We start from the raw sequence: 144,179 nt of genomic DNA, 5'->3' as shown, positions 1-144,179 counted from the left end.
CTTTTGACATTCCTGATTTAATTTAAGAGCATAGCAATTGAGTAGTCACTTTCTCTGAATTTCTGCAGAAAAACAAGAAACTCTCCAATAATTTCTCAAAACCACTACTCTCTCTCTCACACACACCCCTTGGGAAGAGTTTCTCTCAGGTCTTCTCATAGGATTTATAGCAATGTACAATGAAACACAGGACTTTCACACACATCCTTTAGCTATCATATTACTAAGTCAATGCAAATGCACAGACTCCACCCTTGAAAATATCTGTGAAATTCTCTTCTTTGAAACAATTTTCAAAGCCATGTATTTTTCGTCAAACTGAATGAGAACTGGCAGGAAAAAACGGGAACCTTCTCTGCCAGGAACTAATTTCACTATTTCTTATCTGGGAGTCCTTGAATACAGCTATAATAGAAAGTGCTTGGAAACAGGACAATTCTACAGGCCAATGTCTACTTAAGGTTCTGTCTGTATTTCCAAGTTCCATATAGGTTAGGGTGTGCCAATGCTACTATCTGTAGAAGAAAAAAAATGCTCTGTTGTTTAATAGGGAAAGGCAGTTAGGGAAGCCAAACCATCAGAACCAAGGAGTTTCAAATTCGTTAGAATCCCGTTACTTATTTCAGCAGTTGCTGTCACAGCAAAGAAACATAAAAAAAATTATGATGGACAAAACAGATGCTGTTCCAAAAACCACATGCTGAAATCTCAAGGGTTTGTGTCCATGTAGGCATTCATGGGAGAGGGAGACCATAAGCATCTGTTTCAAGGTTTATGGCAAATTCTCAGGAGATGGATTTTAGTAAGCTGCCTTTCTAAACCCTGACTGGGTACTTACCAGCTATCTGGATATTAAATCTAAAGGTGATGCTGCTAAGGAATGCTGAGACACTGAAATATCCATATTGATATTCATACTTGCTGTAAACAAGCCAGAACTTGTGTTTCTCCTGCAAAAGGAAGCCACAACCTTTCCTGTTACATCAGATTTCTCGATCTTTTTGCATTGTCTGAGATGGTAGAGTAGTAGTATAACTTTATTGATTAGTCAATTGACCATATCAAAAAGTTGGGCATCAGCCACAATAAAATACAGTAGCATAAGGCGGGTAAGATACAGTAAGATAAAATAAAGTAGGCTAAAGTGAGATAAAATAAGATAAAATACAATAACATGAAATAGGGATAAAAGAGTAAGATAAAAGAGTATAAGATAATGCAGAAGCTTATAATAAGATGATTAATAAAATACAAAAACAATATGTGTTTACGTAAATGCATCACCTTTGCACACCACCCCAATGTGTTCCATAAAATGTGTTCTCAGTTGGACAGCCCTGACTATAAACTTAGCAGTTCTAGTGACTTCATATGTGTTTGTGCCCTGAAGGAAGTAACAGAGTTGTTTGTTACAGTCCCAATATGTGGTTCTGTCAAGTAGTACCTGTAGGTACTGAGCCCTTGCTGGGGCATATAATTGGCAATTAAATACGACATGCACAATGTCTTCTATTTCAGATGCTCCACAAACACATGTTCTCCTCTACATGAGATGGTAGAGGAGATAGCATAATGTCTATGCCCTTGATTAATCAATGAGTTCAACTGTTAGACTGGGACTCATGAAACAGATTCAAATCTTCACTCAACACCCTAACGACTTGAGCCAGGTACTTGACCTCTCTGAGCCCATCCAACCTCACAGGGTATAAGAAAAGATAAAATAGAAAGGGAGAGAACCCCATTTGCAACTCTGAGCACTTTCATTTCCCATTCACCAGGTAGCAACTGGGCTGCCCAGGAGAAAATGGCATCTGGCCACAACAACTGCTCCCACCACCCCAAATACTGGCTGTAAAATTCTGGACACCCATCAGATGGCAGCAAGGTGATACAGTTATTTATTGGTTTGTTGAGATACTTAATATGGCCACCCAACTCAAACAGTGGGACTCTGAGTGGTAAACAAAGAATCCTCAACCAGCAGTACAGACAACAACTGAAACCAACTAAAACAATGAAATGGCAATCAGAACTAAAATATATTATAACATGTAACGGCATGTGGGAATGACCTTGGGAGACAGAGGGATGCTGCCTAGGAAACGATCGGATAAGAGAGGGTGTAGCCTGCAGCTGCATAATGGGTGGAGAAAGAAACTCAGAAAGGAACCTCCCTAACTTATCAGGCTGTAAAAAGAGATGGTGGGAGATTTGTCTTTTCAGACTTGCAAGATTCTGTTAATTCACCTTACAATAACCTCATCTGGTCATGTTTCCTGTCTGGGCTACCTGGGAAGACTGACATACAGTAACATAACTTGGGAGAATTTTGCCATGACCTTTTTTAAAATAACTTTTATTTTCCAGACTCACCTACTGTATAGCGCTGAGGTTTATTGTGGCCTCTCATCTGAGTCCTAAGCAGGTCTCACCTTCTTTAAGTTTTTTCATTTGTTTGTTTTTAAGATCCACTAAGGACAGATGGCGATAGCTGGGTATACTGAGGTTGGCATTCCCATTCACTGCGACTTATAATTTCCAGGTGTCGAAGAGAGGCCTGAATTCATGATTTATTAACTGCAGTGTATTTCACAGCAAATACATCCTGACAATGTTTCTAAAGCAATTTTAGGAACAGGGTAAAAGGTTGGCCATTCAGGAAGGAAATCTACAAAACTGAAAACACCATGTCTGTATATTGAAATCCCTGGGGGGAGCATTTGCCTTTGGCTCCACCTGAAGCCAAGTTTCTTGGCTTCTGGACAAACATTCAGCACCAGATTTTCCAGTAACTGGCCAAAAGGACTGCCTGCCTGAGGCAGGCAATATTTTAAATGGGGAACAATCTTGATCCTCGCCCTCCTTCCTCCTCCCCCCATCCCCAACTGTAAGCCCTACCTTCTTTCACACCATATGCATTTAATTTCACTGTACAGGGTAATCCAGTGAGAATCTGGGATGTGCCAAGAAATATTTTCCCTGCTCTTTTTTCTTTCCTCAGACAACAAGCAAAAATTGAAGACACAAAAAGAAGATTGGGAGAGAAAGAAAAGAGACAGACAAAATAGATGGGGGTCCAAGGAAGTTAACTAACTCCAGTCTAAACAAAGCAGGGTTTCGTGGTCCTGGATTCTTGCACTGTCCATGATTACTTATGAAGAGGAAAGCATCTGTCTTTGATTTGGATTTTCATCTGTACTGCAGACTTTGACAAACCTACTGTGTGCTCAAGAAGATCATCCTGCAGTCTGGCCATGCAATAGACCAAAGGTGACATATTCAATACCATCAAGATAGTAATTTATTTCCATGTTATCTTCCCCAGGGTCATTCAGGGAAGGAGTTTGAGGAATTTTAAGGGGTTACATACATGTCTTAAAGCATCAGCAAGACCCTTGAATCTCCCCTATATTTTGGAGGGAAAAAAATGAACAGACTTTATATTATGATACACCACAGGCTGAGATTTTGTTGCTGCCAAACCATCAATATTCATTCATTTTATTTATATGCTATTGGAAGTCAACTTTACATGCAACAGGTTTTTCATACTGCCTCATTCTGGGCCAGTTGCAAATTCTGAACTTTCTTCAAAGGCTGGGCCGTGGATAGCACACTGCAAAAATCTAGCTTTGAGCTTACAGTAGAAGCAGCACTGAGCTAAGCACACATTCTGAAATATCCGTGCTCTCAATGCTACAGGAGAAATTATGTTTCCAGTCCTAATTATACATGCATTCATTTTGCTATTTCTCTTGAGAAGTCTATAGTGTTAGGATTGCAGTTTTATTGTTTTGTTAGATTATTTTATTTATTTATTTATTTTCTATCCTGCCTTTATTATTTTTATAAATAACTCAAGGTGGTGAATGTACCAAATACTCCTCCCTCCTCCTATTTCCCCCACAACAACAACCCTGTGAGGTGAGTTGGGCTGAGAGAGAGGGACTGGCCCAAGGTCACCCAGCCGGCTTTCATGCCTAAGGCAGGACTAGAACTCTCAGTCTCCTGGTTTCTAGCCTGTTGCCTTAACCACTAGACCAAAATGATACATTCATATCTAGGATGTCACCTGAAATGATGTTCTCTGATGTGTTCTTTTCCTTTACTTGATGTTTGCTTGCCTCTGTTTTATGCGGATCATTGATGAAATAAAGATTGGCAGGCTGAAGTCCATAACGCTGGGAAAGGTGGAAGGAAAGAGAAGAAGTGATGGCCATTAGTAAGGCGGAGGGACTTGATTACAGTGGCAACAGGTGCCCTGTTGGAATACCTGAAAGGCTAGGTTGGGGACAAACTAAGTTGGTACAGATCATCATAGAGAAGGTCTATCTATGTGGTCAAGAGTTGACAGCAACTTGTGACAGATAATGTTATAGTAAATATTTTGCCATTGGCCACAACCATGGCACCGTGTGAACTGAAAACATGAACTGTGCTACTCAGCAAGAATTCTGGCACTGATATAGGCCTATTCCGTGACATTGGCTTACCTGCATCCACCCCTCATTGACAAAAGATTTTTGATAGGAACACAAATTGTGATTTACCATCATAAAATTCCCAGCTTTCAGAACCTGCCATCAATGACCCCAGAGAGGACATTTCATAACCTCCTAGACAAGCCACTTCTTAGGGCGTCATTAAAGACAGCCCAATCTGCCCACCAGAACCATGCACCTGGCAGCACTTCCTTAACACATTTCTCCCTTGAGTAATAGGAGAGCCGTAGATTTGATTTTCATGCCATTTGATACAGTGCCAGATGACAGCAAGTTGTCAGTGGCAGTTAAAACCCTGCTTCATGACAGCCTGAACCAACTGGTCGAGGTAAAATGTTGCTTCTTTTTTTAAAAAAGTTTTTAATGGTAATTCTTATTTTTAAAAAAGAAGAAGAAAAAGAAGCATCTCTACTGCAGTAGAAAATCATCAAAATGGTAAGTCCCCTTTTCGGGAGAGATGGGCGTGATAGAAATTTGAAAAATAAATAAATAAATAAACAAGCTCTTATGCTGACTGAATCGCTAAATATATCGAGTAGTGATGTTCTTTTTATAAAAAAACTTAAAAGCACATGGAGTTCATTTAACACCAGGAGAAAAAGAGCTGTGCTGCAGTGACAGTATCCACCACTAAATAGGGCAGGCAATCCATTGTTTGATTTGAGCATTCTATACTTTTGTGTATTTTGAAAAACAATAGTGGTTTCTATCAATTGGCCATTATCTTCTCCTCCACTGGTCCCCTTCTCACTTTCACTGGACATTCTCCAAAAGTAGGCTGATCCCATTGGTGGGAGGGAGCACCGGAGTTTTAAGTGAAGAACTGGGCACCTTAAACATTGGCAAGGTGTTAAGGCACCCACTTTATACCTTAAGCTCCCCAGCCCTCCAAAAATGGGGGGAAATGAAAAAGAAAAATCAATAGCCAATCCAGCTATGTTTTTGTGTGTTTGTTTGACCTGGCATAAGAGATGGATGCCCTCTTCTTTGCCTCAGCCAGCAAAATGATGTATTGGGCTGGGAGAATGACCTTGAGGAAGAGGAGGAAGAGCTGCAGCCAAGGCAATGGTCAGATAAGAGACATCTGAGTCTGGGGCAGAAATGTAATTTGAGAAAGCGTCTCAGACTTGACCCTCCCCAGTTCTCTTGAGGATAAAGGCAGGGAGAGGGGAGGCTCAGACTTGCAAGATTCTGTTACTGTAACCCTATAAAAAAGTAGTTTTAGTATTCATAACTGGTGTTCAAATCTAGTCTACCTCGAAAGGCTGACAAATATCTTCAACTAGCACTACTGGACAAAGGGCCTCCATAGCACTCTTTGGGCATACAATTAGCCATAGGCAGAAGACACCAGCCCCTCACCCTTTTCATGAGCCAGCATCAGTCATTTCCAGAATAAAGCCAATAAGGCCTGGCTTGCATTTCCCAGAAGTGTTCTTTTCTGAAAAAGAGATTTCTCTTTTGCTACAGTACCTTATTCTCAGGATGTCTGGGAAAGTTTCCCAATGATGTTTTGGAACTTCCTTTCTTGTTACAGATGATGGAAGGCATGAGCATTCTTGGTAGTTGCTTTCGGTGAGGCATCTTTCCATCATTTTGATGGAAGCACTAACTTTTCCATGCATCTTGCCAATTATATAAGATAAGGATTCCTTCCTTCCTGGACTGTCATTTCCTTATCTATTATTTATCCTTTATTACTTAAATTACCACAAAATGGTGTCCCAGGCAGCTGGAAATAACACAAACAAATCCAGTGCTAAACAGTAAAGCATAAATAAAATACACAAGTAAAAGAGATAACGTTTACTGTACTGTGCGGTAGTTGCAACATCCAAAGGCATGGTTTAACCACCAAATGCAAAACAAGCACATAATCCTTTATACAGTTAGCTTTGTTTCTACTATAAGTTGTATGCTTCTACCATCAACATAATAAGCCAAAAACCTGGAGCACATTGATAAAGCCAGCATTTCAGAAACTATGTCCACCCTAGTAGAAAGGAGATCAGAGTTTTGGGGTATCTCAGAATGCAAAATACCATGTCAGGGTGCAGATGATAGGAATGATACATCTAAATGTTCATAAAACTCATTCCACTAAGTAGCCTTACATTGCAGGAAGATAGGATGGGCGTACTTGCATAAAAGAAGAATTCTTCAGACGGGCACTTACACACTGCAGCAACCCCGAACACCAGAAAAAAGAAAAAGATCATCTGTACAGCATCTTCCAACAAAATAGATACCCACTCAACTTTATCAAAAAGTGCCTCACCACCCAACCCACTACAACCCAACCAATGGAAACTATGAAAAGGATAACTCTGCCATACATCAGAAACATCTCAGAAACCACCAACAGACTGTTACAATCACATGGCATCACCGAAGCACATAAACCAACTAAAACTCTTCAAAACATATTAAGCAACCCAAAAGACCCATTAGCCCAAGAAGAAAAAACAGGAGTTATCTACAACATACAATGCAAAGACTGTAACAGCCACTATGTAGGACAGACGGGCAGAAGACTAGCAGAGCACATCCATGAACACCAACCAGCAGTCAGAAGACACAATGAAAACTCCTTAATCTCACAACACATGGACAGACTCAACCACAGTTTCAACTGGGAAACTGTGAGCCTCCTAGACCAAGCCAAATCCAAAAACTCCAGAGCATTCCTGGAAGCCTGGCACTTAGACAAAGCAGCCATCAACAGACACACAGAGGTAAACAACATTTACATACCATTCAGAAGAGACAATAGAAAAGCCAAAAGATCAGAACACCTCCTCGCCAGCAATCAACACCCAGATATACAAAGATTAACACTAGGATTAATACCAGATGAACAAACAGCACAATATACCCTAATCAAGGAGCTATTAACTCAGGCAATCAGCCAAGCAGCAAACAACATCCCAATCAAGGAACTCCCAAGGAGAGAACAACACCCCCACCAACACAAGCAGGGCAAGCCACAGTATATAAACTGAGAGCAAGGCCCTCTCCCTGTTCTCACTGAAGATGTTGCCTAGTCTGGCAATTAAACATCTGCAAGAAAACAACAAGGCTCAGAGAGCACCTAGGACTCCACAGAAGATTACTCTGCAGCTGAAAGTAGAACATTCTGTTCTATCTCCAGAATTCTCTTCCACCTAATATTTCTGCATGTATATAATCTGAGGAAGCACAGGTTACATGAAAATTCCATTGTTCCTTGGAAGAGCTAAGTGACCGTCTCCCCCAAGATGCTGCCTTCCTTGTTATGGTCATGAAGTCTACTGCCCGTGTTCCTCTGCCATTGATAATGCCAATGACAGAGAAAAATCAAAGATGTTCCAGGGATGTTCTGGTGAAACATCTGAGAGATTTGGGGAGTCAAAACCCAGCTGTTCCCAGAACTGTGATAAAGTTATGCGGGCTTGGAGTTGGCATACATTCTTCTGTTTCCCATGTGAAACAGCAGCTTGGAAAGTTCCAAGGAAAATGAATGGTTCTAAAAGACCAATAAAACTAATGCTGTGTTATTTTTTATTTATTTTTAACAATTTTCCTTGGATTTGATGAAAAGGAATAGCCATCCAATTCTCCTTCGAAGTAAATAAACATTTCAGTGACAGTCTCATAAATAAGATATGGGGTTCTTGCACTTGTTTTAGTGAGGAGGTGGCTAAGGGTCTGTATAAATACCCTTGTTTTCTTTCCACACTCTGCTGCCTCCCTGGCTTTTCAAGCTGTCATTCAAACACAAGGGAAGGTACCAGGCTAGGGCTCCTGGTAATCAATCAGCATGAAGCTGGTAAAGCCCATTACAGGTAGTCCTCACTTAACAACCATTCGTTTAGTGAAGGTTTGGACTTACAACAGTGTTGAAAGAAACAACTTATGACCGGTCCTCACACTTATGACCATTGCAGCATCCCTGCAGTCACATGATCACACTTTGGGCGCTTGGCAACCAGTTTGCATTTATGACCATTGCAGCGTCCCATGGTCAAGTGATCACCATTTTTGACCTTCCTGGATGGCTTCTGGCAAGCATAATCAATGGGGAACCAAGTGATTCACTTAACAACCATGTGGTTCACTTAATGCCCGCAGTGATTCACTGGACAACTGCCACAAAAAAGATTATAAAATCGTGTCACATTCACTTAAGGACCGCTTCACTTAGCAACCAAAATTCTGGTCCCAATTGTGGTTGCTAAGCAAAGACTACCTGTACATTTTGGAGAGAGGCATGACAGAAGACAAAAGCAATTTTACTCTGCCATCTCACAAAACAAAGGAGGCTCAAACATATCATCCAAAGAAATTTTGAAGAAATCCTAAAGCTACCCAAGAAGGAGGTAGAAACCCAGATGCCTCTTTTGCTGGTAAAGAGAACTTTCTGGCAGCTAGGAAACAGAGTTCAGCACAGTTTTAAAGAAAACAGACTGCCTGGTCAACAGAAGCTTGGCAAGGCTTAAGCAGATCCACTGCTATGTTTTCCCCCATCACTTGGATTGCTCTCTATAGAAGATATATCTAACTAATTTATATATGGGTCATTATTAAATATCTTCTCTATTTATGAGAATGTAATTGATTTACTCAGTTGATTTTTTTAGAAAAAAAACTTGCATAAGGATTTTTCATGAAAGATGCCAGAATATTTTCTAGGAAGCAAGGAGGAGTTTTATTGTTTTAATTTCAAAAAAGACACATCTAATTTTTGCAAGCATAAAATTGAAATATTGCATCATTATTAGACTGCCTATAAAGAAAGAGCAAGCCACAATACAGTCCCTGAAAGTGTGTGCTAATGAGCGGGTTCAGCTCAGGGGCAGATGACGGTAATGACAATGAAGGGAGCTGTGCCTTTTTATTTTTATTGCCACATTCTGCAATTAGCATTTCGGAAATCATAAATCCCAATATCCGCAAAGGGATTGTAACAGTTCTCACAACCTCCAGTTGGAATGGCCAGTTACGTATCGGTGGGGAGATAAAAACTTTAATGGCTTTTTCTGGGCAGGAGAAAGGTCATGTAAATGTTGCAGTGATTAAGAGAACAAATTCTTCACTCTGATCCTTTTTCAAAACATCCCACAAGGACTTTTGCAATGATATTTGGTCTTTTTTATGTTGGTGGATCCTAATAATTACCAGTATGGTTGGTTTCCATTGCCAGAACAAATATTAAATAATTGTTTGGCTCCATTTTAACGTTTGCCTCTCTCCAATGCTTATATTGGGCTGTTTCTCTTTTTAACATTTGGGCTGAACACGGCTATGCATCCTTCTGCATGTTTTAAGAGAAACAGTTTCTATGATATGATTCACAGGTGTATTCCTTAAATAAGCAGAAAACTCAGCATATCTTGGCATCTTAGACCTTTTGACCTATAAACCAGACATGGAATATACCAATCCAAAAGATGACCATTATGTCAAGCAAGTTGGTTTCCCCTCTTTCTCCAAACTCTGGAATCTGGGGTCATCCAAATCCAATCAAACTGAATAGTAGGGGATTCAGGGCAGATTGAAATAAAGATTGTGTTATTCAGTGTGGAAATGACATTCCACAAAGTGTTGTGACTTGGACAGCTTTAAAAGTTTTTAAAAAACAACAACAGCAGAGGGACACCAGGAAAGCATGAGGGGCAAGTGACATTGAGCATGTCAGATGACATTGTACAAATGACATGCATTACACAATTTGCATGATGATGTCATGATGCACAGGACATCATTGTGGCTATACCAGTGCCAGATGCCTTTGGAAACTAGTGGAGAATCAGGCACCCCAAAGCCACTAATTATAATAACTATATGTTTCCTGCTGAATCACAGTCTGTCTCTTGATATCAGTTGCCAAGGAATCTAAGTACTGTGGAACTTGTGTCCTGGCTGGGCCACTTCACAAAAGATGCTTGATTGGCTACTGTGAGAGCAGAAGGCAGGACTACGTAGCCCAAGCTGTTGCCGAACTACATCTTCCAGCAGCCCTCATCACCTTTGACCACGTTTCCTAGGACCACCAAAGCTCTGATCCAGCAGGATTAGGGTTACACACTATTATCTAGCTCAACTCTTAGAACCATCCTTATTTAAAACCTGGTTTTCAGTACTAACTTAGAAAGCACCCATGGGATGCTTAACAACTACTCTGATGGAAACTAAAATTGTAATTTCAATGGAACTGATATGGTACAGTTATGTCACCTAAGGGACAGAGGAAAAAATCATAAATTCCAGATTTGGAATTCTAAAATTGGTCTTATTAGGAAGCAGACCTGATTTTAGCATGGTTATATTTGGGGTTTGCCTTATAGCACTGTGACATAAATCAAGGTGTCATTTGTCCTGGATATAAATTTGGGATAGCATTATATGCTTAGCCAAGTCATGCTATATCTCTAAGTATCATCACAGCATTCTACACATTAGCAGACTTTTTGTTTGGAGCAAACAAACAGTATAATCCCATTAATCCCTTTATTAATTCTATTGCTAATTCATTCTCAGCTTTGGATATTCCAAAGTGGGGAATACAAATGTTCCTTTTAGCCTATCAGAAATGCAATCCACATACTGCTGAAATCAAGCATTCTGTAATATTTAAGTCTGTAATGCATTTGGAAAGGGCTTAATAGTTTTATAAGATTGAACATCAAACACTGCCACTGCTGAAGGATCAAAAACAAACATGTGTGAGGTGAAAGAGGTTTCAGCACAGTGCGCCAGTTAATAGACATTTACGCAGTGAACTATGGTTGAGTAAACTTGACTTAAAATATAACCACAATTTATGACTACATTTCTACCTCTGCCATAAGTGGTATATGTGGGGCTGGATGGAAAATGAAAGCCCCGGGGTTGCTGGACATGATTGTTAGTTTGCTTAGAAAAAAAGAAAATTTAGGGAAAGAAAGATGCTTGCTTGCTCATTTTCTAGCATGAAATTAGCGTCTACCTAAACATTCATGTGTACACCTTCAAGACTTCTGGCAACTGCAGTTTTCTTGGCAAGGTTTTTCAGAAGTGGTTTGCCATTGCCTCCCTCCTAGGGCTGAGAGAGAGCAACTGGCCCAAGGTCACCCAGCTGGCTTTGAGCCTAAGGCAGGACTAGAACTCACAGTCTCCCGGTTTTGTAGCCTGATGCCTTAACCACTGCACCAAGCAAGCTCTAATTTATTATTTAGTGCCCCTATATTTAGCTTTACATAATTTTCTATCTGAAGGGCTCAGCAGTCCAAGTGAAGATAAAAGAAAAACCTTATTGCTTTTTTTTGGTGTGGGGGGCATCCATTTGTGTCAGTTTTGACTCCTGGCGACTGCCTGGATAAGCCCCTGCAGTTTTCTTGGCAAGGTTTTTTGGAAGTGGTTTGCCATTGCCTCTTTCCTAGGGCTGAGAGAAAGTGACTGGCCCAAGGTCACCCAGCTGACTTTGTGCCCAAGGCAGGACTAGAACTCACGGTCTCCTGCTTTCTAGCCTGGTGCCTTAACCACTGCACCAAACTGACTCTTCAAATATTCATAGCCATCAACAAAAGGAGACATTACATTAAATCAAGGCTTTCCTGTTAGAAGCCAACATCACTCAAGCCAGTATAGGTTTGACGGCAGAATGGGAGAAAACATTCCTGTGAGTCATAACACAAATATAAAAGACCGAAGAGATAAAACATTGGGTTTGGCACAGAGAAAGGCTGAATTTTGCAGGAATATAAGCATATAATATTGAAAACTCTGCTGTTATTTTAGCAGCTTAATAGGGGTTATAGGATTGGGGTGCTTTTATTTGCTGTGAAAGAGGAAGAACTCTCTTTTTTTCTTCGTAGTTCTACATTTTTAGAGGCCAAGTTTAGATCCGTGGGAAGTGTGCAGTTGTCACGCAGTGAACAAAAATATGGATTGAAGATGACAATAGAATAAGAGTTAAATAGATCCAACAAAACTCTCACTTACATAATTGCATTATTGTATTTTGGCTTATTACGTTTAGTTTTCTAAACATCTTGTTTACCAGTCTCATTGTTATAGCCTATTAACACAGAATAATATTTTGCTGCTTTCATTTTTCTTCTTTCTACAGATAGCACGGAATAATATTTTATCACACGTTATTATCTTTATTATAGCAGAGAGCCAGTTTGGTCTCCTGGTTAAGGCTCCAGGCTAGAAACCAGGAGACTGAAATTTCTAGTCCTGCCTTAGGCCTGAAAGCCAGCTGGGTGACCTTGGGCCAGTCCCTCTCTCTCAGCCCAAGAGCCAATCAAGTGTGGTATGAGAGTTCTAGTCCCGCCTTAGGCGTGAAAGCCAGCTGGGTGACCTTGGGCCAGTCCCTCTCTCTCAGCTCATCAGGCTCAGGTGACAAGCCAGTCGGTCAATTCCTGTTGCAACCAATGGACCAACATTTGGTTGATCTGACAAAAGTGCATCCTGCACATGCAGGATAAAATGCTACGAAGAATTTTTTTTATTATAGCATATAGTTGTTGTCTTATACAGTACATTAATTTTAATACATTGCCATAATAGTCTTCATATTAATATTTATCGTTTACTTGGTAGTTTGTATTTTCTAGTCCTATAATGGTTTTAGGGTGCTGTGTTACTAAATTCAATCTTTTAGTCATCTTTCTCATAGCTTGTATCCACAAATCGTTATGTTTGGAAGAATTGATAATCCCATGGCTTTGAATGTTATCTTATGCTGGCCTTGAACCAAAATATAATAACTGTATTTGAATATAGTTCTCACTGGTTACACAATGAATGGTGAGACAGACACACAGGGGGTGAAGGGTCTGTTTTTCCATTTGCACCCATTCATCAGTTTCAGGTTTGTTCAGTTTGTCATTTTGTTCCAGCCCCCATTTCCATATCAGCTTGCTAAAACATATCCCCAAAGAGACACAGAAGAATGCACACATTTTTTTCCAATATATACAGTTTTGGTACATAGCCAAATGTACAATTTTTGCAAGACTTTAAAAATATATATATAATGTAGAGTAACATGAAACTGAAACATTTATACTGTACATCTCTAGGCAAGGCAGTAGATCAGGGGATAAATCTGGAATCCAAATAAAGTGGGATGTCATTGAAACAAACATTAAAAACAACCCACATGAGGGTAGAACAAAAAGTCTGCCACCAAATTTTATTCCCACCATCTTGTTCTGACAGGCTTTTGAGGCAGATGGTAGATCTGGGTCACGTCTGTCATTTCACTCTATTATGATGCTGTATTTTACTGTGTAAATAGCCTTGAGTCACACAAAGTAGAGTGGTGTGTAATGGAGAAAGAAAGAGAGCATTTTCACCTCCACAACTTGCAGGATGGTCTCTAGGGGCTGCAAAATAGGACTGGGGCAGCATGCAACTTCCAAGTTGCCCAGTCCTGCTTTGGGTGCAGAAATTAAAAAGAAAAGGATTGGTTGACTCTTACTTTTGACTACATCCCAAGAAATTGATGCAAAACACAGAGATGGAAATCTGTTGGGATTGAAAAGAACAAGAGGGTTTCTATCTCAATCCTCATATTCAGGATGTCTATAATTTACTAGGTATTAAAAAAGTGCCTTTTTCTGAGCTAGCCAGAGTTTGCAAAACTAATTGACGATGTATACAATTGCTTGGAAAGAAGCTGTTAAACACACTTGCCCAGTCTTAACAACCATGGAGCCCTTACCATCACAATAGCAGGATGGATTTGTCTCCTGATGGGTCTCCTTATGCAGGTTGGCTCCTGCAGATTCCCCTGGAAAGTTGCTCTGATCTCAGCTGAAAGGCATGTGGAAGTTTGCAACAGACTGACTCGGACCTCGTATGAAGTAATTGTTTCTTTATTAAATCTTTTAGCTGGCACCTGTCAGCAACAGCTTGTAAGTATTTTGGAATGAGTTTATTTTATAAATCCAGATTTAGACAGTGTAACAGAATGTGTATTTAGCTTTTAACTCCCTCCCTCCCATGTGCTCCTTTTTTATTTTCTGTTTATTACATTCAATCTGCATCCCACCCTTCCTCCAAGGAGCTTATAGCAATCTCCTTTTATTCTCTTTTCCAAACATTTCTCTTTTTGTTTTGTTTTTAATTGATGTCCAAGGGTTGTCTTAAGACTTAAGAGATTCCAACCACAGCAGCTCAGTGAGTGGATGGGATTCACAAGCAGTCACGATTCAGCCAAGGAGTGGCTACATCAGGAACATCATCCCTGGGACAATATTATCCACATGTGAAGGCTGAAGCAGGCAAGATGTGAAGCAAGGAGCTTGGGAGGAGCAGAGAAGACTATTATCCAAACACTATAGAATTGCCCTCCCCATCGATGGCCAAGATCCAGCAAGAACTCAGTTAGGATATAATTGTGGAAGGAATAGAATTTAAATGTTGCTTCAGGTGAAAATATAATTTGATCCCTAGTTCCTGCATAGCTTGTCTTCTTCATTATTAGAGTTTCTTTGATGCTTGCAGTAAAAGCAACTTTTGCATCTGAGCTTTTTCCTGGAATCTTCGCTGCTAGCTCAAGTGCGGTTTAGGTTCAGAGAGAGGGGGAGAGAGATTTATTTCCAGGCCCTGGGTGAGGTTATGACACCATGTGCCAAAATTGCTCAAATTCAATTTCCCATGCAAATCCTGCTCCCTTAAGGCAACAGTTACATTTGCATGTTGGGTTGAGAGATTCTTCCCATCTTACAAAGCATTCATTCTAAATGCACTAGCCCTTGAGTGAGTTCTCAGAGCTGCCAAGCAGAGGAATAATAACAACAACAACAGCAGCAGCAGCAGCAGCCACACTGCTTGGATCCACACATATACTACGCCAATACACTATGACATCCTAGGTTCTTAGGAAGAACTTGGTGCGAATGAAGGCCAACAGCAACTAAAGAACTGGCAGCTGTGATTTCATGTTGTTATATCTAATACTAATTATAATAATAATTTTAAAAAATTAAATTTATATGCTGCCTGACTCCCAGTGACTCTGGCCAATGTTTTCCAGTTTATATGATTGATTGGTTCTTCATTTTATTCCACACACATTTATAAGACTGCCCAACCCAAACAATATGAGCCTGGGTGGCATACAAGAAGAATAAGCATAGAGAAACAGTAACTATACATGATTATGTATATGTATATGTATATGTATATGTTAATGCTCAAGATCCTGCAAGGTAGACTTCAGCAATTCATGGAGCGAGAATTGCCAGATGTACAAGCTGGGTTTAGAAAAGGCAGAAGAACTAGGGACCAAATTGCCAATATCCGATGGATAATGGAAAAGGCCAGGGAGTTTCAGAAAAACATCTATTTCTGTTTTATTGACTATTCTAAAGCCTTTGACTGTGTGGACCATAACAAATTGTGGCAAGTTCTTAGTGGTATGGGGATACCAAGTCATCTTGTCTGCCTCCTGAAGAATCTGTATAACGACCAAGCAGCAACAGTAAGAACAGACCACGGAACAACGGACTGGTTTAAGATTGGAAAAGGAGTAGGGCAGGGCTGTATATTCTCACCCTACCTATTCAACTTGTACGCAGAACACATCATGCGACATGCTGGGCTTGAGGAATCCAAGGCTGGAGTTAAAATCGCTGGAAGAAACATTAACAATCTCAGATATGCAGATGATACCACTTTGATGGCTGAAAGCAAAGAGGAACTGAGGAGCCTTATGATGAAGGTGAAAGAAGAAAGTGCAAAAGCTGGCTTGCAGCTAGACCTCAAAAAAACCAAGATTATGGCAACCAGCTTGATTGATAACTGGCAAATAGAGGGAGAAAATGTAGAAGCAGTGAAAGACTTTGTATTTCTAGGTGCGAAGATTACTGCAGATGCTGACTGCAGTCAGGAAGTCAGAAGATGCTTAATCCTTGGGAGAAGAGCAATGACAAATCTCAATAAAATAGTTAAGAGCAGAGACATCACACTGACAACAAAGGTCCGCATAGTTAAAGCAATGGTGTTCCCCGTAGTAACATGGCTGCGAGAGCTGGACCATAAGGAAGGCTGAGAGAAGGAAGATAGATGCTTTGGAACTGTGGTGTTGGAGGAAACTTCTGAGAGTGCCTTGGACTGCAAGAAGATCAAACCAGTCCATCCTCCAGGAAATAAAGCCAGACTGCTCACTTGAGGGAATGATATTAAAGGCCAAACTGAAATACTTTGGCCACATAATGTAATGATTGCCCTAGCCCCAAATACTCAGACTCACAAGAGGATGCTAAATGAAATCTGATTTATTAGAGTACTAAAAGCAAATACAGAGAAAGCTGAGAATGAGCAAAAGCGCGCCAAATACAAACTTAAACCCTTGCTTCAAACGTATCCCGCCTCCCTCGTAACAGCCCCGCCCGGCACAGGTGCTAGCAATCGTCAGAGTTGCCAGCCTGAGAAAGTAACCTTGAGCGCAGTAGATAACACAAACACATTCCAACGCAAAGCCAAAACATAATCGTTCCCATCCTCCCTAGACCAATGCAACACGCATCCAATTAATGACATGCGAAACGTTACGATGCATCAAATACATTGAAACGGCGCACATGACATACCGCCCTCCTAAAATACCCTTAGGGACCTGGTTTCGAGGGATAAGCGGAGTGGAAACGGGCCACTAGAACCGGGGAAGCTACATCTGGTGCAGCGACCCACTCAGGATGAGGGAAATGCTTCCAACGAACTAAATATTGCAAAGTATTGCGAAGGCGTCTAGAGTCCAAAATTTCTTTAACTTCAAAGTGTTGCTGACCATCAATCATGATGGGGGTGGGAGGTGGAGGTTGCCGATGCCAGCGATCAGAAGGAATAGTCGGTTTGAGTAAGCTGCAATGAAAAACAGGGTGTAAGCGTTTAAGGTTATGAGGCAAATCAAGTTTAAAAGTCACAGGGTTAATCTGAGCGATAATTGGGAAAGGACCCACAAACTTAGGCGCAAGTTTCTTTGAAGGTTGTGATGACTTGATAAACTTGGTAGAAAGGTACACTGAGTCCCCAACTTGGAATGCCGGTTGGGGGGCCCGCTTCCGATCAGCATACAATTTATAATCCGCTTGAGCATCAGCCAATGCATTTTGAATCATTGGCCAAGAGTCAGCCAGTTGTGTTGACCAATCATCTGTAGTGACTGCACCTGCAGGAGGTTGTGGGAGATCAGTGATAGGTACAAAGTCTTTACCCTGAGCTACCCGAAACGGGGTCTGCCCAGTGCTTTGATGCACGGCATTGTTGTAAGCCACTTCAGCAAATGGTAGAAGGTCTACCCAATTGTCCTGCTGATAATTTACAAAAGCGCGCAGGTACTGCTCTAGAGTAGAGTTAACCGCCTCAGTGGCCCCGTCCGTCTGAGGATGCCAAGCCGTGGAGAGGGCTTGCTTCGTGCCCAACAGCTTGAGAAACGCCCGCCAAAACTGCGAGGTAAATTGTGTACCTCTGTCCGAAATCAAGCGGGAGGGACATCCGTGTAGCCTGTACACGTGTACAAGGAATAGGCGGGCTAATTGACGCGCTGACGGAATGGACACGCAGGGGATAAAGTGGGCTTGTTTGGAGAAATAATCTTTGACCACCCAAATGACCGTTTTGCGTTGGCTGGGTGGTAGCTCTACAATAAAATCCATGGAGATTTCTTCCCAAGGGGAAGAGGGGGCTGCTACCGGCTGCAGCAGCCCTTGGGGCTTGCCCACCTTGCGCTTGGACATTGCACAGACAGTGCAGGAAGCAATGTAGTCTTTGACATCTTTACGTAATGTGGGCCACCAGAATTGCCTCCGAACGAGGTGCAAGGTTTTTACAAACCCGAAGTGACCTGCGAGTTTGTCATCGTGTGAACGTGTTAACACATCTTTTCGGAGGCTTTCAGGAACGTAGAGGCGGTCGGACTTCCAAGCGAAGCCTTTGTCAAAAGTAACATTGTCTTTATTCGCAAGCAACCAAGTATCCGTTTTCAATTCTTTTAAAAACTTTTGTTGCAATTGGGAGGGAATTGACAAAGTGCTTGGCTGAGCAGCGCTTGTGGTGGGCGGTTGTTGCGCGCGCGTTTGGCTTCGCGTCACAGCTTGCATGCCCAATTGGGGCGCCGACCATAGGGTGCTTACCACATCTGGCGCCGCCCCAGAGTCTTGAGGTTGCCTTGACAAGGCATCAGCCAAGAAGTTCTTTTTCCCTGGAATAAATTTGAACTGAAAATTGAATCGATTGAAAAATTGAGCCCAACGAACCTGTTTAGGGCTCAGTTTTCGAGGGGTACTAAGTGCCTCCAAGTTTTTATGATCAGTCCAGACCTCAAAGGGGTGATTTGCCCCTTCCAACAGATGCCGCCAAGCTTCTAATGCAGCTTTCACTGCAAATGCCTCCTTTTCCCAAACATGCCAACGCCTCTCAGTTTCCGAGAACTTGCGGGATAGATAAGCACAGGGCTTGAGGCATCCTGCCTCGTCTTTTTGCATCAACAATGCGCCAATAGAATAATCGGAGGCATCTGCCTGTACAACAAAAGGCTTTGAGGGATCAGGGTGTTGTAAAATGGGCTCTTTGACGAAAGCTGCTTTCAGCCGCTCAAACGCCGTTTGACAAGCAGGCGTCCACCTCAACAACGCTCCGGGATTCTTGACTCTCCTAGTATCTCCCACCCCTTTTGTTCGAAGCAGGTCCGTTAGGGGCAAGGCAATCTCAGCGAACCCCCTTATGAATAATCTGTAGTAGTTGCTGAACCCCAAGAAACTTTGAAGTTGCCTGCGGGTACGGGGACTCTCCCAGTCCATGATAGCCTGCACCTTAGCAGGGTCCATTTCTATACCTTTATCAGAAATCCTATACCCCAAGTAGTCAATTTGGGTCTGATGAAAGGCACATTTGGATAGCTTTGCATACAATTCAGCAGATCTGAGTTTACACAAGACTTTCTTTACCAGAGCTACATGCTCTTTCATGGTTTCCGTATAAATCAACACATCATCCAAATACACCAGTACACCTTTAAACAGATGTTCATGCAAAACTTCATTGATTAATTGCATAAATACCCCAGGGGCCCCAGCCAACCCAAACGGCAACACCTTATACTGGAAGGCCCCCAACGGGCAATTGAATGCAGTTTTCCACTCATCACCCTCCTTGATTCGTACACGATAGTAGGCTTCTCTTAAATCCAGTTTAGAGAAGATCTTGCCTTTGGCCAGATGTGACAACATGTCCTTTATCAATGGCAAGGGATATTTGTTGGAAATTGAGACGGCATTTAATCCGCGGAAATCCGTACAAAGTCTCAATGTCCCATCCTTTTTTGGGCGGAAAAGAACCGGCGCCCCCACGGGTGAATTCGCCGGCTCAATGAATCCGCGCGCCAAATTTTTGTCCACAAATTCCCTCAACAGAGTCAGTTCCTTTTGCGTCATGGAATAAATTTTTGGTTTAGGCAATTGAGTGTTGGGCAGTAGTTCTATGGCACAGTCCGTCTTTCGATGGGGGGGCAACTGGTCAGCTTCCTTTTCACCGAATACATCAGCAAACATCCTGTACTCGGCCGGCAAGCCCTCCAGAGGAGAGGCCGGGTAAGGCGGAGTCGCAGCTGCCGCAACCCCCACCATCTCCTCTGGGGCACCCTTCCCCTCTGCCGCTTGATAAAACCCATCCCTAAATGTGATGGTCCGGTAGACCCAGTTTATTTGGGGGTTTTGCTGCACCAACCATGGTACCCCCAACACCACCAATGGGCCCCCTACGGGAGCCACGACAAAAGACAACCCTTCCTGGTGACTGCCCAGTTGCAAGGCTACCCGCCCTGTAAAATGGGTGACCGGTTTGCCCCCTGCCATGGACCCATCCAATTGAGTAAATGCGATGGGTCTTTGTAGGGGAAAAGTGGGGAGCTCCAAAGCTGCCACCACGTCGGGGTGCATCAGACACCGGGAACACCCCGAATCAATCATGGCCCATACTTCCACCGTCTTGACTTGGGAACCCAATTTCAATTTCACCATGAGTATGCGGTAAGTGCCACTCACCGCTGGAGGCTCGCGCCCGTCCTCTACCACCTGCCCAGCGGCGCCCTTTAGAGCAGGTGGCTGGCGTTTCCCGCCGGTTGCGGGATTTCGGTCTCCCCTTCAATTTCGTAGAACATCACATCGTCTCCCTCGGTCTCAGCCACCGCAGCTTTCTGTTTCCTCGGCAACGCAGGGGCCTTCGCCGGCGGTTTTCCGGGCCGTTCCTCCACCTTTGCCTTCGGGCATGCTGCCACTCGATGCCCCTCCTTACCACATCTCAGGCACAATCCTTTGGCGTACCGCTTCTCATGCTCCTCGTCCCAGGGTCGTTGTCCCGGTTTCCCCCCGGTGGTCGATGTGCGGCTGGGCTTCATCTCCCGCCCCGACTTGGCGGTCTTCCGCTGGGCAAAGACCTCTTGGGCATGTTCAGCCCTTCCTGCTAGCAGGATCCACTCATACAGCGTGTATGGGTCGTCCCTCCCCAGGGACCAGCGCAGCACCTCGGTATTCAAGCCATCTTTGAAGAGCTCGATAATGGTTGCTTGGGACCAGTCATCCACCTTCCCAGCTAGCGCTTTAAACTCCAAAGCATAATCGGCCACTGATCGGGACCCCTGCTTGAGTTCCTTCAGGGCTCGCTTTGCTCTCTCCTTTGCTAAGGGGTCCTCGAAGTGTTGCTTCAACGCCCAGAGGAACTCCTCGAGATTTTCCAGTTCAGGCGCTTCCGACTGGCACATCTGGACATACCAGTCTGCCGCCCTCCCCTTCAGTTTGGTGGCAATGGTGATGATTCTTGCCTTCTCCGATTGGAAAACCGCCCCCCATTCCTCCATATAGGCTTTCGCATTCGTCAGGAAGAACGAGAGTTTGGTCGGGTCCCCATCAAACTTGACAGGGAAGTCTCGCATGCCGCCTCCCGCCGGGCTGCGCCCCACCACCGGTGCTGCTGCGGCTGGTGCTTCCCTGACTCGGGGCAGCACGGGGCCCCGGGGCGATCGCCCGGGCGATGCTGCGATTTCCATCTGGACCGACTGGTCCCCTTCGCGCCTCCGCACCACCCGTCGCCGTTCCGGGGTCAGCCCCTGGGAGGAAGGGGTTGAATGCCTCTGGCTGGATTCTTCCCGGAGCTCTCGCATCGAGGTTACATCCAAGCTCAGCTGTTTCAGAATAGCCTCCAACGAATCCATTTTCGACTCCAGCACTCTGATTCGATCCGGAGTGGGTGAGCCCTCCGTTGGCTGCGCCTGCACCACGTTGGGGGATAAGGGGTATCTCTGCCTCCAGGATGGGCCCCCCGCTGCTGTGGCATCTCCTCGGGTCTCATCCCAGGTGAGCAGCTCGCCCGGAGAATTCACGGTGGTCTCCGGGGCCGTTTTCAGCCCCCCGGCTTCGCTCTCCGACCCGGAGCTCGCCTCCTCTCTGATGGCGGACAGCTCCCCTCCTTGGGACGGTCGGCCGGACGGCCTCACGGTCGAGTCCGGTTCTCCTTCCTCCATCATCACGATTTCGGGTTCGGTCATCGCGGGCTCTCTCCCTCACAAGTTAGACGCTTGTCTTCCTTGGACAGGGGCCAGCGGAGTTAGGAACTGAGATTCTCAGCTTTATGTAATGATTGCCCTAGCCCCAAATACTCAGACTCACAAGAGGATGCTAAATGAAATCTGATTTATTAGAGTACTAAAAGCAAATACAGAGAAAGCTGAGAATGAGCAAAAGCGCGCCAAATACAAACTTAAACCCTTGCTTCAAACGTATCCCGCCTCCCTCGTAACAGCCCCGCCCGGCACAGGTGCTAGCAATCGTCAGAGTTGCCAGCCTGAGAAAGTAACCTTGAGCGCAGTAGATAACACAAACACATTCCAACGCAAAGCCAAAACATAATCGTTCCCATCCTCCCTAGACCAATGCAACACGCATCCAATTAATGACATGCGAAACGTTACGATGCATCAAATACATTGAAACGGCGCACATGACACATAATGAGAAGGCAGGACACCCTGGAGAAGATGCTGATGCTAGGGAGAGTGGAGGGCAAAAGGAAGAGGGGCCGACCAAGGGCAAGGTGGATGGATGATATTCTAGAGGTGATGGACCCGTCCCTGGGGGAGCTGGGGGTGTTGACAACCGACAGGAAGCTCTGGCATGGGCTGATCCATGAAGTCACGAAGAGTCGGAAGCAACTGAACAAATAAACAACAACAACATATGCATATGTATATAAAATGGCACACCAAATGGGTAGTTAAAGCAACCAGAAGGGGACTCCACTCACCGGACCCAAATGCCTAGGGAATAGGTCAGATCTTAACAGTGGTGTATATTTGAAATGTGTGTATGCGTGTGTGTGTATCTCTCTCAGATATATTCTGAGCAAGCACCTTTTTAAAAGGAAACAAATTTACAGACCTTTGTGCTTTCTTTCAACATTCTATCTACCTATCATTTAAAATACTTCTGTTCATTACATTACAGATGCTCAAGGCAGTTTCCAGTTTAAAATTTAGACTGCAATATTATATAGCAGGGATAAATCCCTTTGTCTCATCTGGAGTCACTTCTGAATAGAGATGAATAGGATTGCATGTCAAAACCCCAAATCATTATAACAATAACACAATGATGAGTACTGAGTGAATTCATCCATTTCTTATGCATGGTTCATCCCATTTCTATATTTAGGCTGAGGTTTAAAAGATGTTTGCATAAACATTTTTAAATTTATGGGTTTATTATTTATTTGGCAAATTTATATCTTGCCTTTTGTACAGGAAAGAGGGAATGGCCTTGAGGGACAGAAGGAAGACCTGCTACCAAGACAACGGTCAGATAAAAGGGTCCTGAGGCCAGGCCAAGAATGTAATGTGAATAAATATTTCAGACAAGTTCACATGAAGATAAAATAAGGGAGGGGAAAATGCATTCAGACATGCAAGATTCTGTTAATGTAGGTTTACAATAAAAGTAGTACTGACCTACATGACATAGGTTTCCTAGTCTGATCTACCTTGAAGGGCTGGCATCAATCTTGCAAGTCTGAATTGATGATGCTAAAGATTGATCCTCTGCTTTGCGGCATGCTGACTTCCCTTGGACATATTTATTTCTCTTTCAAAGAACCCTTCAAAGAAGCATTCCATGTGGAGAGGCAGGAAAATGCTGGATGTTCAAGGAACTGTCTGTGAGCTCACTGATGGCCCAAAAGGACATTGCCAACCAAGCTCTAAGGCCAGTCCCAATTCTCTCTTCCCCACATTCTCATCTACAGATATGATTTTAGAAAGATGCTTACAGAACCATTTGGAGGTTGTGACTGTGGATGCTGAGAGCACTGAAAATAAAGGCCTTTCCCTCTGCTATTTTTATTGGCTTTCTCATATGTCCTCAGAGGCTGCTCTCAAAAGGAGAAAAGGAAAAGGAAAGAAAGCTGGTTTGATCCTCATTGTACCAATGGAGAAAAAGATCCTGCATTCAGCAAAAAAAACCCCCAAACCTGATCTCTCAATGGTTCAGCAATACTATTTAATTATCCCCAAACTGTTTCAGTAAGAGCCTCATTAACCAATCATTCTGAACTTTCTCTTCTTGCTTTTCTCTGTATTTCAGAAGAAATATCACCATGAGGTTCTCTGCTTATGCATTATTGAAATACCAAGTATCTAAACTAAGGGGTGGTAAAAACTGAGGCCCAAGTTCTTCAGGTATAGCTCCCTAACCACCATGACCACCACAAAACTGAGGCCCAAGTTCTTCAGGTATAGCTCCCTAACCACCATGACCACCACAAAACTGAGGCCCAAGTTCTTCAGGTATAGCTCCCTAACCACCATGACCACCACAAAACTGAGGCCCAAGTTCTTCAGGTATAGCTCCCTAACCACCATGACCACCACAAAACCTGTTGCCAATTTGACAGAAGGGGAATTTATTCAGTAGTGAGGGCATGAGTTTGTTACCTTCCAGGTAGGTACAATACAGTCTTGAATCCCTATGTATTTATTGGTTTGGGTTGGTCAAAATGGTGCAGGGGGGAGAGAAGTCATCGAAATCTCCACTATCTTCTCCATGGAAGGGAGTAAGTTTTATATATGCATATGCACATTGAAAACATTTGCAATAAGCTCCTTATTACAAAATCTCAAAGTAGTTTACAATACAGTGTGACTGAACAGAAAACGACACATCCATCAAGCTATACGTTCAGCTCTAGCACAGAAAAGTCTCCCCTCCCCAAGTAACAAAATAGAAAGAAACCTGAAAGGAATTAGAGTGCATTCAACTTCCCCCTTAACTCCCCCTCCTCCAATTTTTTAAAAAGAAAATAATTTCCAAACATGGTCAAAAGATGAGACAAATCACCAGAACTAACTCAGGATGATGCTGTAAATAATTTCCTATAGCAAACAGCTCTCATTGACTGAGTTTGCAGATTGCTAAGATTTATTTATTTACTTCATTTGTATGCTGCCCCTTCCTATAGGTCTTTACACCCTAATTGCTACACTGCACTGATTATTGCAGTGACTTTCTTTAATTTCTTTTTTTATTAAGAATTTTAATTACAATAGTAAAAACTAATACAAACGAAACTTAAAGAAAGAGAAGAGAATGGAAAAAAGAATAAAAAGTGCAGGAAAAATGAAAAAGAAAGAAGAAAAAGAAAAAAAAGAATATAATAAAGAAAAAAAAGAAATATGTAAAGAAGTAACTTCCAATCTTCATCACAAGTATAAACAAATTTAATAACTCTTCACCCCCTATAAGGTTAAACAGGTATCTCTTCATCCCACACCCCATCCCTTATCTATAAGCAAATCCATATATCAATTTTTCAATCCCAATATCAGCAAAAAGTCCATAAAGGGTTGCCAGAACTTTGCAAAAAAAAAAAAAAAAGTCTTATTTTAACCTTGATCAAATAACCAACTTTATATGCCTTTGTTTTACTTCTAACAGTCTTAATCTTTAATTGAATCAAATATTGTCATAGGATTTGATTTCTCTTCAATTTTTATTCCATTGCATGCTTTAACAAACCTCTTTTGTAAATACAGAAAATGTTTTCTGGATCATTCTCTTGGTTTTTCATTTGTATTTCCCTTTTCATTTTTAAAACTTCAGCCAGTTTCTTTTGTATATCCACTAAACTGTCCTTTTCCAAATAATTCACTTGGTCTGTTATTTGTAGTTCCACTTTTGGTACTTTCTCTGTCTTGTCAGATAAAATTTGTTCCACATCTGCCATTCTCTCATCTTTTAAACATAGTCTATCCATAGATTCAGACATCATTACTGACAGTGCTGATAACGTAGTTACTAATTTCTGGCTCCATTCTTCAAAGATCTCCTTTAATATTTCTGATGTTATAACATTTTGTGTCATCTTGTAAGTCACAGTATTAACTGACATCAAGAACAGGCTTGTATTTTTTTTTCTTCTGCTTAGAATCTTTAGTCCCCTCTAGTGTCCAGTTTCTACAATCAAGTTGCTTATCTTTGTTACGACGTACAGTAACCAGGATAGCCAAAATAAGTCTCTTTCCCCCAACAAGCTGCTTATTTTTGTATAGTTAATTCCAAAATCTTATAGTAAAAGACAATATTCCAATCTTATCTGGACCCTTAATCCATTTATAACTTTCTTAGATCAAAATCCTATCTAGCTCTTTGCTGTTTATTTCAAATTCTTTAAATTCTTAAGCTTATAATTAATTTTTCTTTTGTTCAAAGTTAAAGATAAACTCACGCAATGGAGACATTTCAAACTTGTCCTTCCAAAGGTCTCTAATATTATTATTACTATTAATGACTTTCCTTAATTTGATTAAGGGATAGGGAATGGGGAAGAATCAACAACAACAAAAAATTGAAATGCTATTCCTAGCAATGAGGTTGTGGAGATCCAGGGATCACATAAGGAGATATGAAGGCCACCTAAGGCCTATAGTTTACATCCTCCCCCCACAAGAAGGATTATATACTGATAAATTATAATGTTTACATTCATACACATTATGCAGAGGCCTAAGTCTCTAGAGAAGTCGCTAATGCTAGAAGAGGTGGAAGGAAAGAGAAGAAGACAACCAGCAACAAGGTGGATGGACTCAGTTACAGTGGCGATGGGGGCACTGTTGGAAGACCTGAAAGACCAGATTAGGGATAGATTGTCATAGAGAAAATCTATCTATGTGGTCACGAAGACTCAACAACGACTTGATGGGACATAATCAATCCATCATTTACATGTCAATGCCAAGAGTGATCAATACGGCTGATGAGATGAGATGGGTGGGATCAGTCTGTAGAGAGTTCTTCTTTCTTACGGGATTGGCATTTCCATACAGTACTGTTTCTATTCTCTTATCTTTCATAACACAAGCACTTTCTGTTGCTTTAATTACAGGCATTTGGGGGAAAAAGAGGTGGTGGTGATGGCAGGGATCTCCTCACTTCATGCAGAAAATGAGTGCTGGCAGCACTAACTAATTTGCCTCTTGTTCATTTTTGGAAGTAATAATCATAGTGGGTTTTTGGTTTTGTTTTTTAATAAAAAGGGAGAAGGGAAAAAAGGAAAGAAACAAGGAAGAATGATCACAGATGGCTGATTATATTTGATTCAGTACAGCTCGACTGGAGGCAGCATGATTAAGAGGCAATAAGGAATGCCAAAGAGCACCACAGCATGAACCCATCTTCATGACCCCCAAAGCAACATCACTGTTAGGCCTAGCATGATAGGTAAAAACTGCATCCAGGGTTCATCTGGGGTTAAGCAGGATAGCCTTCATTTTTGGCCCATATTTTGTCATAGGCTTACTTTCCTTATGCACTGTAAATCTGCAGGTCATTTGAATCTAGATGGGAAAGATTTATTTCAGATTAGCTCTCTCCTTGGGTCTCGAAGAGGGGGAACAGGAGCAGCTGCTAAATGAGACTGTTCCAGCCACAGCAACTCTGCTGCTTCCAGCTCTTTTATCACCCTCTTCCCTAAACACACACACACACACACATGTGAATTAGGAATAACAAGAAGTTAAAAAGAGTCTCTGCTTCCTTCCACCGAATGCGTGGTGGGTCAAACCTTAACTGGGCCACCACAGGTCTCCTTCGACACTATATTTTAAAAAATCAGAACATGCTGATCAACTGGTTATTTATGAGAAGGCAATGACATAAGAGAGAGGCAGTTTGGTGGAGTGGTGAAGGCTAGAATCCAGGACACTGCAAGTTCTAGTCCCACTTTAGGCCCAAATCCAGCTGAGTGACCTTGGGCCAGTCATGCTCTCTCTCAGCCATAGGAAGTAGGCAAGGGCAAACCTCTTCTGAAAAATGTTGCCAAGGGACTTCTGGTGGAGATATGGTGGACTGAACAGCTGTGCCCACAGGCTCCGCGGGCAGAACTGACAACACGGCAGTTTTCTTGGGCTCAGGCAGATTTTTCCTGAAGTCCAGGAGTGTTTTTCTGGGAAAGGAAAACACTCGGAATCATCCCATCTGTCCTTCAGATGGCTGCTTGCAGCCAGAAGATCGCAAACAGTGTTTGCGCTCGTCTGGTAAGAGCTAGCCGGGAGGCTGGGACGTCACCATTTCCTAGCCAAGCTGTAGCTTTAAAGGGACACTAAGACCAGCCACCCCATTTCTAAATCACCCAATTTATTATTTTTTTTAAGTATATGTACCCTAAGAGAGGCTTTCTACAGCAAGGAGAAGCAGGCTGTCTTAGTGCTTATCATTATTTTGGGGGTTAATTTTTAAAAATTCTTTTTAAGTTTTGGCTTGTTTTCCATCCAAATATTAAGGAGGACTGAGAGTAAATAATTGTCTCCCTGTTATTATTTTTGTACTAAATTTGAAGAAATTAGCATTTTCCTACACGTTGAATCAGCTCTTTTGAACTTTCAGTTTTCTGCTTGTACTTTCCCTGGGGAATTGCCTGCTAATTTCACTTTCACTTAAATAAACACATTCCTTCATATCTTTGACTTTCATTGGTTAATCTCCTAGGGGCTGCCATAATCTACTGCTTGAGACATGGAGGACCTTAAACAGACTTTCTCTAACTTCCATCAAGATATTAAGCAAATTCTTTCTGATTCTTATGAAGTTTTTATGCAAGGCATTCAGGACATTGTGGAAAATATGAGCTTTAAAATGTCTCATCTGGTTGGGGATGTCATGGAAGAAATTGACAGGAATGTCTCTTTGACTTCTGCTGAGATGTTGGACAAAGACTGGATAGTTGAGTTGAAGAAATTAAAGGGAGAGATTGAGTTGTAAGCCATAAGTAAAATGGATCTTTTGATGGAGTGCCTTGGAAAAGATGGGGTTATTATGTATGGGAAGTTGGAGTTTTTGTGGGGGGCAGTTGGGCTGTTTGATTTCTTTAAGAAAAAGGCTCTGTATGTATCATGGGGATATGTAAATGCTTTAGTCTATTCTGAAGTGGGATAAGGGTTTAAGAATTTTTAACTAGATTGCTTTAAGGGTTTAGATGATTTCACTTATCTTTAACAATTTGGATTAAGATTATTAAGGTGTAATTTAAAAATAATGTCTGGTTTTGGGTTTGACATGATTAAGATCATTAAAATTGCTGTATTATCAAGTATAATGGTAAACGATTTCTATTCCTTTTTTTAGTTTGATCTTTATTATAGTAGACAGGAATGTATAGAATAGTAGTAAGAAGGAAATAACTAAATAAATGTTATCTTTGGAGGGGAAGTTGATTAGGAGGTTTATATATGTATATTCTTTTCTAACATAAGGGGAGGGAGCAACTATTCTTAATGATTTTTATAAGGTGCTAATGCTATGATTTATAGAAATAATGTGATCATGGTTAATATAGAGTAAGAGATTGATTATGGAAACTCTGTTAAAATTCAGAAGACACCTCTTTCTGTAACTTAAACATTTTTTTTCTCTTGTGTTTCTACACCTTCTTAGTTTCTTTTTCTTTTTGTAGTTTTTTGTATTTCTGTAGTTTTTATCTTTCCTTGAAATTTAATTAAATTCAACATTTAATTAAATGTTGCCAAGAAACTGCAGGGACTTGTCTAGACAGTCACCAGGAGTCAAAAACTGACTCAAAGGTTTGTTGTTGTTTATTCGTTCAGTCGCTTCCGACTCTTCGTGACTTCATGGACCAGCCCACACCAGAGCTTCCTGTCGGTCGTCAACACCCCCAGCTCCCCCAGGGACGAGTCCGACACCTCTAGAATATCATCCATCCACCTTGCCCTTGGTCGGCCCCTCTTCCTTTTGCCCTTCACTCTCCCTAGCATCAGCATCTTCTCCAGGGTGTCCTGTCTTCTCATTATGTGGCCAAAGTATTTCAGTTTGGCCTTTAATATCATTCCCTCAAGTGAGCAGTCTGGCTTTATTTCCTGGAGGATGGACTGGTTTGATCTTCTTGCAGTCCAAGGCACTCTCAGAAGTTTCCTCCAACACCACAGTTCAAAAGCATCGATCTTCCTTCGCTCAGCCTTCCTTATGGTCCAGCTCTCACAGCCATATGTTACTACAGGGAACACCATTGCTTTAACTATGCGGGCCTTTGTTGTCAGTGTGATGTCTCTGCTCTTAACTATTTTATCAAGATTTGTCATTGCTCTTCTCCCAAGGATTAAGCATCTTCTGATTTCCTGACTGCAGTCAGCATCTGCAGTAATCTTCGCACCTAGAAATACAAAGTCTTTCACTGCTTCTACTTTTCTCCCTCTATTTGCCAGTTATTAATCAAGCTGGTTGCCATAATCTTGGTTTTTTTGAGGTCTAGCTGCAAGCCAGCTTTTGCACTTTCTTCTTTCACCTTCATCATAAGGCTCCTCAGTTCCTCTTTGCTTTCAGCCATCAAAGTGGTATCATCTGCATATCTGAGATTGTTAATGTTTCTTCCAGCGATTTTAACTCCAGCCTTGGATTCCTCAAGCCCAGCATGTCGCATGATGTGTTCTGCATACAAGTTGAATAGGTAGGGTGAGAATATACAGCCCTGCCCTACTCCTTTCCCAATCTTAAACCAGTCCGTTGTTCCGTGGTCTGTTCTTACTGTTGCTGCTTGGTCGTTAGATTCTTCAGGAGGCAGACAAGATGACTTGGTATCCCCATACCACTAAGAACTTGCCACAATTTGTTATGGTCCACACAGTCAAAGGCTTTAGAATAGTCAATAAAACAGAAATAGATGTTTTTCTGAAACTCCCTGGCTTTTTCCATTATCCATCGGATATTGGCAATTTGGTCCCTAGTTCCTCTGCCTTTTCTAAACCCAGCTTGTACACCTGGCAATTCTCGCTCCATGAATTGCTGAAGTCTACCTTGCAGGATCTTGAGCATTACCTTACTGGCATGCAAAATGAGTGCCACTGTTCGATAGTTTGAACATTCTTTAGTGTTTCCCTTTTTTGGTATGGGGATATAAGTTGATTTTTTCCAATCTGATGGCCATTCTTGTGTTTTCCAAATTTGCTGGCATATAGCATGCATTACCTTGACCGTATCATCTTGCAAGATTTTGAACAGTTCAGCTGGGATGCCGTCATCTCCTGCCGCCTTGTTATTAGCAATGCTTCTTAAGGCCCATTCAACCTCACTCTTCAGGATGTCTGGCTCTAGCTCACTGACCACACCATCAAAGCTATCCCCGATATTGTTATCCTTCCTATACAGGTCTTCTGTATATTCTTGCTGCCTTTTCTTGATCTCTTCTTCTTCTGTTAGGTCCTTGCCATCTTTATTTTTGATCATTCCCATTTTTGCCTGGAATTTACCTCCAATGTTTCTAATTTTCTGGAAGAGGTCTCTTGTCCTTCCTATTCTATTGTCTTCTTCCACTTCCGCGCATTGCTTGTTTAAAAATAATTCCTTATCTCTTCTGGCTAACCTCTGGAATTTTGCATTTAATTGGGCATATCTCCCCTTATCACTGTTGCCTTTTGCTTTCCTTCTTTCTTGGGCTACTTCTAGTGTCTCAGCAGACAGCCATTTTGCCTTCTTGGTTTTCTCTTTCTTTGGGATGTATTTTGTTGCCGCCTCCTGAACAATGTTGCAGACTTCTGTCCAGAGTTCTTCCGGGACCCTACCTACTAAGTCCAGTCCCTTAAATCGATTCTTCACCTCCACTGCATATTCCTTAGGAATATTAGTGAGCTCATATCTAGCTGATCTGTGGGTCTTCCCTAATCTCTTTAGTCTGATCCTAAATTGTGCAAGAAGAAGTTCGTGATCGGAAGTACAGTCAGCTCCAGGTCTTGTTTTTACCAACTGTATAGATGTCCGCCACCTTTGGCTGCAAAGGATGTAGTCAATCTGATTTCGGTGTTGTCCATCTGGTGAAGTCCATGTATAAAGCCGTCTCTTAGGTTGCTGGAAGAGGGTGTTTGTTATGCAGAGTGAGTTGTCTTGGCAAAATTCTATCAGCCTGTGTCCTGCTTCGTTTTGTTCTCCCAGGTCATGCTTACCTGTAATTCCAGGTGTCATTTGACTGCCCACCTTAGCATTCCAGTCTCCCATGATGAAAATAACATCTCTTTTAGGCATGTCGTCCAGTAGGTGCTGCAGATCCTCATAGAACTGCTCTACTTCAGCTTCTTCAGCATCTGTGGTTGGGGCATATATTTGGATCACTGTGATGTTAGATGGCTTGCCCTGAATTCAAATTGAGATCATTCTATCGTTTTTTGGATTATATCCAAGCACTGCTTTAGCCACTTTACTATTAATTATGAAGGCTACTCCATTTCTTCTGTGGTCCTCTTGTCCACAGTAGTAGATCTGGTGGTCATTTGATGTGAAGTGGCCTATTCCAGTCCATTTCAGTTCACTGACGCCCAAAATGTCTATCTTTAATCTTGACATCTCACCAATAACCACATCCAATTTGCCCTGGCTCATAGATCTTACATTCCAGGTTCCAATGGTGTGTTGATCCTTAGAACATCGGATTCGCCGTTCACCACCAGCACCGTCGGCCGCTAGCCGTCCTTTTGGCTTTGAGCTAGCTGCGTCATCATGTCTGGGGCTAGTTGAACTCATCCTCTGTTCCTCCCCAGTAGCATTTTGACCATCTCCCGACCTGGGGGTCTCATCTTCCGATGGTATACCGACATATCTCTGGTTGTACTGATCCATTTAGTTTTCATGGCAAGAATACTGGGGTGGGTTGCCATTACCTTCCCCAGGGATCGCATTTAGTCTGACCTCTCTGTCACGACCTTCCCGTCTTGGGTGTCTCTTCACGGTTTAGCTCATGGCATCACTGAGGTGCTCAAGCTCCAGCACCATGACAAGGTAACGATCCTTTGCTGAAGGACTCAAAGGTACCAGAAGGGAAAAAAAAAAGACACAAGAGACTGTTGTGTTTACTAAGATGAGATGGACTCAGCTCCAACCAGGACAAAAAAGAACTTAATATATTGTAAGGAACATATGCTTACTCTCCATTACAGGGGAAGATTCACCATTTTGTAAATATCAACTTTCTCACAGCCGCAGAAATTAATCTGGGTACCAACATGAAAACCATAGCTAGGCATGGCTTGTCATGCCAACTGATTCGGCGTCTGTGTGAAATTCTCCTCTTGATGATTTGTGCAAAACCAGACTTAGTATGTCAAGCAAATATTCCCAGTCTGTTTTACCAATTCACACTAAGCTGTTGGAGCAGCATCATATTCTAAGTTGTTATCATGTAGAGGCTCAGTGGTGGACATATTTTAGCAGGTGTTTTGCACAGTTAATCCCAGTATCCTGGAAGGGGAATTTGATGAATACGTGGTTTTCTGTGCAAATTAAAAAAATGTGCCTCTGACTGATATAGAGAAATTCTCCAAAAGTTTCTCAAGGAAGGAGTTGAGCTTAGCAATGAATGAAAAAGCCCCCTGGGATAAGTTTCCCCATGGGATATAATGGAAGTATGAGAACTGAAAGAATACACTCAATCCAACAATCAGTGTATCCCCCTGCAGGTAAGGAAGAATGCATATCAAGGAAAAACTGGATTTCTCAAGGAAAAACGGATTTGCATACACACCTCTTGTAACAAATAGAGTGACACCACATTTCCCTCCATAGGTTTTCCCCAAAACTTTATTTATTTAAAAGACTTATACGGCCAGCCATCTTATGTAGCGTAACCCTAGGTGGCTCACGAAAGAATGATAAAAATATCAAACCATAACAAAAGCTCCCAGCACCTCAAAGGCAACATCCCCCACACATCAGCATTCAACCTTACTGGGCTCCAGCCTCACTTTACCCCACTTTATGCTTGCAGGAAGAGCCAGCTCTTCAAGACCTTCCAAAACAGTAGGAAGATGAGGGGCTACCAGATCTTAGGGAGAAGGGCATTCCACAGGGCAGGAGCCACCATAGAGAAGGTGTGCTTCCTACATCCCACTAGTTGACATTTAAGGGAAGAGACCTAGAGTGTGCCCACCCTCCTGACCTGATGGAACGGACAGATACCCTCGGGGAGAGGCAGTCTGGCAAATAACCTGGCCCAGTGCCATTCAGGGCTTTAAAGATGATAATCACAACCTTGAAGTGCACCCAGAAAGTAACTGGAGAAGCAACATCTTCTTTCAAAGAATGTTTAAGCAAATTTTCTTCCTACAAATCAAATGAGAACTGGTTAAAAAATTGCAGCTGAATTTCTCTCCCTGGCTCCAGAAATTAGAAATATTCCTATTTGAAAGCTTTCTTTTAAAAATCAAAGTTGATTCATTTTGCTGTCAATTGCATACAAATCCATTTTCAATAGAGGAAATAGTTTAGTTCTTCCCATCATTTTCTAATCAGAATTTAGCCTCTGTTATTCTAGAAGATCAGTTTCAATGATGAAATTGACAAACTAGAAAGAAATCCAATAAGGTATAATAAGTGCCTGGAGACCTACTAATTATGGAAGGACACAAATTCATTCTGGCTCAGGAAAGGTTTGGCCCAGTGATTTACATCACCGACTTCCATTAATATATTTGAAAGTTTGAAGGACTGAATGAAGAAAACATTCAGCCACCACAATGAAGAAAAGTTACCACAGCTTGAAAAACTACCTCAAATATCATTGCAGTACAGTACCTCAACCCTATATCCTGGGGCTTAAAGAACTGTCAACTCTAGGTGTTGCATGTCACAAAAGAACAATCAAAATGGCTGGGATAGTGGGCGATCTATTGCATTGCCTTCTATTTTTCTTACCAGATTTCTGATAAAGCAAGACAATCTAAAACAAGCAATCTTTAGTAGGAGTCCAGATGCCTTATGTTGCATAGAGACAGATCTTTTTATATACAATGTGGATGGGTAATTGCAGCAATTGGATGGCGCCTCCTGGTCATGCTATTTTTCTTTAGTGAACAGCCAATGTTTGACTTCGCCTCTATCTATCTTTTATAAGGACAGGGATAATCCAGTTATGTAGAAAGACCCAAAACAGAAGCACCGGACATTGATGTTGTAGTACGCAGCATTATTTAATTCTGCCAATGTGTGTGGGGGGGGTTCATGGTGGGTTTGCTTTTATTGAGCTCCTCCCAAAATTGTGTGTTGCAGCTGGCATTCCCTGGCCTTTCATGCTTTGCAAACTCTGGGACCTCATTCATAAAACAAAAGGGAATGGCACACGGATATCAACTAATCAGTGTTGATTCATGCTGGTAAGAATCACTAGAGAGAGAACAGGAGAGAGACAAGAGGCCAACACTAAAATATAGAGCACCAATTAATTCCATTATACTTCTAAGTAGAGTTAGGTAAATAATTTTTCCTGTCTCTCCTGCTCCCCCAGTTCTCCTTTGTTCTGATGAAAAAGCATTTGCTTTAGAATATTTTTCAAAGGAGAAGAAAATTACAGTGCAATTATCATGGATGTAGTTGGAGTATCTTTGTCCTTTTTGAGTTAGGAAGTAGCCAAGGGTCTCATTCCTGCCATCTGCAGCCTGTCTGCTCTCTCATGTTTCCATTTATTCAAAGAGAGGACATGATGCGGGAACTTTTCCTACTGAACATTGTCAGCAGGGGTACTACTGTCATCACTAAAGTGGGAATCCTGTGCTTCAAAAACTGTTGCAGGATGTCTCCTTCTCCCTGGAGATATTTGGGAAAAAATTCCACCCAATTTCTCTCCAAAAAATTGGGAAAGACTTCCAGAAGCCTTTTGTGGCTAGCTCTAATTCCAGCAGCAGGAACAAAGAATATTTGGGGGAAGGGGGGAGGATGTGTTTGGGCACATCTTTTAAAAAGGTCTTTTAAAACTACAGGTAGTAAACTTTCCGAATGATATAAAGCAGGGTGGGCAGACTTTTCTTTTTTCTTTTCTTTTCTTTTCTTTGACCCCAATGGGTGCCAAATGCAATGTAATAATAGATCAAGTGATGGAGCAATTGACCTACTTCACTTCTGAGCCAGAAGATCTTTCTGGTTTAGTATCAAAATAATTTAATTAGTCTGAAGTTGGAGAGAGGAGCAATTTGATAGCCAAGTGTCTTGGATGGTCTTGCCCATGTTTTGTTTTGTTTTTTAAATGGAAGAGATTATTTTAGAGTTCGAGCTGACAGATTGACTCTTCCTCGATTGCACAGATTCTGCACATAAAGTCCAGCCTGGACTAGAGGTTATCCATTCCTGATGTCATTCCTTTAAAAAAACAAAACAAAACCCTATATTATAATTTTAAGATGTAATGTAAAATATTTATACGTGTTTAATTGTGTTTAGTTGTTTTAATTGCTCTTCATTGTAGATCACCAAGTCATGTTTGCGAGATGGACGGCTATATAAAACCGATATAAATAAATAAATAAAATAGAACAAGAAGGCAATGGATGAGTTCAGAGCACAAAAATTGTAGGGAAAAAAATGAAGAAATTATTTAGGCCATGAAGTCCAGCCTAACATTTACTGCAGGAATCCAATTTAAAACACCCCCACAGCCAGTCTGTTTCGGCATTGTTTTCTGGAAAGAACTGTAAAAGAAAAGAAAAGAACTGAAAAGGAAGGAAGGAAGGAAGGAAGGAAGGAGGGAGGGAGGGTGGGAAAGAAAGAAAGAAAGAAAGAAAGAAAGAAGCAGTTTAGCTCTTTCCAGTTCTTTGCTTTGCTTATTTTTCTTTCTGGAGCTCAGGGACCCTTTTGTGGATTTTGCCCGGCACAACCGATCAAAAACAGCTTGAACTGATTTCTATGCATCTTCTTTCCCACTCCCTGCCCTCCCTCCCTTGTTAAGCACTGGAACAAACTGGTCAAGAAGATTGAATGTTTGTGGAGGACGATGTCATCTGAGCAGTGCGTGCCAATTCTCCGGGAGTTTAGAAGGAAGGAAGCCAGACAGACGAGGTCTCCAGCCTGTGCTTTAACCTCTGGTCACCTTTCCATTTTTCAGCATTTATCTAGCCCCATCTCAGCTGCATTCAAGTGGAAAGTGATCTCTCTTTGCTCCTGGCTTCTGGGAGAAGGAGGTTTCCTTCACATGGAAAAGTGTTTAATACCAATTTAATGGTCTGTCTAGCCATAGCTAATTCCCCTGCTTCCCTCCCCTCCCAGGTCTTCCACCAAGAAGTCACTCTGCAATAATCCTCTTATTTGGAAAGGCCTCCCTCGTTCCTGTTGCTAGGATTCGAAAAGCCACTTCTCCTCCCCAAAATGCTTTCTTTTAAATGTGGCTCTTCTAATAATTTGTAGAAAGCGGAAGCAAGCTCAGAAACAAAATAAAGTCTTGCATTGGTCAGAATTAAAAAACCAAAACCCAAAAAACCCAAGATACAGATTGGTTTGTGAATTTGAGAGTAGCAGGAGGTGGAAGAGAACTTGAATCTGGGTTGACACATCAGCCAAAGCCATGATTTGTTTATTTTTTTTAAATAAGAATTTCATTAAGTTTCAAGCAAAGATAAAAACTACAGAAAAGCAAAACACTACAAAGGAAAAAAAGAGAAAAAACTAAAAAAGTGTAGAAAAAGCCATGATTTGCGAACGTGTTGCAAGGGACTGGGCTGACATTCTGCATGGTGGATAAACCACAGTACCTGAGTTCAGAACTAACAAGCAATCATAACAGTGTTTGGTTTATTAAAAGAATCCGAATCTATATTGTCTAAATATACAGGAGCACCACTTTCAGCACACTCAGCCAACTGGAGAAAGAGCTGAACACTAAAAACATTTAATGAGATTTGAGCTCGTGCTTGTTCCCCAGCAGGGCTGAGACTTGCAGAAATGCCTGTTCTTTGCAGTCAGCCCTGCATTTTCCAGCAAAATATCTCCTCAACTCAAAACTATGAGCAAAAGGAGACATTGAAGAATTCTTCAAAGGGACTGATGCCCTTTAATAAAAAGATGGGATTTTTTGTAAAGTAAATATTATAAAGTAATGCTGTTTACCATTACTGGCTCAATGCTTGCTTTTATTGATGGATTATTATTATTATTTTTTAAAAGGCCAAGGTCTTATTTGCAAGCACCACCTTAAAACAAAGCAACAATGATTTTGCACGGAAGTTGCCGTTGAACCGTCTTCTCCTTTGCTGTCTCTCTCTCCCCTCTTCAGTCAACGGCAAAAGTGTTCTTTTCCTGTCCTTAATGATCAAAGGAATGTTTTGGGGCCTTTGATGTTCAACGTGTGTCCCCGTCCTTCCCCCTCCCTTTGCTAACATGAATCAGCCAGCCAGCCTTGGGCATTTCTCATCTTGCCCACTCTCCTGAACTGAGGAAGAATAAACGTCTTGTTTTGAATGAGATCATACAGTTCAAACAGTGAACTTTCATTTCTCCAGCTGCCTGGGTTTTCCCCCTTTGAATTCCCTGCTTTGTGGGCAAAAAAAAAAAAAGTGTTTGGATGTCTTTGATTTTCTTGGACCTAAGGGTTTAGGTTTTTTATATTGTTTCATAGAATATCATATATCCTGGATGTAATATACAATTTTATACTTGGTAGTATATAATATCCTGGAATTTTCAGACTGAGTTGGAAGCTCCCGGGGGGGGGGGGTCCATGAACAACATAGAGCTGGATCCTAAGTTTTAAAAGCATTGGGAAAGCAAAGTCGGGATGTTATCAAAACTCATTCTGAAATATCTAGATTAAAATTGAATAATTGAAAATGGCATATTTATTTCTTGCCCAACTCAACGACGACGACACATCCTTTTCAAGATACCAATACTCAGGTGTTTCGAAGGCAGTAGCAATTTTTTTATTTATAGCCTGAGTTTATAAAAACCATTTGGCAGAGATCGGTTCAGCCTCAAATGTTTGGATGCAGAGGAAGGTGTGTGGCTTCTTGTCTTCTCCAAGTCCTTCAGAAGTGGAACACCTTCTGGACAATACCACCCTTGGGGCAGTATCGGGTATCTTAGCTTTTAGCACTGTGTAAACATAATGCAGAAGCAAAAATATCAACTTTTATGGAGGACAAAGCTCGGACATTTGGTGATTGTCCCTTTGTGTGCTGGTCCTGCCCCCATTGTTGCCAACTTTATACCATTGATCAAAGGTGGCTTCTGAATTTACTTGACTACAAGTATAACAGATTATTGGAAACTGTTAGCCCTTCGAGGTAGCCCAGACAAGAAGCACAACCAAGAATGCAAACTCCATCTTTATTTTAAGGCTACATTACCAGAATCTTGCAAGTCTGAAATTACCCCTCCCGTCCCTCACTTTTACTCTTCCAAAAAGTAGGGAGGATCCCTTCTGAGATGCTTTCTCTACTGTCTCTATGCCCCCCTCCTTCAGGTTTAGATTTCGTTTATCAGATTGTTGATAATAGCCTACATAACTTCTTCCAACTTTGTGCTTCAATGATGCATGCCCAGATTTGGAAAATAAGACAAGCAAGCCCAAAGTATCAGCACCATTCACTGACAATTGCTTTGAAAACGATGCTTTGAGTACTAGATACTGAAGGGTTGATGGAGAGGTGTTAAAAACAGGCATTATATATTGCTAGAATTTGCAATCTTTTCTTAGTCCATCTGCCCATTTGTCTGTCTGTTCATCAGACCATCTGACTGCCCATCCATCCACCCATCCATCTGGCTGTCCATATGTCTGTCAGTCTGCCCATCTCTCCATCCTTCAGTCTTTCCATCTGTACCTCCATCTGTCCATCCATACATCCATCAGCCCATACATATGTATGTCTGTATGTGTGTATGTCTGTCCCTCCCTCCTTCCATCAGTCTGTCAGTCAGTCAGTCAGTCCATCAATCTGTCTGTCCATCCATCTGTCCGTACATCTGTCCATCTGTCTGTCCATCCATCCCTCCATCTATCCATCTGTCCATCCATCAGTCTGTCAGTCAGTCTGCCCATCCCCCCATCTGTCTGTCTGTTCATCTGTCTGTCCATCTGTCAGGCTGTCTGTCCATCTGTCCATCCATCTATCCGTCTTTCTGTCCCTCTGTCCATCTCTCCAGCCCTCTATCCATCCATCTGTCCATCAGTCTGTCCGTCCATCTGTCCTTCCTTCTGTCTGTCCACCCGTCTGTCCATCTCTCCGCCAGTCTGTTCATCAATCTGTCCGTCCATCTGTCCTTCCTTCTGTCTGTCCGTCTGATCGTCTGTCCTTCTATCCATCCATCCGTCTGTCTGTCCATCTGTCCATCTGTCAGTCCATCCTTCTGTTTGTCCATCCTTCCATCGGATGGTGAAGAGAACTGGCTCCAGGCATATGCTATTATATCTGCTGACACTGTTACGGAATGTGAATTCAATGATATTAATATTTAAATACAAAATGATATGAACCTCATAATATTTTATACAGCTGCCTTTTTAAAATGTAGCACAATCCCTTTTATTCTTTTCTTAAGCTATCTGTAAAAAAATATTCTGTCCACTGAGGCTAAGCTTTCCTTCCTATAAGAACAATAATAATAGCTGAAGTAGTAATAGCTAGGCATGATAAAATGTCTAGTTAACAGCGATTACCATGCAGGTGCCAAATACCCATGTCTGAATATGGGTTGTCTTGGAAAAGTTAATTGTTTTTCTTATGGTACAATGATCTGGACAAGTTTGGACCTGCTGCAAAGCCTCAGTCACCAATTTGACAGCTGGAAGAGTGATGAATAGGCACAGTTTCCCTCTTTCTCTAGCTGGGCAGACTTTCTCATCCTACCATCCATCAACATGACAGTTCAAGAAATTCCATACAGATTTATCTACAGGGCATTAAGAGGCAACAAAACATCCATTTCAGCAGCTGAAAGGGAGATAACTGGAAAGGGGTATTACTCTGTTTACTTTTCCTAGAAATCAGTTGGCCAAAAACACTTGGCTGAGCCCACTATACAAGTGGGCCATGCCAACTGTCGTGAAAAGGGCAATCATAGAAATGCTATTCCCTCTGCTCTCCATTTGTCCAGAGACTTGGGAAAGCCAAGTTGAAACATTGCATTTTGAAACCAACCAGAAGCCTGTTTCACAGAAGATTGTTCTGAGACTGAAGACTTGACGCATAGGCATGGCAGGCCCATAGCTAGCCTCAAAGTCTTGGGGGACAAGCAAAGAAGGAGGGCAGAAAATGTAGGAAAGGGCTACTGTAATTCTGGAGTGACCAGCCCACCCAGCTACAGGCCTAGGGTGGTGCACAGAAACCAAGGTCACTAGTACTATCGTATCAAATCTAGAGGTCAAATGTACAGAATGCTATTCACCAAAAGGAGCATCAGTACCCCACGGATAGCAGAGCTGTTTACCATACCTTGAAGCAAACAGAATAATATCCAGGGTAAACCATTGTGCCCAGAGTGTAAGCTTAACTAATTGCCCAAAGGTGTTAGTCCAGGCTGGCCACATTCACCCATTAGCTAATTTGAAGATCTAATAGCTCCATTCCTTCAAACCTAGTAAGCTTGATTCGATTTTAACCTTTGGGGAGTTACATGACCTAGCCACATTCCATGAGCCTAGCTCAGTGGTTCAATGTATTGTGTGAATGTTCAAAAATGGTTAATTCATGATTAGGCTAAGGGTATTGTTTGAATGCAACAACCAAGATGAAATTGTTTGTTTAAGGCAACAGCTAACCTGTTGATCATCAGGATGGCCCAGAGATAATGACATTGCTCTCCTCTCTGGAATTTGATTTCAGAGCCCCTAAGAAAGGAGTTAAACTCAGAAATGAGTACCTTTTTAATGTTCTCAAAACCTTAGGGTTAGAAAAAAACAATTAAAAATGTTTTCAGGGTTAAAACTCATCAAGCAAGGTAAAACACTGTTTTGTTTGAAAGAGAGAAAAACTATGCAATGAAAAAAACAGGGATAAGCTTCATTTTGGAAATCAGTACCACTATCCATCCAGTTCGGGTACGTGGACTAGTCCTGTTCTGCTAGCTGTTATTCAAACCTTCACTAAGCATTGTTAAAAATAATTCCTCCAAAAAACGTAAGTGCTGGTTAAAATACTCTGTTGCAAAAAAGAAAAGGAAGCAAATTAAAAATAGCCTAAACAGAATAACTAACATAGAGGTGGGGTGGGGTGATACCATATAATAGTCAAATTTGTCTGTTCTAGAACACACAGCCAGCATTGTTCATGGTTGGCCAACTCTGTTGAAATAAAATGTGTGCTGTCTCCCACACTGCTGTTTACTTAAACCTGTGGTTGGAGCCATTTAATTATACTCTGCCATAAAAGCTGGAGTGGATCTTGACAAGAACAATGGTCATCTTCCCATCACAGCGCTTTTCTAGGTTGTTGAGATGAGGGTTCTGGTGGGGACTGAGAACAAGCCAAACCCATTTCACCAGTCATGTCACATCCCCGCCCTGCTGAATTCTACAACCAAACACTTGCAAATATATAACACCCCCTGCTCAGCTCCCTTGACATGGACACATGCCCAGTAAGTCTATTCATGGGAACTCGGCTGAGACACAAAAGTCAGAAGGCTTTGAACCTTGATTGACCGTTTTGAATTTGGCAGACTTGTCCCCTGCTTGAGGAGCTGCCTAGATTTAACCCAAGAAAAATGGCCCAGGAAAAGCAGCAATTGCACCTCTGTGTTGGATTAGCCACAGCCTTGACAGTGTTCTCTGCAGCTTAAAGATATCATCAAGGATTAAAATGAGAAAGTGGGGAAGAAAAGAGTGAATCAAAAACAGGAAAAAAAAAGGTGGGGGAGTGGTCTCAAATTTAAGGTTTTAATTATGCAGGCCTGGTATTGAGATAAGAAGTACCTGGGAAGGTTTATCAACAGAACAGCTGGGGCAATGTTATGGAAAAGACTTATATGGACTCATAAATACACACACAGTACAGCACAAAACTTTGGAGAAAATAGAATTAGATAAAATATATACTTGATGGGTACTTTTCAACCACTGCAGAAAAATACTATCTTTTCCCACACCTTATTACCCTCTGTTGCTGATTTTCCCTTAAATTGACATCCCATTTTTTTAAAGCAAAGGAACAGTCCAGTTTCAAGAAATGTTACAAAGTAGGGAAGAGGGGAACATACAGGTTTTTACTAATGTTTAGATGTTATTGCCTGACTGATCTTGTCAAATATGGGACCCTGTTCCATGAAATCTGCTAGGTTATTCCATTTTTTCTACACTACAGTATTATACCATGGCCCACAACTCATGAAAAGTATTTCATTTCCAAATTATCAAGGTCATTCTTCTTAAAATAGGAATGTTCCAGAGTGTGTCATTACTCAGAATTAGGAGACAAAACCAGCCTCATTCATTACATGAACATGGCCATAAATTACGTTTTATTAGAACAAAATGGGAGGAAGTGGCTAAGAGTGTGACAGGAACTACTTGGTTGAAATTCTATCTAAGGATAGTTCTCCATTCCCTTATAGGCAATTTGGTGGTAATAACAAGAGGAGGCTGAAAGTCCGTGCAGTTGAATATTTCAGCTTTATTTTATGCTAGAGGAAGTACACAGTGGTTCACTCCAGATTAGAACCTGAGGATCTTGTGGAGTATAAAGCTTCATCCTTGATTTAAACATTTCACACAGACACACCTTATACAGACACAGGATTTTTTATTATAATTATTAATGCCAATGGAAATAAAAACAAAAGCAGATTCTCTCTCTCTCTCTCTCTCTGTGTAAGACAGTGATTATTTTTTTTAAACTAGAAAAACCACCCATCCTCCCACATGCACAAAGGTCCTCTTCTGGATTAGGCCACTAGCCAGTCACACTCCAGTAGAACAAGACCAGAATAGCAACTGTTATATACATCTTCTATGCATTCTTTAGCTTTACTCCTGAGTAACAGTGACACACTTTGCAGCAGCCAAAGCTTAGACAGGCCTAAGAGAGGTCCACAATCATGATTCCTAACCCATCCTGCAAAGGAGCAAAATGTCTAGATTGCCAATAACTCTTTCCATGCCAAATTTCTGATGCTGGGTTTGAATGTAAATAATGTAAATAAGGAAACAGAGAGAGAAGGAATGTCCACTGATAGTAAGAAAGAGAAGGTCACAGATGGAAAAATTCTTTTTAAAATACCAGTTGCTAGAAAGAGTCAGCATCCGTGGCAGCCTCATCCATCATCAAGCTAATCGCTTCAATTCAGCCACCAATGGCAGGACATTTCTGACCTGCTGTGTATTGCCTTCACTTCTCATGTGTCATCAGGAAAAAGGGTTCCCAAAGGAGAGCCCAAAATGAGAAGAACAGGCCTACTTGTAGGTACACTGGGCAGCAATGGGTGCCATTGTTTTCAAGGAGTTGGCCAACAGTTAAATCTCCAGCCAATTTTTTTCATCTAATGACTGTCTCAAAAAACCGAGACAAGGGAAGGAGGGGGAGGGGGAGGGGAGAGGGGACAGCAATCCCTTCCAGCCTCCATGAAAGAAGGATTTATATTTAAAAGCAGCTCTTATTAATCAGAATTCATCCTGCGGGGCAGGAAATTCCCTTGGAGAAAAAAGAAAGGAGGGGGGAATTTTACAGCCCCCTATCAGTAGGTCCAATTCCAATCTTGTCCCTGAAGTCAGACGTTGAGACAGAGAGAAGGCAAGACAATTTGGATAGAGAAATGCCAATGGTCTACTGGAAGGGAAGGGAAGGGAAGATGTTCAAATTTATTGTTTTCCAAATGATAAGTAGGGGCTGAATCCTTTAGGGCAATCTTAGCCAAGTTGGATCTTCCATGCCAACCAGCCAATGGCCATCATGGCCAACAGTGATTGGAACTTATCTGGAGAGCTGGCTTGGGAAATACTGCATTCAGAAAATAGAATCCCAGCTGTATGCTAACTGGAAATTTGGTGAATGAATGACTGGCAGTGAATTATTTTAAATCAGTGAAAGGAACTGCCTTGTGCTAAGTCGGATTACTAATCTGTCCTGTGTTGTTGACAAAGGTCAGCTGCTGCCATCCAGAATTTTAGAATGGAGTTTTTCGGCCCAACTGGCAGATGCTGTGGGTTGGAATTGCAACTTTTTTTTACACAAAGTATACAGTTCGGCCACTAAGCTACAGTGCCTGTAATTGCATTAAGCTGCATTGCAAGAGCTGCGCTGCTCCAACAAGCTACATGCTAAAAAACAATTAAGGAGCTTCTCAAGCGTTTGAGTCTCAGGCCTGAATAGGTTGTCAGTTTTTATAGGCATCACTGACAGAGTTTGCAGAGATAACAAGCCATAATATGTTTATTTAGTTTTGAATTAGTGCAGTGTGTGAACCTGGCTACCAACATCTCCTCTCCCGTCCTACCCCTCGGCACTTTAGCTACCATCTACCATCTTTTCTATCTCTAAAAATAGATATAAAAGATCAGGGAACTTTTATATTGCCCTTCAGAAATGAAGCACACAGTAGAATTTGGGCTCCCAGGAAAAACCATAGACGTTCCTGGCATATTTATTTTTATTTATTTATTTATTTATTAATCAAATTTATCACCACCCCTCTCCCAAAAGGGACTCTGGGTGGTTTACAGTAAAACATAAATAAGAGAAATATAAAACTATAAAATGCTATAATATATAATAAAATAAATATAGTAAGAACACGATGGCTAAAAGTTCTCTGTGACTCGCAAGCAGAGCAGGGTCCTTCTAAGAGACTAACCATCCCCAGGAATGGCTACTCTCCCTCCCACCCCAGGCATGATGACAGAACCAGGTCTTTAGTTGTTTCCTAAAGTCCAGGAGGGAGGGAGCCAATCTCACTTCCGGGGAAAGGATATTCCAAAGGGCAGGGGCTGTTGCAGAGAAGGCCCGCCTCCTGGACCCCGCCAGATGGAGTTCTCTTACAGACAGAGTCTGCAGCATGCCCTCTCTGCACAACCAGGTGGGACAGGTTGATATGATGGAGGTGAGTCCTTCAGGTAGCCTGGCCCCATGCCATGTAGGGCTTTAAAGGTGATAACCAACACCTTGAATTGGACCCGAAGCATACTGGCAACCAATGCAGCTCACAGAGCAAAGGGGTGACATGTGCTGATCTTGGAATAGCTAAGATTGCCTGCACGGCTGCATTTTGCACCAACTGTAGCTTCCAGATACTCTTCAAGGGTAGCCCCATGCAGAGTGCATTGCAGTAGTCTATGGGAGATAACCAGGGCATGAGTGACTGTTCAAAGGGCCTCTCGCTCCAGGAAGGGGCGTAACTGGTGTATAACCCGAAGTTGCACAAAGGCCCTCCTAGCCACGGCTGCCACCTGCTCTTCGAGCAGGAGCTGTGAGTCCAGGAGGACACCCAAGTTACACACCGGGTCTATCTGGGTCAGTGCAACCCCATCCAGAATTAAAGATGACAATTTCCCAGAAATTGAGGAGCAATTAATCCACAGTCACTCTGTCTTCCCCGGGTTCAGCCGCAACCTGTTGTCCCCCATCTAGGCCCCCACAGCACCCAGGCACTCGGAAAGGGTGGTCACAGCATCACTTACTTCCCCCAGGATGGAGATGTATAATTGAGTATCATCTGCATATTGATGATACCTCACCCTGTAGTGACGGATGATCTCACCCAGTGGTTTCATATAGATGTTAAAAAGGAGCAGAGAATATTTCAATAAGGAGATCTCCCACAGTTCCAATCATTATATATACTAGTAACAAACTCTGCAATCTCATTCACACATCATATTAAGGTTGTTTTATTATGGTTTGTTGACTAAATCACAATTGGAAAGGTTGCTACAGCATGCTAAGACATAAAGCAAGATTTACAATTCACACGTATAAGGTAAAACCAAACAAGCCACATTATAGTTTAGGGTTAGATATGATACAAGTCTCCCAAGCTTTTGTTGCAAAATGTACAGTTTTTGAGCTCAGTTTTACCATGGGAGCCTTTTACCCAATCACAAAGGAGAAAGCTGGACAAAATAAAAATAATACAGTAATGAATGAAGATATAAAAGGACAGATCTCCCATTCCCGTGTGCATTTCAGAAGGAGAGATGTTTTCATGCACTTGGAGAGGAAAACAGATTTGGCAACACACGAAAATGTGCAGACAGATGTTTATTTATTTGATCTCTCTCAGAGATGGCTGTAGCTAATGTATACAGCTTTGATCAAAAGAGACCCCTCAGATGTCTGCAAGATTCGCCACAGCTAATCTTTGCATCTAACTCAGACAGAAGTTAATAGGTGATGAAATGTTACTACCCTCATCCTGGCAAAAATCATCTTTATACCCTCTTTGTATTCACGGAGAAGGAAATACAGACAGTCATCCAACTGGCACTAGTCTAGCAATTGGTTTGTTGATGCCTGTAGGCATCCATCACTTCCAACTGGAATCACCAGGATCTCCAAATTAAAATAATATTACTAAAGAAAGATGACTGGTGCCATAAACTAGCTTTTATTTATTTTTATTTTTTTATTTTATTTTATCACACAGAGTACTTTATTTACAGATATACTAACTTTATGCTTCCCTACACTCATCTAATGTTCCTACCCCACCCTCTAGATTTTCTTTTGTCTTCTTTTTCCTTTTCCTTTAGACTTCTGTGTTTTAGCTTCTTATATTAGATTTTAGTGTATTTTCTATGCTTTTAACTGACTGTACCCCACCCTTCTTATGCTGGTCTTTGACCGTAATAAAGGTTGGTTGGTTGGTTGGTTGGTTGACTAAAAACAGCCAATATTTTTGCAAGATTGTCAAATGGCATGAAATGTCAGTGTTCCTGAGAGATTTTTGACCCAGATGCTGGATTATGAGAACTCATGAGAGAAATGGAGCTGTTTCTAAAATGCCCAATTTTGTGGTACCCAGGTTCTCATGGAGAGAAGGCCAACTCCTGAATGGTTTGCTGACCCCTGTCCTCTGCCCAGTGCAGCTTGGGTGAAATTTTTGCTGTCTCAGTGGAAGGAAAACTGGACACAGCAATCAAGAAAGGACCTGTCTGAATTTTCAGGCAACTTCCATCATAATCCTTCTTTCTGGGGCCAGGGAAACATATTTACTTATTTGATGTCTAGATCTAAGAGGCAGGATCTCTGAAAAATCAAAAACCACTTTACAATTTCTGTGAATGGGAAATGGTTTAGAAGTGTTTTAAGATTAAAAAAAATGTGAGGAAAACACAATCTGGAATGCTTTTGGACTGCACCAGGATGCCTTCTGTTGGTGAAGAAAGATCATGAAGCACCCCATGCTATATGTCAGAGGTTATTCATTTCACTATTTATTTACTTATTTGTTAGATTTGTATCCTGCCTTTCATTCAGGAGCTCAGGGTGACATACATAGCATTCCCTCCTCCCATTTTTTCCTTACAGCTACTGTGTGAGGTAGGTTGAGGGAGATAAAATGGCTGCTCCAAAATCACTCAATCGGCATCTGTAGCCAAATGGGGACTAGAACTTGGGTCTCCTCGTTCTAGTCCAACACATTCACCACTGCACCATGCTGGCAGAGAGGCACTATTCTTTTTTTTTAATCCAGGAGCTGTCTTGCCTTTCAGTGGCATGCTAAAGTAATCTACCCTAGGGATACAGGGTTCATGCAAGCTACAACACAAACCATGATTTACAGACCACAGTGTCTGTACTCAGTCAGCTTGCTAAGTCAAAGCCCACCACAGTATTGCTCAGTGCAATGGCTCAGTGTATTTTTGCAAGGGTGAAAGTCTGCTCATGGTTTTAGATTGAAAAAAAAATACACTTATGTCAACTGTGCATGCTGCTTCCTCCTTAACGCTGCAATTTTTTCTTTGCCAAAGGTTTCTTTAAAAGAACAATAGGCATACATTTCTATAGCATCTAGGAAGAAGTTAGCATTTAATTTTGGGCCTTTCTGAGCTTTAGCAAGAAAAGTAAGCTCATATTTCAGGTTATGACACTAAGGCCGCTCGGAAGTCATTATTCCCTTGATACAAGACATGTCTAATCAGAACAAGGCTGGGTAGAAATGAAAATTACCTGACGCATAAACTTACTTGTAGCATTTCATAAGGAAATGAAATCTAATGTTACCAAGATATCGGATTTATTAAAAAAATGGAGAGAAAGAGAGACAGAGGAGAGAGAGAGATTATAGTTATCACCCAACATTTACTTCATTCAACTCATATCTCACAATTTGGAAGTAGCACACACACACACACACACACACAAATTAATATCTTCTTTTTCATAAGTTGCACTGGTAGATCCTCTGGTTGCAAGACATTTTAACTGGAGATATTGAACCACATATAATAATTTTCTTATTGCTATAATTAAAAAATTACAGTTGGAGTAGCAGGGGACTACTGCTGGCACATTTTCTGCTACACATTTTTCCATCCTCTGAACACATCCACTGTAGACATTCTGGCATGAAAGAAAGAAATGGGGGCAAGAGACAAAGAACTGGACACATTCCAATGTGTCAATCCAGCTGTTACTGGGGCTGAACCAGTTCCAGCAAAGGCCATGGCAGCCATGAGGGGGTTTGAAGGAACAGCCACAGTGGAAGGGAAGTTCATGGATCAGCTCCAGATTTAGCCAGGTTTAGTTAGTTCCATTTGAACGAGGACACTTTTCATATTATCACCCCATTTGGAGCAGTAACGTAAGATATAAGAAGTACATGGAGCCAGAAATCCCTCACCCTGGTCACAAGATCAGAGTCAATTTGGAATCAGGCAGTATCTAAATCTAATGAAATAAATAAATAAATAAATAAATAAATAAATAAATAAATAAATAAATAAATAAATAAAGCAAGCAAGCAAGCAAGCAAGCAAGCAAGCAAGCAAGCAAGCCATGTTTAGCCAAGCATGTTGTATGAACACAGTGTGGAATTAACCCAATCATCTGTGTTCAAACAATTTACAGTCCTACTGCATTGTCTGGTTGGCATCACACATGGAACCCCAATCGTTCCAACCCATCGTGTTCTGCAAGCCCAGCTTCTGATCATTCGTGGAGCCTTAGCGGAATTCCTACTCTGTTAAAAGAAACACAAATCGAGAAAGTCCCATCTCAGTTCTGAACATGCAACACAAACCTAGGCTTATTAAATGCAGACTGAATCCAGAAGGACATCTCCTGGTATTCACAGTGGCTTTCTCTCAAGTAATAGGGGTACAGGATGACTTCCAAGGATTCTTCCTCCATTTCTCATCACAGTGGCGTGAGCGTCAAGGGGGACATTGTAAACTACAAGCAAAACCCCATGCCTGCCTCCAGGCATTCAGAAAGCAGACAGTTAATAGGCCGTTTTCTGTAGAGATAAAGGATGGCCTCTCAACCTTTTTTCGAAGCTGGCTGACTGGGAAAACTGTCCTGGCAGATACAGAGTCTTTGAAAGGAAAGACAAGATGTGGAGGGAAGCAGAGAAACTGGACTAAAAGGGTCTATAAATAATTAATTTCAGAATACTGGGCAATCCAGGAACCCTGTTGATTTTTAAAGCCATTAATTGCTAATTAGACTCCATTAAGTCACCATGAAAAGCACATTGGAGTGTTTTTGTAAAAAAAAAAAAGGCTGAGATTAAAAAGCTAGGTCTTTCTTTGTTGCTTGCTAACATTTTTGAGCCTCCTGTGGCGCAGAGTGGTAGGCGGCAGTATTGCAACCAAAAACTCTCCCCATGACCCGAGTTCGATCCCAGTGGAAGCTGGATCCTCGGGTAGCTGGCTCAGGTCGACTCAGCCTTCCATCCTTCCGAGGTTGGTCAATTGAGGACCCAGCTAGCTGGGGAAGGTGACGGCTGGCAAAGGCAATGGCAAACCACCCCGCTCTATAGTCTGCTAAGAAAATGTCGTGAAAGCAGCATCCCCCAAAGGGTCAGACATGACTTGGTGCTTGCACAGGGGAGCTTTCACCTTTCAACATTTTTACAGAAGAGGGCACCAGAAACAAGAACAAAGGGTGTATGTGTGTGCATGTCTCCATGTGAATTTTTTAATTGCCTATTTTTGTTTTGAAAGAAGCATGAAGAGCTTTTCTTCTTATTCTTTGAATTTCTTCAGAAATTGGAGAGAAAATATACAGTAAGAAAACCAATGCCCCTTTGCTATTGCAAGCTACAGTTGGTGGTAGCTCAACATGCGCCATACTGTCAACAGCTCAGGGAGCAGTTGAACAGAAGATATTTCCAAAAAAAAGTGCAAACAGATTTCTGAAATTCTCAGAGTGAGCATTTGATTGACATTGTAATAGAACTACTAAATAAAAAAAAGCATTGGGAGAGAGGCAATAATACTGTTAAGTGCACATCTATCTATCTATCTATCTATCTATCTATCTATCTATCTATCATCTATCTATCTATCATCTTTCACTGATGCATTCTGTATTTTCATTTCCACTTTCAAAGATTTCAGTGTCAGAGAAAACATGGATATCTTGCTTGCTCCAAAATTGCTACGGTATATTAGGAGATGCCATATTTTAAAACAGCTTTGTAAAGCAAATGAGATTTGGTCCTAGGGGTTAGAACAGTCAGATTTGGTTTGGTTCAGTCAACTTTTGCTTTATTCATATGTGGCTTAACATATGCTTTCCATATCTGGGACATTATCATCTCTGATTCTGGATGGGGTTGCACTGCTCCAGACAGACCCGGTGCATAATCTGGGGGTCCTCCTGGACTCATGGCTCCTGCTCAAAGAGCAGGTGGCAGCCATGGCCAGGAGACCCTTTGTGCAGCTACATGCTATGCACCAGTTATGCCCTTTCCTAGATCGGGAGGCCCTTCGAACTCACACCCTTGTTAACTCTCATATAGAGTATTGCAATGCACTCTACATGGGGCTACCCTTGAAAAGTATCTGGAAGCTTCAGCTGGTCCAGAATGCAGCCGTGTGAGCTGTTTTTGGTGCCCCCAGAAAGGCACATGTAACACCGCTGCTGCGCAAGCTGCATTGGGTACCAGTTTGCTTCCGGGTCCAATTCAAGGTGTTGGTTATCACCTTTAAAGCCCTACATGGCATGGGGCCAGGTTACCTGAGGGACCGCCTCTTCCCCATTACATCAGCCCGTCCCACCCGACTGTGCAGAGAGGGCATACTACGGACCCCGTCTGTAAAAGAATTCCATCTGGTGGGGTCCAGGAAGCGGGCCTTCTCTGCAGTGGCACCCACCCTATGGAACACGCCGCCCCCAGAGGTGAGAATCGCCCCATTGCTCCTGGCCTTTCGGAGGAGTCTGAAGACCTGGTTCTGCCGCCTCGCTTGGGGTGGAGAGGGGAATAGATCTACATGGGGATGGCTGCTATAGACCACTCCTCCCACACTTGGATGGTTTTAGATTCTTGTGCCAGTTGGACTTTTTTATTCTTTACTTTTATTTATATTATTTATTATTGTAATTTTATATTGTGGATTTTATAATTGTTGTTTTAATTGATTACTGTAAACTGCCCAGAGTCCCCCGAAGGGAGGAGATGGGCGGGGACAAATTGAATAAATAAATAAATAAATAAATACCATGCAAATTAAGTCACTGTGATTTATAAACCATGGTTTATGGTTTAGTGTTATCTGAACCCAGCTATTTGTGGCTTATTCCATAAAGCACAATTAAGCAAACTATGATTTAGGGCAATCTGTGAAACCAACCAGAGAGAAATAGTATTTTGTATTATGGCTGTGGAAGCTTTAATTTAATTCCTCATCACATGCATAAGTGATTTAAGCCCTGCCATTAACTTTTTTATTCTCAATATTGCCGCATAGAGACAAGTGACGTGGGGTGTCGGTTAAGAGCCATGAACAGTCCTGAATTCTTTGGACAAGGTAACAAGATAACTTACTGTAAAGACATACACACTTGAATTAAGGTCAGATTATACATCAACTGCAAGAATTGTTCACATAATTTCAGATTCTACTTTGTTGCTCATGAGACTTCACTATTGAAGCACACCAAAAGAAAACTAAGACATGCCAAGACATGCCAACTTATCTGAACCATTTAAAATTTGAATATATGCATTATTGCATTCAGCGAAAATATTAAGATCTGTGTGAAAGTATGAATAAGGGGACCTTTGCAATGGTTTAGTGGCATCCCCAATCCCCAAGATGTGGTAATCTAGTGCCATCATAAAGTAACTATGAATCAAAGATCGCCTGGGACAGAACGTAAGTGCTGAGACGATAGAAAGTAGCCATGCACAGTCGTTTTCAACAAGAAGTTGAGATGGAATAAAACAAAGAAAAAACTGTACTCAAGATATACAGTAAGTGACATTAATTGGAACAACTGTGTTATTTAAGCTTTTACCTAGTTCTATTGCTGTGTCTTCTATTTTGTTTCATAGAAGATGCTGATATCAGCACTTTTCCTTGGACCCCTTGTTTCCTGCGTGCTTTCAGCTTCCACTAAAATAACATTTCTCACTGAAATGTAGCAGATAATTGTTGATGTTTTAAATGTAGCTTGAAGTGCTATCTTTTAAATCATTACTTTGTCTGCTGAGTTACCTTTATGTCAATGCAGAATAAACAAAGAAGACCCTTTCTCCTTGTCTCTGTATGCAAATCTGGCATGATTTTTAGAAGCGGACCTTGGCAACCTAGTGATTCAGTCTGATGATGACCTTGCTTCTTTCTGTAACATTATGCTTTATCAGCAACACACTCAAATGTTCACATGGATCTGCTTTCTGAGAATAATACACTCAGGCAAAACATTGGGCCAAGTTTGCTGTGATTGAAGTTGCAGTCTTATGCATCGTTACATAAGAGGATGAACCATTGAACTCAACTGGATTGAGGTATGACCAAAAGAAGTTGGAATAACTCAGCTTGTTAAATCTGCTGGAGCAAAATGCTGCCACTAGATTTAACTGGGGCTTCAAGTCATGGTCATAACACCACCTGCTAGACATAAGACTGGATCACTAAATGCTGAACCAGGTCGTGCAGCCCAGAAGAACCTGGATTCAACACCTTGTATGTTTAAAAGAAAAGAAAATCAGCAAAAAGGGTGAGGCCTCAAAGAAGCGAGAGAGACAACAGAGTGAGTCTGCTTGCAAAAAAGGAAGAAAGTGACAGAATGTTTGAAGGGAAAGCAGATGAGTGGAACATTCAGGGATGTTTGGGAACATTGGGAAACCTGACCAGGAATCTCAGAGCCCTGTTAGGACCATTCCCAACAATACTTTGACACCCAAATTGACCAGAGTCTGTTCTTCCAAAGAACGCAGGCCCCACATCCATCCCAAATCAGACGATACCTGTTCCTCCTTCTGCCCGAAGAATCCACCTGCAAACTTTGGTGGAGATGACCCACATAGGTGAAGGCTCCCTGAAGACAAGTTGCTGGATTCATTCACTGCACCAAATGTTCATTTGCTGAACTACTTTTTTGAATAAGCAAGGTCTGTAGGGTCTTAAAGAATCTTACAGGCATAAACCATGATTTACAATAACAAGAACTGGGTTCACACATCACACAGCCAAAACCTCATCCTGACTAGTGTTCCATACAAACAAACCCTTTCTCTAGGATTGTCTCTAATTTGATGAAGACATTAGGGATTACACACATTTCTGGTGGAGACCAACTGCATCTTCTGACTCAGAGTTTTAATGTCTAAGCTGCCTAGGAAGAGATATGGCATGGAACCAAGACAGACAATTGCAGTTAATTACCCCTCCCCCTCCCCTTTCTCCTCCTCCTTCTCCTTCATTAAAACTTGTCTCCAAAATTATCAAAAACCAAAACTGGGATTTTGTAGGAGGGAGCAGTGCAGCAAGCCCCAGCAAAGACAACACAGAAAGACATGAGGACAATATTGCAACACTGGTGGAGGTCATTTGGCCACCATTACTGCACTTCATTATAGGATCCTGCAGAAAACTCTCTGCCTTTTTTCTCTACCTCTTCTCATTCAACAAACATTTGTTTTTGACATTTCTTTCAAAGGAAAAAAGGGATTGGGGAAAATTCTCGTGGTTGGAATACGGTGCTCTTGCACTTATTACATTGTAAAGTAGCCAAGGAATATGTGCAAATATCATGCCCGTTGTTAGGTCTTCATCTCTCCAGCAACTGATAGCCCTTCTCAGATTCTTCAATGAGAACCCATCATAAGGAAGCCCCTCCCAGGGGGCTTTTTCAGACCAGGAAGTGTAGGCAAGCAGGGAAGATCCAGCATGATGGAAAGAGGTGTCTCAGGAAAGAACAGACACCTACTGTTGCTCTTCCTGCCCTCTCCATCAAAAAAGGAAGCCTAGACAAAAACCCCATCATGAAAATTCCAAAATAAATTCTAAAATACCCTGAGAATAAAGAAGAATGACAAAAACTTTGCAGGCAGATCTCGGCATGTTATTGCCACAGAATGACCAGCTGGCCAGAGCAATCAAGAGGAACTCTTCCCAGATGCCAGGAAATGTTCAGGGAATTTTCCAGCAAATACTCTTTTATTTCTCCTCCTCCTCTCTTTTAAGAAGATGATGTGCCACCAGCTAAACAGGAGATAACCAGCCCTTTTGCCTGGAACTCATACATTTTTATCACTGCTCTTTTTATCTGAAATGCTGGATTATACTTACACATCTGCAAGCCTACGCAACAATATCTTTTTTTTAAAGGGTGTAAAAAATGAAATGTTAATTTCTTACTTTAATTACAAGAAAAATATGTCATTAAAATATACAGTCATCTGAGTAGCTGGTAATTGCCAATCAAGTGCATAACATGTAATAAAGAGATTAAATTAGGCAAAGAAGAAAAAAAATCAGTCTGGATCTGAATTCCTAAGGGTGAGATTTACGTACAACACAGCCTCCCTAGAAACAAGAAATAAAAACCAGTACATTGCTCGAGGCTACGGTACCATTTGTATCCAAATGCATCCAGAGCTTTTCATAAAAGAACATGATGCAAAGAGTGATTTTTCCTTCCTATATATATTTTTTTCTTTTTAATTTTAGAAAGCTGTTAAAGTTTAGGCGAGAGCCTCCCAGAGCCACACATGGAAAAGGAACATCACAAGGGACTAAAAATAATAAGTTACAAGTAGCAGTTCTCCAGAATTCCATTTCCTGTGCCTCACTCTTCCATCTACTTCACCAATGAACTCTCTTGACACCCACCAATAATGCTACAGGTCTTGATAATTTAGAGACACTGTAAAGTTGAGATATTTATGTAACAAAAGTACATGTTGCCCCAGTTGGAATCAAGCTTGCTTTTCCACTGGGTCTGTCATGATTGTCCATCTCCCCATCTTGCTTGCATTCAAGTTTGGAGAAATAACTATGTGGTGCCATCTGATGGGTCATAGCTGGACCCCTTGGGCTGCGTTTGGTCCCTCAGCCCCTTCTTTGTGGTCCAGTGAGGACCCCACCACCCACCACCCATGAACTTTCTGGTAGATCAGCAATGCAAGCAAAATGGGTATGCTATGCCTCTGTTAAATTGAGACACTTATTTAAAGAGACCCAAGTCCTCCAAAAAAGCAACAGCGCAGCCCATAATTTTCAGCCCCAAATCTTTCTGTGACCTCACTGTTAATCTGCCTGCAACTCTCAGAGGCTCAGCATAAGAAATAAGAACCGGAAAAGTCAATGCCCTTGTCAGGATATAGGATGGAGAACCACAGTGAGCCAGGAATTGAACTCTAGTATTTATTGTTCTACCCTAATAGACAGAACCCTGCCAAACTAAAACAGAACTAGCAAACTCTAATGGAAAAACTCCAGAACCCTAAGGTGGTTCCTTTCTAATTTTCTTGGCTGGGAGCCCAAGGTTTTCCACACTGCGCATGCGCTTTTCGCTCTGGAAAGGGCCCCCTCCTTCTTCTCCAGCAATCTCCATAACAGCCCTTAACCATAAACTGCAATGGTATGTGGGAATGACCTTGGGATACAAAGGGAAGAGCCGCAGACCAGGCAATAGTCAGATAAGAGTCAGCTGAGCCCGCAGAAGGAATAGGGTGTGGCAAACATTTCAGAAGGGACCTCCCTAGTTGCTTGGCTGTTAAGGCGACGGGGAGAGGTGAACTTTCAGACTTGCAAGATTCTGTTAATGTAACCTTACAATAAAATTAGAGCTAGTACTTCTGGGCATGCTTCTTGTCTGGACTACCTCACAAGGCTGACATAAACAGAGTGCCTACCATTCTCAGAAATATCACAGAGGTATCTACAGTGTGTAGAAAATAGATATTCTCCTTGTCCAATATTATCACTTGTCATTATGACGGTTCCTAAATTATTTACTATTCACTATAACACATGCATGTTTTCCATGTTAATTTTATGACCCCATTCTAATCCTGCATAACAATTATGTAACACTCCTTTGTAACAGTGATATGATTATTTTACTGCCATTTTTTTTTTGCTTTTGTTGTGAGCTGCCTAGTAAAATCAGGTGGTCACATAAGTTCAATAAGTAAATATATAAATAAAACCCCCTCCCCACCTTTTGCTAGCTGTTTTTCCCACCAGTCAATGCAAAATGCACTGGGCTGTTGTCCATATGTGTCTGCCTGTGCAATCTATTTTTGCCTAGCTCATACCTCAAATTATATTACATGATGTTGGTCAGGCTTCACAAAACCTTGCTGTTACCAGAAAGAAATATAACCTTCTCTTCCAGCTGAAGGAGCAGTAATAGGTTACACTCCAATCTTGTCTCTGCAGGCTTGCACTAATATTAATGCAATATAGTAGAGTATTTCTTGCAGATGAACTGAGTGTACTTTTTTTCTGCTTAATGTTGGTCCTAGCATCCAATAGTCTTGGACACCTGTGGGGAAAATGGTGACCTTTGTTTTCTTCAATACACACCCGTACAGTATGTCTGAATGGCTGGATCAGGGCCAGCTGTCCACCATCTTGGTTACCCACAATGCTCTTGAAGTAACATTTGCTCCTAGATAATTTAATTACTGAATGAGGGCAAATTTGGCCAACACTAATATGGTAATTTGGGGGGAGGATAAGGAAACAAACAACATAGATTTGAGAACATTTTCTCAGAAAATGCTCCAAATGCCTTTGATTTCATGAATTTGGAACATCTCTTATCACCATAAAAAAAGCATTTTGTCCACATTTGTACTTTTTCTTTGAGGAAAAAAAATCACCAGCTTCAGAGAAGTGTGAAATATGACAGGCTGGTAGTTGATTTCTGATCCTCACATAAGTCTGGGAAGTCAGTTCTCATTAGAATCAACAAAATTATGACAATGTTCAACCTTTCCACATCAACACGTCATCCATCCATTGGTTTCTAAACGAAAATCCCAGAGGCTTTAGCTCAGGGGTAGGCAATCTGCAAATTACAACTCCCATAAGCCCCAGCCAATGGGTTGGGGTTTACTTTAGCCCAAAGCTGAGGGCCTGAGAATGCCTATTCCTGCTTTAGATTTTCTATGAAGAGAAGATGCCATCAACGTTTTAGGACCTTTTTCCAGCTGTACGTCAACAGTGGTTCTGGGGTAGTCCAGAACTATAGGCTGTATATCTGACATGATTGTACCTTGAATCTGTAGAATCTACCAGAACCAGAAAAAGAAACCAACGGATTTCAGGTATCTGAAAGCTGGGAAATCTGACTATCACTACCTCTTATGCAATTATTACCTAACTGTAGCTTATCATGTACATGGATGTTTGCACAATGAGATTCATAAATGAAGAACTCAATTTTGAGTCCAAGCGAGGACAATATAATTATGTTTTATGTAATAATCAGATATGTAATTATATTCTCAATGAGGATGGGGCACACAAGCTATTAGAGAACTCTTTAAAAGTTCCTGCTCTGGTGAAGATAATTTTAATTAACTGCAGGGTATATCCCAATGGTTCTAACATTGTTTGGGGGTAAAAAACACATTGTAGGAAACCGGGGTGGAGGGGGAAAGAAGAGACAGAGAGAAGATTGGATCAGTTTGGCAGCAGAAAGAAGACTAAATCAGCCCTGCTAATGCTCCTTTGAATTCAAAAAGCAAAATGCACTTTAAGTCAGAAGGGATTGCATTAAAGCTGGAGAGAGATCAAGCAAATAAACATTTTATTGGCTAGTTAGCGTGATTTCTCAGGCTCTTTGCACTCTGCCCCTGATGGAACTTGGCTAAGGATTCTGAGATTTGTCTCATAGTAGAGCAACACCTTGGGGTGACTTCCTTCTAACACCTCTGGAATGGGCTCTTTTTTAAAAAAACGTTTATATTTACCAAAGATTTGGTTCTCTTTTAAAACAGGTCTGTAAATATTGCAGGCCAGACCAGAACACACATTATATTGCTGGCAATTTCTATGGCTTGATTTCTCTCCCTCTCTTCAGTTCATTGCTCAGCTCCCCAGCTCTTGAAGTATTCTGGTAGTTTAGCTGGTTTCCACAGCTGACTTCCATCTAATCATAGACCTTGAAATTACTAAAAAGATTATTAAAAAATCTCAGGGCATGAAAAGTGGTCAGGGAAGGAATGACAGAAGTCTGGACATTTCTTCAGAACATTGCAGTCATGGATCACATGTATTAAATGACAACTTTTCTTCTTCCTTAGACACTGCATACTTCATATAAAGGTTAAACATTTTAGACAGAAAGCCTGCATGCCAAGTAATTACTTTTGCAGCAACTGACTCTCCATCTCTCATGCTCAGATCTTTTTAATTTAAGTTGTCCTTGTTATGATGTAATGATTTCTATCCAGTGAACAGGGCAATGGCACACCATTCTCCAATCATTGGACTGTTCATCAAAGTCAACATTTCATAGAATCGTAGACTATATGAGTTGGGAAGGACTTGACATGTCATCTAATCCAACATGTTGCTCAGTGTAGGGATCCACTGAACCATATCCACAGCAGGAATATGATCTGGTTCAGTTGTTACATTTTTCTAAGTTACATCACTTTTCTAAGTGACCATATTTTGTCACTCTGTGCTAAACTGCAGGCCAAGATTTCATTGCTTTATGCTATTGCTTCTACCTACTTACCATGGTCTAATGATGGTCCACTAGATTTTAGAATAATATAAGCTAGGTTGAAGAACATAAGGATAGAAATCATAGAAATTAGACTTAAGATATCCAGGTAGGAAAGAGGTAAGAAATAATATATATAAATTACAGAAACAAATGTAGACTTACAAGGATAAATACAAGCTTATTGGCACTGAGCTTCCCAGGAAACATTTATAAGTAACACCAATTTGTGGAAGCAAAAGCTTATTTTGTAGATGTGGGTTGTGCCATCCCCAAAAGTTCTCATGACACTCCTGAACCCCTTATTATATTTTGCATTCCTCTCCAGCCTCATCTCATTCTGAGTTTTAATCTGTCTGACTCCATCCCTCCAGACATGAGCTGCCAGTCTGTACTCCTCCTCAGTTATCAGTCCCTCCTTTCATTTCCTGTACCACTCCTTGTTGCATCTCAGCTTGTCAGTGACCTCATTATTCATCCATACCAGGCCTCTTAAAGTCTTCCCCACTTCTTACAGGGATAATCTGTGCCTATGCTTTCGGTGACCTTTTCCTCATAGGCATCTAACTGCAGCACAAACATGTCCCTGCAATCTCTTTTTCCTGCTGTATCCTCATGATGATGTCTTCAGCTGACCACCAGTCCACACCAGAGGCAGCCTCAAGTTGTCCTTAGCTGTGATGGCATTACAGCACTGTACATTTAATAATTATAATTATAAATAAAACCTTAAATGTGCACCCCACTCCCAGGACCAATATTTCGCTTAATCATTCCTCTTTCCAAAAATGTAATGGTTCTTGTGAAGGTGTACATCCTTTCCCTTTTAATAAGACAAATTCTACAAATCTCTGCAAATTCATTTTGGCTCTGCCACCCCCTTCTAACTTTAATATTACACATTAATTTGTCGCTGAGTAATTAATCAATTAATCAATTAATTTTTACATTTTAACCCAGGTAAATTTTACTGAGACATAGCTTCTTCCTGTAATTTCAGTACAATGTTTTGATCGATGGAAGCTATGTGTGTGTAGGGTGAAGAGATGATGCTGTCCCAGTTTTTTAAAAGAATCAATGTTTAATTTATGATGCACATAATCCTTCAGCAACTAATGCCTTAATGGATGGAAATGGATGACACGAGGGAGGTCAAAAATCAAATGATGTCCATCAATAATGAATCCTCTGCCCAGATAGTCACCAGAATGTTCAGATGGATCATACTGGATGTCATTTATATTGTTTTTACATTGCTGTACATCACCCAGAATCTTGGCATTGGATGGAAAAGAATTTTTTGTAATAAATAAAACAAACATGTAAATAAATATGCCTTTGGGATTAGAACTGGTCAGTATTAAGTAAAAGGAGGACAATGTCCTATTAAAATATCTGTTCTTCGAGGTCCATTCACACCATTCTCTTCCTGTACAAATATTATTTTGGTTACTCTACAGTAAGAACCAGCCCTCTGAAGGTATTTTTAAGGAAATTCCTTACCTAGTGGCCCAATTCACATGACACACTTAACCTGGTTAGTGAAAAACCCTTCTTTCTTGCTTTGTATGATATATCTAACCAAATGACTGGAATTGCATAATGTCACTGAGCCCCAGAAAAAGAAGCCAAGGTTAGCACTAACCAAGATTTGCAGTCAGGGAAATGCAGCTGCTAGATCTTGATCTGACTGATTCATTGTATATAGGCAAAGAATTCCAGTGCATCACTATATTATCCAGCAATATCCATAGACAAAATATTTGCGTTCACCAATCTCTCTGAAGACCTTCAAGGAAATATCTTTGATCTTACAGAACTTTATTTTTATCTGTCTTATGACTCTGAGGAAAGTCTTACTTAGTCCTGCAGACAACCACATGAATGTTCTTTTGATTCTTCAGATTTTACAGGTAGAAAACTATCAATATCCCAATGCTTATTTTGCTTCTTGGAAGATACAATTTTCGAGTATCCTACCACCTCCTGAAATGTAAGCCTTTTACAGAACTGGGGACAGATTTTTCTTCTTGCCACTGAAGATTAGGACTGAATTAGTTACATATAACCATCCTGGGCTACAAGTTCATGGAAGTATGATATATAGTGGCTTTGTCTCATTGTTTTCTTAGTATTTATCTGGATGTCTGTTGGCTGAAATAGTACTGTGCATGGCTCAGAATCAACAAGCTGCGTATTAGAAAATGATCCCATGCTAATCCCAGTAATATTAATCTTGCTTTTAGGAAACAAGAGGCCAAGAGTGCTTAGTCTGATGACTTACTTCTTACTCAGCTCTTACTGAAATTGGATATTTGTAGGACCTGGCAGAAGTGAACTATTATTCTCCCATGTAACAAACTGCCTGCCTGCTATGTACAGAGGAAAAAAAAAACAGTTATGATTGTGTATTGATGCTGCTGCATTTCTCTGCTTGCTTGCTTGCTTGCTTGTTTGTTGATGTCTAATTATTTTTCTCTACAACTCTCACGGAAAATGTGGATGACCGGACTACATGTATTAAATGAGGAAGATGTGTTATCTCTTGATAGAGCAAATAAAAATTGTATCTGGGGCAAAACAAGTCCCTTGATTTGACTTCCTTTAAGTGGAATGGAAGACAAAGTGGTATGCTATCAGAAATTTAATATAACAAAACAACTATAATAAGAAAGGGGTTCTGTGAATATATAAGCATGGCCTGCAGGGATAGAATGAGTAGTACCTTGTGTGTGCATGTAGTGTTTTCATATATTAGGGGTTGAGGAGAAATGTGTTTAGCTGGCATTTGAATGAAAATTGATGTTGCATCTTTGATTCAATATATGGTGAGTATAAAAACTTGGCTACTATCCAACTTTCAGTTTTCCAAATGTTGCAGTGTAGTTTGCAGGAGAAATTTATCAAAGGAAAGCCTTTACAAAAATACATTAAGAAAAATGCATTATGTTATGGGAAATGGTTTGCAAAAACACTGCACAATGAGGCAAAATGCGTATGTGCACCAAAGTACTAACGATTTGCACTTTTCAAAACAAAACTAACTTTGAGAAATTGAATGTGACAAAGTCCTCAAAATGAGAAATTAAGAACCCATTTTTTTAAAAAAAATGCAAAAAAATGAGAAGCTCAGAAAATCTGAAATTGATATTTACCCATCCCTAATATATTCACTGGATTTTGTGAGCAAATGGATAAATTATGACTAGATTCCTTCATCCACCACCATCTTATAAATGTATCTACTGTCTAGCCCAATAAAGAAAATTAATGCAACAATTTGATGTTTTGGAGGTAGAATCAAAAGAACAAATGAACACAAGGCATAACTTTCCATATAGAATCCATCTCTTCTTAAAATATTGTATGGATGTCCTCTTCCTAGTCATTTTAAAAAATAGGTCCAAAATATGTTGTTCCTTTCTACTGAACCAAAAGACAAGACAGCTATTTACAGGAATATCTAAAGTTTTGAGTCCATTTATGATCAAGTCTTCAGTTTTCACTTACTTAAATACATTGACAAGTATCTGCAGGACCACCTGCTCCAACCAGTACCAGCTTGATCAGTGTTTTGACCTGAGTTTTCAATCCATTTTGACAATTTGATCAGTTGAATCAAACTGACTGAGTTTTCTGGATCATGTCAACCTTAACCCAGTCTTCACTGCAATGAGAATCCAAATCAGGTTGCAGCCAATTCACTCAGTCCTGTTACTATAATTACAAATAATCATCTCACGGTGGCATAGAAACCATGAATAGGTGAACTCTGTGCTCCTCAGTCTGTTTTCTGGGTAATGTATGTTGATTGCTGCTGGAAGAGCAGAGCAGCAATGATATCAGCAACAGATAATCTGATGAAGAACTTGCCTCACTAACCCTCTTAATCTGCTGCCTAAGTCCTATGATTCCTTATGGCACACAGTACAGCTGGAGAGACATCTAGGCAGGATCTCTGCCTCTTCCTACACAGCTTCTTAAAAATAATCAAGATTTCAATCCAAATGCATGCTGATTTTGGAGCATTCTCCTCAGTTTAGCGATGCTTACCAATCCAAGCAAGTATTTGTAGCTCATGGTTGAACTGTGGAGTCCTTGGTGATCTCTGAGCCTTGTTGTTTTCTTGCAGATGTTTCATTACCAGACTAGGCAACATCTTCAGTGCGAACAGGGAGAGGGCCTTGCTCGGCTTGTGTTAGTGGGGGTGTTGTTCTCTACTTGGGATGCTTATTTCCAGGTGTGTGGGTATGCATGTGTACATGTAATGTACTATTGCCTTGCCTTTGTGGGTCTCTCAATCCAACATACCCAAGATGGCCTTGTAAACTGGATGTATTTCCTACTGAAAAAAAAAACACCACAGAATGAAGAAAGCTTCTAGATGCATGAATACCCATAAACAGCCTTCCTGGACTAAATGTTTCTTATTCAGTGATAGCCTAGCATCATCATTTTTAAAAGAGGCACCTTTTCCTCTCTTTCTGTTATTAACACATTCATCATCATCATCATCATCATCATTGAAAAGTACAATCTCTTCTTGCTCTCTCAAATCATCCCTGAAGGGCATTTGCTTTTCATCTTGATTGGCTTGCACTGCTAGAGTAAAGCCATGATCTTTATCAAGTGGATCATGGGAGGAAAGGAGGAGGAAAGAGAGTGTTAGGTGAGAAGTGTAGTTTCTGCATCCCCCTTTTCAGGGGAGATGGGCAGTGATGGAAATTTAAAATTTAAATAAATAAATAAATCTGTCTACCCCACAACAATGAGGTTTTCAGGAGGAGCAGCATGGAGTATTACAGCAAGTGCAAGGGGCAAACTGTAAGAAGAACTATAACTGCCAATCAAATTCAGTATTAAAGTGTGGGGTGGGGGGAGATCAGGTCTACAGCTGTATCCTCTTGTGGGAAGTAACTAAAATTGTCTGGCCATGGTAGGTAGGATTGGATCATCCCCCCCAACCCCCAAATATATGGCTAGAGTTTCTCTTTCCTTTCTTTTTTGTTGACGCATTCTCAAAATGGCACCATGCACATTTGGCTGGGAGGAGGAACAAGAACAAGAACAAAACATGGCTTATTTTGAAGGAAAGTGACTACTGAGTTCCATGGTCAAGAAGTGATTTCACCCTTGGCCCTCCAATCTCATCCTAATCTCTGCAGGATGCTGACTCTCAATTTCATCCAACCATGCTAGTTTGCTCTGTAATTAGCTAGATCTCAAGCAGCTCACTTGCTGTTTCCCTTAATAACAGCTCCAGCCCTGGAAGCTAATACGCTTCAGCTCTTAAGATTCTCATTTGCAAGTTAAACTGCAGAATATGAAGCTGAAGAACAGGCAAAAAGGGGGGAAAGCAGACACTCAAGATACATTAAGTATTTCCAGCAGATTGTCTCTGCCTTGGTTCTGAGCAGTCCTCCTTTCAGTGCATTTTTTTTTAATTAAACCAGGAAGAAGATCACTTCTTTCAAAAGCTTGGTTCCCCCTGAGCTTCAGAACAGGCTGATATCTCTTCCACTTGGATTTCAGTGCAGATGAAAAAGCAGAAGGAATATTCCATGGCTCAGTTCACAGCACAGGTCTTTGAAGGTTAAAGATGGGGAATACAACACAGCATGATCACCAGGGATATTGGAAGGCAATCCAGCAGTTGTCCTAGTTTCTTCTTTAAAAAAAATAAATAAAACAGTATAATTCACTCTAGCAGCACATTTGAATTGCTAAAAGCATCTCTTATGTGTGCCCACAAGCATGCCAGGATCCCCAGGGACTTACTGTATCTCTTGTATCCAAATTCACAGGAATGAATGAAAATGGCATGAACTGCAACAGGCCTTGTGCTCAAGATAACCTTAAAAACCTAGTACAGATTCCCACCCCCCACACCCATTAGATTTTATTCCAAAAGCTTCAGCATAGCAGTGGAGAACCTCTTTGCAACTGGGGTTTATGCTTTCAGTATTAAACTTATACAAGACCTTCAGAGGAACTGCCTAGTGATAGAACAATGGCATCAGATGATGATGATGATGATGATGATATCTGTTCAATCATGTCTGATTCTCGGCAATTCTGTAGACCAGCTCTCTCCATGTTTTCTGATCTTGTATGGCTTCTTTTAGTTGTTTTATGCTCTGGCTTGTGTCAGCTTTGATGGTGTCCAATTTGAGTCCAGTACTCCCTGAAGAATAATTGATTGATTCAACACATTTCTTTTTACATCAATAACTAGATTTACTCTTGTCATTGATTTACCTACATTTGGGTCATCTACCCCTTCCCAATATATTTGCAAAAGGGCACAGCAGGGAAAACTCAAGGGCACATCCTAACATTTCCATACCAACTATGCATATCTCCTAGACTTAAACTCTAGCCCTGGATTAGTTTTGTCTACATTATTTCCTTCCAATTGTTCTCTTTCAATTTGATTTAAAAAAAAACAGTTTAAACAAATAATTTTCAATTCTCTGAGTTGCTTCTTCTGCATTCGTTAGTTTCCAGGCAGTTGAAAGTGGATTTCAGCATCTGGACTTCTACTATCACATCATCTCTCTGCTTGCCTGCAGCTTATCTGGTTACCTACACTTCTGTTTAATTCCAAAGGAAGATATTAGGAAGGACTTCCTCCCCTGTGGCTTTTTAGTGGAGGGATTGAGGGCAGCAAGGAAACTGCAAAGCATGGAAAAACATACTAACTTCTTTGTGTGCCAAAAAGGTAGAGGGTACTTTTTTTGGAAAACACCTCCTAAAGAAAAATGAAAGTATCCTGAAAATGAGGTAGAAAAACAGAAGCTTCTGTAGCAGAAAAAGAAAACTTTGAGGGAAATGGTAGGCCAGGTTCCATGCTTCTCAAAAGACATAGCCAAGGAAATGTCATTGTGCATAAACATTCACTGATGTATCATAGGAAGGTCTCACCTCCATTTTACCCTTCTATGCTAGGACAGGCAAGTTTAAGAATAGCTTCAGTGAAAACAAAAAGTAATTGAAGAGATGACTCCAGTTGAGGAAGCTGTCTTGCACCAGGCTTGTCCAGCTAATCAGGTATCATCACCCCTGTCCAGCAGCTATTAGAATCTTTCCCATCACCTTCAACCAGACCCCTTTGGGTCAAGATACAGGGCAGCATGTTCAAGGGCAGCACATCTGGCATGCAAAGAATTATCACACTCCCTGCATCTGATAAAGTGAGCCACAGGACACAAAAGCTTGTGCTTTTTAATAAAATTCATTAATTAGGACAGGGGCTACCAGAATCCTCCTGATTTTTGGATTATCCCAACCGTTGTTTCCCCTCAACTCAGCTTTGGAACGGAACCACTCCAATATCACAAAGGCACCAACAGAACCCAAGTACAGAATGTAAGTTCCATACCTCATATTCTTGGGCAGGTCGGGGGGAAGATTAATTCCCCCCAACACACTCATTTTTTGTTGCTCATTCATCAGAATGAGTGAGCATCCAAGTAATCTGGCTATAGAATTCCCCACTAGGGGGAGATGTCTTTCTATTTTAATTACAACGGTTTCTAAATTTGGAATCTCGCACTTATAAGTCAGCACTTGGAAGTTTTATGCTGCTCGGCAACCTTTTTCATATACTTTGCATAACTCATTCATCCAAATATAATGTTCTGTGAAGCTCATACACGGAACTACTCAAGGACTACTTTTTAAAAAAATGTTCTGCTCATTTTTTCCCCAAAACCCAACCTTTCTGGAAGCAGAGAGATAGTGGTTCAGTAAGATATTTAAATCAGAAACTTGTTCATTGGTATGCTGGTTTTCTACCTGAAGAGACATCCTTCCTTCATCTCCAGAATTCTTTTTAATGGAGTATCAGCTCTCTCATCAATTTTGATGATAGCTCAGTCTTTGGAACACTTCAAGGGGGAAAAAAAAAGGAGAATATAGGAAAGAAATTTTGCCACCCTTTTTCAATTAGTTTCTCCTTGCTGCCACTGAACAATACAAGCATCTTCTGGAAAATAAGGAAAGGAACCCCATTTCATTTTCCAGCAACTTCTGGGCCCATAACTAAATGCACAGCTAAGTTTTAGTGCCACCAAACTCCTCACAGACTGCTCCCTTCCAGGTGCAGCAGGACCCTTAGGTTTCAGCTGATAGAAATGATCAACTCGCTGAGCAAATACACTCAGGGCTTAAGGATGCATTAGATTCTGGAAGCCAAATAAAATTGCCCTAAATGAATTGTGACCTTTGTTAGAAAAAAGAGCTAAACTAAGGAGAACATGTTACATGCATTGTAAATCCCATGTAAATACATCTCATGCAGAAGATCCAGGAGCATCAGAAAAACATTTCTCTCTCTCTCACACACACACAAAATAATGTTCCATCAAGTAGCAAATCAGCGATGGGAATCCTGCCATGCACTGTGTAGGCAGACTATAGAGATGAAATTTATCTATGCTTCATTAATTAAGTTTCTGAGGAACAGTTATGTTAATTTATTATCCTCATGAAATAATGGGCCACCTTCTAGTACAAGCATTTCCGACCTTTGCAGGATACCTTTAAAGTGTTCTGAACAACAACTTTGTAACCCAACGAAGATGAAGTATGCAGTCTGTTATACACTTACCTGGAATAAGTCAGATTGAACACCATAGGTCTTACTTTTAAGTAAATAGATATAGAATTGCACTGAAAGATCCTTAGTATCATTAAATCTCATAGAACAAGTACATTTGTATATGCAAATTGTTCTTCAGTTGTACTTCTGTTGGAAATAAATTAGCCAATAGCACTAGAATAAATCTACCAATGATTCTATATTTTAACTTAAAAGTGGCAGGAAAAAAATGGTTATTATTCGTTGTTTGCACACAGTGGGAAAGACTTTGGTAGAAATGTTGATTTATCATCAACATTTTCCAGCATGGGGATTATTTAGGGCCTCAAGTGAAAATTGTTCTATTTTTCCAGGTTTTGGGTCAACATCCACTGTTGACTTTTAAAAAATTACTTGGTTTTTAATATATTGATTTTCTTGAGCAACCTGATTTAATAAAAATTCCCTTCTTACCCATATGGGTGGTGTGTGTCTTCCTCAACCTCGAGTCCTCTACCAAAGGCCTGGGAGTTTGAGGGTTCTGCACAGGATCTTGGCTGTTCCTAGCACTGCACTCTTCTGGACAGAGAGCTCTGATGTTGCTCCTGGGATCTGCTGGAGCCCCTATCCCACTTTGGGGGTCACAGCCCCGAGTGCCCCTACCACCACTGGGACCACTTTGGCCTTCACTTTCCACATCGTCTCTAGTTCCTCCTTCAGGCCCTGGTACTTCTCCAGCTTCCCATACTCCTTATTTATTTACACACACACATACACACACACACACACTGTATATGTATATGTGTATATATATTAAAGGATGAAATGAATTGTTCAGATCAGTCGGTCCCACATAGCTCCAACATCCTTTAATTTTCAAGATCATCACTGTTCAATACAGTGGTAGGGTCCAGCTTGGAATGCAGAAAGTCCACAGGTCAATCTCCACAATCTCCAGACAGGACTGAAAAAAGTCCTGCCAAAACATGGGAAGCTATTGCTGCTAGCTGGATTCACACGTTGCTTTGTACTATGATTTCTTTAACCATTGCATACTGAATAACTTGCATAGCATACCAAGCCAGAAATCATGGTTTGTAAGCCATTGATTTATTAAATTCATATATACCCTGACTTTCTCCTTATATTAGGTTGCCAGGCAATGAAAATGCAAAATATAAAACATGAGATTAAAGTCAGTATAGTTAAAAGTAATTAACAAAAGTCTGGCGAAAGAGATCTCTTTTTGCCATTTTCCTAAATACACACTACAGCATAGTTATCAAGCTCTGGTGTATAGATTCACACATTGCATTGAACCGATTTATTCTAGAACAGTGTTTTTCAAACTCAGCAACTTTAAGATGTGTGGACTTCAACTCCCAGAATTCCCCAGCCAGCATGGGGAATTCTGGGAGTTGAAGTCCACACATCTTAAAGTTGCTAAGTTTGAAAAATACTGCTCTAAACTGATTAAGGACATGGGAGTGAAGAAAATCACAGTATTTCTTAAATCAGGAGTAGGCAACAGGGCAACTGCATGTTCTAGTAACCTACAGAAACAGATATCAAATTATTATTGATCTCTGCCTGGTTCCCTAATTCACCTGATTTTTAAAGCTTCTTCTAGTTAAAGTAATAAATAAATGAGAAATTGGCCTGATCAATAACCTTTGATATCTGTCATGAGCACTGATGGTGAGCAGAAGGGGGCCACTATCCAGGGGGGAAAATGCATGCGTAGTAGAGAGGAGTTGAGCAGCCATTCAAAGAGACACAGAACAAACCCACCTTGACCTTTGGGGTTTATCTGTCTGCGTTTTCCCACGCTTCTTCAGTTTGTTAGGATTTTCTGTCTAATGTAGCAGTAATAAACACTAGAGACCTATTCCTCGTCTCAGCGTGGTTCCTGACTGTTAGGACAATATCTCTGGGCCCTACAGAGACATTCTTGGAAATACTATGGTGGATTTCTGGTGAGGATTCATGGCAAACTAGACATCCCTGAAGGAGCAGGGATGGCATTGTGGAGTAGATTGGCAGCCAGACAGCAAATTCTGGCTGGTGAAGTCTCTCCAAAAAAGGAGAGATAGTGAGATCACCCACATGTACTCCAGACAGCTGCTCCTCAGGAGTAGACTGCAGGAACTGAGATTTTTGTGGTCGACTTGTGAGTCAAGCAGCTGGGAAAGGAGGGGTTCCAATCAAGCTCAGGCTTTTAGTGAAGCTGTCTTCAGTTTGCCATTTTTTCCCCCAGGAAGTTGAAAACCATAAACATTGCCAATCCAAATTCTCCTGGAGACATATGGCTCTTGGGCACATAGAATCAGATTACCCACTGCAGGTGCTGGAGATATAAAAAAAAGCATTACTTAAAAAAAAATAGGGCAGAATTAAGGGGATCTGGAAATCAAAGCTTGGAGAATCATAGGAGCAACTCTATTCCCAGCCAGGGCCTGATCAAAGTTTTGAGTTTCCAAGAATTGGGAGATTCAACAAAAAAAGCAGAGGAGTCTGCAGCAAAAGTCATTGGCTTCAAAACAGTGATTGTGGTTAGGTGGTCAAAGCCCTGATTTTTTTTTTATGTGCATGCAATTTGTGTGATGCATGATAAAAAGGGGCAGGATTTTGATCATTCAGTTACACCCACCCTTTTGAAGTTAGTGATTGTTGCTGCAGATGCCCTTGGAAAGAAGCAGAGGAACAGATAATTCAGAGAGTTACTTTGTGGCAATAAGAACAAATAGCCAAGAATTTGTGCTGGGTTTGTTTTCTCTGTAGTGCAAAGTCATAATTTTCCTGTCCCAATTATAAAATTGAAATGTACAGATTTTGATCTGAACAACTTCGGTAGTTTCTTTGCTTGAATAATTGAAATTAAAAGGTATTTATTTGTTTATCAAATTTTATCACTGCCCATCTCTCCCCAAAGGGGAGAGAAAAAAAATTAATACTTTTTTCAATAAAGCTTTATTGTGTTTATCACTTGTGAGATTGCTTTATCTCCCAAGGAAAGGCTGAATCTTCTAGCCACATGCCTCTACACTTTCGGTCCAGGAAATGACATTATAGGAAATATTTCACATATTTCACATGTATTTTGATCTTTTAATTGCCAGAAGGATAGCACAATTTTAAGAGCCTTGTCTCTTTCTCACACAGCCTAGGATTAGAGGGAGGATGTCAAGTGAGGCACCTCCTGGAAGATACATAATGTGGCCAAGATGCGAAGTCCCAGAGGATTGAGACAAAGCTTGAAACTTCCAGCCTTCAGCTCACTAGCTCAGCTGTTCCGGTACAATAATACAGAACAAATAACCAAGGCACCTACAGTAGTTGATTCTCTAGGTGTTTCTGCCTTCCAGTTCTCAGCAGCCTATGTTCAGTAGAAAGGGATGCTGGGAGTTGTAATTCAGGAACAATGGCAGGGCCACAAATTGTATCCCTCGGCTCTAAGACACATTAAGTTGCACACTCCTATGTTCTCTGGCAGGGAGTAAGTGGGCCCATTTTCCAGACTTCCCTCTCAAAGTTTGACGGAAGAGGTCCATGAAAACAGAGGGAGAAAGGGTATTTGGATCACATCTGTAAATAAAGATGGCCTTGGGCTGCTCTTCCCATTTCAACTGCTCTAAAAATTCATATTCGGAAGGGTTCCAGCAAGACAGAACCAGTGGCCGTTTCTCCTCCCTCTGCAGAGAAAGATAAGCCATTTGAAAATGGAACCCTTGCTATGCACACAGTTACGCAAGTCTGTTTGAGCAGAGGCTCCTGCCCTCTGGGTTACACTTTTCTTTTAATAACTGTGTCTTCATTCTTCCTGGAAATGTATATTTCCCTTTATAGTTTGCAAGGATCTCCTGGCAGCAATCATAAAGGTACAGCGTGCAAAAAAATGAAAATCCATGCCCACGTTTAGCCACATGAGAAAATAAGAGAAGGGCCGTCTTTGCATTCTGCGCTCTAGCATCTGCCAAAGCTGATAAACAACAGCAGGAGGAGGGAGGAGGCCCTTTTCTTGGAATGCAAAATCCACCTTTACAGTTTGGCGGGGGAGGGGGAGGGAGAAAAATCAGAGCTCATCCGGACAAACCACAGATAAGAGTCTGAATGCTTTGGGCCAGGACAGAGCTGTTGAATGTCCTTGAATTAACTTCTGAATAAACAGCGATAGAATTGTGCTGCAAGTCCTATTATGAGATTTCTCCCTGGAAAGTCTGCAGAGGGTTACAGAGTTCATGCCGCATCTTTGGGGAGAATCACATGATCTTGTGTTTTCTAAGACTGCAGGTAGCCACTTCTACACTGGAGTGCCCCCATGATCCTTTTCATAAAGAAAAGCTGCCCACATTTTAAAGCAAGAGAGACACACCAGGTAATAAGACTACAGAGGAAATCTGTTGAGGGGTATATAGGATCCCACTGTCCCAGACTTTTAACCCATTTTGTGGTATCTTCACAAACAGCTCTTAAGGATCCCACTATTCTACGATCTTTTTTGGAGCTATTTTGATGCTCATTTTCAAAACCCATTCTAGCCCCTTTGGAAATATAACACTGAATGATGGGGGGAAATGTTTTAAATAAAATGGGAACTAAGTCCATGTACGCAACAAATTATACAACAACAGCTATACAATTGTCAAAAAGCAAATCATGATCAGCCGATCTATAATACCCAGGCATGGGTGAAATAAATTAAATTCAGTCTTCACTCAAGCTACAAGTGTTCCTTTTCTTTTCTTTTCTCTCTAGATGATAAGAGGAAGGGAAGGAGGGAAGGAGGGAGGGGAAGGGAAGGTCTGCAATTATATGGATCTGAATCTGTTTCACCCATATTTTGAGAAAGGCTTGAAAAACTCCCTCTGATTTACTCTGCAAGTTGCTTTAAAGTATTTCTTTCATATGCAATTTCCCAAATACATATTAATGGGAACCAGTGGATGACTTTCAGAGTTGCCATCTGTGCTGTGGGGAAATCTACTTAATCAATCAATCAAAATTGAGAAATTTGATATGAAAATAATTCACTGTGGATTGCTTTTACAACCCTAGGAAAAATTACATTAGGACCAGCTAATATGTCACAAAATAATGAACTTCTGAGCTCCACAGAATTAACTGTGAGGTTGTAAGTTAAATAAAACTCAGGTAAGGAGAGAGAAAAAGAAAGAGCGAGGGAGAGAGAAGGTTAACTAAAAAGTGTAGCTAGGACCAACATATCTTGGCTGCAAAATTGTGGACAAACACTAGATGATAACAGTTAGGGTTTCCTGTAATTATTGGCTGTAATCTAGTCATAATCTGAATTTTTGCAGCTTAGTGTAGTAGCCCTTTTTAACATACAGACTGTTAATCTTTTCAGTATCTGCCCTGCCACCAAAGACTTTCCATGAGAGTTCAGACATTTCTAAAAGAAAGCAAAGAAGAAAATCCACAGACAACAGGGTAATCCCTGGCTCTGCATCTTGATGTTGGCTATGTGTAACTTCTAGAATCTTGTGCAAACTGCTTTCAGTGAAAGCTTAGTACACATTTCAAAATTCTCTACCAAATTGATAGGCAGAGAAATTGGATGGACAATTTCTCTGTCTATCAATTTGTTTTGGAGAACATTTCTCCAAAACAGGGAGAAATGTTCTGACAATTTGTCTTGGGTGGAACTCCCCTTTAGCAGTGACAGTAGCTTTACTATGGAAAAGCTCCACGGAAGTGCTCCATCTTAATGTCTTCTGTTGGAGTTGAGGGGAAGGAGGGGAAGCCAGGAAGGCTACAGAACACAGGAGAAATGATTGACCAAAAAAATATGGGACAGCCACCTAATCACGAAAAACCACAAGAACATCCACTCCACCCCCCAAGAAATTCCCTGAACTTCTCTTCTTTAAAGCAACTTCTCTTTCCTCAATTGAAATGAGAACTGACAAGAAAAAAGTGATGGGGAATCTCAGAGAAGACTGTCGTTGGATTCTTGCAGTGATAGGCAATATGGTGTCCCTTAGATATTTCAGGCAAAGTAGAGGATTGGTCTGCCACCACCCTTGTAGAGATGTTCAAAGATGGACTAAGACCAGATATACTACGATGGGCAGTTGTACGGGACGGCCCAGCAATGCTGTATGAGTGGATACAATTGGCTGCGAAGGTTGAGCAAGCCCTTGCCATTATCTCAGCTGCTGGTGGGAATTGAAGTTTGAAACATCTGGAGAGGCTTAACTTGGCTTGTCCCTGGCTTGTTGATTGGAAAGAAGGACAGGAACAGCAGGGACTCCTTTCAACCTTGTCTGCATAAGATCCAATCCTCCTGGCTGGAAATCCATTGGCCCTGCACTGTATAGAGAAAATGAACCAAACCACCATCACCACCACTTTAAATAGAGACCAGGAGTAGTTAAGTGCCAATATATTCTTCATGGGAACATAGAAATCTTTTGTGGACCCACTTTTCCTCAAACTGAATGGTAAATACTAGTTCTATTGCCTTAGTAAAATGGGATACTCGGACACCAACCAAAGAAGGATGCTTCACTTCTGATATTATTAGCAGAGATGTGTCTAAAATATTGAAAAAGTAAAATTTCCTGAAAAAAGTCAGACTCACTGCTTGGTAATTTCATGGACATATCCAATGTAATTTTCTTGGTAAAAGTACAGAGGTATTTATTATTGTCTTTTTGGTGACCTTATTTTAAATTCCCACTCTAATTTGGGGTTTCCTGGTAGATTCCCATCCAAAGGCTAAGCTTGTCTGACTCTTAAGGGTTTTTTTTAACCCTAACCATTTCCCGACTCTTAGCCAGCATCCAGATTTTCTCCATGACAATCTGTCTCTAACCTGGTCCTAGGATGAAATGACATATATAACAGATGCTCATCCCATCATAAACCAGCTGCTGTGTGTTTTAGGTTTGGAAGACAGCTGTCCCAAAATTGCTTGAGATCACTGCCAGTCTTTTCAATTGCATTATCCAATCAATTAAACTTTCCTGATCTTCCTGTCTTCTGATAAAACTCAGCCATTGATGCTTCAAGCAGCAAATCATGTGTGCAAATTGGGACTAATGATAGCTGTAGCTATGCTGCCATATGCAAATGGAGCATTTTCAGATATTCAAATGTCCAGAAGTGATGGATATAATATGAAAAAAAAAAATAACAAGAGAAACATTTCATTTTCCAGGCACTTCCCAGAAGAGCCGATAATGCAATTAAAAAGCAGCAAAGGGAACTTGACCCAGGCAAACAGATTTCATGTCACATTTAGCCTATTTATTTCCCACCATCAGTCATTGTTTGTTCATCAAACTGAATCCCAGTGAAGGAAATTTGAGTTAAGGGCTCACTTCTCTCATAACTGGTTAGAACCCTTAAAGGGATTGCAGCGTGTCAGCCCTACAAGGTAGACCAGACTAAGAAACCAATGCCATATAGATCAGGACTACTCTTACAACAGCTATAGTAACAGAATCTTGCAAGTCTGAATATGCTTCCCCCTCCCCTACTTTATCTTCAAGTGAACTAGGGAGGGGCTTATCTGAGATGTTTTATCAAGTTATTTTCTTGGCCTGGGCTCAATCCCCTTTTATCTAACTGTTGCCTTGGTAGCGGCTCTCCCTCCTGTCCTTCAAAGACATTCCCAACTTCCTCTACACAGTAGGATATGGAAGAAAGAAAGAAGGAAGGAAGGAAGGAAGGAAGGAAGGAAGGAAGGAAGGAAGGAAGGAAGGAAGGAAGGAAGGAAGGAAGAGCATTCAACTCTGGCTTCAGCTTTGAGCCTTCTCCTCCTCATGTGAGGTAGCCATGCTGAACAGTGGATTTACCCAATGACTTCAGTAGCCTTGTCTTTGATCCAGGAGTTAATTTTTTAAATTAAGAATTTTGATATAATAGCAAAATATAATACAAACTAACTTAAAGAAAAGAGAAGAGAGAGAAGGAGTAAAAGTGCAAGGAAAAAGAGAGAGGGAGAAAAAAGAAAAAGAGAAGAAAAAAAGTAAGAATATAATGAAGAGAAAGGAAATATATAAAGAAGTGACTTCCAGCCTTCATCACAAGTATAAACAAATTTAGTAACTCTTCAGCCTCTCTAAGTTACAAACTTAATTTTTCATCCATAACCCATCTCTTATCTATAAACAAATCCATAAACATCATCTTTTCCATCCTGGTGTCAGAAGAAAGTCCATAAGGGGTAGCCAGAAGTAACAACATATCTTGTTTTAACCTTGATCAAATAAACCAACTTTATATTCCTTCCTTTCACTTGTAACAGTCTTAATCTTTAATTCAATCAAATATTGTTGTAGGATTTGATTTCTGTTCAATTCTTTATCCCATCACACAGAGTTCTTTAAGGCTTTAACAAGCCTTTTCTGTAAATCCAATAGGAAAAATTATCCAGGTCACTCTCGTATTTCCCTTTTAAATTTTAAAACCTCTGCCAGTTTCTTTTGTAGATCCAGTGAAACATCCTTTTCCAAGTGGCCTGTCAGTTGTAAATCCATTTTCAATACCATCTCTATCTTGTCAAATAAAAGTTGTTCTACATCTGTAATTTCTTCAATAACATCTTTAGGACATAGTCTACCCATAGAAGCAGACATCATTCCTGACATTATTGATCTTGTGGCTACTCTTTTCTGATTCCATTCTTCAAAAGTCTCCTTCAGTATTTTTATTTTCATAATGTTTTGAATCATCTTACAGGCCTGTATATGAATGAATGAATGAATGAATAACTTTATTGATTAGTCAAATGACCATATCAGAAAGTTGGGCATCAGCCACTATAAAATATAAAATGTGATACCATAAAACAGCTAAAAACAGTAAAATTAACTAGAATATACTATGTTGAGATAAAATACGATAAAATACGGTAAGATAAAATAGAGATAAAAATGTAAGATAAAAATGCAGGATGTGATAAAACAAGTGATAAAATACAGAAACGTGAGTTTAAATGAATTCGTCACCTTTATATGCCACCCCAATGCATTCTATAAATTGCGTTCTCAGTTGGACAGCCCTAACTATAAACTTAACAGTTCTATTGACTACATATGTATTTGTCCCCTGGAGGAAGTAACATAGTCTTTTGTTATGATCCCAGTATGTGGTTCTGTCAATTAGTGTCTGAAGGTATTGAGCCCTCACTGGGGCATATAGTTGGCAGTTAAATAGGGCATGTGCAATGTCTTCTACTTTGGGTGCTCCACAAACACATGTCCGCTCAAGGTAAGGCACTTGGTGAAATTGTCCGTATTTGACCATAGAAACTAGTTGCTCAAATCTTGCTCTAGTAAGAGCTACCCTATGGTATTGCGTCAGACCCATTGTCAGGCCTCTATATCTTTCCTCTACTTGAAATCTTTAGTCCCTTCTAGTGTCCAGTTTTTTAAATCCTGAAATTGCCTATCTATGTTATGTCTTGTAAAAACCAAAAGAGAATCTACAGTATTTCCCTAGAGAAGCTGTTTGTACTCTATAATTAATTTCAAAATCTTATTGTAAACATTTCAATATCATCTGGACCCTTAATCCATTTGTAACTTTCTAAGATCAAAATCTCACTTAGCTTTTTGCTGTTTATTTCAGATTCTTTAAATTCTTAATCTTAAGATTAAAATTTTATTTCATTCAGGATAGAAGGAAGACTCACCCAGTGTTTTCAAACTTGTCATTCCAAAGGTCTCTAATAGCTTAGAAATAGTTAATGATTTCCAAAAGTGATTAGAAACTGGTGTTTGTGAACTTGGTGTCCTTCAAAAGTCTCCAATGTGGTTGCAAGCAAGATAGCTAATCCTATTGTCTCCCGGCACTCAAATCTGCATAAAACTGCTGCTCCTTGTGAGCAGCAGCCATCCAGAGCACATGTGCAAAACTTTGGCTCAGCTATTTGGAGCTCTTAACTACTGTTTTTTCGCCACCTCTTTTAGTTGGTATAATCTCCTAAGTACTAGTACTTGCCATAGAAAAAGCATTTCCCAGATTTAAGTAACCAGGGAAGAAAATCAACCTACTGTATGTTCCCCTAGCAATGAAGTCTGAAAACACCTTTTTCCTAGGAAACCCAGTTCTGGCCTGCTCTAAGAGAACAGAATCTTCAATAAAAGCCTTGTGAGACTTGAAATATTTGTCTGTTCCTTCAGTTCTCTGAACCCCTCCTGATTAACTGTTTGCTGAAGAATCCTAGAACTGGAAGGAGATACAGGCCGAGTCCAACTTCTTGCTCAGTGACTGACAGATTATGGGCCATTAAGTCATGGTCAACTCTTAGTGACCACATAGTAAGATTTTCTCCATGACAATCTATCCCTAACTTGGTCTTCCAGGTCTTCCAATGGTGCTCCCATCGTCACTGTAACTGAGTCCATCCACCTTAATTAATTAATTAATTTAATTTTTATCCTGCCTTTATTATTTTTATAAATACCTCAAGGCGGCGAACATACCTAATACTCCTTCCTCCTCCTATTTTCCCCACAACAACCCTGTGAGGTGGGTGGGCTGAGAGAGAGGGACTGGCCCAAGGTCACCCAGCCAGCTTTCATGCTTAAGGCAGGACTAGAACTCACAGACTCCTGTTTTCTAGCCCAGCACCTTAACCACTAGACCAAAGGTCTTCCTCTTCTCTTTCCTTCCACCTTTCCCAGCATCAGAGCCTTCTCCAGAGAGCTGGGTCTTCGCATAATGTGTCTGAAGTAGGATAATTTGAGCCTGGTCATTTGGTGCCTCGAGTGAGAACTCTGGGTTGATTTGTTCAATGATCCATTGGTTTGTTTTCTTGGCTTCTTGCTCAGTGCAAGAATCTAAATTAAGGCATCCCAGACAGATAGTTGTTTGGTCTCTCCTTGAACTCATCCAAAAAAGGGAGACCCATCACCTCTCCAATCACAAATTCCACTATCAAACCGTTCTTACTGTTCTTACCAGTTTTGTTGTTTGCTTGTTTTTTTTACTATCCCATATTTGATTTACTTAATACAACTGACAGAAAACAAGCATTTGTGTCAACCCCAATAGAACCAATGGGGAGGCTGATCTTCTTTCCCCCCATCAGCAGGTAAAGGTGAGAGGAGTTCAGTGAAATTTGGAGAAAGATTAGATTTTGGAATGTTCAGACAGAGGGCCACATTTCTATCAGTCATCAAGAGTGGGTGGCTAAGGGGCTATTCTTAGAGGAAAATGCTGTGTTGGAACAGCTGCCAAAGACCAGTATGCTCTTTAAAGATTCCAAGCTCAGTTTAAAATTAGTATGATGCAGACCATTTTTCCTACGTTTTTCCCTATCAGTTCATGTTCAGTTGGATGTTCAAGAAATTGCTTTCAATATTGTTTTTTAAAGGGGAAGAGAAGCACAGTGAAATTGTGGATGGAGTGTTCTTAACACCAATTTATTTACAAGATGGCTGGGGGGCCAGCATATATGAATATCCTGTTTTTCTGTATACAGTTTTCTAGACTGTGAACTGCAACCTCCCTAAGCTTTCCATGTTTCTGTTAAATGTCAAGACAGGGACATCAAAAGGGAACTCCTCCTATGGGATATTTTAGATTGGGAAACTGGGCAGTCAAATAGGTTTCAGAGTGATGGAGTTTCATATACTACCACTAGCACCCTTCACTATTTCAAAAAATAAATAAGTTCAAACCACCACTAAGACAAATTTGAAAGAAATTCCCCACACCCATCTCCAAGGGTAGAAAAATAAAAGTTTCTGTTCTATCAAAATTCTATATTTGTCTGAATTTTTCCAATTAAAATTTCCTCAAGATTCCACTGTTATAGGCAATATTTCCCAGCATATGCACTTTTGTACATTATTTTCGCTACAATGAACATTGTTGTATGTAATTTTTTAACTACACTGACATTCAGACAAGCATGTAGCTTGGAGAATAAATCTGCCACTTGATCTGGGAAGTGTGAATTTGGTTGGTTTGCTTAACAAACAAACCACATCCTTCTTAACTCTGTATTTACATTTGCATAGTATATACATGTGTCCATGAGAACATGAGGGGATGTGCAATTACATTATTCACAATGGCAAGAGAAGTCCAAGACACATTCACCTTTCAGCTGCTTTCTGCATTAGCAGAAATAAATACACGTCTCAAAATTGAACTATGACAGGCTTCACACATCATTCTAAAGCATTATGTGGTTTCTTTAATTTGGGTTACTATGTTCTGGAAAGCCAGCTTTTTTTTCCCGTTCAATTGTGTCCAATTCTCAGAGACTGCCTGGACAAGTCCCCACAGTTTTCTTGGCAAGGTTTTTCAGAAGTGGTTTGCCATGGCCTCCTTCCTAGGACTGAGAGAGAGAGACTGGCCCAAGGTCACCCAGCCGGCTTTGTGCCTAAGGCGGGACTAGAACTCACAGTCTCCCGGTTTCTTGGTGCCTTCACCACCACACCAAACTGGCTCTCACAGAAAGCCAGCTACTGCAGTTCATAAAACCATGTTTTCTGGTTAGCAGAGGGATGGGTAATCTGCACCCTATCCAAGTCTCCCTTTTGCAGGCCTCAGATTCTTCTTCTGTCCATTAAGTGTAAAATAAGCCCTAAGACAGTTAAAAAGAAAGGAACCATCCCAAATTCAATCTCCTCCCAAATGATTGGCACTTAGTCATCAAAAAAAATTGCCCAACTCCAGCTTAGGACAATCCAGACAATGGGCCTCATTCAACAAACCATAATTAACTGCACTGTGTCTCAACAATGACTGATGGGAAATTGAAATAATACATACATTTATTATTGCCTCATTAATCAGGTGGTTAAAATACTTGCTTTTTCCTCCCTTATATCATCTTTCACAGACAGAAGTTGTACAAAGAGTTGTTTATTTTAGCAATCAAAACTAAAGTAATATACCAATGATAAAAGTCTATTGCAGTGGACAGCCATCATAAATTTAATAAATAAAATACAACAATTTTCTCTGAGTGTAATGTTTGGAGTAAATTTAATGTTCTTCTATTGAAATTCCTACTGTTGCAACTCTCTGTTACTACGTTCAAATTCTGTTTCCATTTAATCATACAATCCTGTTCAAATTCTAAGTCATACTTCACTAGCAATCCATAAATAAGGCCCAACAAATGTTCCAAATAATGTAAGATTCTCAAAACCAGTCAAATCTCTCCATATTCTTTTGTTTCTACAATTCTTTCAATACTATGATATGTATTTGAAGATACTGAAACCAATCGGGTAAACTTGACTATTACCAAGCAAGAGTTTTGAAAGATTTCATCTTATGATTAAAATATTAAAACAAAATAAGTTTTATTGATCAGATTAAAATTATTTTAGTTGTAAATCATCTAACAGGTAGATTAACAACATTTCCTTGCATGGGAAGACATACTTATCCATGGCAACTAAATGGAAAGTCTCCAATTAGCAGATGTGGAAGGAAAACAACAGGGATCTCTTAACCAAAAGTGCATTGCCTCTGATCTTCACCTACTCTAATGTGAAATTCAGAGTTAATAAGACTAAAGTTAAAACAAGGCCACTGGGGGGAAAAGAGTCTCACTTGAGTCTCAGAAAACCAAAACAGGAGAGGAAATGGTGCACTGATTTTTCAGCCTCTAACAACAATATTTCACAACCTTTAATATGACCTCAGTTGTTAGAGGGTGAGGTTATACTGCTGCATTTTGCTGCTGCTCAGCACTTTTGTTGCATGGCTATAAAACTTATCCCAGACTTCTTCAGCTTGTGCCCTCCAGATGAAAAAAAAACTACAAAAGAGTGTTTCTGGATCCAGTAAAAGACTGGGGAAAAAATACTGAATTATTTTTGAAGCATGAGAAAGGAATTCTTCTAGACACCTAGTTTGCAAGCCTATGTTAATCTTTTCTTTTCTGGATTTTATAAGATTAAGAGCTAAACACTCAGCTAAAGATATCAAACATAACATAGGGATTCTTAATTTATTTGCTATTTGTATCTCTGTTTGAATTAGTTTAATCAGGAGGCTGGAAGAATAGAAGAGAACAGAAGAATAGAAGAGCCAGTTTGGTCTAGTGGTTAAGGCAACGGGCTAGAAACCAGGAGACTGAGAGTTCTAGTCCTGCCTTAGGCATGAAAGCCGGCTGGGCGACCTTGGGCCAGTCCCTCTCCCTCAGCCCAAGAGCCAATCAGGCATGGTATGAGAGTTCTAGTCCCGCCTTGGGTGTGAAAGCCAGCTGGGTGACCTTGGGCCTGTCTCTCTCTCAGCCCAACTCACCTCACAGGGTTGTTGTTCTGGGGAAAACAGGAGGAGGAAGAAGTATTAGTCACTCACTGAGATGGGCGGCTATAGAAATCAAATAAATAAATAAATAATGTATGCTCACCGCCTTGAGTTATTTATAAAAATAATAAAGGCAGAATAGTAAGTAAGTAAGTAAGTAAGTAAGTAAGTAAATAAATAAATAAATAGAACAGAGCAATGGCAGGGAAAGGAGGAGAATTAATCGCCCAGTGAAACTCAGCTTCACAATATAATGAACTTCATGGAAAGCTCTATTAGCTGTTTTGGATCAGACCTCAAAATAACATAGGTTACAAGATGGGTGTCACTTCTAAATGTGATTGCTGATGCCACCAGATTGTCTTGCAAGACCAAATAGCCATTAAAAGAGGATATATAGTAAAGGTAAAGGTTTCCCTTGACGTAAAGTCCAGTCGAATCCGACTCTAGGGGGCGGTGCTCATCTCCGTTTCTAAGCCATGGAGCCGGCATTGTCATAGACACTTCCGGGTCATGTGGCCAGCATGACGACTCGGAACGCCATTACCTTCCCGCCAAAGCGGTACCTATTGATCTACTCACATTTGCATGTTTTCGAACTGCTAGGTGAGCAGGAGCTGGGACGAGCAACGGGAGCTCACCCCGCCGCGCGGTTTCGAACCGCCGACCTTCCGATCGACAGCTCAGCGGTTTAACCCGCAGCGCCACCGCGTCCCTATATATACTGTGGCATTAAAAAAAAAAAGAGTGAGAAGTTTTAAGATCACAAGCCAGAGCCTTTAGTTTTTCATAAAAGTGAATGTTGCTTCAATGTCTCCCAATGCCTAGAAGTAATCTTACATCAGAGGCATTGTGGGAAAGACAAATGACATCACCACGCATGGAAGGGAGATATGGTTTTCAAGGAGAGTAAGGACAGGCATCAGAAGTGGACCCTTTGCTGTGGACCTAGCATGTACTCAAGCATACTGCATAAACGTGGGCAAAGGCTATCTTTATTTGAATAGTTCATAAGATTTCAGCCTGGATAATATGTTGAATGGCTTTGCCAGTGAGACCCATTTCTAGAAAGACAGTGCTTGTTCATTCTACTGATTGGTTAAATTTTTCCTTTAGAGCTTTCCAAGAAGCTTCTCCTGAGAGCTTCATCTTCAAGGCACAGCATATGCTCAGCTATTTAGCTTCAGCTATACATAATAACAATATAATATCTTCAGCAAAGGATCGTTACCTTGCCATGGTGCTGGAGCTTGAGCACCTCAGTGATGCCATGAGCTAAACCGTGAAGGGCCACCCAAGACGGGAAGGTCATGACAGAGAGGTCAGACTCAATGCGATCCCTGGGGAAGGTAATGGCAACCCACCCCAGTATTCTTGCTGTGAAAACTAAATGGACCAGTACAACCAGAGATATGTCGGTATACCATCGGAAGATGAGACCCCCAGGTCGGAAGATGGTCAAAATGCTACTGGGGAGGAACAGAGGATGAGTTCAACTAGCCCCAGACGTGATGACGCAGCTAGCTCAAAGCCAAAAGAACGGCTAGCGGCCAACGGTGCTGGTGGTGAACAGCGAATCCGATGTTCTAAGGATCAACACACCATTGGAAGCTGGAATGTAAGATCTATGAGCCAGGGCAAATTGGATGTGGTTATTGGTGAGTTGTCAAGATTAAAGATAGACATTCTGGGCGTCAGTGAACTGAAATGGACTGGAATGGGCCACTTCACATCAAATGACCACCAGATCTACTACTGTGGACAAGAGGACCACAGAAGAAATGGAGTAGCCTTCATAATTAATAGTAAAATGGCTAAAGCAGTGCTTGGATACAATCCAAAAAACGATAGAATGATCTCAATTCGAATTCAGGGCAAGCCATCTAACAACACAGTGATCCAAATAGACGCCCCAACCACAGATGCTGAAGAAGCTGAAGTAGAGCAGTTCTATGAGGATCTGAAGCACCTACTGGACAACACACCTAAAAGAGATGTTATTTTCATCACAGGAGACTGGAATGCTAAGGTGGGCAGTCAAATGACACCTGGAATTACAGGTAAGCATGGCCTGGGAGAACAAAATGAAGCAGGACATAGGCTGATAGAATTTTGCCAAGACAACTCACTCTGCATAACAAACACTCTCTTCCAGCAACCTAAGAGACGGCTTTATACATGGACTTCCCCAGATGGACAACACCGAAATCCAGTTGACTACACCCTTTGCAGCCAAAGGTGGCGGACATCTATACAGTTGGTAAAAACAAGACCTGGAGCTGACTGTAGTTCAGATCACAAACTTCTTCTTGCACAATTTAGGATCAGACTAAAGAGATTAGGGAAGACCCACAGATCAGCTAGATATGAGCTCACTAATATTCCTAAGGAATATGCAGTGGAGGTGAAGAATAGATTTAAGGGACTGGACTTAGTAGATAGGGTCCCGGAAGAACTCTGGACAGAAGTTGGCAACATTGTTCAGGAGGCAGCAACAAAATACATCCCAAAGAAAGAGAAAACCAAGAAGGCAAAAGGGCTGTCTGCTGAGACACTAGAAGTAGCCCAAGAAAGAAGGAAAGCAAAAGGCAACAGCGATAGGGGGAGATATGCCCAATTAAATGCAAAATTCCAGAGGTTAGCCAGAAGAGATAAGGAATTATTTTTAAACAAGCAGTGCGCGGAAGTGGAAGAAGACAATAGAATAGGAAGGACAAGAGACCTCTTCCAGAAAATTAGAAACATCGGAGGTAAATTCCAGGCAAAAATGGGTATGATCAAAAACAAAGATGGCAAGGACCTAACAGAAGAAGAAGAGATCAAGAAAAGGCAGCAAGAATATACAGAAGACCTGTATAGGAAGGATAACAATATCGGGGATAGCTTTGACGGTGTGGTCAGTGAGCTAGAGCCAGACATCCTGAAGAGGGAGGTTGAATGGGCCTTAAGAAGCATTGCTAATAACAAGGCAGCAGGAGATGACGGCATCCCAGCTGAACTGTTCAAAATCTTGCAAGATGATGCGGTCAAGGTAATGCATGCTATATGCCAGCAAATTTGGAAAACACAAGAATGGCCATCAGACTGGAAAAAATCAACTTATATCCCCATACCACAAAAGGGAAACACTAAAGAATGTTCAAACTATTGAACAGTGGCACTCATTTCGCATGCCAGTAAGGTAATGCTCAAGATCCTGCAAGGTAGACTTCAGCAATTCATGGAGCGAGAATTGCCAGATGCACAAGCTGGGTTTAGAAAAGGCAGAGGAACTAGGGACCAAATTGCCAATATCCGATGGATAATGGAAAAAGTCAGGGAGTTTCAGAAAAACATCTATTTCTGTTTTATTGACTATTCTAAAGCCTTTGACTGTGTGGACCATAACAAATTGTGGCAAGTTCTTAGCGGTATGGGGATACCAAGTCATCTTGTCTGCCTCCTGAAGAATCTGTATAACGACCAAGCAGCAACAGTAAGAACAGAACACAGAACAATGGACTGGTTTAAGATTGGGAAAGGAGTAGGGCAGGGCTGTATACTCTCACCCTACCTATTCAACTTGTACGCAGAACACATCATGCGACATGCTGGGCTTGAGGAATCCAAGGCTGGAGTTAAAATCGCTGGAAGAAACATTAACAATCTCAGATATGCAGATGATACCACTTTGATGGCTGAAAGCAAAGAGGAACTGAGGAGCCTTATGATGAAGGTGAAAGAAGAAAGTGCAAAAGCTGGCTTGCAGCTAGACCTCAAAAAAACCAAGATTATGGCAACCAGCTTGATTGATAACTGGCAAATAGAGGGAGAAAAGTAGAAGCAGTGAAAGACTTTGTATTTCTAGGTGCGAAGATTACTGCAGATGCTGACTGCAGTCAGGAAATCAGAAGACGCTTAATCCTTGGGAGAAGAGCAATGACAAATCTCAATAAAATAGTTAAGAGCAGAGACATCACACTGACAACAAAGGTCCGCATAGTTAAAGCAATGGTGTTCCCCGTAGTAACATATGGCTGCGAGAGCTGGACCATAAGGAAGGCTGAGAGAAGGAAGATAGATGCTTTTGAACTGTGGTGTTGGAGGAAAATTCTGAGAGTGCCTTGGACTGCAAGAAGATCCAACCAGTCCATCCTCCAGGAAATTAAGCCAGACTGCTCACTTGAGGGAATGATATTAAAGGCCAAACTGAAATGCTTTGGCCACATAATGAGAAGACAGGACACCCTGGAGAAGATGCTGATGCTAGGGAGAGTGGAGGGCAAAAGGAAGAGGGGCTGACCAAGGGCAAGGTGGATGGATGATATTCTAGAGGTGATGGACCCGTCCCTGGGGGAGCTGGGGGTGTTGACGACCGACAGGAAGCTCTGGCGTGGGCTGGTCCATGAAGTCACGAAGAGTCGGAAGCAACTAAACGAATAAACAACAATACATAATATGCCTCTTCATGATATGCAAATAAAATATAAGCATAACTTCTCAATAACACGATTGATTGATTGATTGATTGATTGATTGATTAGATGCCATCAAATTGTTTTCAACTCCTAGCAACCACATAGATTTTCTCCATCACAATCTGTTCCTAACCTTTCAGGTCTCCAAACAGTGCACCCATCATCACTTTAACTGAGTCTATCCATCTTGCTGCTGGTTGTCCTCTTCTCTTTCCTTCCACTTTTCCCAGCATCAGAGCCTTCTCCAGAGAGTTAGGTCTTTGCATAATGTGTCTGAAGGAGGATAAGTTGAGCCTGTTCATTTGGATCTTGAGTAAGAACTCTGGGTTTATTTGTTTGATGAGTCATCAGTTTGTTTTCTTGGATGTCCATGGAGTCTTCTCCAACACCAAAGTTTAAAGGCATCAATACTCTTCCTATCTTGCTTCATAATATAATATGCATACATACATAACATGCATAACATATGGCAGGTATATAACCAATCATGATATGCTGTTCAGAGTTAGAGTAGTAGAATTGGATTCCAATTCCAACTCAGCCATCAAGTTCAGAGTAACTTCAGACTAATCTATGACAATTTGTTAATGAACTGGGCTGGGTTCACATAATGCACTAAGTTATAACCTATTGTCTACAAACCACCATATCTGGATTTATCCAAGTTGTTAAACCATAACCATACACATGAGATACAGTTTAGCACAACATGTAAACCCACCCCTTTTCTCAATCTAACCTACTGACAGGTTGTTCAAAGGATAAAATGAGGGGACTATGTGGTTTCCTTGAGGAATAATAGTATTCAAGAACATCATCCCTATTATCAAATGACACATCATTAAATATCCTTAGCTGATATTCTAATCCTGAAGTGGCAACTTCTCTGAAGCAGATAAAATGACATAAGGAAGGAAGGAAGGAAGGAAGGAAGGAAGGAAGGAAGAAGGAAGGAAGGAAGGAAGGAAGGAAGGAAGGAAGGAAGGAAGGAAGGAAGGAAGGAAGGAGCAGCTGTAATTCTAAACTGCCACAAGCAATAGATTATGACAATGCAACTTGCAATTATGCATCTCTAAACTTTGGTAATTCTTTTTTTGGAAAAAAAGAAAATCAATTTCTAGACAAGGGTGCTTGTTATCTCTTCTCTGTCATTATTTCATGCTCATAATTCATGGTAGGGACTTCAAGAGAAATTCCTGGAGTTGATGAAGGCAATCAGCAATCATGAGAGAGCAGAGGGAGGGCCCTCTGCTTGGCTAGCAATCCCCCTGTGCATGTGTGGTCCAACCTTGTACTAATTTCATTTCAGTAGGAAAGGTAGCATCCAGTTCAATTCTCTCTCTGTATCACCAGCAACCATTTCTAACACACTGTGCTCTCAAGAGAAAGCATCCCCTTAAGAGAGTGGAAGGGGACAGGAAGGCAATCAACACCACTGACAGAAAAACTTGAACAGGATTCACACAGCCTGCAAAAGTTGAGAGTCGTCTCGGCAGCCACGCTTGACTTAAGCCAGTTCATCCTTGATTGTTGCTAAGCAATGAAGGAAAGGGGAAGAGGAGGGAAAGCAGGAGGAGGATGCCTCTGAAAAGACTGCAGTCACAAGAGTAGCAGCGAGGTTAAATATAGATGTTCCCCCCAACTTGGCATCTTAGCATTCAGTGCAAGTCAGGATAAATAGCTACTTTTTCAAACACTGGCAGCCTGGCGCTCCAGCCATTCAAAAGTGGTCCAGCATCTGTATCACCAGTCCATACTGCAGGCAAAAAACGCAGACACACACCGGCTCATCACAGATAGGGGCTGGAACTGTTAGCATCTAACCCCCACCCCCAAAAGGTAAGGAACAAGTTTACATTGTTCTCTCTCTGTCTGTATGTGCCTGAACAGCTATGGAAAGTTATGATTTTCAATTGTCTGTCCATTTTGTTTTCATGTGGCTGAAATACTTGCGGCTGCTTCTTTTGCCTAATAAAAAAACCTGGGTATGGGTTAGGTATGAAATTTGGTCTCTGCAGGGTGCAAATTTTATTGCCAGTCTGTCTGCTTAGTTTTAAGCAAGAACAATCACCTGGGTTTGCATTCACATGAGCGCATCCCAAACAAGAGGAGAATAGATGCCTCTTTCAAATATGAACAAATTGTGTGCACATATTGAGATTCTGACTCACTGGCCTGTTTATGTTAACCATAACTTGATATATACCAAAACATGATGGTGCATGCACTAAATCGAACAGTCCAAAAATGTGTGCAAGTATGGCCATAACTCTATGCCCACTGCAATGTCCTCATTCACCTTTTTCTCTATACTTGATATTATCAGAGTCAGTAAAGATGCATCTTCTAATGTTTCAAAACCTTGGTAAGGTCGCAATTCAGTTAAACCACAATTGGATGCTGTTTATTTCATATCGGGGAAATCTCTTCAGCTGCTGCTATTTTGCAAAAACAAAATTGTTTCTGTAGTTCTCATTCCTTCAGCCTAAACTCTTGCCTGCTCAGCTGAGCATGAATACAAAAGCCCCTTAAAAAATAAAAGTTCATTTTATATGTAGCAAAATTTAGCAATATTCCCCATTGTGTCATCTTCAAAGTCATAAATACTCCCTGTTGCTTAGATTTTTATCGCTTGTAATAATATACCATATGCTAGGACATTTCCAATCTCTCTGATCATTTTGCAAACATTATTATTTATCTGTAACTTTAATCGTTTGCTAACAGCTCAACTGCAAAAAGAATGATATATCTTAATGAGTGGCAGATGCCCAACTACATGGCAAAATATATGTTTCCGTCCCAAGCTTTCAGTTATGAACACAATTTTGTTGTGTTTATGACCATCAACTTATATCAACAATATCCCAACTTAAGCTACAAATTCAAAGCAAAATAAGTAAGTGGTGGATTTAGAAGAAAAGCCAAAGATGGCATTTATAAGGTCTGCCTCCTAATGCCAGTTGGAAGGGAACAATGGTGGGGAAGGGAGATACCTCCATCTCCTGCTTGGGAGTATCCCAAAGACATCTGGTTTGGTACTGGGAGGAAAAACAATGTGGGATTACGATGGGTCTTGGCCAAGGTTCTTTTTATCTTATCAAGCATTTGGTTTGATTAGTCCATCGTGTACTCTAACCACTTAACATTATGTATTGAGCAAATTGTGGCTTAGCCATCAAACCATGGTTAAAATGTGAGTTAGAAGGATGCATGAACCCAGACATTGTGGCTTATTCAGAAGTCCATAGTTAAAACAACAAACCATGCCTTACTTCAGTGCATCAATTCAGCCAAATGTGAACACAAGATCAGGGAAATGAATCCTGTAGGATTAGCAATGGAACAGTATTTCCCAGGCTCTGACTGAGACAAACTATTCCACTTAGAAAATAATAAAGTGTCGGGATTATTCCAGGCCAGTAGCAAGTGATACAGATGCTATCACCCATCAATCTAAGGTCATGGAGAGATCTATTCTCTGTGCCCAACCACGCTGCAGATAAAAGACCTTATGCATAAATCATAATGAAACCAAAACCAAGCCAGGGGCAAACTGGGGCCTTCACATCCTCTGTTTGTGGCCCTTGGAGTCTTCTCTAGTCATAACTGCTGAAAATGGACAACAATTATGTCAGTCCTGGAACATGCAGATTGCATTTGAAATACCAAGAACTTCTCATAATGTTTTCCCCCAACTCTTCCTACTATATGATTCAGCCCATCACTTCTCCAAAGGTTGCCCACCCTGGCTTAGGGTGTTGTATGAACCAACCAATTGTGACTTCATAAATCCTACACAACCACTCACTTCCTATTTGCTTCTGCTGTAAAGTGATCATAAGAAGAGAGAACCATCATCTGCCTTTTACACCTACCTGCAAAATGCTGGTCAGCATGCCTTCTGAAGAGAAGATGGACTCTTTTACCTACAGCCAATGTCTTCTTTTTTCTCCTGCTACAACCAATTATACTACCTTCTGAGAGAGTGGGCAGAATCCCAGAAGATGGCCTTGCTACCTTGATTCCATTTGCAAAGCTTGAAGAGGGGAGTCTATGTGCTTGGCTTTCACACCAGTGGTCAAAATTCATGAGAGCTTGTGGTTTCAAATACCTTGAGGCCTGCAGGTGTTTCAGCCCTGCCTTAAATAGAATCATCTGCTTTTGTGTACGCCCCAACTTTTTACCATGTGCCCCTGGCATGTGGCAAAAACGTTGGTTGCAGAAGCACTCAAAAGTCAGACCAAGTCAGGTTGGGCAGATGGCAACATCCTTGGGATCTTCCCCTCCCCATCTCCTTGCTCTGACATGACAGGCCTGTCAATCACTAGACAGATGGCAGTTGATATGCAGGTGAGCAAGCTTTACTAACAAAGCAAAATGTGCAAAACAATTTCCAGTTTGATTTTACACAACACCCTGCCCCCTTCCTTGTAACAGGGAGACCACTCTAACACAAACATGGTTCAGCCTTCAGAAAGTGGGAGAGAATAGATTGAGGGGGTTAGCCAGAATGAATCATTCAGTGGATGTGGAAGCTAATTTAGATGTGACTGATTCTAACAGATGCCTAATTTATTTCCTTAAACTGGGCCATTTAGTGTTCAGGAAGGAGAGGCAGAGCCTGGAATATAGGTCAGTAGATAATATCAGTTACTACAGCTGGCAGTTTTAAGGACCAAGTAGTGCTGAGGTCCATTTCAACACCAACCAGGCCCTATCAACAAGACTACACAGCCCTGTGTGGAAGAGATCTGCTTCCGACCTGAAAGATAAATAATTGCATTCAGAAGTCCAAATTTCCTCAGATCAAGGCCTGCCCTAGTTGAAGCAGAGTGAAGGACTTGCCTCAGGCAAACAGTGGTAAAAGTTGGAAGAAGGAGCTCTGTATCACGTGGCCTGCCTTCTATCTCCTAAGTTAGGCTGCCATCTTGAGGAACAGTGGAAAATGATGCCCTCCCAAGCATTTTGAAGAAAGAGTCAATAGCCAGTCCAACCATATCAAATGGCAGGAGCTGTAAAATGTCCTAGGTCTTTAAAGGGCCATTGGGTGACAGGAGGAGCCAAAGGCTCATTTCTCTCCTCCCTCCAAACATCCCTGCCGCAGTTTGCTGGTTTCCTCTTCTACTGGCAGCAGGAAACCACCGATCTTGAGTAGAGTCCCTGAGAAGAGATGGAAGCTTTGCCAAGAGACAGAGGGGCTGGTGTTGAAATTGAACAGACCCTGAAGTCTTGAACAATCATGATAAAACAATGCATATACATGCAGAAACCTACAGAAGCCTGCATGGCAGACAGTTGGCTTTCTGTGCTGTTGACATCATGTCTGCTTTATGTATTGTTGAAGTTTGCTCTCCAAGCTGACTCTTAGTTCAACATACTCTCTGCACCCTAGCCGATCCACAAAGATCTTCCTTGAGCCTACCTGCAGGAGTCAGCGTTGCAGGGCAGGGGCAGAGAAATAACGTTATGCTATAAGTTGCCTCACTGGGACAAGTAGCATCACCTTGACTTCTCTGTGATTCAGAAGTTTCCTTCCAACTTTTCATTCCATTCTTGAATTCCTAGAATCCGAAAGTTAGCAGGGGTGATGGATCCTAAGCAGTATGCAGTGGATGGCCCGCTGTAGACAAAGATATTTTCTTCGAAGTCCCTCTTGTAATGAATAACTCTTCATAAGTATTGATAAACAGTTCATGAAATAATAATTAAATATTAATTAGGTGATTCATAATTAATATGATTTTTATTAAAATCAGCTGCCATGATAATTGGAAATACTGTTTCTACAATGGAACAGTTTTTAATATTTTAACATGACTAAATAACAAAATATGGCAGTCCCGCTGTGTTTGTTATTAATTTAGCCTTCCCTGCCCTGATCAGCCAGCATTGTCCTCACAGGTTCCTAACAATGATATACAGTAATGTTTATCAATGGGCATAGATACATTGACATCATTCCTGAGATGATTAAGTCCAGCTCCTGTCTTTGGTAAGGCAAGCTAAGTATTTATGTATTCTGAAGAATAAAAAAAAAAGGAATTACAAACATGCATGTGGATTCCAGAATCCCAGTGAAAAAAATGCCATTTTAAGGAAATCAGCTTCTAATGAAACTAATAAGGCCTCAGGTCTATTTCTCCACTTCTGACAACTCTGAGCATTGGTTAATCAGGCAGGCCAACGCCCCCCCCCCCCCAGCACTTCAACTCAGGGAGAGTTAATTTGCACACCACATAGAAGGATGTGTGAGAGGGTACGCAGACCAGTGTTCCTGGCCTGAATTGCTTTGTTCAGCCTGGAAAATTACAGGCAAATGTACAGTGATGATTGCAGATCAATGACTTTTAAAGCCAGAAATGGATAATAATGTCCCAGCCCCACTTGAGGTGAAAGGAGTGGGGGACCAAAGGCGCCCCTCCTTTGCAGCAGCCCCCATGTTATATAAAACCATGCCCCATGAGGTACAGGGCATGCCCACCTCTCTTGATTTTCACAGCAGCCACGTTAGTACCAATTGCTAAATACAATCAATAAAAGAAATGGAACGCTCCGAACTTAAAAAAAAAGCCAAAAATAACAGCCTTGCTCACCCCACTGATATTCCTAAATCACCACCATCTCTCTTCAGCCCTCACACCTTACTGTTCATGTTATCATTAATATTACCATTGATATCAATTTAACTATAAATAGTAATAATGGTGCAGCAAAAGAAAAAAAAGAAAAAGTCCTCACTTCTGCCTTAAACTCCTTGGGGAAAGAGAGTTAAAGCAAATAAATAAAGGTTCTCGCTGATTTTGTTGCTATTGTACTGTTACTTCGGCAGTGAGGCAGTAGGTAAAAATTTCATAGCATCAGGCAGACACGGAAGGGAGGTTCAGGCTGAGAGCCTAGAGGCACCATAGAAAGATGCTTTCCCCCAAGTCACTCCTGGCACTATATAACAGCGTCACTGCCAGGGTCTGAACAGCGTCACTGCCAGCTGCTATAGAGGAAGAAAAAGAAGAAAGGGGCACCTTACTATTAAGGCATGTGGTGAATAGGAATTGTGTTACACTTTCAAAACTGAACAGCTGAGGCTCCCAACACCAGCCTTTGATCGGCAGTAACACAGGAAGTATCAACTAAGATCAGGTTTTACGGCATCAGCCTTAACTACACATCAAAGTGGCAATAACAGCTTGGCTTCCAAGACCAATTGCACCCAGCCACAAGTTTGCACTGAGGTGTGAGGTTTTGGCAAGAACTATAGAGCATTAAAAAAAAAAATAGAAAATTACCTTCTGCTAAATCAAACCATTCATACAACTAGGTCAGTATTTTCTACATTGGCTGAATTCTCAAACTGCACTCAGCCCAAATATGGCTTGGTTATTCTGGGGTTCAGGATGCTGGATCAACACAGCCTTTTAGTCATGATTTGTGGCTTAGCCCACTAGGTGAACAAAATTGTGGTTCACTCAGTAAACCATAAAAAACCATTGCATGTTCTTCTCCATTTATTTTAACAGGCAGTCCAGGCAAGCTCAAACATTTGCTTCATGCTTTGTGATCGTTTTCCTATTCCTATTACTAATAGAGATATTCCTTCCTGTAACAGGGTCAAGAACTGCTGGCCATGGTCCCATATGGCAAGTCATATATTATTATCTTGGCAGTGAAGCACCGACAGTGCTGATGTTTCCACACTTAACTGCAACTGACTGTTTTCATCCTCAAGATGTCAGAGGACAGGATTCCATGCACTTTCTGAACTGGCTTCATGACAGCACACTGTCCTACTGAAATTATTCCCCTATAATAGATTATAGTAGAGGGATCAGTGCATCAATATACGGCTTTTCTGTTACCTTAATTCCTCACCCACCCCCATACATTCATGACCTTTAAAATCAAGTAGGCTGGACAATCCTGAGGAGACTCTCTGAATTAGAAAGCTCAATAAAGACCCTGATATTCCCACATTCTAACCATAGTTCAAAAGCAACCTGCTGGATTATTCTACACGAACCACAAATCTTCTACACATCACAAATATTTACACCAGACTTGCTTGGATGCAGTTGAATTATAAAATATATGGCAGGAAAATCCTCATGTGTCTGTCTTCCTTACTTTCATGTTAAGTCCCAATATTAAGCATATCTAACCTTCAGCATTACATCCAGGTCTGACAACTATTTTTTTAAAAAAGCAGGAAGGAATTCTGTCATCGCCTTCCACCCCAGAGGAGTGACGATTTATTTTTAAATGGCCTCTGTGCCGCTTATTATCTGCAAGGACCCGAGGGCAATTAAACAAATGTCTTTGGAGAAAAGTAGATTCCAACAATGCAAAACACGAGCCAATAACAAAGAGGACAGCTTGGAAATAAAATTAAATTTAATTAACAGTTCCTCCAGAAGGACAAGTGAAGGTGAAAGGAGAAGAAAAGAGAATATTTTAAGCTGGAAAAAAGTGAAACCAGACTTGTGGCCATGAGCCCAAGATGACTTCTTTAACTATCTGTTGGACAAGCAATTATCTAGGAGTTCTTCCCGGCACTGAGCTCCCTAGGCTTAGGAACATGGCAACCATTACTTCAGAGACTACCTGTAAATTATGTCATACTTAGTCTTCCTCCTCCCCACTAAGTTTGCACCATTTTTTCATGACTCCAGAATCCAGCAGGATTCAGACACAGAAAAGACAAGATACCAGTAGTGTGGGGGAAAGCATCAAGTCTGAACCCCATCACTCATCTGAAAGTTCTAAGCCTAAAAGAACAAAGATTTCCCAAATCAAACACCAGCATTATCTAGGCAGAAGACTTTGAACTCCCTGAGCCCAGATAAAAGACTGTGGTCACAAGCCCAGGTGCTTCACTTCCAGCAGCCTCAAAAGAGCCTGAGATTAGACACTAGTACAGAAGAACCCAACATGAGTTCTTTGGTGGCTGAAGTACTAGATCTCCAACTTTTAACAGCTTCTACTCTTCAAGAATGGGGTAGAATCCCAAACTCTGAAAAGAGCATTCTAGAGATCACAACATAATATACCTTAGTCTAGTCTTACTTGTGGCCTGAATTAATGCCTCACTAGAAAGTATCTTCAGTTCTGTAATAACCAACATGGACTCCTCTAGCAAGCCATCTTGCCTTGACTCACAATTTCTAGGTCAAGTTCTTTTATCTTCCAGCACAAATTCACAAGGCCAATGGACATAAGGGACCATTCTGCACCTTTCCTAAAGACCAACACTAAAGCTGTTTAGCTATCAAAGAAGAAAAGGAAAAATTGCCATTAAGAATTAAAGCTTAAGAACAAATGTAGATGCAAACATGTTGACGAGGTAACTATGGTCTGGGAGGATCCAAGGAGACTTTCATTTTCCTCCCCTCTACTTTCCCTTCTCACCCATCACTAGTTTAATTGTTTTTATTGTAGAATTTGTTTCACTTGATACACCCTTAACTATTGAAATCTCTCAGCAGTTTATAACAAGCCAGTGCTATAGCAACATCATCATCTCAAATCTATACCATTGCTTTCTGAATACCAGTTGCAAACCCAGATTCCAATTTCTCATCAAAGGGCCTAAATGATCTAGAAACCATAGACACCAAAACAAATTGGGGATCTAGTTTATTGGTTTCACGCATCTGTCTCTTGATTACCAACTCTTAACATCCTGAATCCTAAACATGAGCATCATTTTAAAACCAGGGAAATCAGCAGACTGATAGCATACAAGAAGTCCAGAAAAATCATCAGGATTAGGAGCATCATTAGAATTCTCTCATCCACCCACCCACTCTCAAATATAGTGTGCAAAAACATAATCCACTTTGCAATAAATCAAGACAGTTTTAGGAGGTGTTCAATCAATTGGTCAGCTTAATCAGCTAAAAGTTAGAGCAACTGAGCACGTAATTGCAGTCCTCATTTCTTTTTCTGTGGTCAGAAATGCCTTGATACGGATGTTCTAAAGACTAGTAAATTACTGCCTTAGCTTGGAATAACATTTATATCAATGTAACAACTTAGTCTATAGGGAAGTAATTTACTGAAACCAGTTAAGTGCTACACAAACATAATCTAGAGAGATTAATTGACTGTTATACTTTGATTGCTTTGCGGTCTCTTGGTGGCAGTTTGCAAATGAAAACTGATCTTTTTGTCATTACTGAAAGACCAATAAAAGAACTGAACTTAATCGTTTTTAACATCATCCTAAAAACAGCGAGTTCCTTTTTCCAAGTTAGCTACTTTATGCAAGTGGTTGTTTTGGTAAAGAAACACCTCGCCCAAATGATATGCATTGTTTTCATACATTAATTTATAGATGCACATTTGGAAATAATGATGATCACTTCATAGAAACTAGTGCCAGGCAAGGCTGGTGGCGGGGAGCCTGCTTTATCCTACCAATTTGAGGACGGGGGGGGGGGGAGAAATGCTTTTGAAATATATTTCTAAAAAGTGCTTTAGGTGAAATTCATAGAACTGAAGTGCAATGTTCTTGCACTTGTTTATCTGTAAATTATCTGAAAAGGGGCCAAGACGCGTTTACTAAGGTCCGATATTCATTCTGCATTCATCTATCCAGTGGTCTGTAGTTTTCCTGGCTTCCTTCACTTCAGTTCAATCCCAAAAGAAGATATTATGAATATCCTCCTCCAGTGGGCTTTTTCAGATTGGGAAGAGAGGCTTCCCAAGGATGGAAAGATGTTAAAGGAAAACTCAAGCAATTGTCTTCCCTGCCACTTCCAAGAAGACAGTCAACTCAACAACTTCATCAAGAAAAATAAGAAATTCAATCCCAAACATCTTGATAATAACACAGACGGAAACCTCTTTGACCCAGGATGCAAAGGAGATTTCTACAGAGCTTAATAGAAATAACAGGCATTTTACCATATTAAAGAAAACTGATTAGTCAGTCTCAAAAATTCTCTTTTTCAAGGCTCTTCCCCTTTTAAAGTGGACTTGGACTGGCCAGTCCTTCAAATGATTGAAGTGGCATAAAAGCACAAGAATTTATGGCACCTCCTCTCACCCCAGACCTCCAAATCTTTCTTCCAGGAAAACAGCACTATGTAGAAAGTCACTGAGAATCTTAGTCCAGTTTCCCTGGGTTTTTTCAAACTTCGGCAGAAACTTTCTTATTATTTTAGAACTACTCTGTCCCAAGGGGATCTTCCTAACCAGAAACACTGGCAGCTTTCACACAGGAGGAAGATGCTAAACTGAAGCATGAGGCTTTGAGATGGAAAACAAGGAACAACTATTTGATCTACTTGTTTACAGTCATAGACCAAAATTCCATCCCTTGCATCAAATAACAAAGCATATATAAAAACAAAAATGTTAAAAGGTAAAATTTATAGCTAATTGCTGTATAATGTGGAAAATAATCTATCAAATTTTATTTGCACCCCAAGTTTCCTTACAGCCATCATGACTCTTGTGGAGTCATTAAAAAAAAAACCTGGCCAATTATCTACGTTTTCTCCCATTAAACAGCAAGACCAATTATTACATTATTGAAATGCATCTTTATCCTAGAAAAAGTATGAAAAACAAACAAGTGAGAAATTGCTAACGATTGTGTAGGGCTTTAACCCAGCAATCCTACAGGGGAGTTTCAAAAAGATGGTAGTTATGCAGATCTGGTAGCCTTAGCTTAGCTGTTGGGTGAACATAGCTACTGAAGTTTGCTGAGCATGGTTTGTTTTAGAGTTTCTGCAAACACAGCTAAAGGGTCTTTACGTAAGTCCACTGAGCCCAAAAGATCCAATTTTTCCTCAGAAGAAGAATCAAATGAATGATCCTGACTGCCTGACTGTTCACCTGCAAGGACCAGCATTAATTGCTGGGAATGAGGGAAGAGCCTTGCCCAAGACCTCACAGACCAGCTCAGTATTATTATTATTATTATTATTATTATTATTATTATTATTATTATTATTAAAAATTTATTGGCTACTCAACTCTAATGGACTCTGGGCAGCAACCAGTAGGCTAGGCTAGACCAATAGGTCAAGTTGGACCCTTAGGCAGGAATTTTCCTATCTCTGATTTAAACAATTGCCTGAATTAGTCCATTAAATGTCCAATGAATTAAGGGATTATTTCTTGCAACTTTGGGGCACATCTTGACAACCTTTCTCTTCCCCCAAGCTTTAATGTATGGCTATTACATTAATATTTAGGGGGAGATGGGCGGTGATAGAAATGTGAATAATAAATAAATATTTCTGTTTTGTTTTCTTGGCCTCCAACCCTTATTTTCAACCCATCTTTATATTGCTTTTAACTTATGTTTACATTGCATTATATTCTAAGTATTGTATTGTAATTGACTTTGAGAATAGGAAACAGTATATAAATATGTCAACATTGATGATACCACTCCTTATCAGTCTTCCTATCAGTATTTTCCTATAATATTCCAGCTGCCTTGTCTGCATCATTTGTCAATATTTTCTATCAGCCCAGCCAAGCAATGGATGTAAAAAACATGGCATGGCATCAACACAACTAATTTATTGGGTACTCAACTCCAATGGACTCTGGGCAGCAACCAGAGCAACCAATCATCTAAAACAGTATTTCCCAGCTTGGGAAACTTCCAAATCTATGGACTTTAATCTCCAGAATTCTCTGCAACAACCATGCCTATTGGCAATTTCTGGGAATTGAAGTCCACACATCTGGAAATTGCCCAAGTGAGGACATTGATCTAGAATAGAAAAAGAGAATTCAACACTGAACAGCTTTTTCCAGGGGCTACAAGGCTGTTTATTTCAGGCCACCCGTAAAACATCATGTCTAGGTTTCCTATAAGATTGAAGACAGTGATATGGAAAATATGGCTTCCAGATGTAGCTGAACTACAATTTCCCCCATTTGATCACACTAGCTGAAGCTGAAAATTGTGATTCAGCAACATTTTTGAAGGACCACAAGTTCCCTAATCTTGCTGGAGATACTTCAGAGCTGCATTAATTTGTATTTTAAACCCACTAATTGGAACAATAAACACCTCAGTTGCTGAAACCCAAAGATTTCTAATGAAATCTCTCTTCCACTGCAGTGGCTGTTCTAAATCCATTTCTAAGAGCACCAAGTAAAATTGTTGGGCCCATTGCATTGTGTTGTTAGTGTGTGCTGCATGGGAATGGATTGCCATTGCTGTAACATATGAATGGGTTATTTATTTATACAAGGATCTAAGGTAGATTCTAAAGTTTTGCATATATTTAATCAGAACATGCAAATGTTCAAATTCAAAATTTATATCCAAAGAGATTCAACTGAATCTGCAAACCAAATTGGATTATTGAATCAGCAAGTTGATTTGTATAGCAGTCAACTTGGCTATGTAACAATTGAGATGATTTGGATAAATGAACATGCACAAAAAGTTTTCCTAATCAGTTTGGAAGTCCAAACTGAATCCAAATATGAATCCAAACTGAACTGGAATTTTTCAGTGCCTTGCCCAAAATAAATATCTAAAATAACTTCCCTGTGACACTCTAGTGAAGTAAAAGTTGGACTTTGAAGAAGCAAGATAGAAAAAGTAATGACTCTTTTGAATTTTGGTGTTGGAGAGGACTCCTGAGAATACCATGGACAGTCAAGAAAACAAACCAATGCATCAATGAACAAATCAACCCAGAGTTCTCATTTGAGGCACAAATGACCAGGCTCAAACTATCCTACTTGAGAAACATTATGTGAAGACACAACTCTCTGGAGAAAGCTCTAATGCTGAGATTGCTGGAAGGAAAAAGAAGAAGAGGACAACCAACAGCAAGGTGGATGGACTTAGCTACAGTTGCAATGTGTACACCATTGGTAGACATGAAAGACCAGATTAGGGGCAGAGCATCATGGTGAAAATTATCTGTGTGGTTGATAAGAGTTGACAACAACTTGATGGCACATAATCAATCAATCAATCATGTAAGGATGGACAACCATTTTTCTGCTGAGGTCCATTATTTCTAACAGTGGATGGAGCCTGAAAGAAAGTAGATCAAGTTACCTGAATTCTCTTTAGTTCTAAATTCTGTCTAATCTACCTCCACACAATTGGGATGTGGTGGCGCTGCGGGTTAAACCGCTGAGCTGCTGATCAGAAGGTCGGTGGTTCGAAACCGCACGGCGGGGTGAGCTCCCGTTGCTAGTCCCAGCTCCTGCTCACCTAGCAGTTCGAAAACATGCAAATGTGAGTAGATCAATAGGTACCGCTTCGGCGGGAAGGTAACGGCGTTCCGTGTCGTCATGCTGGCCACATGACCCGGAAGTGTCTCCGGACAACGCCAGCTCTAAGGCTTAGAAACGGAGATGAGCACCGCCCCCTAGAGTCGGACACGACTGGACTTTACGTCAAGGGAAACCTTTACCTTTACCTACCTCCACACAAACATCTTTGCTCTCCCAGACCCTCTTCTTTGTTACAGGCTATAAGAAAAAGATAGATACTTCTCATCAGACAATGGAAATGATGGCTTCCAGAGGTTTTATGAATTTAGGCTAAGGACCACTTGAAATTAAGCTGAGAGCTCCATCTAGGACTAGAACTGAACACTGCCAGCCCCAGCAATTAAGGTTGGAGAGAAATTTACTTGCTTATGAGAGCCAGTGGTTAAGGTGATGGACTAGGAGCAAAGAGACCAGGTTCTAGGCCAGGAAGCCAGCTGGGTGGCTTTGGGGCAGTCACTCTCTCCCAGCCCTAATCAGAGTCAGGCTCTGTGGCAAGCCAGCTGTAAACCAACCCCCTTGAGACATCAGGCATCAATAACCTGGCTGGGTCAACTGCAACCAAGGGGGCAACCGCTAAGAATTTCAATAGCAGAATCTTGCTTGCTCCACACTACACTGGAGCCACCTTCTCCTTGCTAATTCAAAAAGGCTCTGGGAGAAGTTCTTTGGGATGTCTTTCCTTGGGATTTATTTGACATACTTGACATGGCAAGACTGTTGATCATGACAGTGAAAGATAGGACATTTGCATCTCTTGGCCACCTCAGAACTAGCACAAATGTAAAAACCTCAGACCGGTGACTGATGGAGAGGGCAGGATCCTGATGACCTTATGTGAACTTGAGAAGTAGGGCTGGACTTGAGCTAAAACACAGATAAAATTGCTCAGCAGCTGCAGATTCTCTCTCTCCTCTCTCCCTTCTCCCTGCCTCCCCCAGTACACCAACCCCCAGAAACTTATTGTGAGCTGTTGCAAACGAGAGATTGCCAGGAGTGATGAAAGGACATTTCCTAAAATTGGCCAGTTATGACTAAAATAATAACTTCTTACTAAAGCAGGAACTTTAAACATGGTCACTGCTCTCTGCTTCTTGTCTTGCCTGATATTCTTTGTGACTTTCTCAGTCCAACCCAACTCACAGTGTTGTTGCTGTGAGGAAAATCAGAGGCTGGAGGATTAGGTATGTTTGCTGGCTTGAGTTGACATACACGCATACACATACACACACACACAAAAGGTGGGATAAAAATCTAATCTTCATCATCATCATCATCAACAACAACATCAACATCATCCCTCAGATAACTGTCCTAAAAAATCCTTTCTTGGATATTTCAGTTCCTGTTTTGGATAACAGAAATTCAACAAGCCAGCACCACAGCAGAACCTATCCAAAGTCTGATTTATTGTTTAGAACCATTTTTATTCTGCTTCCCATGGAAAGAAATCTCAGAGTGATTTACAATGAAAAGGAAGAGATTAAAACAACAGAAACTGATAGTAATGCATCGGGTACGATACAGTACAAAAATACAGAATGAAATAACCCATTAAATAAACATTAAAAGAGTCACGGAAAGTGTGTGAATATGGAAAGGCTCCATTAAACTCGGGCACAGCTTGTGGAATAATCAGGAAGAATTTGTTACTCTTGTAGAAGAAGGAACAGCTCAGAAAAAGGCATGGACGTTAGACGGCATTTGGTTTGCACCCTGTTAGGTAGCAGACACCCTTGCTTGCGAACAAAAGGAACAATCTGCTCCCTAAGCATCAGGCAGGGCTTGGCCAACAATCTCTCCCCAGTGAAAATGTGCAAGTTTTATAAGCCTCCTGTATTGTCATTAAAAGTAACACTGTTACCTAGGCAACTGCTTCTTCCCATGGGAATTGATAAAGAAGCCCAAATGTTCTCCTAAACACATTTGAAATCAATTTGCAAAAAGAAGAAATTATCAAGTCTTACTTAAAAAAAAATTTTTTCTACAGATTTTGTCACTCTCCTGTTTCTCCTATTGTATGTAACTCTGCATGCATGTGTTTAACAAGTGTTAAGCAATCATTTTAGTTACTGAATACCCTAAAATTCCAACTGCATAAGACATTTCCTCACAACTTAATTGCAATTCATTCAGTTTTCGAGTATTTCATGACACGTTGGACTAAAATATGCTTGGCTACTTTTGCAGTCTAATATTTTGTGTGAAGAGAGTCAAACTGGACAAGACAGCTGGTTTTGCAGCAACCCCCTTCAACCTTACCCCCCCCCCAAAGTGAATGGCACTAATAAAACAATTCTCTCCAGGATCCACCCACCCACCCACCCACCAAAGAAAGCAGAAAGAATGGATGCTTAACAGCTGTGGAATACTGGAACAAAGATTTCAAGCAGAGGTTCTTCATTGACTGTCAATTAACAAGGAATAATAGCCAATAGTATTGGAATTTTAGGGTGGAGCTTACAACCCATAACACAAAAAGATTTCAGATTTGAGATATCACCATCATCACAGCTTCCACTTCAGTGTGCTACAGGTTGCTCTTTAAGGAAAGCAAAGTTCTTCTAAGAAATGAAGTTATGTACATTAGTGAGAAAGAAACACTTATTTGAATTTGTTACTCCTATTAAACCGCTCAGAGTCCCCCAATGGGAGGAGATGGGTGGGGACAAATCAATCAATCAATTAATTAATTAAATAAATAAATAAATAAATAAATAAAATTGTTCCTTGAGTGTTTCCAGGATATAACATATTGATGATAGCCTCTTTGGCAACTAGAGCATTTGTTGCTTCTTGAGTTTTTAAGATTGTCCAGAGTGGTTGGATTAATTAAGTCATCCTTCTGGGTGGTATAAATGGTTTCAGAGCTGCAGCTCATATCTCCAAATTGCCTTGGAATCTCTTTGCACAAAGAATGAACCTTTCGTGGCCATTTGCTCAGAACGATGGCAAAACGTTTGTTCCTAGAATTCAGCTCTCCCTGGGCTTTTTGCTTTCTTGTTTCAATGTGCATGTTTACTGTTCAGTGTTCACTCAGTGGTGGAAAAATCTCACTACTTTCTCACCAGTCATTTTGCTATGCTTCCCAGCCATCAATGTGCTCTCCGCATACCCCAAAACCTCTATTTGCCTCAGCTGGTATAGAGTCTTTTTTTAGCCTGACTGGATCTTTGAATGCTACAGTGTCTTTTCAGAGGTTAAGCTTATACCACTAGCTTCGATGCCTTCCTTCACCATTTTGGAGAATCAGCTGTTTTACATTGTTAATGGAGCTTGGGAACTAGGTGACAAGCTCTCTATTTAGGAGACATCTGAAAAAGCCAAAGCTGTACTCTCCACCAACATCTAATTAAATATTTAAATTTGTCTTCAAGGACTTAGATCCATCCTGTTTTGAAGTAAAGGCATTCAGATGAGTTTGGTCTCCATCCTTGGATGTGTTATAGTGGTTAAGGTGCTGAATTGGAACAGGAATAACCCAGAAGCTTAACCATGGGAACTCATGTGACTTGCTAATTTCAAGTTTAGCATGTATGTTGCCCCAGCCTTCATGTTTCCATTCAGAAAACTAAAGCTAAGAATTTTGTTGGGCACAGCCACTATCTCTTAGCACAACTTATCTTCCAAGGTGATTACGTGATAAAATTGAAGGCAGGGGTACAACGTGTGGTGTCTTGAGTTCCAAGAAGAACACTAGAATATAAACCTAAATTACTATTTACACATGTAACAGAACAATAGCTTTGAGCCTGAAGACCTCATGCATTGTCCATAATTTTTTCGCTCAAAGCATGACATCTGGTTAGCCACTCAGAAAAGTTCTTGATATCATTCAGAAGCAGTGGATTTCCCATCAGACCCAGTAAGCATGGCCAGTCCTACAAGACGATGGGATTTGTGATCCAGAACCTCTGAAGGACACCAGAGTGCACTGATGATCTTACCCAGTTGGGTAATGAAACATCTGCAAGCAAACAATAAGCTCAGAGAGCAGCAAGGACTCCACAGTTCAAACCTGAGCAACAGATATTCTCTTCTATTGGACACCAAATTGCCTCTTTCTGGGCTGGATTAAAGAAGTGCTTGGTATGAAGCCCCAGAAATAATAATAATAATAATAATAATAATAATAATAATAATAATAATAATAATAATATGGTAAGGGAGGAGATAGCAGAAAAGGCTGGCAAATAGAAGGGGAACTGAGCCAGTTTCCATTCACTCTCTTGCAAGATTTTGTTAAATATCCAAAGCAACAAATGCATTTTTAAAAAATGCCAGCTGCACACAAAATAGCAAAACCATGAAGCAAAATTAGAGAAGAGTCATATATATATCCCCCAAATTCAAGAACAGCAGCAGTAAACCAAGCAAAACTTATGTGCAGCCAGAAAAATCCTTCAGATGAAAAGTCCTTCATTTTTTAAAGAAAGGAATAGCCTAGGTTTCTTATAAAAAGGAAGAAATCTTCATTTTTCCCTAAGTTGCAGTCAGGCACAGCCTAATGTGTGTGTGTGTGTGTGTGTACGTGTGTACGTGTGTACGTGTACATAGAGAGAAAGAGCTTACCCAAACCACTTCAAAAGCTTTCCTTCAAGAAATCATTTTTTGTCCTTGAAAAAAATCATTAAAAGCAAACCTGAAATTGCTTTGCTTTCTAAAGAACTGCTACTCTAAAGTGTGTGTGTGTGTGTGTGTGTGTGTGTGTGTACAACAACATTGAAGGATTAATACAGATACAAAAAATAATAAACTTAGTCATCAAAAGTGGAGGGAGTGGGGAAATCCTGGAAATTAAGTTAAAAACAACCCCTCCATATATACTTTTTAATTACTTGGCATAATTAAGAAAATAAAATGTGTGCAAATACACACACACACACTGAGATTTTCTAATACTGCTCTGATTTCTCTCTCTTTTATTTTGTTCAAGTTCATTAAAAACTAATCTGAACATAGTAATAGAGCAGCAAGATCTGAAATTTGGAAGGAAAAGGCTGTAAAGGCATGCATTTAATTTGCCAACGTATATATTTTTATCCCTACCTTCTGATAGACCTAATCACCATGTCTTGTTTTAATTCTTACCACCAGTTAATTGGATCTTCCCAAGAAACTCAATATTCAAAGATGCTTAATTAGAGGGATTTACCACCCCTGCCTTTATAACTTCGCAGACATTTTCCCTTGAATTGTCCTTGTTTGTCATATAGTCAACTGTAGGGAAGGCTTTATTTTTTAAACAAAAGTACTTGTGACATTTTTTTTTAAGAGCTCAAGGAGGGGTCAGCTTACAAAATGACTTAAGAGAGGCCTGGATAGAGGTAGATTTTTCCCATGCCATTTCTTTGAGAAATCCTTGCTGGATTACAGGGGCCTCTTTCCTATACAATGGGCCAGTAGAGCAATTTAGCCTTTCACCCTCTCTGTCCCCAATGGCATTTGACAAACCTTCCATTGAATCCTGACATGAGCAGGGACCCTTCATCAATTTCCAAACTCTTTCAAAATAAGGCTGTTATTTGAGATGTTTACTCATGAGTAAGTTTCAGCACCTGCCTGACTTTGTCTGGGTCCTGATTGGTACTTGCTACTCCAAGTACCAAGTAGAATGGAAAGAAGGGGTGGCAAACCGGGCTGTTGCTGAGAAGAGCCTCTGTGAAGTCACTGGGAGTCAAGCTTGATTCAAAGAGGAGTTCAATTTTTTTACTCGTACCAGTAAACGAATATAATTCCAATCACTGTGTGGAACGGATGCCTTGATGTCAAAAGATTCATCTGCTTGACTAGGTGTTAATGCTCAGATTCTAAGCAATTTTGGGTTGGTGAAATTGACAGAATTTGCTGAGATGGCCAAACTGACATCCATCAATGATAGGAGACCCCTTATGGACTTTTTGTGTAAAAAAGAAAATGATTTTGTGACTTATGGTTTTGATGATTAGGAAGAATAGATCATAGAAAGAAGGGCGTTATGATGTAGTCTTAGAGAGAAAGCTTTGATTAGAATTGTATGTATAACTGCCGAGAGAAAGATTGGAAGCCACTTCTTTATACACAGTATATATTTTTTCATGTTTTTTTTTATTATTTTTCTTTTTTCTATCTCTTTTTTTCTTTGTCTTTTCCTTTCTTTTTTCTTTTTCACATTTACTTTACTATATTTTTTTCTTTGAATGTATTTATTATGTATGTAAAATCTTTTAATTAAAAACTATTTAAAAAAAGGTTCTAAGCAACTTATGCTCAAAAGCAAATTCCACCATATTTAGGGGAGCATATTCTGGAATGAACATGGACAACAGCCACCTCTACTGCAGTGATTCTTCCGGTCTACTATTTCCAAAGCTCTTAGGAACCAGTTTCAAGGTTAATTAAGCATGACTTTAATTGTCCTAAGATAGCATCAGTGCCAAAGCTTTGTGGGAAATTCACATAACCACTGCAAGACTGGCATTACCACTATTGGAAAGGAACCCATCACAGGGTCTTTTATTGGGTGGGGAAGCCACAGACCTTGAACCAGGAGTACCATCACCTCACATTTTGCTCCGAGTTGGTTTCCACAAAGCGAACTTATCACATTCTATTATTACTCTTTATAAAATCTCATACTGATGAAAACACACTGCTGGATATGTGTATGTCTGTGGTTACTTCTACTTTTTGTTTAAAACTGCTACTATTTTTTCAGTTGCTCTTAAGGAAGAATCCAGAGATCACATTTGTTGGTTTCCTGTGCTTTAGAGGAAAGCAAGAACGGCATGGACAGGCAAAATTGTGATTAGGCTTTTAAGGGCAACTGATCTTTTAATTAAAAGTCGCTGCCTTTTGATTATATTTTATAGCTTCCTGTTTAGTGCATCCAGAGGAATTGATTGATTGATTGATTGGATTTGGAGGTGACCCAACTGCAGAATGACTCTGGGCAGCTTACAACTTAAAGCAGAAAACCAGTAAAAAGCAACTAGGCATCCAGACAACATCCCACATAACAAAACACCAATGGGGCTCCACAACCACCCTGTCTGAAGGCCTGGGAGAGCAACCATGTTTTTAAAGACCTCCAGAACATCATCAGGGGGGAGCCACCCAAATTTCTAGGAAGATATCACTCCAGCAGTCACCATGATGGGAAGGCAGACTTCTTAGGTCCTGATTGTTGGCAGAATGCTGGGAAAGCCTTTAGCCCAGGAGAGTTCAGAAAAGTCACACACCAAGCATTTCTATAAAATAATTTATTTACAGAAAGCAAACCAAAAGCAAAACATATTTAAAGGACTTAGCTCTCCTGGCTTGCTACATATCGGCAGAGAGAAAAAGAGGAAGTGAGAAACAAGTCCGGGCAGGTTTCCTCCCCCCAGGCAATTTGCATGAAGCACGTGAGAGGAGACAATCAAATACAACCTCTTCACCCGGCCAAAATGATTAGGTACAATAGCAGTCTTAATCGTTAGTAGGAAAAAATCAACACTGATAGGTGACACTGTTTGACTGAAGGGACCTGAAGCATCTCACCTTAGTGGTCAGGCAGAAACCATGGGAGATAGGGCCAGATTATCTGAATGACCACCTATGCCATGATGATAAATTGTCTTTTAAGTATCTCCTGGCTAATTAAGAAAACAAGTACAACTGTTTAGGGAAGTGAAAGGAAACTGTATTAAGAGTTCCAAAGCTTTATTTCAATTAATCTTCAAGATAATAAGAGGCAACTGCCTCAACTGTGCCAGTATGCTCTACTATAGAAACAACTCATTTATAAGACCCCCTGTTTTGCTTTGTTTTTTCCCCTCTTCCTTTTTGATCTGAGCTTTGCGGGTTCAAGTCAGACAGAAGGCCAAAATAACTCATTGCTTGGAATTGTGTGTCATAGAAACAGGTGGGCTTTACCAAAATGTCATATCACAAGACTCTTGACAAGCATTCAGGACCCTGCCAAACACTACGCCTCACTTAATCCATGTGGAAATTGGAAAAACGCACCAGTGGAGAAAGTGAGCCAAAGGAAACAGTGAGATTTACTGCAAGATTCGCATTGTAGATATGAAGAGGAAAAAGTTTCATTTGGAAAATCTGTTCAAATCCAAGGCCTTTAAATTCCAACAGAAATAAGACACCTTTGCTGCGGCTACTTATTTTCTCTAGGTTACTTTTTCCCACTCCCTTTTTCAGAGAGCAAAGAAACCAAAGAATCTGAGTGCTTTGGTTAAGTCCAATACCACTACTACTGAATTCTTTCTGTGATCTTCTAAATGATGATTTGGTTTCATCATGGCTTGTTGAACAAGACACAATACAGTTAGTCCTTGCTTAGCAACTATTCATTCAACAACCATTCAAAGTTACGATGGTGCTGAAAAAAGTGACTTACAACCGGTCCTTGCACTTATGACCATCGCAGCACACCTGCAGACACATGATCAAAATTTGGGTGCTTGGCAACAGGCTCACTCTTACAATGACTGCAGCGTCCCAGAGTCACGTCATTGCCATTTGTGACCTTCCCAGCCAGCTTCCAACAAGCAAAATCAATGGGAGAAGCCAGATTTGCTTAAAGACCACATGATTCACTTAATGACCATAGTGATTCACTTAATGGCCACAGCAAAAAAGGTTGTAAAATCGGAAGTTCCAGTCCCATTGTGGTCGTTAAGCGAGGACTACCTGTAGTTTATAGCTTAGCACTAGGCCTAACCAAGTCTGCTATGAGATCTACCTTGTTTCTTCTCAGAATCCCAAGGTCTCTTATCCAGGTGCAAAATATAGTGATTTGGGGGTAGAACCAAATGCAAAACAGGATGAAATATAGTCTCAATTAGCTGTTAAAAACCATGAGCTGGGGTAATTTGCATTTACAACTTCCAATGAGAAGTTACAGCTTAAGAATTCTAATATAAAACTAGCCAGCAGAGCTGAACAAAGACAATTAATTAATGCTCATGTTTTACAGGAAAGGAACATGAAAGCTGAGAAGGATACAATTAGTACAAGGCCAGAAATGGCTAAAGATTGAGGAGAAATTGATTCATTCAGTTTAAGTTTTTGTATAAACATTCCCAACATTCACATTTCAAACTGTTCTTTAATTTGTATTAAAAATGCAATGGCATTTTAAGGCCACTACAAAGCATTTACATGCCAAAGTCTGCCATCTTTGCAATGGGAATTTGCTATTTTAAAACAAGAGAAACAATATGTGATTTTGGCTAAAATCAGCTGGAAAAAAAAAAGAAAAAACTATGCAATTTATTCACTGATTATCAAATCTGTGACAGCACATTTCTGGTAGACCAGTGCACATATATGAAGAGTAAACTTTATGATGATGTTTATTGGAAATACATTTTCATTTTGGCTCAGTTTTGCAAAATTTCTACACTGATAAGTAATAGGTCGAAAATCATTTTCAAATGCATTCTGAAACTGAAATGGACATAGTTGTCCATTCATAGTATGACATTCCTTTTCTAAACAAAGGAATACACTTTGGCTTAATCATCTACTGTCAGCCCAACCAATATCACAAAGCTGATGTGGAGAAAGGAGCACTAAGCATGCTGCCTTTTGCTCCTAGAGGAAAGATAAGATAAAAATACATTAAATGCAATGTGGAAAAAGGAAAGGGGACCAGCAGAAAAGCCATGTATCTCACCAATATATCCTGAGGCCGATGAACGGCAATGACTTGGGGATGAAATGCATGGCACTGCTTGATCCTGAAAGAACTCCAACCACATGCAATGCCTTGATCCTTTCAGTAAAATCACTTAATTTCAACATCTTGTACACAGCACTCAATTAAACAGATGTGGAGGCATCTGTCAACTCTTTTCTGTAAAAATAGCAGAGTTCAGAGGAATTGTCACTTCTGCAAGAACAGCCTTGAAAGACAAGTGGATGGGGTGGAATGGGGCAGATGGAGGTCTCCAAATTGACAAGAAGATATGTGGTTGTGGAGACAGAATAGATCTTCTTAACTGATGGAGCTAAACAACTTACCAAGAAGCCTTCCTGCATCCAATCTGCCTGGAATAAATACTGTGCATCTGTGCCACAGGATCTCTGGGCTGCAGAGGGTTCCGGGAAATAATACATATCATATTTATGCGGCTCACAGATCTTACCCACCAGATCCATGGACCCTCATACAATTTGTTGACTTATCAGCATTCACATCAGGAAGATGATGATGGCTGGTGATGGGTGCAGTCCCATCCTGTCTACCCTGATTGTCCTCTTACGGAGGAGCCACAACTGAGCTCTTAAGGAATCATCGGTAACCATCTCTGTATTGCCAAAAGAAGACAGGAATGTGCATAAAAATTTGCATGTGCTAATTTATGGTTGTAAATGCAAATATAGAAATGATCACCAGAACTTTAGCAAAAATTGATTTCATCATCAGAAGCTCTTTAAATGCACATGCACAGCTAGAGAAGACTGAGCGTGGACTGAGATTCCATCTTCCCATTTTGCTGCACTTCGCAATGATATGTACTGAGACTAATGGTGTGCCAAAATTTGCACTGCACTATGCTGTTTCCACCTCCCTGAAGCCTTCCTTGCCATCCAGTGTTCCCAGTCTAAAAATTCCCCATGGAAGGATTTCTTTTGTAATGTCTGGGGATCGAATGAAAGCCCTGGGAAATCAGACAACAATGAAAGACATACTTACCCTTTGTCTGCCTTACCCTGAAGGGAGGACCAGAAACCCATACCTTTTCCATGAGGAAATCCTATTTCTGATTAGCTTGCTTGTTCTGCACACTGCCAAGGAGTTGTTTGCAACAGTTCAACAACAATTTAGGGTCTGAATAAGCTTGTTCTTCCCACCATCAGGAACAGAACTCAGTGCTTAAAGAAGTACACCCAGTAATTATCACACTCTTACTAGGAAGGATAAGAAATCACCACAGTGAAGCCTTGTGTAAAACATTTTGCAGACATTATGTGAAGGTCCAACTCTCTTGGGAAGTTTATAATGTTGGGAAAGATAGAAGGAAAGAGAAGAGGATGACCTACAAGAAAGGTGGAGGGACTCAATCACAGCAGCAATGGGTACACCATTGTAAGACCTGAGGGACCAGGTTGGGTGCCTGGAGAAGGTCTATCTATGTGGCCACTAGAAGTCAACACCAACTTGATGGCACATAATCAGTCAATCAATCAATGCTTCCAAGAGCTGATATTTTGCTGTCAGCCTTACCCCAACAGAAAAAAGCCATGTTTATGCAACATACTTAACCAGCGTTTGCTCAACTATGGTTTACTGAATAAGTCACTGTTGGCTACATTCACAGAACACAATGAACCATAAACCATCATTTAAAAATCCCTCTGGGAGGAGGTCATACAACATAAACCATTGAAGCCCATGTTGGCTTAGCCTAGCCATTGAATCTGTCCCCCTTTAAAACAGGGTATAAAACCTATGCTGCCAAAGGCCCTCCCAAAAGTTGCTAACAAATTATCATTTTAAATATAGCAAGAGGGAATGTATTAAAAGCATGGGGAGGGAGGAGGGGTGCCTACAGGGTATGGTGGCCACAGTGGTGTGATCAAAGCTTCACCTGTTTTTAATGTGCATTTTTATGTGTGATTTTTAATGAAACTCATTTATTTTTATTTATATGATTAAATGTATTAAGGTCACCCAGAGTCTTTTGGAGTAGGCAGCCATAATAAATGTAAATAAAGTGTGTTTCAGCTTGAGGCACCATCTCAGCATGGAGCTCTCTAGCAATCAGGGTTAGCACCACTTTGCACTGACCTAGTTCACAGCCACATTGATGCTACCCTCCTCACCTCCATTCTCTAAAGGAGCTGGTCAACATTAAACCAAAACAGCATTTGCCCTTGGGGCAGGGCCGTCCAGGGTGTGGTCAAAAAGGCGATATAGGGGCCACAATGGTGCAATCCAAACTCCACCCATTTTTATGTGTATTACCATCTTGACTTTTTGGCCATACCCTGTGGACACCCCTGCCTTGGGGTCCCTTGAACAGCATCTTCTACAAGCAGAAAGGCAAACCTATTCTTGCCCCCCCCCCTTTTTTTTACTAGTATCAACCAAACTTCATTGCTGTCAACAGCAGAAATAAGTAGCACAAATGGTTTGGAAAGGGGTGCACTGAAACGTGTGTATGTATGTGTGTATGTATATATATATTTTTTTTTTCTTAGCTTTTTAGTGCGTAGACAGCCATCACCTTCCTGTCTCATAGCTATTATATAAAACTGAATTCATAGATATGAAAAGGTAGTTAATAATAAGCCCAGAGATTTATAATGGGGGGGTGCTCATTAGCAATTTAAAGAGAGAAGCTTTTACTGTTAAGTCTTTGTCTCTCCTCCCCCCTCCCCACTTCACAATTAGTCTCTCAAGAGACAGTGATTTCTCTCTTTCAGACAGAAACATTTGGGGGAAGAAATTGCTTTTTTAAAAAAGCTGGAAGAATTATTCATGTCCATATGGGAGACCGGCAGAAGCAAACTCAAGTTGCAGCTATTCCTTTCCAAAAGCTACTTCCAAGACAGTGGGCTGCTTCAGACACACAATGGCTGAATTCCTACATTATGCTTAGCCATAATGTTGGCTTGTTCTTGATTTAGCATATGTGAACCCATCCCTTGTGACTTGGAATTATCTACAAACCAAGGCATTATGGGTTATTAAATAAAACTTGGTTAAAATGCTTGGCTTACCATTAAAGATGAACTCAACCAGTATATAGGATGGATGGATGGATGGATGGATGGATGGATGGATGGATGGATATCCTTGCTAAGCCAGAATATGGTTTGGCTCTGGCTTAACAAAATGAGTAAATCAAGCCATTTCATTTATAAACCATGCCTTCAGGCTTAGCACTATGTGTGAACAGGTTCCTGTGATTTTTTTTCAAGGTTGACCAAACCATGGCTTACCATAACGTGCAGAACTGGAGTGAGTCTTTCTACACATCAAGTAATCCAACCCCTGTCAATGCAGGATATCCAGAGTCAGAACACCCTCAGGGGTTGACTGTCCAGTTTCTGCCTCACGACGCATAAGAACACCACCCTCCTAGGATATTCATTACACTATCTGGTTGAATTAGTATGATTTCTTGCTCTGATTTTGTCATGAGACAGCCACGGGGGTGTTTGTATCCTCTTTCATTAAACAATCATTTTTCCAGTGGACTGAAAGTGTCCCAAATTTCCATTTAAATTTGAAGGGAAAGCTTCAAGAAGCATCTTCTTCTGGTTGGTTGGTTGGTTGGTTGGTTGGAGTAACAGAGCAACTGTCACCATTAAAAAAGAATCCTGCCCTTTAAAATGTTTGGAAAAAATACTCCTCTTATGGAAGAAATTTAGAAAAATCATCTAATTCCTCTTCCCCAAAACAGGAGAGAGAATTTTAAAGGATAATCAGTGCCCTGCTCTACTATACAAAATTCAAAGGAATGCATGCAAACAATACTAGAGGCAGTTACATTAAAATGCATGCAGAGGAAAAATAACTTCTGCGTATATTGCTACGTACTAGGGAAAGTGCCAAAAATGAATGTGAACTTTCCAAAAGACAATTTTAAATAAATACATGTGACATTGTCCCAGATTGGATTTGGAAGTATTCACTCCTCAATATTACAATCCCTCAATCCTTTTCACATGTATTATTATCAAGCTAGGTATTACTATCCAACAGTTCAGCATTTATTATGCATCTGGTCTTCCTTACGTCATATAGAATTTTATCTTTATCTGAGCTGAAATTCATGCACCTAGTTTTCCAGCCTCCAGGGATTATCTCAGAAGATAGGAAATTGTAACTAACAATATAGTAGCGGAGCATGCAGACAGGTGGTAAAACAGCAATGTGCAGGAGTGACAGGCTGCACCTCCAGTGGGAAATGAAGCATGGCAAACAGGTTCCTAATGTTGGAGCATCTGCAACCAAGAGAACTGTGCCTACAAGTTCTGAAAATGCAGCCTTGCACTCAAGATCTGAATGTGTTTGCACATACTTTCAAGTACACACACTTTCAAAGACGTTAACTGAACGCATCCCATTCTGTGTCTTAGCATCACACATCATGCTAAGCCAAACTATGAACTGTTTGGCCATAGCATGATATTTTGTTTGAAACCAGACATTATAGAATTTGACTCCGTGAGTTACATGTCCCCAGGCAACTGCAATTTATTCAGTGACTCCCTGTTAAGGAAACCATTGTTCAGGTCAACATGCCCAGCCAGCTTTACTCAAAATGGTGATTATCATTTTGGTTATGTATGATAGGGAAGGGAAGTGAAGAGAAGGGAAGGAAATTTTTAAACCAGATAATGGAGTAAGGCATTCATGATTTCATTTCATTTCACTGGGCGTAAAAGACTTTTTTAAAAGAATACCATCATTTCAGCACATAAACCTTGAAGAATAGTGGAATTTTGAAGGGGGTTTCCAGCAGAGACAGCCTCAATTGACATCTGACTGGTAGTCAAAATGCCTGCCGAGAAAGTCTAAAGACTGCCCTGTAATCTCTCAGCAGGTTGTCATTGCAATAGCCAATTAGAAAGCTGAAGTACCAGGTGACCTTGTTCAAATGACAACAAAAATAATTGATTTTTATTTCCAAAAAAGGACCCTTTTGAACAAAAGGTAAAAGAACAAGAAAAGAAAAGATCCTTAGCATAAGTTCCTGCTTAGGAGAGGTTCAGAGAAATTGATGGTGGAGTATTTATTTCCAAAGCTTGGGGAAGTCCCCTACCAAGACACAAAAATTAAGATACAATTGATTTCTTACATGGATTTTCACCAAATATTCCAGGGATGGGAGCAGAGAACAGTGGGTGCCCTGGGCGGATCATAGGTTCTGTCCTCTCTCCAAATCTGTATGGCTTGCTATAATGAAGCCTGTTTCAAAGGCACCACCCACCCTTCTTTTTTTTAACAAATACAGTACTAAAACATCCTGGATAAAGGTTTCTGCAAATCATGCTTGTATTGTTGACAGAAGTCACCAGAACTTGAGCCCAATATGAGAAGACTTGAGTTTTTTTAAGAAAACACCACCAAAAGCCATGTCAGTCATGAGAAGAAAAAAACCCAAAGAGGTAATGCCTTAATTAAGCCAACTCAAACTGCCTCAAATTGTCACAAGCTTTCAAGTTTAAAGGAGCTCCTAATCAGACAATCAGATGGTTAGAAACCAGGAAAAAAAGAAAAAGAAAAAAAATGGAGGGAAAATGTAGCTGATGTTCCTAGAAAATGTGGTCTATCCAATCTTATATTCCTGGATGGGATAAGGGAGACATACAAAATGGGTTTATCTGAGATAAAGTGTTCTTAGTTACACTAGAAGCCCTCCCACAACTTGCTGGAAAGAAGACACAAGCAAATATCTGCCATATTTTGGAGAATATAAATTCTAATAGCTGAAGTCCTATGAAAGTTACACAGGTTCCTTCTTTCTTCTGCAAAGGAAGGCATCTCATAAAGAGTGCTTCTCCAGATAGATATTTTTGCACCATTTGTTTTTCCCATTAGATTGCATAATTTACCATCTGGGCATTTTTAGTTACACCTTGTTCTAGGAGTTTGGGGGGAGTTCTAGAAATATTTTTAAAAAAAACAAAAATTGATTGCACAATCCTAAAACGCTGCTCTGTCCAAGAGGACAGGGTCCCATGTGTGTCAGAGGTATGAGGGCAGGAAAGATCCTAAAGGAGGAGGAACACCTATGGATTTAGTGCCTGCAGTATGCAGGGCAAGACCATGAAAAGTAGGCAGAACTGGAGCAAAAAAAAAAAATAGAGAGGATAAACCCATTTAATCAATAAAACACCAGAATAATAAAAAAGCAGTGAACTTTCAGATGCTTCCAAAAAATCTAGAAAAAAAAGACACAAAGGCAGATTTTTGAGGGCAGCCAAGGAAGGGCTCTAGGCTTTAGGACAAAATCCCAGCATTTGCAACCAATATCCCAACAATATGGACAATCCAATTCATGTCCAGCTGAAAGATAAAAGACTACAAGAAGTTGGGAGAACAAACATACTGAAGTCAGCCACAGACTGGTTGAGTAGCAAGCACAGAGGTTACCTGGTCATAGTTTCCCACAACTGTGTGAAAAAGGCTGCACTGTTATTGAAGCGAGGCCTTATTTCCAAGTTTTCATCTATATCTGTAGAGGAGCACATGTGTGTTTTCCATAAATTTCCTTTTTCTTTTTGGTGAAGCTTTTGTTCTCTTCTCAATGAAACAGTCCTAACTGACCACTTCAACCGTATTTCCAGAGTGGAAAACAGGAATACGTTCTTTTACTTCCCCACCATGTGTAAGGAATGCCTAAGACTAAATAAAAGACTCAGACTCCAAAGCAAGTTTAAGCTCTGGCTTTTATTTAGAATAGAATGCACACCAGTAGAAAGCTGAGAGTGAGAGAAGCGCGCCAAAAGTTGAATTAAATAGTCTCGCGCCAAACAGCGCTCCACCCCCACATTCCCCGGGTGTGCCCCATGAGTTCCCCGGAGTGGCAGGCCATCAATGGGTGAGAGGTCGTCCAGCCCCATTCGCCTCGGGCATTTCCCCATTTATCCTTTTGCGGAGTAATGGTCCATTACCGGGCGATTTAGGCTTCGGTATTCCTCGAAAGCGCCCGGACGCGCCCTTCTGAACCTCGCCCTGCTCATTTCCTTGATAATGGTGTCAATGTTCGATTACCGGGCGATGAGGGCTTGTAGATCTCCCAAACCCATTATCTTCTTTGTCCTGTTTATCGCCTGTCCCTCTCCGGTCATTGACAAGCCTCTGCGCTTTGTCATGCAAGCCGTTGCGATGTCGCAAACATCGCAACGGCGATCATGACATACCACCCCTCTAAAGAAAATCAAGCTGAGGGCTTGGAGGGGTATGCCACATGGAAGTTGCGGATTAGCTCGGGGGCCTGAATGTTGCGGGCAGTGACCCACTCAGGGTGGGGAAAGTGTTTCCAGTGCACTAAGTATTGGAGGGAGCTACGAAGCTTGCGGGAGTCGAGAACCTCCTTAACTTCGAAGTGCTGCTGTCCGTCGATCATGACGGGTGGGGGGGGTGCGTGGATGCCACTGGGAGGGGTCACTGGCCAGCTTGAGTAAGCTGCAGTGGAACACAGGGTGCAGCTGCTTCAAATTATGAGGTAGATCCAAACGCACCGTGATCAGGTTCACAATTTGTGTAACCTGAAAGGGGCTAATAAATTTGGGGGCTAGTTTTCTGGACGGCTGAAGTGACTTGATAAATTTAGTGGAGAGGTAAACCATGTCCCCTACTCGAAAAGGTGGCTGTTGGCGCCTGTGCCTGTCAGCCTGAAGTTTGTATGCGGTCTGTGCCTTCTTGAGAGCGTCCTTAATGATGGGCCAGGAGTCTGCGAGTTTAGGACCCAATCACAGGCCGCCACTACTGGAGACGGGGGCTGTGGAAGCTCGGGAATGGGGACGAAGTCCCGACCCAACACCACCCCGAAGGAGGTTTGTCTCGTGCTTTGATGCATAGCGTTGTTGTATGCAACCTCTGCGAAAGGGAGCAAATCCACCCAGTCGTCCTGGTGGTAGTTGATGTATGAGCGGAGGAATTGTTCCAGGGTGGCATTGAGGATCTCAGTAGATCCGTCCATCTGGGGATGCCAGGAGGTTGACAATGCTTGCTTGGTGCCGATTAATTTCAAAAAAGCCCGCCAAAACTGTGAGGTAAATTGTGTGCCCCTATCGGTCACCAAGCGAGAGGGGCAGCCATGAAGGCAGTACACATGCACCAAAAAGAGCTTCGCCAGCTGTTGTGCTGACGGGATAGAGGTACAGGGGACAAAATGAGCTTGTTTGGAAAAGTAGTCTTTGACTACCCAAATGACTGTTTTCTTTTGACTGGGCAGTAAATCCATGATGAAATCCATAGAGATTTCATCCCAAGGATGTGAAGCATTAGCCATGGGCTGCAGCAGCCCCTGGGGTTTACCGGATGATCACTTAGACATTGCACAAACAGGGCAGGATGCCACATATGTTTTGACATCTTTCCTCAGCGAGGGCCACCAAAATTGGCGTCGGGTCAAGTGGAGGGATTTGAGGAACCCGAAATGACCAGCCTGTTTGCTGTCATGGGACTGGTTGAGGATAGTTGACTGCTGCGAGTCAGGGACGTATAAACGACCCTCCACCCAGGCGAGGTCTTGTTCCATGGAGACCTTGTCAGGGTTAGCAAGGAGCCAGGGATCAGATTTTAAGGCGAGTGCAAAATCTGCACGCAACCCATCCGGCATCTGCGGTTGTGCCGGAGTCGCTCGCAAGGGGGGGAGGGCTGTTCCCAAGCGCGGCTCTGGGTGACAGCGGCCAAACCCAATTGAGATTCAGAGAGCACAGTCCCCACAACGTCGGAGACAGGTTCTGCGTCCTGGGGCAGTCGGGACAGTGCATCTGCCAAAAAGTTCTTCTTCCCTGGAATAAACTTCAGCTGAAAGTTAAAATGGCTGAAAAATTGAGCCCAGCGAATCTGCTTAGGGCTGAGGCGCCTGGGCGTGTGAAGCACCTCGAGGTTGCGGTGGTCTGTCCAGACCTCAAAAGGGCAAGTCGCCCCTTCTAACAGGTGACGCCAAGCCTCCAGTGCCGCTTTTACTGCAAATGCCTCTTTTTCCCAGACATGCCAGCGCCTTTCCGTCTCGGAAAATTTCCAGGAGAGATAAGCACAGGGCTTCAAGAGTCCGGCAGGATCCTTTTGCAATAGGATAGCCCCAATGGAAAAATAAGAGGCATCAGCCTGCACGACAAAAGGCTGTTCGGGGTCGGGATGGGATAGAATTGGCTCTGCTGTAAAGAGAGCTTTCAACCGGTCGAAAGCAGCCTGACAGGTGGGAGTCCAATTGAGCACGGCCCCTGGGTTTTTTACCTTGCGCATCTCTCCAACGCCTTTGGTCCGCAACAAGTCTGTCAAGGGCAGGGCAATTTCTGCGAACCCTTTTGCAAAGGATCTGTAGAAATTTGCGAATCCCAGGAAACTTTGGAGTTGGTGCCGGGTGCGTGGGCACTCCCAGCTCAAAACAGACTGAACCTTAGCAGGATCCATTTTGATGCCCTTATCTGAAATCCTGTAGCCTAAGTAATCCAGGCGCGACTTGTGGAATTCGCACTTGGAAAGCTTAGCATAAAGTTTAGCGTGCCGGAGCTTGGTGAGAACCTGTCTTACCAATCTTTTGTGTTCTTTCTCAGTTTTGGAGTATATCAGGACATCGTCCAGATAAACCAGTATCCCTTTAAACAAATGGTCATGCAGAACCTCATTAATTAGTTGCATGAAAACCCCCAGGGCCCCCGCAAGACCAAACGGCAGTACCTTATACTGGAAGGAGCCCAAGGGACAGTTAAAAGCTGTTTTCCATTCGTCCCCCTCCCTGATGCGAATGCAATAATACGCCTCGCGGAGGTCAAGTTTGGAAAAGACCTTTCCAGTCGACAAGTGTGCCAACATGTCTTTCACGAGGGGGAGGGGGTACTTGTTTGACAAGGAAGCTGAATTTAACCCGCGATAGTCTGTACACAGTCTTAGGGTACCGTCCTTCTTTTCGCGGAACAGAACGAGTGCTCCAACTGGCGAGTTTGCTGGTTTGATGAAGGCCCGTGCGAGGTTTTTATCGAGGAAGTCCCGCAATGCCACCAACTCCTTCGGTGTCATTGGGTAAACCTTTGGCTTAGGCAATGGGACATGAGGGAGTAGTTCGATGGCACAGTCCGTCTTGCGATGGGCGGATAACTAGTCCACCTCCTCCTCCCCGAAGATGTCCTCGAAGTCCGCGTATTGTTCCGGCAACCCCTCCATGGGGGAAGCGTGACCTTGAAGGTCGACAATCTCCGCCCTCCCTACAGTCAAAGTGAGAAATTTCCCCTTGGCAGGTGCTTGATAGAACCCATCCTCAAATGTTAATGTACGGGTCCTCCAGTCAATGTAGGGATTGTGGTGAGTTAGCCAGGGGATTCCCAGAACCACTATAGGCTTGCCCAGCAGGGTGACCACGAATTCTATGGTTTCCCTGTGCGTGCCCATTTGTAGGGTAACGTTCCCTGTACCCTGGGTGGCCGGCCCACCCCCTGCCGTGGAACCGTCAAGTTGCTGGAAGAGCAGCGGCTTCGGGAGTGGGAAACAGGGTAACTTTAGCGCGGCGACTAGGTTGGGGTGGATCAGGCATCTGGAACACCCGGAGTCTACCCAAGCCCCGACTTCAATGGTCTTAGAGCAGTAGCTCAGTTCAATTGTTACGGCCAGGATGGGACAGTCCGCACTCACCCTCGTGTCATCGCGCCCATTCTCCACCACCTGTCCAGCGGCGCTGTTTATGACAGGTGGGAGGCGTTTTCTGCCAGCTGCTTCAGGGTGGCCAACCCGTCCTCCGTGAGGTAGACGTCCTCTTCTTCATCCTGGGTTGCTAGTGCCGCTGTCAGCCGTTGGGGGGGGGGGATTGGGCGGTTTCTGTGGAGCCTTCTGCATCGGTCTAGATGGGCAATCCACCGTCCTAGCCTTGTGGCATTCCACCGCATGGTGACCAGCCTTCCCGCACTTGATGCATTGCCCATGGGCAAAGCGACGTTGTCTTTTGGCATCCCATGTTGGGCCCGACTGTGGCGTTGGCCCTTTCCCGCTGGGAGGAAGCCTGTCCCTCTTAGCCGCCAGCATGAAGGTGTGCTGGGCATGTTCAGCCTTCCCGGCAAGACAGATCCAGTCATGTAGTGAGTCTGGATTGTCTCTGTACAGCGCCCATTGTAACACCTCTCGATTGAGGCCATCTTTAAACATGTCAATCAGGGTGGCCTCCGACCATTCAGGGATCTTCCCTGCTAAGACCTTAAATTCTAGGGCATAATCCGCGACCGATTTCTGCCCCTGATTAAGTTCTTTCAGTGCGCTTTTAGCCCTCTCCTTCGCCAAGGGGTCTTCAAAGTACCGCTTCAAGGCGGTCAGGAAGGTGTGGAAGGTAGCTAGGGCTGGGGCTCCAGACTCTGACATTTGAATGTACCAGTCCACGGCTCTGCCCTTCAGTTTAGTGGCAATAGCTGAGATTTTAGCCCCTTCCGATGCGAAACAATGTCCGTATAGTTGGATGTAGTTTGTTGCGTTTGTTAGAAAGAATGACGGGTTTGTGGGGTCGCCATCAAATTTGACTGGAAAGTCTTTAGCGATCCCACCAACTGGAGAAACCCCAACATGTGTGTGAGTAGGGGTGACCCCCACTGGAATAAAACCACGGGGCCCTGGGAGCAAGTCCCCCATCTGGCCCCTTCCTCTTGGGGTCGGCGATAGGGTGGGTGGGATGCTAAGACCCCTCCCTGAGCCCTGCGCGGCAGCACTCTTCGTGAGTTCACTCACCACAGTTGACAGGGATTGCAGCAGGTGCTCTAATGATTGCACCTTGGATTCCAGAGCCCTGATCCTGTCTGGTGTGACAGGATCGTCCATCCTCGGTGCTGCCGGTTGTGGCCCGATCGCCGGTCCTGTGAATTCCCTCTCAGTAGAAAGCTGAGAGTGAGGGAAGCGCGCCAAAAGTTGAATTAAATAGTCTCGCGCCAAACAGCGCTCCACCCCCACATTCCCCGGGTGTGACCCATGAGTTCCCCGGAGTGGCAGGCCATCAATGGGTGAGAGGTCGTCCAGCCCCATTCACCTCGGGCATTTCCCCATTTATCCTTTTGCGGAGTAATGGTCCATTACCGGGCGATTTAGGCTTCGGTATTCCTCGAAAGTGCCCGGACGCGCCCTTCCGAACCTCACCCTGCTCATTTCCTTGATAATGGTGTCAATGTTCGATTACCGGGCGATGAGGGCTTGTAGATCTCCCAAACCCATTATCTTCTTTGTCCTGTTTATCGCCCGTCCCTCTCCGGTCATTGACAAGCCTCCGTGCTTTGTCATGCGAGCCGTTGCAATGTCGCAAACATCGCAACGGCGATCATGACACCATGGCAATCTATAAAAAAATATATAGATTTCCAAGTTACTGCCAAGTGTAAAAGAAAAAAGACAATTATCATTGCTGATATGTACCACCTTCCCTCTCTTTCCTCCCACCCAGCGTACACTTGCAACTATAAAACTGGGCTGCCTTTGTTCTTAGAAAGCATGACATGCCTCTAATTTACAGCTATAAGGTCGTGCATTGCCCCATACTCTGAAATACAGTAATCAAGCTCTCTACTTTACAGGATGGCTTCATTTCATGGATTGCGATGTCTTCTTCAGCTCAGGTGTTATCTTGGAGTTTGGCCATGACATTTCAATATTGAAAACCCATCTCCGTCTTCCTTTGGGGTAAACAGCCAGCAAGAAGCTCTTCTTTAGTACAGATGCATGCCAATGTTGAGAGGGAGAAAGAAATTCTGGTATCAGAGCCAAAACCACTTTTTCCTCAAAAGTGTCAAAACTTGCAAAGAAGAAGGAAATTATTTCAAAAGATTTGGAGGAAACGCAGATCATTTTTAAGATACAAAGATGTTTATGTGACTCTCAACTTGAAATGGGCTACAGGAGTTTAGTTGTAAGGAAAAAAACTCTTTCTTTCTTTCTTTCCTTTCTTTCCTTTCTATTGCAATCCACTATCGTGTATCTCATTGAGCCAAATCTATTTTGGCAAGAATATAAGAGAACATAACAAGTTCCCTGGCATTGCTGCACAACTCTGTAAGAGCCCATTCAGTTGATATTAAAAACTTGTTTAACTAAAAGAAGGGGTCTTGGATAGAAGACAGCCAGATTTTCCATTTCTACCCTCTTCCCTATAGGACATTTGACTTCTTCCAGCAGCAGAAAAAAGCAGATATTAGTTTAACATCTGAAGGGGGACAAGGTTGATATTGTAAGACGGTAGTGTCAACATTGGGTTTAAGCCCAGAAATTTGGTCAAAACAACTGGAAAACAAAGGCTGGGCCAAGGGAACCTGGCCCAGTAATCAGAATGATATCATACGCCCATTGATATGATAGACTCCCAGAGAAAAGTCATTCCAGCATTGTGGGTATCAGATGGTGCAGAGAAGAATGAATATCAATTCTAAGAGCTGGAGATGACTTCAACAATCATCTAGCAAATGGGTGGTCAACCTTTTAGTGGCCAAGAACAGTCAATAGTATTGTTAGAGAAGTGAAAGTGAACTGATTTTAGGGCTTATTCCACCATTTCTGAGTACTTCTCAACATGGCCGATGTAGAAAGGGCACAATTTTTCAGGTGTGCAACCAGAGAGGGCTCTATGGACAGCAAAAAAATGGATTTTGGAGGCCACAGGAAGCCCTAGGGTTGCAAATTGTCCATACCTGATCTCATCTAACTCGCAGGTGTCATTTGAAGAAAGGACAGTTGAAGAGAGAGGAAATTCCATGCCACGGCCATCCATTGGAAAGAGGAGTTAAATCCTTAATTCTAAGGACTGAGTAAAATCCTTAATTCAAACATGTATTTTCTTGGGACTGTGGGGCTTCAGTGCAAGCCCAGGAAAAGGTGTGGCTTCTTTAAGGAGCACCAGCAGGTACAGCAAGCAGACCCATGCTAAGTCCAAAACACCTTTTCTTCTTCAGATCCAAATTGCCTACATCTCTGATAGACTTTCAGTTCTAAGGGTGGCTAATCTGCTGTCACACTGTTTTTCTTTTCATGAATCTCTTTGTAATAGCTGAAACTCATGCCTTGTGCATCTGTAATATACACTAATGTTGTGCTGGGTTCTCTCTTGCAATCCCTCAGAACTGTATGTCCCTTGAGAAAGAGACTTCTGCTTTTCTATCTTATCCCCAGAATCTTGAGATGATCTCTTGATGTGTTATTCAGGTGACCTCATTGTTGGTCGTGGGTCCTAAGGCTGTGCTGTTTTCTGTGATGCATCTTTCCATCCATCTACATTTTCCTGGTTGCCCAGCTAACCAGCCTTAAAAAATTCCCATAGGAGGAGTTCCCTTCTGATGTATTCCCTTGAAATTGAATGGAAGCTTGGGAAGAAGCAGAACAATAAGGAGATTAAGGAGTGAAAATAAAGAGACACCTACATACAAACACACGCACACATCCCTTGAGGAAAAGCACACTCCACTCATGAGAATTTCAAATGCCTCACTTGGCTTTTGACCAATGTGCAAAGAACTGCACCCCAAGAAATAGGGGAGGAAGGACAAATACTAAATTCTATTACCTTCACGGATGTCTAGGGAGGTGTCAACATTTGCAAGGTGGGGTGTGCATCACAATCAAAGCTGCATTCTTTTTGTACATGCCCCGGTAGAAAAGGGGCAGGACTTTGATTGTAACACACCTGCTATCTTGCAAATTTTAACACACACACTAACCTGCAGACAGTCATCGTTACAGTACCTTAACTTGAAAACAATTTGGGAAGGTCTCTGTGGCTTTGGGGCAGTGAGGGGGAGGGGGCTCCAGAGTATAAGACTGCAGTCTTATTTTGGAGCACAAAGGAAGTGAGGGGGGTACCTAACTTTTGCCCAAGTCACAATTTATAGGAAAACCAACTCAGGCTACTAAGATTTAGTGATCTGGAATATGATCGCATCTTTAACTGCACTGTAACTCCCACTTGGAAGGAGTCCATTTATAACTCCTGGTAAAACAGACTAATCATAATAATTTAAACATTTATTCTAAAACTCCAGTAGTTTCTCTCTAGCACTTCCAGCACAGACAGTCTTCAATTGGTTTGTGGGCTTGCATTTTTTTAGCAGCCAGCTTTAGACCAATATTCATTGAACAATGGAAATTCTTGGTTGGGGTGGGATGCAAAAAAGTCTATCTCCCCAGTATTTCCCCTTCTTGATGTAAATGTGATTCCTTCTCAGCACTTTTCTTAGATCAAGTATGCCTAAAGCATAGCTTTTTTTTTTACACGTACGTTAAGTGAGTTTTTTTTTCTCATCTTACTTTTTGTAAAGACTGATTGGAGAGGGGTGGAGGGAGGGAGCAGAAGATAGGGCACGAATGTTGCTCTTGCATATAGTTCCACACTGCAAATCCTCCAATGGAGGATGAGGAAGAGAGATGACAGCAGCACCGCCTGACTTTGCCTAAAACCTCTTACTATGCACACAGTTTCTTCACTGCCATCCTAACTGGCAATTTCCTTCACTGCAATTGATTCAAGAAATCGACAAGGTTTAAGATCTGCATTTTCTTAACTGAGGTTCTTCAGGTTATTATAGGTAATCATGAAGCCTCAAATGGCTCCTTTTAACAACAGCTGAACCTAAAGCTCCTTTGGGCAAAAGTAAGAACAACTTGTGCTGTCTGAAAGACAAAGTTACTAGAGCATAATCTTCCATGGAGTAAAGTCCACCTTGTAAAAGCTTTGGAAAAGGCTATTCTAAATTGGCAAAATTAGCCAGAGGAGAGAGGGGTAAACAGTGAGATTCAAGGGACAACAGGCAATAAGAATTCTTGCTTCACAAAGGTAGAACTGTTGGAATGACAATTCAGAAAGACTCTGGCATGGATAAGCAGCCAAGGTTTCTGTGTTATTCCCTCTCTTCTGCAAATTAACTGTGAAACCATTTTATATAAAGCCATATAAATGTGGCCTTCTGTGCTCTCATAATCCATAAATGTCACCAGCTCTCCAAATATGCACAATAACTGTCAACTAAATACAAACAGGACAAAGTGGACTCTGATCCAAAAAAGCTTGTTAATCTTCAGGTTTACGCAAGACTCTTGGGCAGTGGGGGTTGTTGTAACACAATAACACAACTACCTCTCCAGAGAAAGAGTATTTATTATTTTTTATTGTTATCCCATTCCCTGCATATAATCACTGGTACTCCGTCAACAGTATTGTGGAGTGTGTTAATTTTTGTGAAAGTTTGATAAATTACGGATGCAGGAGGCTGTAAGGGGAGAATTTCACCCTGTAGTTATATTTTAGAGCACTTCCCAGCCCTTTTGCCTAGATCTCCAGGCCATTCTATTCTACCTCACCATTTCTTTTCCTGATCTGGATAGCTTATGTGCTTAAGTTCTCTTCCCTGGTCCACTTATGCTAAATCTCTAGGAATTCAGATGCCAACTTGCCTTATTCATTTGAATATCCATTTATAAGCTGCCTCTTCTGATGCTGATCTGCCCCACAGAACGGCTGACAACAGTTAAAATCAAGAAAATGCAGCCATTGTTAAAAATCAGGACAATACAAGGAAGAACAGAAAAGAAAATATAGGACCAAACATTCTGTCTACATCAGCATGTATTTTGGCTGTAACAGTTGAGAATTTAAAGTCACGAAGAGTCAGAAGCGACTGAATAAACAATGACAAAAGTCCCAAAACATCTACAAGTGGAAACTATTTTAAAATGCCAAGTCAGGTCAAATAAATCCTCCTTGCTCTTAGCCTGAGCAACCCACTGTATGTATGCTGAATATATATATTGAGGAAGAAGATGAATGTGGCTTTAAAACTAGAGGAAGAAATATCAATCATCTGTGCTATGCTGACACTATTCTGATAGCTGAAAATACAAAGAATCTAGAATCTGTAGGAAGGAAACTCAAGGAGCACAGAAAAAAATAGGGCTAAGATTAAATATAAAGAAGACCAAACGAATTACAACAGGTACAGTAAAGTACTAGTCTTAGATTTGACAATGAAGATATTGAAGTAGCGAGTAGCCTTTTAGAATCAACTATTAACAGTAAAGAAACCAACACTGATGAAATATACTGCAAACTAGCACTTGGTAGTAGCAATGAAGGCCTTGGAATAGATATTCAGATGCCAGGAACAAATCAGAAAGATTGGAATTGTGCAACCAATGGTTTTCCCTGTGACACTTTATGGAAGCGGAAGATGGACTGTGAAGGAGCAGGATAAAAAGAATATTAATGCTTTTGAACTTTGGTGTTGGAGAAGATTCCTGAAAATACCATGGATAGCCAAGAAAACAAACAAATGAATCATTCCAGAGTTCTCAGTTGAGGCACAAATCGGCAGTATCAAAACGATCATATTTTGGATACATTATGCAAACACCAGGCTCTCTTGAAAAACCTATAATGCTGGGAAAGGTGGAAGGAAAGAGAAGAAGAGGACAACCAGCAGCAAGGTGAGACAATAGGTGCACCATGGAAAGACTTGAAGGGACAGTGGGGGACAGATCATCCTGGAGCAGCTCTATCTATGTGGCTGCTAAGAGTCAACACCAACGTGATAGCACATAATCAATCAATCAATCAATCAATCAAGGCACTGCAAGGATACCCTAATACAGCTCTATAACAGAACATTTTTACAGTTTTAAAATTCAAATTGAAGTACAAGTTTAACAATTAATTAAAACATAAAATATGCCACAGCCACTGCTAAGGAAGAATTTCAAGCCAGAGAACTGCCATAACAAATTGGAGATGAGAGGACAACCCAGATACAACATCTGCCACTTCCCCCCACTGATCACCAGGATTTTGAAATGATGCACATTCTACAGCATGCCTCTTCTTATAAGAAACATTCCTGGGCTTGCCTGAGAATGCCTCTTAAGATAGTCTAGCTAGCTGCAGATTTTGAAAAAAAAATCACTTGCATTTAAAATGACGTATACAAGGCATCTTTTTGTTCACTATAAAAGTTATGTTAATCAATAAAAGCACTTGATTATAAACATTGCAGTCCCAGTAATTTAACAAATCATGACAATCATTTCAGGTTATGGCAGCACTCATGATAAATAAATACTCATGAAGAAAATATGAACACTATCAAGCTTGCAGAGCTTTGAAACTCCCACTCACTTCTAATTAAAGAAAACCAATTTTCCCCCATCTCTCAAAACAAGAATGTTAATTTCACACCAAATCCAGACCCCTCCACTTATTCAAGTATTGTTAGGTGTTACGGAAGGCAACACAGCATTTCGTATTCACCTCCCTGTTTACATTCCTTTCCTCTTAGGCAGGTAACCAGTGGTCTAAGTAAAGGCTGATGGGAAAGAAAGAATTCAGATTACAGTGTTCAATCTTCATTCTCTTCCGGTGTTCAGATCTCCCAGCATAGCTTGGAATGCTATTGTTGCACTACTTCTACATCTTGTTTTAAATTACCAGCTACTTAGAAATTGGGCAGCATTGTCAACATTACATCTTTATGTACAAAACCTGTAGTTCAAGTAATGTAGGTTAAAAAATAGTCCCATAAATGCTGACACCAAATGTCTTGAAAGAAGACAAAAAGAGACTGTGTGCTTCCTCCCTTTGAAGAACCATTCCAGATTTAGATGGGGACCCAGGGAATGCAGCTTCAAAGCCCACAGGAGCAAGATCATTCATTTTTGATCAAACAGGTAGAAAGTGTCTGATAAGCTGCAAAATCCCCTGAACACTAGTCTCATGTTGCTTCTTTAACTAGTTGGTTTTATTTCTGGATTACCTTCTCTTATTTGTTCCTTATTCTTTTTTCATTTCTAGACACATACTTCCTTTTGTTATGACAGCCATACCTGAGTGTTCACCGGCTCCTTCTCCAAATGTTAAGAAATGGCCATGACTTGGGGTGCGAAAGCACATGATTTGCTTGCTGAGGGCCCCACATTTTCATTAAGCAAACCTTGTCTTTAGAGCAATGTGTGACCTGGTCCCTCTCACTCTCCCAGGCCCTCAGCCTTCAGTCCAGTTCCTCTCCCCCATTCCAAAATATCTGTTTTATCTATTCACTTTCAGCAAAACCTTACCAAGCAGTGGCATAAGTAGCTATCTAGCTTGCTTACTTCTTCCTCCTTTCTTCCTCCCTCCCTCCCTCCAATAAACTTCTGGAAAAATTAGGAGAAATCAGAAAAGGACCTCTACTGATTTCTTTATAAAAGACATATATGTGTGTTCATGTGGTCTTCTAGTTTTCAGGCCCCGGAACCTTGTCTCAACAATCCAACCCATGCTGTAGCACTGATTGTATTATCTCCTCAGTGCATATTAGGGAACCAGATGTTCTGCTTTGCAGGATACCAAGCTCATTTTGAAAGACTGCCTGATAACAATTCTCTGTTTGAAGAGTTGCCCATCTGAATGTGGTTTAAATGCAAAAGGACCAGAAGGAGCCTTGAAGTTGCCCGTTAGCACTTGCCATCTGGACAGCAGAGTGAACAGCAGGTGCACAGGTCACCTGGTCATAGTTTTCCTTATTATAATTAGATGGTTAGCTAACCTCAAGATTTGCCCTACCCATTAGGAGAAGAAAGACTGGCTCTGATCCAATTCAACAACTCAGATGTATTTGGAAAGCCAGATTAATTTGATTCCATTTTCTAAATCAATTTGATTTTCCATTTAACTGATTTGGAATTGAGTAGCAGAGCTTTCTCCAAAATAAAACAAGGACGCGATCATTCATATGGCAGAAACACTAGTACATTATTCTGCCATAGGTCTGGCAGAGTGGGGAAAACATTGGATTCCATTCAATGATAAACAAAGCTACGATAACCAGCTGGCAGCATGAGGGCCTTATATTTCTCCTTCACTGTTTGCCTCTGCCAAATTAACTTTTCCTGTGGGTTGAAAGATTTATTTATTCTGGTAGCTATGCTCTTGAGATGTTCTGCTGGGAAGTCTGCAAGGTATGGTTTCAGTATTTTCTCATTAATATTGGACAAAAGTTTCTTACTCTGATGAGGCAGACTTCTGAGCAATCAAGAGAAATGTTGGGATTGCCAAGGCTGAACTGTCTGTATACATTTGCAGATAGGCCTAATGGCTAATTAACGGCATATAGTGAGTTGAGACATGCATGGAATCCAGAAACAAAGTAAATTTGATCATAGGTTTATAGTTTTTCGCATGCATTTAACCCAGATTGTCAGACTGATTTTAAGTTTGAGCATCCAACTTCAAGAGACCTGAGATGGTAGCTGTTTAGGGCACAAGTGATATGCTCAGCCTAGAATCTCAATTAAAGAACGATGCTTAGGGGATTAAAAAGGGCAAGATGGATGCCCTCACTGTGTTTATTGCAAAATCAAACATGACTGCTATCTATCTGAGTCACCTCAGGGGCCACTTTTTGAGCTAAAGCCAAGTGCACGTACACCTAGTACATATGGCATTGTCCTGAAATGGCATTACAATAGGAAAACATTATCCCCAAATTGCACATTGAATGAACATAATAGCTGACTAGGCCAGGTATGATTTAGACCAGGAATCTTCACAGCTAATGCTTATTCCAAACTACATTTCACCAGATCTCGAGACTAGTTTCTCACTCCTGCAACACTGTATGAGTGATGCTTAGTTTTCTCTCTCTCAGCAGAAGCACATACCCATTGTATTTCTACCTCATCTGGTATTCTGACAAGAACTGGATCTAAATTTATTTGCAGTCCAGCACAGAATATTTCCAGCGAGCTCTTTCCTCCCAGAATTCTCCTAGGATCATCCATTTAGGTCTGCAAAAGCACATCGTCTGAAGAGTTGCAAGGGGATGGAAAACAGCCATTTAATAAAATCTTTTCCCTGTTTGGCCCAGCCAAGCACCCACAGACAGGAGACTGTCAGAAGTCCCATGCCCAGTAATGCATCGATCTCCCCAGGACTGGTCCAAAAGCCTTGGTGCTCAGCAGCAAAGGAATGCTCCCCATCTTCTGTGAGTCTGCACAGCTGGACTCCATCACAAGGCAATTTCATTTGCCTGTTCTCAGAGGGTTGGAAAGGACTGCAGTGAATTACCATGCCTCAAAGAAATCCTTGATTTGTATACATTCAGGTCTCCAAGCAAAGGGGGTTGCTGCTTGAGTCCTTTTGTGATGCTGTATTGGAGGATTTGGAAGCAAGCCAGCAGATCTTTTCAGCTATACAAAGGCTCTTTTAAACACTTTATTAACTAAATGCTTCGTGCCAATTAGGAAGGTGTGCAAAATTGAGAATATGCTCACACTTAAGTCCAGGCCTCTGACTTTCCAATATTCCCCTACTGTACAGAATTGCTAGGCATGTCTTTTTGCCCTTATATACTACAAGCTGAAAGGTTTTGTCTTTTTCTGTTATTTATATTTGTTTTTTCATCAGATTACCATCATCAAGAGCAAACCTTAGTGAAGGTAGTTTTTTCTCTATGGATTTTTGTGGGGCTTGAGCACACCTTACTGTACACAAGATTTTGGCTGTAGGGTTAGTGGACTTCCCTGCTAGCGATTCATTCCACAACAACATAGTTTTCAAGAATTTGTCCTGCCTTGGTGAAGATGAATAAGGATAGGTGAAAATCTGGGTATTGTATTGTCGATACAATACAACAAATGTATTGTCTCAAAATCCAGGATCCACCTTCTCTCACCTTCCCATTTCAGATGGGAACAGCAGAGGTGGAAAAACAATCCGCCTGAAATTTCTGCAGGATCAGAGTTGAAAGATCTGCCAAAATGTCCAGTGATTGACACATGACCAGAAACTCTGAGGGGAGTCTGCTAGTATCTGTTCAAAAATCCATAGGAAGACAAGAAAGAGTTGCTTGTCAGTGAAATGTCTGAAAGTACTTTTCTGAAAGTTGGGTTCAAAAAGGAGCAGCTACAAACAAACAAACAAATAAATGAGCATACATCAAGGGAAATGTACGCTTTAAAAGTCTATACTGGGGAAATGTATGTAACAAAGACTACTCAGGAAACTGACCCTTTTTAAACAATGATTTCATGGAATACATGTTTACAACTATGTATATTAGGAGAAATTGTATACAAAAGCTCCATATATTAGGGAGAATTGTGAATGAAAAGGGTTACCATTTTTGTTAATGGCATTTAAAGAAACCGTAGATTAACTGATCAGGATATTACCTCATTTACCTCAAATTTCCTGCATTTTGGTGGCCTTGCCATTTGACAGGGGCCTCGTCTCCCAAAGTTCCATGTTCACCATCTAATTTGGGAATGACTTGCTTCTCAGAAAATAGCTAGGGACTAACAGGAGTCAGTTTTTACTTTAATAAAGCTAGTGTCTTCCAAAGAAAGGCATTTCTTAAGTTCAGCATTAAGCCTATTAAAGAAAGAAACCTCTTCCCACAAAAGAGAGGCAAGTTTGCAGGAGTCGCTTCACTGTAAACTCACAAATTCAGAATTCAAGAGACATGCTCCCAAAAGAACATCACAGTCTGCCATGCCTTGTCCTTTCACCTTCCCCCAAAGCTCTGCAAATGTGCTGTCATTCACAGAAGATGGTGTTTCTCATCCTTGGCAACTTTAAGATGTGTGGACTTCAACTCCAAGAATTCTCCAGCCAGCATGCTGGCTGGAGAATTCTGGGAGTTGAAGTCCACACATCTTAAATCTGTGTGTGGCACGTGTACAGTACATGAAAATCTACTGCTCTGCTTAAGAATCCTGCCTGTTACATCATGTACGTGCTAGAAGTCCAGCCAAACAGTTGGAGAGAAGGCGAGGAAACACCAAGAAACATAGCAACTATCCTAATTTATACACTGTTAGCACGATGCACTGGAAGGCACCCAGTTGAAATTGAAGTGATTTGGGGGGCTAGGGCTTCTGATATAGAAAGAAGATCTGATCTCCAACAACTCCAGTGAAAAGGCTTTGGCAGCAGTCTATGGAATACACCTCTACTTGAGGCTTGCTACAAACTGGTAGTAGATTAGGTCCACAAATCACATCCCTCCCACCATTTTTGCAAAAAAAAAAACCCATCCCCACAACCTTATTATGCTACCAAAATGGATGGCAAAACTATGGTGAGATAGTTCCTGGGTGGGTTTTGATTATTTTTCTTTTTCCAACCACAGCTCACTGGGACAAATGGACCACATGCTGCCAGGGCTTTCTGGAATTTATTTCTGAAGGAAGCCTACCTTCTTCTGTGAAATTTAGAACATGGGATACGAGTGGATGTAAAGAGCACAAACTGTCAAGAGACCTGCTTGCTGATGGCCCAGCAAACAGGCAGTGAAAACTTGATTTAAAAAAGAAAAAATGTTCAGCAGACAGTCTGGATATGCTTAGAGCACACTGATAATGCAGGTTTCTTGGTTGCACAAATGCTGCTATGCACCTCCAAACACACCTAGAAGCCTTGCAGGTTTCTGGGACTGAATATGCAAAATTCTAAAATGTGTGTGCATGTGCATCATATCTATACTCGCATATATATGCACATACACATACATACACAGAGAGAGAGGTTTCATTTGAGGTTTATATGTAGATGTGGGTGTATTTGTAAACTCATATGCAGACCTTTATTTAATTTCAACCAATATCTGACAAATTTTCAAACAATCTCACTTGGGTCAACCAACTAGAATTAAAAGTAAGGCAGAGGTCCAGAAATATGAAAGCCAAGCTTAGGTCCATAAGCCAAAAATCAAAAGACAGGTAATGAAACCAATCCCAGATGTGAAAACACACACACACCATGCACAAATCAGTTAAAGAAACAAAATATTCAGGTCTCCAGGTTCAGACAAGCCATTGGAACCTGGAACTTGCTTGGTTGACCTAACATGTGTCCTGAGACTTCAAAGCTAGGATGGCCCTGCATTCAACTATACAAGGGGCACCTCTCTCTTTGAAAGCATCCTCTTTTTCAAGGATGGAGAACCTGTGGTTCTCCAGATATTGCTAAGCTAGAAATCTCAGCATCTCTCACCCCTGCCAATCAGGGCTGCTGGGAGATATAAGTAGGTTAGCACAAATTCTCCACTTCTTGTGAGTTGGAAAGACTGCATGGTTAAAAAAAAAAAGTGGGGAGACATAAGCAGGGAAGACCAGAACAGGCAACCTGTTGCTTCCACAACAGCAGGCTTCCCACCAAGCAGCTTTATAGGCAAAGCTGCAACCCTACCATTCTTGGCTTCTAATTACGGACCTGACCCACAACATATTTCTCTTTAGTGGGACTGAAAGAATGATCTGGCATGCTGGCAACTTGGCATGGTTCTTTGATGCCGAGTCACTATCTGGACTTATTGTTTTTCTCTCTGGAATTTTGGATTCTGGAATGGGAGATGACACCAAGCAAGGCACTTCAATTTGTCCAGTGGTGTGACCTTCTTCAGTGGTCTATGTTTGAGCCTGAATGTGCAGGGGTTCCCCAAGGCCTGAAAAATATGTCAAGGGTTCCTCCAGGGTCAAAAGTTTGAGAAAGGCTGCTCTAAGCTACAGAAAAAGAAGTCAACGTGAACACTTAATTGAAGCTTAGCATGGTGTATAAATGCAACTACCAAGTCTTCAGTTGACCTGCTTCAATATGACATGTGAATACAGAAATATAGTTCCTGGGTGATCCTACTAGGAAACAGGGTTGGGGCACAAAAGCCCTTTCATTCCCTAAGTCTGACTCTTAAAATACATCCACATACATTTGCAAGGCTGGCTAACCCTGGGATATTTTTATCTCAGTGCTGAGTTACAGGTGTGAGACAGCATAGAAATGTGCCATGATGCTTGCAGACCAAGAGCAGGCATTAAAAGCAAACCACCTCTTTCTCACCTCCCCATCCTTAGTTCTTGGAAAGGAGGAGCATCATCCATTTCCTGCTCTAAGAAGGCAGAGCAGCTCTGAAATAAAAGAGCTAATGAAATGCTTGTGAATCTGTAGGCCATGCAAGATACAATGACACAGAACAACCCAATCTCTGTAGAAAGTGTCTTACTTAACTCTTTCATTCAAGTTTAAGATTTTAATGATAAATGGGATATTATGTCTTGGAAGAGAGGAAAAAAAGAAAAAGAAAATTCCTATTCTCACCAGAAGTTGTTTTTCAAAATCATAATCACTCAATCTAACAGACCTTTTTACACTGGGATAGGCCACCTGTGGACCTAGTGGCCAGTGTAACCCCCAATCTCCCTTTCTGTGGCCTCACAATCTCCTCCAACCATGAGTGCTGAGAATTAGCAGTGCAGGTTTCCTACTATTGCGAAGCAAGGAATAAACAAAAACTCCAGGGTTAACTCAAGAAGAGGCTTAACCTCCTATGTGGAAAAAGGAGAAAGTAGACTCCACCATTATTGTCTACAAGAATAAAGAAAGCCCCCTTGTTTTGCATGATGCCAGTCTCTCCCTCTCAGCCCAACTACCTCACAGGGTTGTTGTTGTGGGGGAAAAAAAAGAAGGAAGGAGTATTCGGTATGTTTGCTGCTTTGAGTTATTTATAAAGATAATAAAGGCGGGATAGAAAAATAAATAAATAAAAATAAATGATCACACCCCATAGTTTCCGTCCACCCCTCACAATTTGACAAAGGCGGCATGCTCAATGTTGCCTGGTGGGACCCAAGGAGCAAGCCTTCTCTGTTATGGCGCCTGCCCATTGGACATTCCCCCCCGAGGGAGCAACAGAAGCCCAAGCCAAGGAGGTGTACGGAGTCTAAAATTCCTGGTTGCACCAAAGCCATCATGTTCTGGGCTTTCACCTTGTGACTTCCCAAAAGTGGGTTCCAATCCCTCTTCCTACAGCAGAGTGGTTTACAAGGGGGCAAGATGCCAAGGGGGCAAGATGCCATATGGCTCCCACCCTGGTTCTATTTAGATGAGCCCTTAAAACTTGCCTGTGCCTCCAAACTCTTATCTCTTGTCTCCTGGGTCAGAGTGGATGATGGACCCTTTGTATGATGTTTGGGCCTTTTGAATATTAGTCTTTCCTTGACTGTCTCCTTTCGATGAAGTAAATCAATCAATCAATCAATCAATCTATCTATCTATCTATCTATCTATCTATCTATCTATCTATCTATCTATTTACCTTAATAGATAAATATAAAAATAGAAATAAAAATAAGAATATTTTTACTTTTTTACTTTTAGTAAACATTTTTTACTTTTTTACTTTTACTAAAGATTTTTTACTTTTGTTTTATATTCTGTAAGCCACCCAGAGTCATAACAGGTTGAGGTGGCCTATAAATCAAAGAAAGGAACAAACCAATAATCCTGCCTCTTGCTAATCTCAGCCTCACCCAAACTATCACTTCCAAAAGGTTGCCCAACCCTGCTCTAGAGAATGAATCAAGCAAGAGCAGGATGCTGAAGGACAGAATACAAGAAAGCAAAGGGAAAAAAAAGCTTCTGAATGTGCAGAGGTGGGTGAAAAAAACAACAACCCATGTAAACATCCACTAATGAGAAAGCCAAGGGGAAAATGGGTTTGAATTAAATGCATTTGAAAAGAAATATCCATATTGTTCAAAAGAGAACTTGGTTCTGAAGGAGACATTGAGAAGCAAGTGGCAGCTGTGATTGTCAGAAATAGGTACCTGGAGACAAAATAATTATAAGCGTGATGAACATCCAGGCTGGGGGACAATAAAACTAGCAGGGAAGGGAATCTTTTCATTTTAGAGAATTTCCACAAGGTTGTTCTGTTTATATAAAAAAGAGTTATTGGAGGTAAACTAATTTGGCATTTGTTTTTTTTTCTTCCAAGGGTACCTGAAAGCAGGCTAGAAGAGAAGCCATTCTTCAGCCAATAGCAACAGGAGCCCAAGCCAAGGAGGTGTAGGAGTCTAAAATACCTGGTCACACCAAAGCCATCAAGTTCTGGGCTTTCGCCTTGTGACTTCCCAAGAGTGGGTTCCAATCCCTCTTCCTACAGCTGTGGGCAGAGTGGTTTACAAGGGGGCAAGATGCCATTTTGAATGTCAGTTGGCAACCCCCCTTAAGGTTGAGGTACTTCAGGTTCCTTCTTGCCCACCCTTCAGAAGGCTGCATCCTAGTTACAGGGAAAGAACTGACTAGTTACACTGCCACCAGCCACTTGCTTCACTAAACCCTCTCTGCCACTGATTTACCAAAGAGGAAGAAAGAGGAAATCCCCTTTCTTTAGTCACCTGACCTGATGGGAGACATGTGCAAAAGATCAGACCCTTTTCCCAAAATGTAATAGTATGTGGGAAAGACCTTGGGAGACGGGGCAAAGAGACACAGCCAAGGAAACGGTCAGATAAGAGACAGCTTAGCCCGCAGCTGGATAGTGGGTGGGGCAAGAGGCTGAGAGCTCCCTAGTTTCTCAGGCTGTAAAGAGATGGTGGGAGAATTGTGCTTTCAGACTTGCAAGATTCTGTTAATGTGGCCATACAATAAAGTAGAATCAGCTCATCTGGTCATGTTTCCTGTCTAGTCTACCTGGGAAGGCTGAAACAAAATGAGCACTGGCTCATTAAGAACAAAAGAACCCAAGCAAACAAACATATAAAGCAAGGTTAGAAATCAAGAAGGAAACTGAAAGGAAAAGGAAGAAGGAATGAACTTTCTGAAGTGGTTTCCATCCCTGTCATCTCGGGAACTAGCTGGTCCATCAGCCCCCAGATCTCTTGTGAACACACCCAGGCAAGCTTAGTGCATTCATTTTTCCATATACCATGGTCATTTATATATTGCCACAATGGCACCAAATCTACCAGAAGTATCAGGCATATGCAAACAGCCATTACACAAATGGATGCAAATTGCAGCATATCATAGACCACCACAAAATTACAGTTTATGGTGAAATAGTGACAAACTTTGACCAGAATAGAGCACTCATCAATAAATACCTCCATGCTTTTAAAAAAAACACTTAGGGTGCAAAAAAGTAACTATTACCCCACTGCAAATACTTACTCACCAGCCAACATTTTTACAGGGCTGAAATTATCTCTACTCCACTCATGAATGGCAGCCTCCTTGTTCCCTTTCCCAGGTACTTCAGAATTTTGTCTTTCTCCATTCACTCTGAAAACTGATTACATCCATTTGTGGCTCTCCAGACTTACCAAGAGTATCATATTGTTCACTTGAACTATGCAGAAAGTTATTGATACGAAGGCTAGAAGAAGTGAGGTTGATCCAACATGGTCTTCAAGAAGAAGCATTTTTTGATTGACAAGATTTTCCAAGGAAACAGGATATCCATTGTTAGTTCTGTTTCCCACAATCCCCCCTAATCAAGCACTGCCCTCAGGAATTATGGGAAATTTAACAGATGGCTAAATGCATCCTCCCTCCCATCTCAGCCTGCAAATTATTGGGGAAGACTGAGAGAGGAGGCTCACAGAACACCCCTCAAACCCAGAAACAGTGCACTACTACACAATAACAGCTGATCCTCATAAACACTTTTCCTGTATTTCCAGTGTTCAGGCCTGAGGGCTGTATGTTTACACAGCCCAAACAGCACCACACAGGCACACACACACACACACACACACACACACACACCACTTAAGGGGAAAGTGTCAGTTAGCTAGGAAGATTCTGAAGGTTTCCAGAATTTTTTTAAAAATCTGGCTACCGTCTGAGTGATAGCAGTAGGACAAATAAAAAAATTTTCTGGGAAGAGAAAAGTAAAGTGGTGTTGCAGGTCCTCTGAAGGACAAGTGGAGATCTTGAATTTCCCATCCCAACTCCCTTCCCTTTGGAAGCTGCTAAAGATTAAAATCCATTGAAAAGGTTCTGCTGAGGATTCTCCTTGATTGTTCAGCGCACAGTAAATTTAGCCTCTCCTCCGCAAGGATACGTATTGTCATGGGCAAAGGCTCCCCAAAGTGATGCTCTGATTAAAGAAATAACAGAGGAGGCTTTAAAGGCTTCTGCACCTCCTTCCCGGCTGACAGCTAGAAAGTGGCAACGTATCATTTGGCCTGCACACCATACAAAGCATCTTAATTAAAGGTTGTCCAAAAATACAGCAGGCTCCTTCTGCAGCCACGCTCCCCACTTTGTTGGAAGAGTTAAGTGCCAGAAGTGAGGTGGTAGAGGAGGAGGAGGAGGAGGTGGAGGAGGAGGAGGAGCCAGACCCCAAACCCTGGAATATTCTTCACAGTGCCAGAGAGGAGGATGCTCAGCTACAGCCCTGCATCAAAGGAGGAGGAGGAGGAGGAGAAGGGGAATAATGCATTGCATTTCTGCTAAGAATGTAATAATACCCCATTTCAGTGAAGTAAAAGCAATAATAATTGCAATTGCAGCAACTACAACAACAACATCAACAACAACAATCCACTTCTGTTAAGTTTAGGAGAAAGACAGCTCAGAATAAATATCCTGCTCAATTCTCTGATTCGCAAGACCAGATCTGGAAACAAGACCACTGGAAGACTAGAACTGAACTGAGATAGGCTATAATTACAGAATCTTGTAAGACTTGGTGCTTTACCCCCACCCCACCCCTGCTTATACCCCAATACAGATAGTCCTTGCTTAACAATGATAATCAGGTCCAGAATTCCTGTCGCTAAGTGATGCGGTTGTAAAGTGCGATGTCACGTGAGTACACCACTTAGCAAATGCAGTTCCAGCAGTCCCCAGTTTCCATGGTTAAGCAAATCACCGTGGGTCATTAAATGAGGACCTCACTTGACCACAACTTTCAACTTCCTGCTGGCTTCCCCATTGACTTTGCTTGTGGGAAGCTGGCAGGGAAGGTCACAAATCACGATCACAGCTGTGATGCTGCGATGGTCGGCAATCCAGGCCAGTTGCTGAGCACCCAGATGATGATCATGTGACCGCAGGGATGCTGTGATGGCCAGAACTTCGAGGACTGGTCATAAGTACCATTCAATGCCATTGTTAAGTTCGAATGGTTGCTGAACGAATGGTCATTAACCAAGGATCACCTGGACTATCTTGTTTCCCAGGTCTTAAGGAATGTTTCAGGCCTTCTTGCTTATATAAAGTTCTTGCCTATTTCCCTCAAAGTCACCTCCCAGATTCTCTACAACAGCTGCTAGATTAGGGTGGCCACTTACGATACTGTCAAAAACAAATAACTGTCTAACAAGAAGATTGCACAAAATGGGTTATTGCTGAGGTGTTAATTGTTGATGGACATCAAAATCCTGCACTTCCTTCACAGAAGGCTTTGCCTCTAAATCAAGTTTGAACCAGCACCTTTGCAAGGCACGGAGCATAGCTTGGAGGAGTAAGTTCTAACAAAAGGACCTAACAATTTGGCACCTGTCCAGCCCTGGGCAAACTGTTTTGCTATAGGCTCAAAACCTGTGTGAGATGAGCCTCCCCCAACTGTGGTACATTTCAGATTTCAGTTCCCAGATTCCAAAAGCCATGCTGGCTGGGGATTATGGGAACTGAAGTTACAGGATTGCTACAATGGGGCTGAGGTTTTGGACTTGCTGTTTTGGAGGGGGGTCTCTCCCTTGTCAGTGAGCCATAATTATTACCAGTCCATTTTATTTTTATTTTAAAACAGTGAAATACCAAAAAAAAAAAGTCTACATCATCAATAAAAAAGGATAGAGATTATGCTGTGAAGAAAAAAAAACTAAACACATCATAGTGTCTAAAATAAACTAAACAGAACAAAAAACCTTAACAGAAAGATCCATATGATAACTATGAATATATACAAAATTAATTCAACTGTTAAGCTTATCTTTAAATCTAGACCATATAGCAACCTGCTGTGTCATCTTCTCATTTTTAGAACACTGACTTTTCAAAAGTAGATAACAAACTCATATCCTGAATCCATTTCTTAAAATCAGGAGTGTGACTTTCTTTTCAATTATCCTTCTTGCTGTACCCCAGGCTGAAGAGAGCTAGAACTCTTCATGAGATCATAAAGTCCATCTTTTAGAGATATAATTCAGCATCACATCAAGATTTTTAATTATAATATTTATTCCCAAAATTATATTAATATATGTAGCAATTTGAATCCAAAACAAAGCTACAACAAAATAGGACCAAATCATGTGAGTTAAAGAGTCTTCAAATCTCTTACATTACCAACAGAAGAATCTTAATGCTTGACCCTTTTCAAACATTCTTTGATGAGTCCAAAACACATGAAATTATATTTTCTGATGAGTCAATTTCATTTCTAAATCCTAAGAAGTCTATTTCACATTTTTTTTACACCTGGAGCCATTGTTTCTCCAAAACTGAATATCCCACAGTTGCAATATTACCTTCACAGTAAATGATTTTCCTTGATTATCACAGTACGAAATAAACAAGGATGCTAAGCTTTGTAAGGCTTCCTACAACTTGCAAAGCAAGGGGGATCCACTGTGAATGCCAACATGGGTGTGGACCTAAACCTACACAGCAAAGCCCATCTAGGAGCTGTCTCTGCACCTTGCACCAAGCCAAATTGGGATTGGTTTGGCTTTGTTTTAGAGTTCTGTCTGAATTCAACCACTTGGGAATTATAAATCATGGTTTGTGATTATGTCGCCAAAATTAAAAGTTGCACGATGTTTGGCTTCTCTGTGTGTGTATGTATCTGCAAGATCAAGATATTTAGTCGGCCCTAGGTCATAACACACTGACTTGATTCACACAACATGCTGAACCCTACATCCAGTTTAACAAACACAGCTGCTGGGATCACAGAACACTTTTCCCAACCATACTACAAGTCATCAGAATTATCTGGTTCACACAACACTACAAAAACACTGCCTGGCTTTCTGACAACATGCTAAACTATATATTGCCCTAAGCCCATGTTAACCTAGTCTAGCACGTTGTGCAAATTCAGCACCGATTCTGAACCTTAGACCCCCACCTCAAACCCATCCCAGAAACCAAAAGATTTTGGCATCACCTCCTCTAGAAACATGATCTTATCTCCACCACTAGCTATTCCCCAATCTTTGGAGTTCAAGAAACTAAGGTACACCACTCTTAATTACAGTCACCTAGGGTAAATAATGGCCTCACTCTGGGTTTAGCATACAACCAGATACGGGCTGGAAAACTGCTCAGCCACTAGATGGAAGCAAAGAGACACCGAAAACTGGTTCTTTGCTGCCATCTAATGGTCATTCAGTGGTTTGCTGCCCACATCTGGCAGCCCTGTGATATGTGAGCCCAGCCATTATGGTTTTTAACCATGATTTATGGCTCAGGATGGTGCATAAACCCAGCTGTTTGTGGCTCATTCAGCAAATCATGGCAATATACACACCCACAATGACCGGTTTGGAAAAAACAGCTGAGTGTCACAAAAATGACTTTTGGCTGGAATAACTTTTCTTTCCTCAGCACTTGCCATAATAATGATAATGATGGTCTTCCACATGGCTGTTAAAGGCACAGGGTTTCTTCATCATCTGCAGCTACTCACCAGATGTACAGGATGCCTGCAGCTGAATGAAGAAGGAAAGAAAAAGAGAACAAGAAATAAAGGGAGGGGGGAATGATGTTTTAATTCAATTTAAGCAGCGTAACTTGGAGCTTTCTCAAAAGCCCAGTGGCTTCCCAGAATGACAGATGCCACATATGGGACTTCTGGAAAGTAACCCTACGGTAATTAGTAGCTACACTTGGCTCCTGAAATTCAGCTTCCTGCAATTCAATTTGCAATGAAAGAGAACAGATCATAGTAACCTGCCTTCAAAAGACTCAGAAACCAATGTGCTGCATGAATTTCTTGCTGTGCCTCATTTATCGATGGTACCCGATTCCCCTGTCTTCAGAGCAGCAGAAAGAGAAATGACAAAGAGAAATTGCTGTCCATTCTGCTGTGTCTCATAACAGACCATCTTCCATCAGGCCCAGCTTTTCAGCAAAGCATTAATTTAAAAATGGGGTGGTGGTGGAGAGGTCAAGAAAGGAAGCAGATAAGGAGTCTGAGCAGAGATAAAAGGAAGATCAAGTGCCCATGAAATTCAGGACAGTCAAGAGAGAATTTGAGACCACTGGCTAAGAAGGTGTTCTTTAAACAAAGCAAATGTTCACTGTTATAGGATATAAAAATGGCACTGCGATTGTAATAGCTTGTTTTTGATGAGAAGGCAGTGAAAATTATAACCGAAGATGCAGCAATAGAGGGTA

This window comes from Candoia aspera, chromosome 13 (genome assembly GCF_035149785.1).
Source record: "Candoia aspera isolate rCanAsp1 chromosome 13, rCanAsp1.hap2, whole genome shotgun sequence".
Taxonomy (NCBI): Eukaryota; Metazoa; Chordata; class Lepidosauria; order Squamata; family Boidae; genus Candoia; species Candoia aspera.
Note: the sequence above shows the minus strand (reverse complement) of the source record.